We start from the raw sequence: 119,339 nt of genomic DNA, 5'->3' as shown, positions 1-119,339 counted from the left end.
AGTTGTTCCAGCTATTAGAGCGAGCGAGAATGGAATGGGCAACTTTTCATATTTTGCAGCTTGAAATTAAATTGGTAGAAAAAATGTGTTTTATACTATAAGAATTAATTATATTAAAGAGGGTTACAAAAATATGAAATGTTTCTACAGAACTTGCTACCAAGTTGTTTGGACTGAAGTAAATCAACAAATTTAAATTCTATTTTTGTTAAAAAACCTGCTAATTGGTGTTGAAAGAAGTGACAAGGAATAGTTACAAGGAAAAGCAAAATAATTCAGGTGGGTGTGAGCCGCTGAATCATTAGATGGAAACTTTTTAGCACTCCTTCATTAGACTCTGGTAAAAATTAGACTCTGACAGAACATTTTTAGGCATAGATTTCAGTAATATTTTCAATGTTTTTTTTTTTTTTTTTGGTAATGTTTTATATTATAAGAATTCGTTAAATTAAAAAGGGTTACAAAAATAATACGGAACTAATTGACAACAACTAAAGGCTACGTATTTCTCATCTCCGTCTTATCATTTTGGGAAGTTATCAATGAAATTTATATTCATATTGCATGTCTCGACCCATGCCATATTACTGATGAGTAGCATTATTCACGAAGTTCACTGAACTTAGTTTATTAATAAAAGAAACACAAAGATTTGGCTCACGAAGTTTACTAAAGTTGGTTCACCTTAGTTTGTTAATGCTATCCAGTTGGCCTATTATAATTTTCCGAGTGATACATGAGAGTATGTATTAGTATTTCGACTCTGAACCATTTCTGTGAACGAAATGAACACTGTTAGTGAACTGGAGACATTTAAATCTGTGGAAAAAGAGTTGGTATGTTCTAACAAATGAATTTATATGTGTTATGGGTTTTTGAAAACATAACATCTGGATGATTCTTACGATAATTTCTCAAAAGTTTTCCAGTAATACAGAGTGCAAACAGATTTTAATTGGACAGGGTACTAGAGCAAAATTTATGATTCAAAAAATCACAGAAGTTAAAAAAAGTAAGAGTGCCCAAGGAGTGGTAAAGAAAGCCAGTGGGGAAGGACATTATCTAGAGCTGCATGTATTGGTTTTCCACATTTCTACAGGGTAGTTTTGAGATTTTAAGGTATTCTCAACGCTTCGGAACTGTCCAGATGGGAAATTACATAGATGCATTTTCAGCATTGCCGAGCTTTTTTCTTTTTTTTTTCAATTTTTATTACTGTTATAATCGAAAGTAATGAATGCGTGGATAGTACACCTAAGGAATGATTTCTGAACTGAATTGAGTTTCTAGGATAAAGCGAGTTAAGTGTTCAAGCATGGATGGTCATGTTAAGTAGCAGAGAACAGGTAAACTCAATTGTTGTTACCTGCGGCACTACTACTTAGAATGACTTATCCTTGAGGATTGTTTTTAGAATGCGCTAGTTATTTTTTTAAACTGAACCTAGCATTTCTAAAACAGAAGCATAATTGAGTTCGATTATGAAATCGTGAAATTGTAAGATTGCAATTTTGAAAATGATGATGTGCTTCACTTGTTGTATCATCTTTTCATAATGTTTAAAGCGTATTTTCATTGATACCCATTTCCTTTAGGTAATTAGAACAAAATCGGGATTGATTTATAATTGTATGGGTAATTCCAAAAGGAGTTCAGCTACTTTAAGAAAATGAAACAAGCAAAGGGAAAGGTTGACTTTAAAATAGTAAGCTGATAAATATGACCAAGATGAACAGATCCTACTAGGGACAAAACAATTAACCGGTCGGCAAATTGCTTGTTAGTTGAACTGACTAGCTTAACTGCTGTTATTAACTGTAATTCAAAATGAATGGGTGGGCTAAAACTAAAAAAATTTTATGCTGGAGAATACAAAAAAAAAACTTACGTGTTTGATTGAAAGATTTTGAGGGAGAGATAAATATAGAATAGCTGGGATAACACTGATCTAACCAGATAGATATCGATGACGGATTGTCAGGATGACGAATGAGGTTGTTCTTTAAAAACACTTTCGTATTGTATGAACAACTGCATCATCCATTTCACAACTGCTTTTTTGGAAATCATCTCGTACCGCCCTTACTTTAATGCTTGATTAGCAATCAGTCGCATTAGTCCTTTATCAATACAAAAATTAAAAACAGGGAAACCGAGTCATCATCATCCACTGTAAAACAATAAAATTTATCTATCTCTCGAAAGTTTATGATCAAAAATAAATTCCTCATGGAAAAATTAAGATAAGATAATAGGAGAGAAAGTAGCAAACTTCCAATAGATTTTTGCCGTTGCTTTTGGCATGGGAATAGGGTATTCCAGAGCCAGAATGCAGAATTTCAGACTATCTGTTCATTTCAGCAATGGTGCATCTAGTTGTTAACCAGACTATCAGAGTAGCAGGAAGTCGGGGAAATTTGACTGCTTTCTAGAGTTTGAGTAGTGAAAATATTTTCTGGATAGTTCAAGGAGTCTGATTTCCATCTTTCACCGACCCTGATATTCAGGTGAAAACTGAATTTAACACTCAATACATTTGATTTGGAACTTGAATTAATGTTTTGAAAAATGAAATTTAGGCAGTTATATAGTGGTTAACAATGAATATATCATATGCTAAAGGTTTGGTATGACCGCGCGTCGCTCAAAGACATCAAAAACATCTATTCGTTTTTTTCTAATTCGTTTTAAATTTCCTTCTATGAAAAGAACCTCAGTTTCATGGCCTTTCAGACCAACAAAAACGAGTGCTTTTATTGATAAAAGCATCTGTCCAAGTGCGAAACAAAAAGGAATAGATGAATAAGCGCACAACATGTTTACACCTTCATTATCATAAAAAGTTCGGTAGTTTTCGAACGCGGACAACAAAATGCAATTTTGCATGATAGGAAAGGAAAGGAAAAGTAGAAGATGACGACGATACGTCGTGAAGCGCACTACACAGCCGCTTCGTTTGCACAGCTGCTTATGAAGTGCTCAGTTTTCACTCTCTACAATAGCAATCCATGCTTTCCCTACGGATTTGCCAAATGCATAAGAGACAAGAGATACGATTTTCAAGTTTTGCCAGGCTAGACATTTTCAAATCTGGAAAATACTCTGAAATCTACAAATAAAATCTGCAAGCAAATTGCAAATCTAATTTATGCGATGGATAAATTTTGATGGGAAGCATACTACCACTTTATTTCGAATAACACAGCGGAAAAAAGAAACATTTTAACGATAAGCAACGATGCACTTTTCATAAGGAGAAATAGAGGCATTTAGTAGAAATAAACTTTAGTAGCATCCCGTTATTACTCAATAAACAATAATTAAGAAGCCAACTGATCTTATCTAAAATGACAACTATCATTACTGAAGTCCTTCTCTTCTCTTTTTTTTTTTTTTCTTTTTTCATTGAAAAAGACCAAAACTTTTAATCAAATTTCTTAATAACTACTCTTTTATTTAAACCATTTAAGAAAATTAAATCATTCGACTTTCAGATATTTATCTTTGGTTGTTGACATACTAAAGAATACGTTTGAAGAAATACTCAAGGTATACAGAATGGTGGCATTTCAACCAGATTCAAATAATATCGTTGTTGTTCCATGATGTGATTCATCTTTGGAAACTTTTAGCAATAATGCGCAAAATTTTAAAATTCAAAACGTAATGCACACCACTGCTTTTCATTTAATAACTTATTTAAAGTAAAAATTGGCAAAAATAGGAAGCGAAGCCTATTCCTCTTTAAAATTGTTTTTCTCACTTCTTCCGGATGTGGCTCAATGGGAAATGAAACGAGTGAAATTAACATGTTTTATAAAATCTTAGTTTTACATCAATAAGGCTTCACTTATTTCACTTACTCTCACCAAATTTAAAGTTTTCACTATCCGTGTGATGATTGAAATGATTTTTTAAGAATCTATTAATACATTATTGTATGAAGTAATTTTAAGACTTTTAACTCTGGTAAGTATAATAAAATTTTAAGACCAGTAAAGAGCACACAGTGGAACAGACAAGTATGTACCGTTGCTTTTTTTGAAAATCTGTTGGGTAAATAATGCAGTATTGTAATTTATAAGAATAAATTTAATAACTATCTAACTGAACAAACTAGTTAATTAATTAGAAGGAACAAAAATAATAAAGTAAATGAAAATACTCCCTTCATTTGTAAAAATAATTTTAATGCGCATTTTTAAGATCATAAAATTAGAGGAACTGCACTAATAAAGATATTGAAATGAAAGAACTTATATAACCGAAAGAACATCTACTTTTTTTTGCATTAATAAAAGCTTATTCACATAAAATCATAAGATATCTCGAAATAAATCTTATCGCTAACCAAATTCTATTAACTACTAACGAAATTGCAGTATTTTTAAGAAACTGAGACAATATCATGGCATTTACTTTACGAAAAACAAGTGATGTCAACAACGCACCTCAGGGAATTTATTCTGCAATACTTAAAGCAGGTTTCCATTAACCATCCATCAGCGTTAAAATTCATTTCAATTTAATAAATAAATATGGTTTACATGTGAAGTGCAAAATGTAATGTTGAAAACTGTTATTAATTCATATCACATGCATCTTAGCTTTTCACATAACCTGCTCTATCAACCCAAACCGTTCCAACAGCTTTTTTTTTTCATCTTTGAAGAGTTCGTCTGACTGCTGACTGTAAGATCAGGAAACTCTATAGGCAAAGGCACAATTTCTGGTACTGCTGGTTCGTTGCCTTCTGAAAGAGAGATTTCATTTTTACATCGCTCTACCGAACAGCCGTGTTCACTTATATCATGATGATCTTCACCTTATTCTATCTACATAATTAATATCTTCATAAAATTATTTCTTTGATTTATCGCTTAGTTATTGTTATCCCTTGTCCCCTCACATTACGATAACTTCCTATACAATAATAAATCTGGAAAATTGTTTATATTTCAATCATCTTAAACAAATTGCTGAAATAGACCAGCGAATTTACTACAGGAATAATATTTCTGATAAAAGATTATCCCGACACTTTCTGACTGGGCAGTAACGAGAGACAACAGACACCAAGACATATGTTTTCACAGTTTCAGTTGGAACCAAAAAAAATTGCTGTACGTTGGCGTAACTATTCAATCCGATAATTGGGTAGATCTAATGATCCTGTTGAATTTGCTCAATTAAAAATGATGTTCCGAATAGCTCAGTTCCTCTCATCTTCACCTTTTTCTGTATTCCTGACAGATATAGTAACATGATTATCATTTTATTCAGTCCATAAAATATATTCTGACATTTATTTGGAAAGATGATTGTGACTCTTCCGAAAAAATAATTTTATTTCGCAGTCACTTGAATATCACATTGATAAATTAGTTTATTTTTAATGTACTGAGTGATGATATCATGTAATTTTAAAAAGGAATAATAGAAATGAAAATAAATGACATTCTCGAGGACTTTGGATAATCTCCACTGCTTGTACATTGAATAGTAAAGCAGTCACATGTCTAATATTATTGTATCTCAAGGCCTTCGAAAAAGATTGTGATGTTTGCGTTAAACCATTTCTTTAAGTTTTTTTTTTTTTTTTTTTTTAAAAAAAACATATTTCAGATATATCTGTTGCTAAATAAACGAAGCTTAGAACCTTTCAATCGATTATCTTCAAATTTCTTGATTGTTCGCAAGTTCTTTTCTATGGTTTTCCGATGTAAAATATCTTCATCTTTTATGGCTTTCTTCAGCAAACATTTGCTCTTTAACCTTTCCATTTCTCTTTTACCATTTTTTTAAAATTAATAAAATGCAATTTTTTTCTTTTTATTTTTGAAAAAACTTCCTGCTAATTCAAAATTTTGAATTTTTAAATTTATTGTTACTTTTACTGGAGCTAACGAATTTCTTTCGAGTTATCGTGCAAGAAATCATTTAAATTATTCTGAATGGAACAAGATGTGAAATCTTCATGGAAAAATTTTGCTGAGGTACATTAAATGAAGGCTGTGCTTGTAATACCGGAGCAAATATTTTCGATCTCTCTTTTTGAAAACTTCCGAAAATTTGGATTTTATTTAACTAAAGAAGAGACAAGTGAAATATTTTCAACCTTGTTGGCACACAGATTTCAACAAATAAATGAATTCACTAATTTACATGCTCCAAGTGGAATTTTTTCCTGTCTTTTTTGCATTATTCCTGAACATTAATCCAAAAAATGTTTCCAGCGCAAATGATTACTAATTTTGTTTTCTAATTTTCAGAAGAACATCTAGTAAAAGAAGTTTTCATTGAATTCCACTGCGACAAATTGTTGGATATCATTTACATTAGTTCTTAAAGATATATTTATTGTGAAGTAAAAATTTGTTACGATAATAATTTCAAACTTCGTGAAATATTCAGAAATGACTTGTATGAATTTCATTGATTTTTTAATAGAATACAAATTTATGAACCTCAGAAATTTTTAAATTTTTCAAGGAATAAAATAAGTTTATAGGGTCCTAGATAAATTGAAAGTATCACATATATTTGTCAATATTTACGGAGTACTGAAATTCAGTTCATTTTTAAAGTGGATCTAATAGTAAGCCTTCTAATATTTAGAAAACAGATAAATGATTGAAATAATGCTTCAGCTGTTGGAAAATTGTGAGGGATTTGCTAATAATGAGGTCATAAAGGTTGTCATGATAACGGTTGAAGTGAAAGCTCGAATTATAGCAACATTATTTATTGCTGATGGCTCTTATCAGTTAAACTACTCATAATGTATAGAAAAGATTCATCCTTACATTGTTTATTAAAAAGTCATTCTGCTGCTGTGATGAATCGAAAATTAAATAACCGAACCAGGTATTTTCGCTGTTATGATCTTTATCACTGAATCCATATTGCAAAATATTTAACTTCCTTGGAGAGCCATCCAATTTACATAAGGTAGTACTTATTGGCTTTGAATCGTGAAACTAATTGGAAATAAACGAATTTCACCGTAATAACTCAATTGTTTCTTTTTTACTGCCTTTCATTTGTTGCAAAATTTTATTTATAAATTTGTTAATAATACAACGCGTATTGCCAAAAAGCTTATTAAATTATACTCTCGTATACGAATCCTTTCATTTCTTTTGTATATTGGAAATGGAGTTAAAACAGACAATAATAATGTAAAGATTAGTATAATTATTAGGTAGAACTTATTTTTAAGCAAGACAACTTAGTTTTCATTCAGTCGGTTCATACTCATCTTTTTCATTCTTACTCATTGATTGACATCCAGTAACACAAAACGGCAATACAGTAGAAGAGACAAACCAAAAAAGTTGACGGAAGTAACCAGCAGCTGATGGCGAGTCAATTGTGATGACCTGCTACAAATAGTATATTTTGAGTAAAGGGTATATTAAAAACAAAACTGCATGCTGGGTTCCAAGTTACATAAGATCGGGGATAATTTTCCTGTTTTTATATTGTTTTTGAAACTTTCTGCCTCTTATAATATCTCCCTCTTCTCTTTCATTTTCATCCAGTGAATTTTATTTATTGAGAAAATATGAGAAATATGGAGGAAATATTTGTGGAAGAGAAAAAATTAGAGAAAGGAAAACTGGATCAATCTAATATTTTCCTAAAGTCTTCCCAAATTCTCTCCTTAAACGACATTTTACTCTTATAAAAAAGGAATAAAAACAATGCAAATAATTTAACAACATAATTTATCAACGATGCTTATCACCAGAAAATTACTAAAAAATGTACGCATTTACTTTAAAATTTTACTTTCTTCGACTTTTTAGAATATACAATAAAAACAAAGTTTATCAACTAAAAGTATGAAATGCACACAAAATGTAGTCTGCCTAAAATAATTGAATTCTGAAAGATTTATGAATTAATTCACTGTTTTTCCTGAAGGAAATGGGTGAAAAATCAATAACGATAAAAGAAGGCAGTGACCAAAAAATAAGCAATCGTCCAGGTGTAAATAATTCATCTTTGTAACTTCTAAGAGTGAATGAAGGAGTGCCGAATTACAAAAGACGTAAGTTATATCTTAAGTTTAAGCTTTTAATGATATTTTAAAAAGTGAATTTGAAACTGCAGTTAGTTATTTCAAGTTCTTTCTAATAAACAGTCGCCATTTTGTGTTATAATTAAAATGAATAACCATGATTACTAATTAATTGTGCATGCTACCATTGATACCACTGATTATCAGATTCAAATTTCGCATGTAATTATGAAGTATTTTAGCTAAACTATAACTTTTTAGTCATATTTTTAGAGTTGAGCGTGTGTGCGAGCCAAAGTGGACCAATAATAGATGAAAAGGAATTATAAATCAATAGTCTATTTCAACAATGATTTGAAGAATGAATCGAACTAATAAATGGAATATGAAAATTGAAGTGATTTTACGCTTTCCATATCCTAATATCATCCAATAAAAATAACTACAGGATTTTTATGGTTCTCCTCTGCGGGAAGTTTTGTTACTTCCCATTCCTTATCTTGTAACTTAACTAGCTATATATTCTACAACAAGTATATTATTAAGTAATACAAGATTATATTTAAAAAATTCGCTAAAGGAATGCTGGAATCAATGTATGGATGACTTTGAAAGAAAAGTGAATGAAATACCAGTGGTGAAAAGTGTCATAATTAAGCCTACCATTTTAACGAGATTGCTACTCAACAAACCTCGTTTTGATGTTACAACATTTCCTTCGTGCTATGTATCCAATACATTACTGCACTCAACAACTGGTTGATGTAGCACTTATCATATTTGGAAGTGATCTATTATCGCCACTTAAATAAAGGAAACAAAGAATACGTAACATTGATCTCTCTTGCTGGCCCTCTTTTGAGCAAACTATTTAAGAGTATTGAGCTCATTTGATCAAAAGCTCCTATTTTTATGATGTCCAAGTTAAACATTAAAACCTATCAGGAAATTGTAGTATGGTGATATCAGAAACAGTCAAGAATTTCTTGAGTATTATATGTCATAGTATTGAAAATATTCCACCACTGATATGTGAATTTCAGTTATAGGACAAAAGCGTTTGAAACCAATCTGACCAAAGTATAGATGACAAGAAGAGTGCAGACCTGTTGAGTCACATTTCACGATTACCACCACAAAAATCTGACCACCACCACCTCCTTAACATACAAATTTGTCTTTAGCAATACAAGAAAGATAATATTTCCAGCAAGGCTTTCTTCTCTCACTAACTAGCTTACAAAAGACCTTTGATATTCAGTTAGGAAATTTTATATTGTCACTCGTCCTTTGTTCTACTTTCATATATATATATTTGCTGTTTTCTCTTTTCGTTTATATGTTTATCACTTTTGAACGCTTTTTTTTTCTTGCCACCAAAAATTTGAATTATTACACTAAAAGTTGAATTGTTGATGTCGAAAATTACTTCTAAAACTTTTTGAAAACCAATTCTCGAATATGATTTTATGACCACTGATTAGCAACAGCTAAACGAAAACAACTTAGGAATGGTATGTCACCTTGTTTCTCAAACCATTATTCAATGTATGATATTATATCCAGTGCAGATCAATCATGCAATGGCTGCGGTTGACGAAAGATTTCCAACTTCTAACACACAGAGACTAATTAATTACACAAGTAGCCTGCTTTATTCTAGAAATTAACAATTCCGATCCAAAAAATAGAGATATGTCAAGATCCTCCATTGTAAATTTGGTGAAAAAAATTTGCGAAACAGTATGATTTTCAGTGAATTTTGCCTTGGGAAAGAGGGATAAGAATTGAACAATACAATATTTCTGAGAATTCTCTCTGGCATGTTGTATAAGTATACTAAGGTTAAAAAAGAGTGAGAAGGAAGGATGAAGGTAAAGATAAGAAATTGTTACCGATGGATGAGAGATTCTTTCAGGACGGGCCAAAGTAATAGGAGGCTGACTTGCTCCACGGCTCAAATTTCTTCTTGGCAATGTTTCCTGTCATCATCTGTCAACCACAAACGCGCCCTCCTCCTTTGGTATCGACCTCATTCTTGGTTTTGCTTCTTCAGCCTGCAGCACCAATGCCTTCCTCCTTCTCCATTTCCAGCTTTAGCAGCAATCGTTATAATAGACGTTGTAATGGTTAGTAGTAGCAGTAGCAATAGCAGTAGTAGTATTAGCTGCTGATTAATAGTATTACTGGTAAGCGGTAAGCAGTCAGTCGTCCAATATCGTATAGCTCCGACGTGTGTAAACCGCTGGTTATTGATCCATGATGGCTAGTTATAGTGCAGTTAGCAGTAAATAGTGCGTTGAGTTGAGAGAGGTGAGTGTAGATGTCAATGAGTTGCGGACCGGAATGGTAGTACTGGTGACAATGTGATGCCATCTTTAGATAACTTTGAAATTGATTAACGCTTGACAACACTCATTATCCCGTCATCTATCCTATATCGTTAAATTGTGATTTATTGATTTCAACCTTTGTGATGCCACTCGTAAGCGCTCACTCTCACTCACCTATCTAATACTGAACGATGGTAAATAATCAGTCCAGCCATGCTGCTTTAGAAAACATTTCTCGTAATTATTTCCCCGCTCTCTGCTCTAAGCAACGATATTGCTATAAATAATAGATAATGCAACGTTACCTAGCTCTACCTCTGTGTCAGAAACTCATAAAACATGTTCGTGAATTAGTTGCACGTCTTGTTCGTTCATATTTCGAGAACTTTATTACAGTTTGAAACTTCCTTTTGCTTTGTAATTTTTTATCTTGTTTTGTCGTTTTGAATGAAATTGAATCATTGTTTAATGAATACAGAAAGAAATTAATGAATTTTACATATGTGAAACAGTTTCAGAAATTAAATTGAGTGTTAGTGATCCCTTCCGGTCATTTTTTCATGTTTAAAAAGGAACTATTAAAACTGCAGTGAATTTTTTCTGTGCTACAGGCAGTGCTGAATCAACAAGTCAAACTTGTCTAAACGATGGCCTTCACTGCTAAAAATTCTATTTAGGAGTTGTTGTAGCATCACTTCCAATATCAAAAGTAAAGTTGAATGCAAATGAAAGAAACAGTTCATTTAAATAGTTTAGGAGAATATTGCCCCATTTTAGAGCAATCGTATATTTTTCTAATAGCAGTATAAAAGATATTTAGATGATGAAGATACACCAATTTATAAAAAATGCGAAAATATGACATGTTAACGTCATTGGCTATTTGTTGTGTTTGTCATCGTTTTGCGGTATAAACCTGTGTCGAGTTGTTTATTAGCATTTCACAATGCTTTCATCCCCCATGTATTCTATTCCTCGTTTAATTGGACAGTCGAGCAGTAAGCCTCACTGATTCATCTTTAATGATAATTATTGATCTTCATTTCACATGATTAACTCCCTTTTGAAATGCTTTCTTTTTGCGTTTTCTTTACGGCTCATTTTTTTAAGTCGCAGGATAACGAACGTTTAAAAAGAAAGCATTGACATCAATTATGACATTAATCCTTATGATTTTGTGTCCCTAAAATCCTATTTGATCTTTTTAATTAGAGATTGTCAAAATTCCAGATTAAATGAATTTCAAAATTTGACTCAGTTATATAAACCACACTTTTAACAACGTAATCGTCTAACAAATCACTAAAGTTCATCATTGATTACTATTAATATGTTGCTCCTGACAAACCAACCTGCTTAACGCCATGTTATAAAATGACAGATATGTCGTTTATTTGAATTAGTGATTTCTCCACTAATTCTGCATCGGCTTAAGAAGGATTTTTCTGTCCTTTCTCAATAGATAAATATTTTTAGTATGTTTCTGAATAACAGGCGGATGAATAAAGTTTAATAAAATAAGCATATGTGGCTTACGTTTCAGGGCTTAAATTACTATTGTTTTTATGTTTTTATCTTCAATTGTTGCTCTACAAATTATAAATTTATGATTTCACCAAAAAGTCATTATGTTTTCTTATATTATATATGCTTTTACGATACATGATGGGATATGCACGATTGCGTTTCCTCATAAAGTTAGCACATACCTTTGATTTCCGAATATAACTCTTTTTTGTTACTTAACAATTCTCTCACATGTGTTGTAAAAGGATATTTAAATTTTTCTTTGGCAGTAAGAAGATTTTAAACATCCTTTCTTATCAGATGTCAGAGAAAACGCAAAATGAAAGAGTGAATTTTAGTATCAATTTAAAGTTTACAGAATGTCTAAAAACACTCCCAAGTTACTAAGAAAAACAGTGTTAGTGCCCATTGTTATGTTTTTGTTATGGCTTTGAAATACTAAGAAAAATGGAATATTTACGGAACCGAGAGCCTTCTGTGAAGTTCTAAAGTTCTCTCCACTATTTTGGAATTTAGACTTATGTTTGAATGTGAATATTTATTTCCTCAGTAGCCACATATCGTTCATTCTTTTCTTGAATTATTTCCTCTTCTCCTTCCTCTTCTCATATGTTAGCTCAGGTGTTCAAATAACCTTTCGAAATATTAATTGTTCTACATATGAGTATTATTCATGTATATTTATATTTTTCCTCAGCGCTGCATATATATATATTTTTTCCTCAGTATTCAGGTGATTGAAGAAAAGCTTTTAATAATTATTCAAACAGTTAGCAATTATTCCATCGATACTAGTTTGCTTTAAAGATGAACAGTTTTAGATATTGGGGAACAAAAGAGTCAACAGTGTCAGTTGCTGATAAAGTCGCTGCGAAAATTTCAGACGTTTTGTGACCAACAGGTGGACACTAGAATTAACAGTGATCGTGTCAAATTGCAAACAGCTACTAAGGACTGTATTTACAACAGTATCTCCTTTTCATCATCCTCAAAATGGTGCATGTAGGAGGAGCGAAGGGCATAAATCATCCTTGATATCACGGCCTTTTTTCGAAAAACATCTGTCGGTTGTGCCGGAAGAACCTGAAACCTATATTGATTCTAATGCTACCTTATATCGAGTTGGTTCTCATTTTCGAACCATTTCAAAACTGGTGCTAAATTCATTGGATAAAGAGTGTGATAACTTTAGTATAGTGATCTCCATAAACTCTCAATAATTCATGACTGTCGAAAATCAAAAGATTTTGGGAACATCATTAAAAAATTGTGAAGACTCTTTCAGTTCTAGTTGATAATAGTACATCGGATATTGATGTGAACTTCAGTCACTTATAAAATAATGCCGGCAGTTGAGCGTACTTCACCAGAATTATGCACAAGTAAGGATTTAGTGGAGAAATATGTCAGTAACGAAAGCATGGCAACCAGTAATTGGGATCCGACACTTCTCCTAAATAAACTGTACGAGGTGACGTTTAAAAATTTTGGACTTTCATATGATTAAACTCATAATGAATGGAATGATTTTAAGTAAATAAAATTATTTCTGGGATGAAGCTAGTCATGTCAGGCAAAGATTATGAGTTCAGGAAATTGAAATTACACTGGGCTGCATATTTTTTTGGTTTTTTTACCGTGTAAAATTAACTATCAGAAAGTTTTCCGGTTAAATATTGATAAAACTGTAATGATCAATTATTCTACAGTTGTTTGATAGCTCGAAATAATGAACGTGAATGAGAAATACGCCTTTGATTTCATATATTGATTTATATATCGTTTTACCAACTGAATTGCACTTCATCTCCATAAATTTAGCGAAATTACAGGTCAGTTATGAACCGCGCAAGGAGTCAAAGCTTAATCGTTTCACTAATATGGAAGGACATCTTGAAGTTCCCGTAGATGACGAAAGCATATACGCTGAATTGCAAAAAAATTGGGTGCAAAAATATTTTCGAACTAGAGATGGGCGCTTGCAGTGGTTTGCTGTGAGTTATTTCTTTCATTATATCAAGAAATAATAGCTTAGATCAGGGATGAGTTATATTAAAATGATATGAGGCAATTTCACAACAGGCATCCTTTGAATTGTAGCACAACATCCGCGAAGAATTATTTAGTTCAACACCAAAAAATGCCTGTAATTTCTAGACTTTTTAGGTGTAATCCCGTCCTTTTGTGTAGTTCATCAATGGAAATCCTTGCATTGTTGGAAAATAATTTTTCCTAGCGTTGTGCAACGGGGAAGGAGGGAAGTTTTTCCAAATCAACAATGTTCTGCAGTTGGAGTTACCTTTTGTTTGTTGGGAGTGAATAATGAGTACATTCTTTGAATTTTCAGTCACATTTCGCAGATGATACTCCAGTAGGGGAAGTGCTGCTTTCTGGCTGTGAAGTAGATGCCAACAGGGATGAAAATGCACTTTATATACACGGCGGGAAGAGTCATATCAGAATGGTGTTGAGGTCACTTTCATATCAGTCATATTTACGAATTAAAGTTGATTCTGAGGAGTATATTGATATTGATCCCATTAGGACTTTTTGTTTTGCTCTCAGTTCATTACTCACAGATGCAATGTGCCGTTTGTAAGTAGTTTCTTTGCTATTTTTTGACAAAATACATACATATGTATTATTCACTTTTAAAAAGAAGTTGTTCCGTTTTCAGTAATAATTATTTCGTATTAGTGAAGTGTAGATTTCTTCTCCATCACTTTAATGTATCATATTTTGGAATGTTTATGGTCATCTGTTCTACATGTGTGGCTGTTTAGAATTCCGCCAGGAGCCAATGTATTTGATAAATGGAGGAAGGCTATGAACAGTCATGCGGCTTCATCGTATCTTGATACATTCGTTAATCCTGTTTATCCTCCACTGCCTCATATCACCAAGGTTGTTAAAATATTTAGAACTGATTATTCATCTAAATAACGTGAGCTATAGAAAATGGAAAACTGCGATCCTACAATCAAGTACATTTTTTGTTCCCTACTTCTTTTCCCATTTTTTCCTGTTTACTCAAAAATATTTCACAGTTCGTATATGAATGTTTTGAATGTCTTAAGCATTAATTCGTATGCGTGCTAAGTGAATTCTAAATTCCACTTCTTTGTGCATAAAGTAGAGAGAATTGAGAATTACAACTTGTATTAGCTTCCTAAGTCTACTTTATCAATTCCATGCTTCTTATTTCATCCAAAGGAAAGGACTCAAGTAGTGAACATTAGGTCATGAATAATTTCAAGTATTCTGTTTCGCTCCGGAAACGTCGTTTATGATCCATTTTTTGTTTGTTCAATTCTATAAATGATATGAACCAACTTTTATGCGGGAACTTCCTATTCCATTTCTGTACTTTATATAACATGCATTTGCAGAAAGTCGCTATTATTGAGCTTGGATCGTGCTCAATGCGTGCTGGTGTATTAACAATGGAACCTTCACTACCACAGTCATTTTTTCCAACAATAGTCCTTGTTAAAGATGATGGTAAATTCATTGTTGGTTGTGATGCACTGCTACCTGAGGTTCGTTAGTTTTTGGTTTAACACAGTTTTGTTTTTTGTGGGATGAAGCACTTTAAAGATGCTTTAAGATTCAGTTCAAAATAGTGCTACTATGTAATGTATGTGATATCACTGTTAGCTGAAAAATATTTCACATTTTATGAAATAAAATTCCAAATTGTGATGTGTTTTTACGTCGTGTAACTTTAAGATTTCAGTACAGTTCAAACAGAACAATATGATTTCAGAATCGTCGTAAGGGTGAATTGATAAGACCACTGCGCGCAACGGATATTTCACTGGATCGGTATGTTTTTCACCGACCAGCTTTGAAAGCTTGCTTGCAGAAATGTGTTGATGATTTGAAAGTCGATCCGACTAAGTATCGGGTAAATGTGTAATTTTTCTCCTTCGTGAAATAAGTTGTGTTAAAGATAGAAATAAATTGTATATATTTGAATTGCTTAACTGTAGAAACAGGTATATGTCTTATCTTTTTTATATTTATATACTGTTTTTATTGTTATTAGTTTTATTATTTTTTTTTGTTTGGATAATGATTAATAGGCACTTAATAAAACATAATTTTTTAGGTTTTGCTTTCAATTCCGCAAAATATTCCTACTGCTCTCATTGCGGATTTGTTGAAATTTGTTTTAGAGGAAATGTGTTTCCAGGTTCGTCATTTTTTGTTTTTCATGACATTATTTTTTGTTAATATTTTTTGGTACTTTTTTAGACCAACATATATAGATAGAGTTCGTTTTTTAGTAATTTTAAGTGTCTTAAAATCCGTTTTTTCAAGGGTGCAGCGATATCGCGTCAGCCAAGCCTTGTACTGTATGCCTACGATGTTGCTACTGGTGTCGTCGTTGATATCGGCGATTGTGTCAATATTGTCCCAGTAATCGATGGTATGTTCATAATCACATTCTTTGACTTCTTTGCGTATTATTTCCTAATTTCTTGGAATAAAATTGTTCTTTACCCAGTAATTGGTATCTGCTTGATGCTAGGTTCTATTTTTAAATGGTTGACATCCACCGCTGTTATGCGCAATTATGCGGTATAATTCCCGTCAAGTTTAGCAAGAATGATACTTAAATGAGGAGGCTGCCAGTATTTACTCGTCAAAAGTAAAAGAAATTTCAAAACATAAAAAAGTGACATATATGCATATAATTTCACTTTGCAATAATGGGGAAAATTTCCAAACATAATTGTTAAATATAAAGTAAGAAATGTTTAACATTCAGAATTGTACGCATCTTCATTGATATCGTTTTTGTACAAAACGAAGATGTAATAACACAACCAGTATTTACCGAGATTATTAATAAAAGCCATGCATTTTTAAAGGTTATGTTGTCGATAATGCGATTATATCATTACCGTGTGGCGCGACTCAAATTATTAATGCTTTACAAGCAAAACTTATAGAATCGAACGGCAGTTACACTTTTCAATCATCAATTGAAATGCTCATTTCGCGATTTGTTATGGAGCAGGTATTTATTCCTTGTTTTTCCATAAGTAGCTAATTGTTTTAATATTTGATACACGTAATTATGTGTGACTGGTTTTGTATTTGAAGGCATGTTTCGTTGCTACTGACTATGATGAAGAAGTTAAAAAATGTTCGAATAACATTTGCGACATAGATGCAGTCATTTCGATTGAACAGTTCGAACCAACTAGTGAAATGATGTCTTCATTCAAAGTATGTGATCATTATATACTTTTGACTTGCAACTAGTTATTAATTGAAATATTTTCATCGTTTATTCGAAATGAAGCTTCATTTCAGATAAATTCTGCTCGCTTCACTACAACTGAAGGTTTATTTAAACCAAAAAGGTGGGGTCTTGATACAAAAGCGCTTCATCAGCTAGTATTTGAAGCTGTGCAGTTATCACCTATTGATAGTAGGAAAACATTGTTCAGGTAAATTCATGCTTGTTCTTGGAGTTTTCACTATCTTCTGACACAGATTAGTCTGAAAACATTTTCATTTCGTGATTTGAATTTCGAGTTTGTTTTTTAGGAATATTTACTTGGCTGGTGGCGTCTCTCTACTTCCTGGTTTAGCTGAAAGATTGGAAATAGAAGTAGCATCACTCGTGGCACCAATTATACACACCCAGGTAGTACTTTTACACTTTGCTGGCATTATAAAAACGTTCAAATATTACTTGTGTTCTGTTGGTGCTCTATCATACTTTGTCTGAATTTTTATGCTTATAAAAGGAACTGACTTCTTCACTGCGGAATAGGTTGATTATACACAGTGTTCACTTCTTTTCTCCATTGTATTTAAAATGATTTTCCCTTTTAACTTATTCCATTTATAAAATATAATCATGAGACTTGCATAACTGCGTTCAGATCAGTTTTTCTTCCATTGTCAGTGCAGCAGCTTTCCATAAATTATTTTTCCCTGTTCCATCCCTGCTTTACCAAATTTAGACTGTAGCATGTAGCAAACTACAGCAGTAGGTTTCCCCTCAAATTAAAATTTCCTAGGTAATCAATATTATATATACACAAATAAATATATATAATCAATATTTACTTGTATATTAATATCCTTCAGGTCCATCTATCACCGTGGAGGTACAACGCAGCGTACCTAGGCGCACAAGTAATTGCTTCAGGTACCCAGTTTGATCAGACTTGTATTACACTTGGAATCCTCAGTGATTTTCTCCATCAGCTGCAAAATTCCACCTTTTAATGGTAGTTATAAATTTTCAGTGAAAATTTTTTGTGGATCAATCATTGGATATACTTGTAGTATGGAAAATTTTATGAAAAATTTTATTACAATTATCACTTTGCAGTAACTACCACCATATTGCCATTCACTGCCTGCTCTTGTGATATTATCGCTTAGTGATGATTAGTAAACACTGTACTGTTGTTCTCAATTAGGCATTTGTGTGAAATATGCGGAGCTGCTATAATGAAATTGCATTCGTGAATAGTATAGGTTTTTCATACTATGAAAGTTGAATTCAAGGAATTTCATAACGAAGTAATCGTCGAGATTTTGGAATAAGAAAGACGGTTTGGTGTGCAGTTTTTGCATCAGCTAATTTCTTGTAGCTATAATTTTGTGTTTTCCACATTGTTTTAGCTAAAACATAATGTGATCAGAATGATTTTGATGCAGCATAATGTGGACTATTTCAGTGCAAATGACTGTTTAATTTTTGGTTCTATCGTATTTGGAAAATAAAGCTTATTCCTATTTTTGCTCAATTTTGAATTGCAGATTTCGAGAAAAAAATTTCACTCCGTTTATTGGTAGGGTTCCATTTGCTCTTATTGCAAATGCTTTTGAACTTGAGTGCGGTCTTCTTGACAGAAACAAATTTCAGTTTCAGGTTTTAAGAGGATGAGTATTTAAATGGTGGGGCAGGAATTACCGTTACATTTTCCAGCTTCTATAGGTTGCGAGCGGTGTGATTGTCGACATACATAGAACCATTCTCATTCTTGGCCGTCTTGTTATTTCCCCCTAAGCGTCCACTGCAATATGCCAAAAAAGAAGTCAGGTGCTCGGAAGAAGGCTGAAAAGCAACGGGAAATTCGAAAAGAAATCCAGAATAGTATTGTAAAAGATATTACACGTCATCCATGCAATGAACTGATGGCATGTTCTCATTCTATTAATATTTTTCGTCTTTCCATCAATTAGGCTTTACTTAAAATTGAGTTATAATTGTGTAAATAGCTTGCAATTTAGCAAAAAAATGTCGAAGTCTGCTTCATTTTCTTGTTTTCCATGAACTTATTTAAAAAATAATTGCTAAATGCAGAGCAGATTAAATGTAATCGGATGGCATGTTCCGGTTGAGAGATTTCAACAAATTTCTAAAATGATATCCGGTTTTTTCTCTGCATTAGGTACTATGAAGCAGTGCTTTTCCTACCCGAAACGCAAGAATTCCCAATAAACGGTACTGGATCACGAATCAACTTTTTCCACTAGCTATTTTAACCATTAGCGGTTTAAATCTGCATAATTTTTCAGCAGTGCGATAAATGTTCCCGAAACCAGAAGACTCGAGCATTTTGTTATTTCTGTAATTCAGTAAATAAAGCACCAATATGTGCAGCTTGTGGTAAACAGAAATGTTTTATGAAAGGGGGAGATTGTATTACCAAACATGCTGGGAGATGTGTAACGGGTTTGATTTAGCTCTTGTTTAAATTATTCTTGTTAGGATATGGTTTGCTATAAAGTAACGGATTTATGTGTGATAATTCATATGAAAGATCACCAAAGTTGTTTGTATAATCTCACTGAATACAGATGTGAAAATACACGAGACACTCCAAGTACACTGACCTGGATAGATAGATACCACATGCAAATCAGACAGTCTGAGGCAAAGGACTGAGTGATTTATGTAACATGCTGTGAACTTTCTATGTTGTCAGTGTTAATCTAATTACAGCGAGAAATAAATGGATGAAAAGCAGTGAAATGCGAAAATGAGATTCGGCTAATGTAGTAGTACAGGAAGAATAAGTAAATTAAGTAATCCACATTACATTTACTACACATCATTGTCATACTGCTGACATCTGTGAAAGCAAATCTGATGTTCAGGTTTGCAAATGATGGGCGCACTATGTGATTATTGTGAAGCATTCATATGCCATAGTAAAAAATGTCTTACAACTCATCCATGTAAATGTCCATTGCGCGGTGCTCAATGTATGGAATGCAAACGAAACGTGTGCGAACACGGTTATTATTTTCCCTTTTTGAAAAACTTTATTCTAAATGATATTCGTGGTACTATTTCAGAAATAAAGTCAGAAAGAAAAGACGGATGGAAAGACATGCTACGAGACTTATGCGTGACGTTTCGATTTTCTTCGCTTTTTCGTTCTCTGCTTCAGACTTGATAAGTTTAAGGTGGGCGAATATATCAGTGTGCTTTTTGTCAAGATTTTTTGTGTGAAGATGATCAATTTGAACATCAGGCAAACTGTCAACGTCTTGAGAATGAAAATTTCAAATGTAAGTGTACAGACTTCTTAAATTCATTTTGTGTTAACATAAATAAGAATTTCTTACTGTTTGAATGAAGTTTCCACAGCGAAAAAACATTAATATTTCAACGATAATTTTTCGAGATGTTGGTGAAACAGATACTTTTTAGGTATGTCATGCAATCGCTTTGGCCTATATACATGTCTGCGATGTAAGGTCTGTTGTTGCAATGATCATGTTCGCCGAAAAGGTTTTAAGTATGATAAAGATCATAAAAACTTACCATGCCCGAAATGTGGCTATCCAATCACTGAAACGAAGGAGTTCAGCATTTCAGGTAAAATCTACTTGTGTCCCACTTTGTTACAAATAATTTACATCTTTTTATCAACTTTAGATATATAAAACTTTTTTTTTTCTTTTACAGCACGAAAATATGTATATGCTCGTCAGACTCGTGCATTTCGCAGCCGTGACGATGACCAGAAGACAGGCAAATTTAAGCAGTAAGATAAATTCGATGATAGAAAAGTTCTGTGGTGTTTATTTTGGTTTTAACTTTTATGTTTTCACTGCAGAAATAATAAAGATGGAGACTTCAAAGGTGTAAATTACGATGAAGAATCTGATGACGATGGAGGCAGTGATAGCTCCAATCATTACGATGAAGACGATGATATTAATCATGACAACGGAGATAATAATACTAATCATGGTGATGAAGACTGTGATAATGGTGATGATGGGGATAATGGGGACAATTGTGCTGCTGACATATGATCATGGTGACAGTGTGTTGCTAACAAGGAATAAATAATTGTTTTACAAACTCTTTATATGTTTGTTGAAACTAGGGAATGTTTGTCTCATCAAATGTGACATTATTTAGTGGAAGCCATGTATATTCATTCTATTGGCAGCTTTGATTGCATACGTTTGGTTGCATTTAAGCCCGCTAATTTATTTGTTTACAGGTAAGCAAATGAAAGTATCTTTTGTCAGTGCTGTTTGTTGACTGAAATACAACATCGCAACTAGTTGAAAAGAAGAAAGTGTTGCCTTCTGACCGTCTAATGATGCTGCGGATTTGACTGAAAAAGTTCCTAATTATGCTGAAAAGTTACGACTTTGAAAACATGGTAGTACGGTAGTGCATAAATAATCAAAATAACTCACTTTGGATTGAAAAACGAGTTTCTGCTTGCAATTGGTAATTGCTTTAATGGAATTTTCAAGAAAAATTTTTTAAGCTCAATAAGATAAGTGAGTGGTTTCTTCGATTCAAAAGTTAATGGATAGAGAACGATATGATTGTGTCAGTTCATCTACTGCACATCTTTATTTTTCATGAAAGAACTGGATTTTGGAGAAGTAATCACCTTGACTTTTCCTATAATAAATAGACGCTCATTACTTTCTCTATACTTCGGCAGTTCCAGTTGAAAGAAATTCTTCCAGAAGCAGTGGACCTCATTTGTCGTTATGTTTTACCTTTTAAAGCTTTCGAGAAGTGTATTTTACTTATTCAGATTAGAATTAAAGTAATCAATGGATATTAAACCTCTAATGAACAGCTAATTTCATAGAGAAATGATTATTATTGGGTTGATGAAAGTGAAGGAGAAGATTTGACTGTTAACAATATATTATTTCTCCTTATGAAGTCCAGTAATTATAATATTAAATTTAGGCATATATGTAAACTTCAAGGAAGACTTACTGTTTAGATGTGGGTAATTCTGTGCTTGTTGCATTATTCTGCATTTAATATATTACATCAAAGCATAGCAACAAGCGTCAGTTTTTTTTTTATTTTTTCATAACTTTTTGGTTCTCTTTTTCAACCTTTTTTTTGAATGAAACATCAAAAACTGATTTTTTTTTTCAACGACGTTTTTAAATTATGTTTGACTATTCCACAATCAGAGTGATCAAGAAATGTGCTTTTATTTATTTGCTTTTTTTTTTTTTCCAAGAGTACATAACTTTTCTTATATTGAGTTTTAGGTGTCACGTCCCTGCCGACTACCTCCCGAGTATAATCAGATGCCAGATTTTGCGAGGGAAAAGTTGCGACATATCTGGTAAGCCTCGAAATACAACTTAAAATGTTTCTTCTTGTTTGTTAATGTGAAGTTTAGGAGTCATTACAAAAAATGCCAAGAATTCATTTTTACGACCATCATGAGAGTAGTCTCCAGACCAGTTTACTTTTGAGCCAGGAAATTATTTTTTCGGGAACCTTGAAATCTCTTTTAATGTCTTTTGACTATTTATGTTTGATGGAAAGATAATAATGCGGCTGCACAGGGAAAATTACAAATCCGGAGAAAGCTGCGTTGCGGAACAAATTGCTACTGATGTTATCCTTACAGTCGTTAATATTTTCCCTACGAAATATCGTCATGCAGGTTAATTTTAGTATTGGTAGTATCAATCAGCAGTGCAAACTTTTTAAAGAATCGTATTATGATTGAATTAAAGGCCTTCAATTCCCATTCTTCCACCTTTTCATTTTGTATGAAAAAGTGGTTTATATCCATCAAAATTTCAGCAAACGAAAAAAATTCAAGTATTACATAGTATGAAATTCAGAAGTATAACATCTGACAAAAGCTCAGTTTTCCATGGTAAAATCAAATTTTATATCGAATGATGTTTAACAGCACCCACATATCTAACTGCACGAAATTCTGCATCTTTTCAATAGCTGACCCTACTTACATCAAAGGCACATAAAAGCAGAAGTGAATTTCAAAAGGCGTATCATACCGAAGATTCGGTAACCTAAACCGATGATGATATCATCAATTCAAAAACCCCAATTGAAAGTGGATCCTCATTTTGTTTAAGATTACTGCTTTGTAAAAGCATTTCAGCATAGAAAATATGAAAAGAAACAAAATGTAATTATTTCAGTAAGTTCGGAAATATATAGCAGTCGTTATGGATATAATTCGGTTAGCGACCGCGTTTCTTCAACTCCAGAAAATGAAGCTGTTTATGATGAAGTGCCTGTAATGTTTCTTAATCTATAATGCTGATCGCTCACAGCAATCAATATAACAAGAAACTTTACAGATTTCGGAAACTTTTGAACTCCCGGAATTTCTAAAAGATGCAAATAAAGATATTATCAATAATTTTACGAAACTATGGAACGACCGAAACATTCCATCCGAAGGATTACGTGAAGAGATGGTAAGAATCCTGTCAAGTTACTGAAAAGTTATAAATGACCAAGCATATTACAGATTCAAAGTAAGCAGTGATTCCAAGAAAAAAGATGTGAATAATGCAAGTTATAATTTTCTACAAGCGTTTAAGGATATCATATTTCATTTCCCAGAATGCACAAATTAAAAGTCTGAAATCATTTCCGAGATCTTTTATATTTTCAGATTCATCTGCTCGCCGTATCATTATTAACTAGAAATCAGCTTACTGCTTACAACCAATATATGAGAGAACGCCGACGCTGCCAGCAACAGTTGCTACTGCATATGCGCCAAATATCGGATGAAGCACGAAAAGCGCTGAATATTCTCGCTTACGCAGAGCCTGATGAGTGGTTTGGGGTAGGTGAACCATTCAAAACATTACATTTGTTTTTTCTATAGGAATTTTTGCAAAAATGAATTTGAATTTATGTTTTAATTAATTTTTTCAATAATCAAAAGACAAACCTTTATAGTAATGAAATGAAAAAATAGTAGTGATCTTACTAATACTACAACACGAATTCGTTGTAGTGATCCTTCGAGATTTTCGAAAAGCTCATGTGTGAAAATTTATAGATTTCATTATGTACACGTTTTTATGGAACACATAGATTTAACGTTATACACAGAATAATATCTGGTCTGAGCAGTATTTTAAAAAAGACAAAATTAGCACTTTGGTTGCAGAATAATAAACTATTTTTCAGATTGTCAAAAATTTTCCACGTAATATTCGTCTTGAGTTGAAAGATTTTACCAGACGAAAGGGAGTGAAGTGTGTATGAAATGAATACAATATTTCCAATAATTTCAATAAAGCAACTGAAAAATGTTTGTAACTTACGTGCACGTACCTAAAACATCATCCCAATATAAGAAACATCACCAGACATATTTAATTGTTATTTTATTCAAATATTGCAAAATTTAAATGGTATGGTATGTGAGGAGAAAAAAGAAATTTGTAAAAGCTTCGGTTGATTAGGAAATATCTAGGACTGTTGCAGCTAACGTTGTTAAAAGTAAGCTGATGTTGAGATTTATATCAGATAGTCTCTTACATTTACTTCTAATTTCATAAAGTTAAGATTAAAAATAAATGAACCCTCATTGTGCAAGCTGTTGGTACTGTTATAAATTATATTAATTCCCTACGATTTTGCTTTTTTTAGGGATGACTGTTATGAAAAATTTTCAAACACCTTAAAAACACTTCTAATTTTCTGGTAGCTTTCATAATCTTGTCCATTAACTGAAGTGAAGGTTCATTTACATGTCATTTTTAAGCTTCAGGAAAATATTCGCAAATACGTCTTGTTATTCATCTTTTTCAAAAAATTTCATGATAACAAGGAGAGTTCTTGTTTCTGAAGAAAGCAGTTTCAAATCAAAATCTTTGTGCTAAAAAAATCCTCATAATACACTATTAAATAGTCAAAACGATTTTAAAATAACGCAGATTTTGTTGATATTTTCCTCTTTCTTTTTTTTTTTTAGATAGAGGATACTTTTTTTTTTTTTTTTTTTTAAAAAAAAAGGAGAAAGCAAACAATTCGAGCAGTCAAAAAATGATTTACTATTTGAATGAATTACATCTCTTGTCAATCTAATTACGATCTAACAATCAGAAAATTGTCAACTATATATGTGACAGTCAAAGTGGTGTAGCTGTGAACTTTGTTATAACAGAACGGATCTGCTTATACTGCTACTAGAAAGGAAAAACCAGTTCATCGTTCATGTCATTATCCTTTATTTTTATTATAAAATTTTGGTGCTGTAACACGACATCTTCCTCATCTTTAAATATCAATTCAATTCACTTTTTTTTGTTCCTAGTAGAGAACTACTTTGCACATGAAAATGTGCACTCATTTTCGTCGGAGAACATCGTTTCAGCAGAATGTACGTACCTCTGCAGTAACAGGAAGAAAAAAGTTAGTTAGATCGATGTATCATCATCATCATCATTATCCATTCAGTCCACAAATACACAACATATATCCCATTCATTCACATTATATTCTCGATCAGACCCGTTGAGCACAGAGATTTCGAACATTTAAACATTTGATCATTGGTTCACTTTTGATGATACATCTCATTTGGTTATGGACTAAATTTATCGCGTATCTTTCAAACAAGATTTCAAGTTAAAAAATTTTACATTTTAGAGTTGATGTTTTTATACGTTAGATTAAATGATAACATTCAATTTAACTGATAATCATTGATAAAGGAAATCTTTTTGAATGAGAACATGTAGCACGGGCTATATGTTGTCATTAAGAGCAGCTTTGAGCAACGCCAGTTAAAATCATGTGTTATTTCATTTTTTTTTTTTTATTTTAAAAAAAGAAAAATTCTCTTATTTGAATGTCGAAGTTGTCAAAAATTTACGTATTCCAGAATGAAATTCTCGAAATACTATCACAAGCAAAATTTTGTTTACACAGAGGCTCCTATTTGTTTATTTTTTTATAAGAAACTTATACGAGAGTGCAAGATAACTAACTGACTGTGAAATTACTTGTAATGCCAAGGCGAGATGTGCGAACTTACAAAATCGATAGTTGAAGAATTTTGTTTGAACCTAGCGGTGGTTTGCTGATGCTATTGAACTGCGCCTTTCACTCATTCCACTTATCTTTCCTCTCTTTCATCCCTCCTTCACTTCCCTACAAGAAATACGTAGTAATCCGACTGAAACACTTTCTATTCCATACGCCTAGGATGGAAGAGAATTCCGCACCACATCGTGTTAACAGTATCTTTGAATATGTTATCAGAACTTTGCCTGTTGTTTATTTCAAACATCAATTCTGTGATTTTTCAGTTTAATTATGATTTCAATTATCAATTCAGTTCAGACAAATGTATCAGATATGTCTAAGAGATGTATTGATGTTCATGCCATTATCCGAACTCCTACACAACATAGACACACCTGTTCCTCTCGCCTCCATTAATTTTCTCATAAATTATGGGCTATCCTCAATGTAATTATGATTGACCTTCCTTCTTTTGTCATTTTTCTCCATACTTTTAAAGTTGGTTATCTTTAGAGGAAATGATAGGAAGCACGGTTGACAAATTCTCGTTGCTTCAAATGCACTGTCTCTAGTGAAATATAAGATTGTTTGAGAAAATACTTTAAAAGTCCTACTTATTTGATGTCGAGCTTAGTTTTCCTTTTTTCCTTTTTCTTTTCGCAGAAATTAACAAAAAAAAAAAAATATTTCCGGAAACTTTCCATCAAATCGTTACCAAATATCTACTGAATGTCACTTAATTTTTAATAAATGTTGGAATTTTCCTTAACTGTTACAACAGTGTGCTACATTTAAAACTTCAATGAAAAAGTTCTTTAAAGAATTACTAGGTGAAAATTACTAGATGCCAAGACATTCATTCAAGCCTGAAATGAAATTCTGCCTTATGTGTTGACAATCTTTTCCATCGTCTTGTATATATCGTTTCATCAGTTATCAATCAATTACCACTAATTATAGTAACACATATTATTACAGCGTGTAGCATACAGTTCCGAGAAACACAAATCATTCTTGTATATATTTAGAAAGAGAAGTTGTTTGTTGAAGTTGGAATGATAAAACTGAATTGAATGCATAGATTTCCGGAACGCTCGGGTGATGAATCTCATGCCACATCTCTTCATCACTCAGTTGCTCAGTGTGCTTTCTCTTCAAACTGTTCACTACTTCAGTTTTTTACGACATAAAGCTGTCGTTTGACCCATCCTGTCCTTCACTACTATTCCCTCGATCTATGGTTCTCAGGATATCCGGAGATTCTTCCATAGCTCACTTTTGTCTTTCTGTATGTTTCCGTGGGCGTTTTTCAAACAGTGTACACATACACATACACATATATATATATATATATATATATATATATATGTATATATATATACACCCACACGCAGACGCACACACGTACACACACAAACAGACATGTTGTAATGCCTCCCGACTGAATGTAACTGCGTTGTCTCGCTGCTTAACACACACACACACATATATATCTGTAGAGTAGACATTTGGAAGGGCCTTTTCACTGCTTCCCTCTTCAATATGGACTTTTTGTCTGTGAGGAATTTTATGGATGGAACTGAGATAGTATGCGTGAAGTTCAGTAGCGAATTGCTATTTTTACACAGTTATCCATATCATTCATCTTCCTCTCTGCCACTTCAATCATTTCATCCGCTGACCCATTAGCCAACAAATTGTACTCCCAACTCCTCCTTTTCTAAGCTTAGATAAATGATAACAGCCCTTTAGTGATGTAGTAGTGTTCCTTCTTTTTCCCTGTGACCCGATTTACTCTGTTTGTCTCTTTAGGCCACTTGTTTTCATACCTTAAACACTTTCATTTCGTATATCATTCCACTTCAACGATCAACAGCAGTCAGTATATGCCATTGCTACGAAGCCATTGACAGTCCTACATAACACCTTGTTGTGTTTCTCGTCTGCAAGGCTTATTATGCAGTTTAGGCTGGATGTTTTCTTCCATTGTTCTCATAGCGCAACAATAATATCACATATATTGGCTGATATTAGTGTGTCTTTTTATCCGCTTATTATTTCATAAGACATCAAATTCATTATATTCCAAATCGGGTCTTGGTCATATTTCGGGAACTAGATGAATTTTCAACAAGTGATAGCAATGCGAATGAAGATTCCTTAATGACTGGGAAGCGTACTTCAACATACTCCAATAAACCAAAACCCTATTTTAAATATGGTGAGACTTTTTTAATTAGATTATCTTAGTAACATATCTATATTTTGCTTGACTGCTTCCTTGATAACACTGTTGTCGAAATTTCAGAGACAAATAGTCGACCCCATTAAGATGATTTACACTGCTAAGCGACATTCTTAAAGTTTTAGAAACCTCATGTACAATTTATGTACTGGTCAAATGAATGAATTGCGATAAACTGATTAGGAGAGGGAGAGAGGTGAAAAAACAATCATGGAGATACCCACTAACACCATTCTTATATGATGCAAAGATCTTGACATACCCCTGTAATCATCTGTAAATATCCCAAAAGATAATATATGGAAATTTTGAGTGGAAGTAGAATTTCTTACTGATCAATCGATATTAGGATTCCGTAAGCCTTGTTTTCAGTAAATATTTGGAATGCCAACGGTAGGTGTAAGAATGTTAACCAGTTTAAATGAAAGCAAGATCGGTGTTTTGTGCATATATCTGTAATTTCTGAGAAAAAGCAAGATAGCCACTTCCCAAAAACTATGAAAATCTCTCCTCACCCGTAAAAACACGTATATCTATGTAGGAAAATAAAGATGACAGATTGATTTGCTATTTTTTTACAATTACTATTAATTTTTTTAACTCTAAAATGTCTTTATCTATGATAAATGAAATTTTTAGAGGATTTTTTTTCCAGATCCATCGCGAGACATCATTAGAAAAAAAAAATCCTAGAACATGTTAAATTGGGCGGTAAATTAAGTGGAATCTATAAAGCACGAAAGAGGCGAGCTATTAATGATCGATTAGATAAGAAAAAGCGAGGTATGAAGAAGGAAATAATCAGTTATTAAATTCCAGAACGATCTATAACTAACTGGTGACATATCATGTTGTTCCTTAGGATTATTATTATTTAAGAACAAATCGTTCCTAGACTTAGCGTAGTTTTAATAACATGACAACAGTACACAAACTGTAAGACAACAATACCAATTTAATAGACAAACTATTATTTCGTTTTTCTCATTGCTTTGAACGTTTTGCCCATCTGCTGCCAAAGTATCGCAATATAAATCATTTGGTTCTTAAAAATGCATACTATTTTGGTGGTAGTATTTCTGGAATCTTTTGCTTTATTTTTTAGTCAAGAAAATCTGAATTTGCTGAAGAAATAAAAATAGAAATATAATTTAAAACCTTCTACAGTTTCCGGTACACATTATGTGCAACTCTTTGTAGGATTTATTTATTAGCAGTTGTTCTAAATTTCTGTAATGATGAGACATGCAAACTGATCGATCGCTCTGCTTTTATTCAGTTTGTCCGTATTTCTAATTCCACCAATACATGAAATTCAAATTATTCGCTGTCCACATCAAATGAATGTACTAGTCCAGGTAGAAATTCAGTATTTTATAATCGAAATCTAGACATGGACTTTAATAAGGTGTCGAGGCATTTTGATATTAACAGTAATAATACCCAGTGATAATAATATTACTAGAAGTAGGAATAATAATATTGTACATTTTTATGAATTATGCTATCATAGTGGAGTCAAAAACACATAGAATGTGTATTATGTTGCTCATCATCCTTTTCGATAGTTTTCTTTTGTTCACCTTTGTTATGAGATTTTATATGTTGTTTTCTAGAACTCTTTCATTTTTCGAGTTTTAATATCTTTGAAATCTCTTCTTTTTACTTTGTTTATTTTAGTGAAATATTTCAAATTTACTGATCCTAATAAAGTATATAAGTGACTGATAGTAGTGAAGTGAACTTTTGTTATACATAACTTTTCTGGGCAAGAGAGTTTTCGAGTTTAATAAGGCATTAAGGAAACTAATGTATGAAGACCTTTTTTACCATTGTGAAAACAATAAGTTAGTCTAGCTGTGAGCAGAGTGAATGGAAATGGTTCTGAATAATCGTGGATAATCGTGAAGAGGAAAAGACATAATGGTCCTCGCAGAGTCTTAACTAATTCTTAGTGATACTTGATTGATAATAGTAACTTATACTAGAGGAAGTAGTTAAGTATTGCGTAGTATCATATGACTAGAAATAGATTTACATCAGTTCCTGCAAGTATGCATAATGGTTGATGTCGAATTTTACCAAATGTGTATTGCTACTTTGTTATTATGTAAGAGGAAATTTCTGATCTTATATAGAAATAAAAATATTGAGAAAGAATGTAAAAAAACAAGAAGAATGTAAGGATATCCCATAAATTGCACCGAATTCACTCCACTCTTGAGAAATGTTATGATTTTGCTTAATTTTTACTGACCCTTTCATGTTATTCAATCAGGAAAGTATTGACTGTTGTTTCGTAAGAGGTTGGTGTCGTGAACAGTTGCCACTTGTCATTAGCTCGGTGTGCTTGAAGATTGAGATGAGAGGCGGAAGAAGAATAAAATAGCTCGACGGAGATGTTTAAATCATTTGTGTTTTCTTCCTTCGTTTCTTCCTCACTTTTTTCTTTTTCCTTTTTTTTTTCTGTTTTCTTTCCAGATATAAATGAGAGTTGTTCATTATTATGAATCTTAGCAAAAATGATTGTTGTAATGTTTAATATAAGTGTATTTCCAAGCAGCTTTTTCTAGTTTGATTTACCGCTTTTCATTTCTCCTCCCTTTTTGCCAAGTCATTCTTATTAATTACATTGATTGTTCTTGCAAATGTATTGCATTTCACTTTTACCATTATAAATTTTAGATCATTGCATAAATTGTATTAACTTAATGTTGTATTTTATCAAACATTCCAAAATTATTATCAAATTCTAATTATTATGATTATGATTAAAAGTACTAGTAGTAAGAAACTATGAAGTAATTAATGATTAATGATCAAAATATTTTCAAAACCGATTGAATAATTTAAATTATAGTTAGAACATTGGGCTTCGAAATAAAGTTGAAATACATTCTGAACTTTAACGCTTAATTTGGTATGTCTCCGGTACATGTTGCTTAAGTAACAGCTTCCTTTCAAAACGCGTATTTTATCAACTTAAAATGTACCATTAATACCATTATTGCTTTCATATATATATATATATATATTTACTGTTATTATTAATTCGTATCATGTGAAGTATCCAACAGGAATTCCGATTGCAGTCGTTATATCATTTTGTAAGCCTTTTTCATAAGATTTAACTTTTACAGCGGATTCGTTTGTCCAAATTTTCTTTTGGATCAGTATTTCATATTTGTTAACAGGCTTTCTGCGGGTGGTAAGTAATAAAGCTAACTATTAGAAAGATGCCGGAGGGTAAGGCACCTCATTTCCCGCAGCAGCCGGTAGCTCGACAAAACGATGATGGATCATTGGAACTGGAGTGTTTTTTAGAAGCTCAACCAGTTCCGGATATTAAGTGGTTCTACGACACAGTATGCTTTTCTTAAGAAATTTGATATTAGTAAATATTTTTTCATTTGATTCATAATCAAAATTGAATAGGAGGGAAGCTGTTCTACACTAAATTTTTATTTAGTTCACATGTAACATTTGTAAAAGTTGAATGAGTGATTGCATATTTTCTAGACTGAACTAAAACAAGACCAGCGGTTCAGTTTCCGACTGGATAACAAAGGAAACGATGCTTACTCCGCCATTTTACAAATCAAAGTAACATTTCAAACAATATATGAAAACAGAAATGTTAGAAGTAGCTCTAACTGATGACATTATTTGCTTTTAAAGCAGTGCTATTTTACTGTAAATATAATTATTATGGTCAACCTGTGAATGTCTCTTAGTTGCTTTTTTCAGGATCTTGCTGATAGTGATGCTGGAGCTTATCGATGTGCTATTGTAAATCCACATGGAAAAGGGAACGCCAATTTTAACCTTAAACTTACAGGTTTATTTTTGTCGTATATTTATCACATTTGAATTTGTAGTGTTTTATGTCAAAACTTTTGGAAGGTAAGAAATCATTTGCCTTCAATAATAAGTTGAGCATCGTTAAGCAAAGACGTCTATGGTCAACTTTCTTAAACTGCATCTAATATTTCAAATTTGTTCCATATTATTTCGCAAAAAACTCATCCAGGTCTGGAAAGCACTGTGAGTAAATATGAAAAGTAATTGATGGGAAATTTATATGTTAGCTTTCCTCAATGGACTTGAAAACCGAATTTTACTTTCCTTGTTTCCAAATTACAGGATTCAGCGCTCCAACGTTTGTCGAGAAACCACAAATATCATCTCGTGACGATGGGCAAGTAATGGTTATGGAATTCAGGGCGAAATCGATTCTTAAACCTACTTTCGTCTGGCAGAAGGTCCCCTGATTGGCACTCGTTATTTTTAGAAGGATAATAATATTTTTTGAAAAAAATCGATAAAACGGATAAATTTTGTTTGCTCTTAAGTTTTATAATTGTTTTTTAATTTAGAATCCTAGCTGATATTTATATTGAATTTTATGCTTTTTCTTTCAGGGTGAAGAAATCGTAGCTGAATCGGATCGAGTGAAAATTGTTCTACGAGAAGAAGCAAATCAAACATATTACGCTGCTCTGGAAATCAAAGTATCGATTTTACTTTCACTAAATTTACTGTTTTAAAAAATCTGGTATCACATTACTGAAAAATTATTTTACTGGAGTATTTCAGGAGCCGACAAAGGAAAAGGATGCGGGCCAATTTGTTTGCACAGCAAAGAACGAATCTGGGAAACTAACAGCCACTTTTACTGTTAAATTTGAAGGTTTTTTTGAACTTAAGTATTTTCTTTCCAATGTGTGAACTTGGAATTGATATATTGCTCAGATATTTTGATTGTCATATCTCTTCCTGTCTAAAAACAATTTCAGTGCCACAAGGAGCTCCGACCTTTACCCGTAAACCACAGATTTTGCAAAAAACTTCAGATTCTGGTGATCCAGCTATTGTTTTTGATATTGGATTTCAAGCTGATCAAAACCCAGAGGTAATGTTGTGTTTAACATTATAAGCTGAAAGAGTTAAATTAAAACGATTCACTATTTGTGTATCTAAAATTATTTTAATGCAGGTCATCTGGTTAAATCCAAAGGGCAAGAAAATGAAGGAATCAAGTCGTATAAAATTTGGATTAACACCTGACGGTGGTGCAAACACGTTCACTGCTCAGTTAGAACTGAAAGTATGGTCGTTGCCTATTATTTCATATATTATAATTCATAAAAGAATTTTGATATCTCAATTTAATTAAAATCTTTTTTCTAACTAAAAATATATGCTAGGTGGAACTTCTCTTAACGTCTGAGATTCAGATTTTCCTTCAACGTTCGAGGTTCAGATTTTAAAGCATTTTCAGAATTATAAGGCAAAGGATAGTGGTACATATACGTGCAATATTAAGAATGAAGCTGGTGAAGCAAACGTTGAATTGACATTGAACATCGAAGGTTTGTTCTTTGTATGAAATATCTGATACTATTTGATCTGTATTGCATGTTTTTTAACTTATAGAGACGGACTTTAGATTTTCATCGAATTTGGCATGAGTAGCATTCTTGTTTCTTTGTGAACTGCTGTTATTCTAACGGAATTTTTGGATTGTGACTGGACTGTTATTACAATTTCTAGTCCTTTTTTGAACCCCATATTCATATATTTTAACGCTTTTCTTAAAAGTCCTCTGATATTGTTTTGGATCCATAATGATTCACTGCATCATCACAAGCAAAAGAAGTTATAATTATCTTTTTTTGAATATGAAATGTTTGAAAGTCTGGACTGTGTAAAGAATTATGATAAGTTAGCTCATTATTACCGTTTATTATGACGAGAGGATGGATTATAGCCCTTTACATTGATTTCGGATAAAATTTTTAGTTCAGCTAATGCAAATGCAAATGACATAGTAACAAATTTTAGGATTATAACTGAGTTTGCTTTTTTTTTAGATAAAAAATTTCACTAACTGCTGGTATAGTTTATTCAGGTGATAACGATGAAAGCATGACAGATTGATATGCATTGAATTCTAATATGTAACCATGTGTTTTATCGTGTCTCAAATGCAGTATATCATATCAAATCCTGTTTGCCTGCTAACTTCTTCACGCATTATAACAATCAACAAGTTTGCCTTGTGTGTTTTTTCCTATTCAGAGTTCAACAGTTTGAAAACTGTAAGGTTGATGGTAGAAATACTTGCTCATCTAGAAATTGATTAATTGCTAACACTGAATTTTTCGAAATATCAGGTTGTAAAAAAAAATGAGATTCAGTGCCTTGGATGCTTTCTAAAAATATTTCTAACTGATTGCTCATTCTGGCGGTTTGTTACCAATTTTCTATTGAATTTTCGAGTTGTTTGAATTTCACAGTACCAACCTTTCAGATTGTTAGGAAACTAATTAAAAAGACGAGAAGGATTTCTTTTCTCTTTTTCCTGATGTTAACTAATTGAAATATGGCTATTTAGTATAAGCTTCCATTTATAGGACCGTTAGACGAAGGAGCAGATGATGCCAGCGAGGCGTGAAATGGACAAGTTCTGGATGGTCCACAACATGTTGGATCCTATGAACAGCAAAAAATCTGCCAAAGTATCGGAAGTTTCTTGAATGGATCTTTCTGTGTTAAATTTGCGTTATATTTCGTAAGGAGATGTTTCTGTTTATAAAATAAAGGTAATGTAATGGTGCCAGTATTTGTTGCTAACTCTTTTTCCACGCTCGATGGATATATCATTTCTTTGGATATCGAGCAACTAATCCTTGCCCACATGCATTGTCCTTTTCTATTACCAAATATTAATTGCTATTATTACTATTGTAATGTTTGCTTTTACATACCCAGATTTAATGCCGTATTCTGTCAAACATTTTTTGTAGTCAAATGTTTCGATTTAGTGAAGTGAATCCTATCTCGAAATCATTCGTAAGCAGTCTCAGTTCTGAGAATGCTTAATACAAAGGATGTTTGAGCAGTTACGCTTTTTCACCGGTTTTCAATTCTGAATTATGCTTTTTCATCTTCCGATTGTTTATTTTTCTAACTTACAAGAATCAAACTACCACCAGGATTTAGTAGTTATTGTTAAATGAAATGCCTTTTCAGAAATGTTTGAAGTACGTTTTATCTTTATCGCCCGCTTCCCAAAATTCTATTATTCAATCAGTTTCTTTCCTTACAGTATTCTGGTCTTGAGTAAAACAGTTCTGATGATGGCATATTTTAAATAGTATTCAATACGTCCGCTGCTTTTGCTCATATGTGCGTGATGAGAGAATAAAAATGTTGAGTTTCAAGGTTGATTTTCTTTTGCTTCCTATGTGTATGCTTCTTTGGGTTTGCATTAGATCGGATAATTCATTAAATGATCCGTACAAGTCTGTCTGCTATTGAAATTGTCACTGCTAAACGTTCTAGTGTCAACCATCACATTTTCGAATTTTTTTAGTCTGTATAGTTCTGCAATGAAAGTTCAAGTTAAAATTCACTGAGCAAATAATGTTACGAGGTGGGGTTTCAGACCAGTTATCCATATTGTGTGCTTTGTCTTAAAGCTATATGTAAATAATAGCTTTTAAAGAAATTCAAACAAAAGTGTAAAGCGATCTATGCCCTATGGGTTCTAGAAACACTCACTTCTTTATTTCTCCAAGTTAAAAGAGAAATATAATAAGCCGCTAGCCAATTTGTCGTTGAATAGATTCTTTCAACTATCATTGAAGTCCTTCACTACGAATTTGCACAGAAGCTCAAAATTTTTTCGCAAGCTGCAATTCCGACGTGATTCTTAATTAGTCAGTATTCTCTTTAGTAAAAATGGGGGAGAAATACAAAATGAAACTAATTTATTTGTAGGAAACATACAATTGCAATATCAGATGCCACATCGAACGCATACTCTCGACAATCCACTGATATTGGTACAGTGATCTAGGAAATTATCCTATTGGCAAAATTGGCTAACAAATTTAAAAAAATATAGTAAATGTTGTTGATTGTATTTTTCAATTGTTAACAATTAGAAGTTACTAAACATTAGTGTTGAAACTGCTACCAGACATACCATACCACCTGCTAATATTTTTTCTACATCATACACTTCTTTTGAGCATTTACGACATGTGACTGTTGCACTTGTAATAGCATTTCCGTCTTTTCTATTTGTAGTGTATAAGCTAAGAATTGAGTATGGCCGATTCTGTAATTTACTCATGTAAGAATGAACTAGTAATTTGTAGTAAAAAATATTGTTTCGCTTACACATATGAAGTGATATGACAAGAATGGGTATTGAAATTTAAACAAATTAATAAAATTAATTTTGTCTTGGATTCGATGATGGTAAATGTAGTAATAGTAGTAATGACTTATAGTTTTCCTTACTGAATGTTTTTTTCCATTAGCAGAACCTGGAATGCAGAATGCAGAATAGTGGTAATTAATGTAAGAGTTATTTAAGTGAAGGTGTATTTCTGTTTTTGAAATAAACTATAAATAATTCAATTGAGAGTATTGATCGTGCGAAGATTTCGAAATGAGAAAACAGTTCATAAAATCATTAAATATATTATTTACTGATGATATAATTATTAGCTAACTTCTGGAGCGTATTTAACTTTTATCGCAAAATGATTCGTCGATGAGTTTGATGTATCCCAATTTTTGGTTTCTCATTCCATCAGTGTAAGAAATTGTAGCTGTTACTATGGCCTCTACAGACAATATTTATTTCAGCAAATTGTTCATAAATTTATTTTAGTATTTTAACGCAAGAATCCATTCCTTTTCGATCAAACTTATGGAATTCGAATGTCCAAGACAAGAAGTAATACAACTTAAAATTACCACTGTCTAATTCACTTCGTTCATTTGAATTTGAATCTTTGCATTTACTACTGACTGCAAATCACACTCCGACACCTTTAGCCCCGAATAAATATTTGTAGTAGTGACTACAATACAGTTATAAATTAATTGCCTTACAAAATACTTGCTGTTATCTAACAGTCAAAAGTATACCTCGTTTATAGAAGAAATGAAAGTTGTTAGTTAACCTGCTCCTTGTGATCGTTATAAGATCGGTTATCCATGAACTTTCCACATTCTGCATTTGCTACAAAAAAAAAAAAAAAAAAAACAAAAACTGAAATTTTCAGTAAGTTTCAAGAACTAAAGTGATAAAAAAAATTAGAGAAATACTTACCACAATGAAAACAGTGTGTGTGTGCCACGATCATCCGGCAACTTGCACCAACTCCGAAAAATACACCGGAGGATACATTTTCCACAGCAGTGCTTCCTCATTGCTATTCAAATAGGCATTGATAAAAGAAATTCAAACTGTAACTTAATTTGCAATTTTGTTAAACAATAAGGAATAACTCACTACATAAAACTGACCTTAAAAAAACGTTGAGAAAATTATAAAAGCAAGGAGTACAGCAAAAATTCTGGTTGGAAATGAATTCCGAATTTTATCGAGTTTAGTCCGTTTGCAACAATTAATCTCTTAGTTTGCTAATGGATTCAGAAGTCCAAGATATTCTTCGTTTTCTTCTTATATCATTAGCTAAATGACTGGTTGCGAAATGCGTCAAAAGCGCTGTGCTCAACTTCATATATTAATCACCTGACTCTTCAAGAATGAAAATTTCTTTTTCTATTATTAATAGGAAAAACTTTTACTGAAAGAGTAGAAATTAGAATATATATTTATACAAGTACTTCATTGCAAAATACGAACGAATTCACATTCCAATGATCAGAGGCATACAATTTTAGGCTTTCTTCTTAAATCCTCGCAATAATTCTTGATGCAATATAATTTAAGTTTTAAAATTCGAAATTAAACCAAGAAGTATTGTACAGGTCCAAGATTTATTCACTATAGTCGATTTTATTAAAAACAGAGAATTTCTAAAAATGAGGTAATTTTTTGTAATTAGAATTTGGAAATTCAGATCAAAATTCTTTATTAACTTTATAGTGATAAATAGTCACATTCAAAAACTGTCAAATGAAAGGGATTATAGCAGAGCAATGATTTTACAAGAAGCCCAAGCATAATCGCTGCTGCTGCTATCACAACTCATTCGAAATCGTTCATTGACCAGCTCCAGTAGATAAAATTCTTGATGACAAAGTTCTTGTCTTCATTTTTAGTTTCTAATAAAGTTTTATGTTATAAATTCACTAACAGCAATAATCTGAGATATATTTAATTGAAAATAAGAACATTTCAGTGGAATATGTGATATGGATAGTTAATCAATAAGCAGAAAGATATTTAACAAATAACCATTTGATAAAATAATAACTATTAGTCAATTACGTAAAACTCTTGATTTTTTTTCGTTGAACAGATTTTTCTTTACTAATATCAGGAATAAAAGAATAAATAAGGAAATATCAGAAATAAAATTACGGATTGATAAAATAATTGCTGAAACATGCCACTAATATGAAATAGAAAAGGGTTTTACAAAAAGTACTACAGTTGTTCATTATTTATGAACTCCAATAAGTTTATAAGAACATTTCCAAAAATGTTTTGAAAATTTTGAAATTTAATATTAAGTCATACTGGCACAATTTTTTACTCTTAATAATTACTAAAAAAAATAAAAGGATTATTTAATTGCAGAATATTGTACATCTTGTGATTGCTCAATCATTTTTCCTGTCCAATTACATAAAATTTCATGAAATTCGAGGTACACTGTTTATTGATTTTGATAGACTTTATTTAATAACATGTCAATTAGATAACTTTATCGCAATGTACAAAACAGTCATCTTTTTAACTTACTTAAAAGCGAAACATTTCTTAAAAATAAATTATATTAAAAAATGTATAAACAAATTTACAAACAATCTTCAAATATATTCACCCTCAAATACTACTCCTAATTGGGAATATTCTGAAAAAGATTGAAAGTACAGTGAGCATATTGCTAGAAGTTGAAATGAATGAAAGATAGATGTTTCAAATGAAAAATAAAATGAAGCAACAAAAGCAAGTAAAATGAGAAGAATCATAAAGAAGAGGAAACTGACAAGAAATAATAAGAAATACAAAAAAGAATGACAAAACTGGTTGAGTAATCATAAAGAGAAGCCATCTTGTCATTTTAGTGAACATAGTGGAACTACTCGATGTCAGTTTCTCAAATATTATGAATTAAGCTCGTGAATAGGAATAAATGAATAGGAACACACCATTACAAAAGGAACACTTGTAATCAAGCTTAAATGACTGAATCTTAAATTTAATTAATACGACAGCAAACAATGTTCTTCCAGATTTTTAAATTTATTTGGTAATCAGTTGAGAATTTAAAGTTTGTTTTCACTAGAGTTATCTAACACTAGCTTAACACTTCAATATCATTCTGTATTCAAATTCTGTCAACACTGGTTCAATAATTTCAAACCTACATTCTTTGAAACATTTCAAATATTTGAATCAAATTTTAACTGTTCTAAAATTTTGTGAAAGATGGCAGTTTTATCCTATTTCGATTTTTCATTCTTTTCTACTTCACATCATTATCAAGGACTTAATTTATAACTTTGAAATTTGATTAGTGCTGATTATTGGTAAACTTCAACAGTAAGTCGATTAGTATGTCTCATTTGGTTTACGCCACCAGTTGCTTCTTATTTTTTTTTATAGATAATTGTTTTCTTTCCAACTCATAGTAAATAAACAATTTAGGATCATCTATATTTCTTTTTCTTTTTTTCAATATTTATTGTTATCAAGATTTGACAAATATTTTTTTGATCGTGTAAATAGTTGTTTTGTAGACAGTAAAGGTCTCTGAACAAATGTTGTTGTAGACAACGTTTAACATGAGTTAAATGATATATATTGTTATTTCCCGAATTCATTAGACTATACGCAAAGATGAGAAATCTGAAGAAAAAAAAAGCTGTATTTGTACTGACTGGCAAAAAAAACTATATATATCTGCCATAACATTAAACTCGATTTTGATCCTGTAAATTAGTTCTTTTGGAAATATGTGATGATGACGAAAACATGAATTGTTTAGCCTTATGATAACTAATAAGGTGAATAATAAATTAAAACAATACTCATTGGACAGTTAAATTGGAAAATACTGAGACAAGTTCTGTTTAAATCCCTTCAATCCCTTCAATGCTTTTAGAAACTTTGTACATACAATCTGTTCCACATGCTGAAATCACAGATCGAAATTTTGTTTTGTTGTAAGTTTTCCAGTAACTTAAACAAAATACCTTTTCATGAAAATTTATTACATAAAAAAAGATTGCTTCATTTCAAAGAAAAGCAAGTTCGTTTATTGTCTCTTGAATGATTTGCAATGATTATATTAAAATGTTATATGAGAACAAATCCACTGTTCTCTACAAAATAATAATATCATTTTCACTACTTCACTTTTTTTAAAAATATATATGTGCTTCATAATAAAAAATAGTGCAAATTGAGCATTACATTATTAATATTAGGGATAGCATCATTTATGAAAACATCGAATTCCAATAAATTGCTGGCCGGTCCTGAAGCATTCATTGTCTATATTTTTGGCTAAGTTCTTAGGCGTCCTGCACATTACGCTACTCTTTTTATTTGCTCTTCATATATCAGCAAATTTGTTCTCAACTTCGCCAAAAATTGAATTGTATTTTATTTTAGATTGATTAAAAGGTTGAAAGAATTTTCAAATTTTCAGTTTTTATGCTAACGTATTAAATTTCATCCTCGGTTCGATTAACTCGATTTAGATTTGTTGAAATTAAAAGGTTATAAAATTATTATCATTCACTACTACCTCGTTTTTCTAAACTTTGTCAAAGGTTATATTTCAGATTCTATTTTATGTCAGATATACTCTCAAATGCTATTCAGTTTCAATTATTATGCATTTTTTCATTTGGTTTCTCTGCCTCTTTACTGTTATCGTTTTTTCGTCAAAGATTCTATTGGATAGAAAGAAATTATAAACTGAATTACAAAAACAACCACTTTTTGAATGCCGTAGCTGCATTTCATTAAAAATTCTCATATTTTTTCGGTGCTATTACGTTTCTAAAAAGTTCAAAATTCAGCCAAATGTATGTGATATCTTCTGATATTACTATTAGCTAACTGAAAAATTGTTTAGTTTGAAAACTCAACGAGTGGTACCACAATTTCAAATCACTTATTTTAATCCAATCAGTTGAGCAAATTTACTGACTTGACAGCAACAGTAACGCATTTTTACATGTCACTTTACACTTAAGCATGACTTATGCCACATGTAATTATACATGCGTCTACGAGAGTTACATAGAGTTATTGAAGAATACTGGCACGTGATGAGGTTGAAGTTGTGCAACAGAACAGGCTCCCATTCACTATAAGCGAATTCTGGATAAACTAGACATGTTCAAATTATAACTGTTTTAGTATCGTCTCACTTCTTCAAATTGTTTTATCATTTCTCGTTTTTTGTGAATTTCGTTGATAACCAAAACAAAGTTTTAGGATTGATCAGAGCTTCAAAAAAGTTATGATCTTTATAACTGCTATCAAATTCGTTAATCTTATGGTAATGGAAATTTAATAATAAATAAAGTCCTAAGATTTATATATTAAATCTTTTTATATTTATTTTCATTGATTATTATTATTATTATTATTATTATTATTATTATTATGTTGATCAAAGTAAGATTTTTTACTATATTAAGGAAATTTGCATCAGACCTATATGATCAAACCAAATTTTCTCAACTCATTAGTTTAACAAAGCAGATATATGAGACTGTAAATGAAGTCATACTGTTGCTTTTGGAACGACGGTCAAATAAACATTAATTACCTGTTTTATTTTGCTTTCATCTTCATTTCTATTTGAATCCTTCTAGTTCACTTTTTGAATACTTGAGGAACTGATCAAGTTTTAATCTTTCAAAGCCTAAAATTTAATTAAATCCATTGATTTACAAAAAAAAAAAAGAACAAAGAAATACCATCGAGGACTAGCATTTTGTTATTTTTGCATTGATCATTATCTTAATCAAAATGAAACTATATGTATAATTTTATGCATCCACGAAAACAGCGATGACGAGATATGTAAAACATAGCATCTCTTGAAATAGCATAGTTTCATTTACATCTATGACTGACACCTGTTATCAATTCAATGAAGTTTTTTAGCATTGCACTAGATAGAAGAATTTCAAATTTCTCCGTGTATCTTCTTATTTTACAATGTGATACTACTACTACTGCATTATGTGCACAAAAGACATGCTCATTTGCGTGTATTGTATCTCAAAAACTTCACTTCGGATAATTAATTTACTTGCAAATCTTTGTGTTTAGGTAGGCAAATTACTACGGTTTTCTCTTTTTTTTTTTTTTTTTTTTTTTTTTTTTTTTTTTTTACATTTATGAGACTTATTGCTATTATGCTTTATTGAAATAATCATACTTTTCTGGTTGAATGACAATAATAGTTAAAAGAAATAAGTAGAAAATCGTTAAATGAGATAGCTATGCAGATGTCTGATTTAGCTTTCGCTGGCGTAATCTGTGATACTGCTGTAGAATAGTTCTTCCATTTCAGTCGATGTTGTCATCTAAATACAAATGTTTACTGCTTATATAAAAGTGAAGCGGATAAAGAAATAGCTATCTAAAAGAACTTATATGAAGAGAACTGAGGCATGTGAAATATGATGCGATGTAATTCAATAAATTAATCTTTACGAAGATCAAGATCCAACCGCGTTGTAGATTCACTATATCCAAATTGGTAACGATAGTAATAGCGCTACTAAGCAAATATAACGACTTAGTCATGTCCAATAAGCAAGACATAGTTAGCATGTGACTTATAGATTTTAAGGGGTATATCTTTAATTTGAATCTCTAGGATACAAAGGTTGGGTGGCATAATCAGGTCTGAAAAGTTTGATTTGTAACTGGCATATAAGCACAATGGACGAAAAGAAGGGAAAGAAGAAGCAAATGATAATGATTCTTCTTTTTGATGTAAAACTAGTAGAAGAACATTGCGGTGTTAATAGTTTAAGATAGAAAGCTAACTGATAACAAATGGATAATGCGATAGATAAAGAAATGATAGGAATAAGGTAAAAGATGAAACCGTACGCTAATATACACTAGGAAGAGAGATAATAAAGAATTTGTCATGAAAGTTACCATTGAAGTAAGATGTAGTTTCAGGTTGTTATTTATAGCGAATTCTTCAGCAGTTGACAGTGAAATGGCATGTCTTGATTGTAAATCAAATTTGCAGCCGATCAGGACACCTGTAAATCTCAAATTGGAAAGTTTTGTTCAGTAGAATTTAAAATCTGAATGAATTAGTGCAAAACTGTTTTCTTTAAAACCTCGATATTTGTCTGTATTATAACCCCTCTTCTCATTTCATCGTAAAATAAAATTCCAAAGTAGCGGTTTATTTTGGCCTGATTCTATTACAACTGAAAAGGTTCAAATTTCGTATTTTGCAACAGTTGCTAATTCCTCTAATTTTATTCAAAATCCGTCTTCTGGCATTCCTTAAACTTGCATTGATATTGCAACTACTTGATCAGTGAAATGCTTTGTTGCTTAATTTCACTTCTAAGCATATTAATCTAGCAAATCTATGAAAATGAAAAAACAAGAAACTTAAACCATCCATCACAATAACTTAAGTTTTGATTGGCAATCATTTACTTTTTTGGATGCTCAGCTCTTCAAGATATGCCTTCAGAATACTAAGGCTATCTTTATTGGTAAGATCAAAACAGAGTGCACAAAAAGCACTTTCATCGCATACGGGTTTGACAACCCATTTATAAAGTTCATGGCCAGCAGTATCTACCAGTACTGTATCCACTGTATGTCCACAAACCTCTAATGCCTTATCATGCAGTTCCACACCTTGAGTCTAAAATATTTTGAATAGAAGTAATATTTCATATTTTATTTTTTAAAATAAGTAATAGAGAATAGAACGACAAATAATATTTTTCTTTATGACTTATTTTAGTCTTTAGCTTTCAAGTTTGCCTCGAACTTCTTCAATATCAGTTTTTCTTTGCAGTATAGCTGTGAGACCAGATAATTTTGCTGTTTAGATCCTACCATTTGATAATCCTTACTATTAAAATTGAACTTTCGAGTCAATATTTTCACGATCGTACTTTTACCAACTCGAACTGCCCCTGAAAACTTCAAATGGATATCCACTCTCCTATTTATGTGTGAAAAGATATATATGTTTAATTAAGGAGAGCTGAGTAATGCGTAAGGGACACCTTAACGTTTTATTTCTATAGGTCAAGTTTTTAATCTTCATAAATGAATTTCATGTGACCCAATCTGATACAAGTCTCGTAACAACAATTTGTGATTTATAAGCTTAAAAAAAAGCATGTCTTACCCAAAAATATTATTTTTTGAGTGGTGATATTGCGCTGCTCCATGTTGTTTCAAAATATCAAACTTGCTTAAAAACAATGATATCCTTCAGCAACGAATCTACAAACGTTTCCAAATCTAATCTATCAATCTATTTCAGAATAATTTTAAAGACTAGTAAGTATATTTCAGGAATAAAATGCTCTAAACCTGACAGCTGTTGGCTAGTCCACCATCACGTAATACAGGCCATCGATTACCCAGTCGGTGATTGATTATTAACAAGAAATTCGAAAAAATTTTGGAATCATTTTGATAAGGATGAGGATTTTTCAAACAAGCAGAAAAATTATGGAACTGAAAAATAAAGTGTGCTTCTTCTGATACCATGGCAACAATCAACAGCGTTCGCTAAATACACAACGCTGTTGTTCTAATCTATCAAAATTTTCAAATTCTACAGTCTATACTAAAATAAATGAGTAAAAATTTCTTTTGTATGTTTCAGTGATTTTTCAAACTTTTGAATTAAAAAACAACAGCTGTGCTTTACGGAGTCAGATTCCTACAAGCTTTGAGATCAAATTTCACGGTGAAACCATGAAGAAACATTATGACTGCATCGATTATAGTTTAATTTTATACTCCTCCTCAATTATATCATAACCCCAGACTTTGTCCGAATTCGAGAATTTGCTCGCCTCTTTCATGCAGGCGGCAAAGGGAAAAGCATTTGATATAGCGCTGCAATTGAGTGGAAACTCTTCTGGATCTGGGCCAAATGCTGCAAAAGTCGAGGGTTCTCCAAGATTCAGGTTTTCTCCGTTCTCATTAGTTGTAGTTTCGAAGATGTGAGGGATGTTATGGTGACTTGACGTTTAGGCGTCTTACAAAGGTTTTAGCATGGTTAGGTATATTATGCCCACTTTGTGACAAAATTGTACTTTTAAGACTTGTCGGGTTACTACTCACATAACTACTCACTTTTTTAAGAAATCATTAATGCCTGAATAGTATTTATTTATTGTATTTCGCATGTTACAGTAATTTATCAAATATTATTGTATTTTTACATATATAGCAAATATTTCTGTTCTAATTTCAACAATTCCATTACAGAGATTTCTGAAAGGAGTGAAATATAACGTTGTGTTTATCGAAATTCTTCAGTCTTCAACATTTTCCAGTTTATGAAACATCAATTTGGGCGATAAGTTAATAGTCGGTAAGTTTGGAAACTGTTATTGCTTGGATGTAACATGACTTCCTTCACTCCCGGTTTTCTCTCTTTCTTGAAAAATTTCAGTTATAAATTATAAAAAAATGTGCACCTTATTAGATGCATTTTGTCACATTACAGGTAAGTAGAATTTTGATCTTCCTTCCTCTATCTATTTTGGGGTCATTTTCTTAAGATTAGAGCAAGGATTTATAAAGTAGCCGCCTTTTTAATTCTGAAATGATCCAGACTCACAACTTATAGTGTTGATATTAAAGCATTTAAAAGATTCTTTGTGTAATATCGAATCCTCTTTATTTAGTTTTAGTATTTTATTTTTGTTTTGTATATAGAGAAGGTCATTTGATTATAATGGTTTCATTTCGTTTTTCTTTAAATTTTGTTATACGTTTTTTTATGGACGTCTCATGCCCTAACGAATTAATTGATATTTCACATGAGCTTATATAATTCATTTTGCTGTTTCTTTGGTTTCTTTTTCTCTTTGAATTTAGTTTAATCTTGTGTACTGGGATATATTTCAGAAATCCTTTTAATTAGCGGAATATAAAAACTATATATAGATGCTGGTATTGTTTTAACTGATAGTAAATCTCATTTTACCAGTATATGCACCAGTGCGCGGATCAGCAAATATATCAGCTATGTACTAACTTATAGCAAATATACCAATTGTGAATTTAATTTAGTTCACAATTTAAATCATAGCGAAACAAATAAGTTTTCCTTGTTGCATTTCAACTACTTGTATTGATAGCGAGCTTGAATATGCAAAACAGGCAGTTAATAGTATGTAGTTATGCTATTGGAGGTATACTTGGTGTTGTGCTACAGTGACCATTTACTTTGTTATCTTCTGTAGTCTGTTGCTGCTACTTGGTTAAAAGATATCATGGTTAGGTAGGAAAAACAGTGTTGAGAACGCAATGACATATGTTTTGAAGCTGCAAGTATTGAAAAAATCCGAGTAAAATTAAAAAACCAGTACCGATTTAGCATTGTATATTTGTGGAATTATTTTTGTAATTTGATTCAAATTGATTCTGCTAATATGCAGTTATATTTTGGTGCAAATGAAATCGCTACATAAACATCCCAGCTCCTCGTTCATCCGGAAAATGTAATGTCTGTTTTCGCTTAATGCTTCTTGTTACTGTGGCCTTCGTGAAGAACAATCTTCCAGTTCGAAGGAGAAGGGTATGTCCATATACTGATGATCATCCTGTATTCTAGTGAGAAAATGCTGAGATATAAAGCTTTCTTGTATTCGCTCATTATTAAATTTCTCATAGTCAGACTTGATACAGATGTGGTACGGGTAGCTTCTATTCTCTGTGTCAGCTGTCATAAGCTGCATTTCCTCGCAGTTTGACCCCACCTTGAGGAGAACTACGTCTTGTTTTCCAGGATGCTGCTATTTGAATGTATACATTTATTTATGTAAGTTGGCCGTGGATGAAAAATTAGAAAGCTAATGCGGGGTTTTAGAGGAGGGACTTTGGATGAGAATAAATTTTTAAATTGATTGAATTTGTTTGTGAGTGAATAGCATTAGATGAGAGACACTGGTTGTTCTGATGACTTCCGAATAAATGAAGAATCTGTGTGAAATAGCTGAATTGGGCATTTGGTTTCAGGAGTGGGACATATTTCTATTGAATTTGACGATGCATCTGGAAAAGGCAGCAGTAGCAATAGCCGCAGCTTTTCATGATGAAAAGTTGTTTAGTGAGTGCTAGCTTGCTCGGTTAAGGAAAGCACTCGTCTTCATTACAGTGAGGTGCGAGTGGAGTGATTGTGGTGATGTGCTGTGATGTAGCGTAGTGTAGTGCAGTGTGGTGTGTATGTGAGATGCGGCAAGATATTATGAGGAAAGGGAGGAAGAAATGGAGAGTCTTGTGTTGCTGTTTCTTAACTCCTGGAGGGCCGTTGGAGCTGGTGGTGTGATGTATGGTGGTGTACGTGGTTAGATCCATCTTGCCTAGGGACGTTATCCTGATGGCGGTGGCGACAGCGAATGTGTTGTGCTGACTCAGAAGCACTGCTTAATGAAAGTTTTAGCCTTGGGCGTTGCACTGCATTGATTAATTAATAGGAAGGGAAGAGTCCAGTCGTGGTTTCCACAATGATAACGGTAAGCAGTAGGTGGTAGTGGCAATAGCGGTGGTACAAACAAGTGACGTAGCAGGATGAGGACACTTTAGAGATGGCCCATAGATGGATGTGAGTGGTTTGGATGAACGAAGGGTACAAATAATGGAATCCGGGAAGAGTGGCGGCATTTGCTACTGATGAGGACAGGAATGGATGGATTATGGTTGTCTGCATTGGGAGCCTAGTGAGTGTAAAGATGCCTTCTCATGATCGAAAGTGAGAGTTAGTTGGGTCTTCTTATCCTCTAGCTCAACTCATTAGTGGTATATTGATACCTGTCGAGTAGAAGATTTAACTTTGATTGATGAGTATAGCTGGAGTGGACGACTTGCCCCGAAGAGGCACATGGATTAAATTTCGCTGCCGCCGGCTGCTCCTTCCATTCGATTTTTGTTTGTGGCCGCTGAGAAGAGGAGAGACCGTGTAATCGGCGATGCCCGTAATTCAATCCGGACGGCAGCACTTCGTGTGGTGCTCCTTGATGATGAGGCTCTCCTCAGTGCACTTCTTTTCATTTTGTGGTCATTAAGCTCCGTTGCCTAACACTACGATCCACTATCTTCACCTGCTGCTGGTAGTAGTTGCCGAGTCTTATATTACTAGTTGGTTCCAGTCACAATATTTTCCTGTTCCGGGTGCACATTAATATATTCGCTTATAATATCTCCTATAACATTTTCAGCAGTGCTCTTTCAAATGATATTCTTGCCATCACCTATAGCCACCCACTTATCATAACTGCTACTATCTGCGTATTTTAGTGCCTGTTGTTTTCAGGCTTGGCTATGCTTCCACACTAAATATCTTCTCGCTATTTAACGGAGCAGTAATATGTCGCCGCACTTTTTACTGGAAATATTAAATTACTGGAAGCAGAATATCTTTTATATATTTTTAAAATTGAAAACCCGAAATTTGGCCCTAAGTGTTCATGGGCTACATGCTGTACTATTCATTAGTAAAAAAGCATACTAGTGATAGCGAAAAATGATGCACAAATTCACAGCACGTTACAACTGATGACATTTACATGATATCTCACATTATCTTGTTCATTTCATTGTTTCCTTCATCTCCCGTTTCATGCTTGTTACCGTATAAGTCCATTCCCACACCTGTTAAATATTAACAAATTTAATTTTCAAATAGTTTGCATATTCTGTGTTGTGTAGAGAAAATTACATAGATTGGTTATTCATTTAGGTTCATTTCCTACCGTAAAATTCTCTGAAATTGTAACATTGTCCCCGTTGCTTTTCTGCTAGTATTTCTTCATCTCATTCTTCAACAAATTGCTTAATGTAAAAATTTCGTTTAATAAAGAAAAAAAAAAAAAAAAAAAAAATTGAATGGAACGGTTTGCAGGGACATACGCTAAAGTGAAATTGTTAGCTGCTAAATATTGTGGTTGTTCCACGCACAGATTTTAAATGCTTCTGTGATCGCTTTGGAATCTGTTATTAGCTTTTGTGCTTATATATTTAAGTTATAGCCAATTAAAAGGGTGTACACGTATGCTGCTGCATCCTTGTTATCGGTATTTCACTGGCTGGCTGCTATGTTTATTCTTGCTAATAATAAGTTATTGATTTATTTCTTGATTAGTAATGATGCGCACTAAATCAGAAAAAAGATTTAGTAACATTTTTTTTAGCGCTGAAATGTTTCCAGAATAAGCGAAAACTATTTAAAACCTAGAAATTCCAAAAAGGTACGTAACAACTTGATAAAAATCACTTAAATGAATTAGATTAGACTAATGGTGAAAGAAGCGAAAGTACTAGAATGTTTTGAGCAGGTTGTTGGAGCTTTGTTGCTATAGAAGGTATGAGATTAAAATTGGCACTAAAGGTGAATGTTGTGAAATAGAAGTAGGCTGCTAAGTAGTACGTGATTATCAAATTTAGCAGTGTTAGGGGGAGCAGGTACTGCTATACTACTTGAGGAGCTGAAGTATGAAGTACCAGTTATCTATAGATGCTAATACTTTTCATGCTTCCTCCTTGTATACGTACGCTATATACTGTATACGTAGTTACTCCATAATGGGCTGTTATCTTCTCGCTACTGTAGATATTGTGTAAGCTTAATGAAATTAACAGTTGTGGATGTGTTAAATGGTTGCAGCGCGCTGCTTCGTTCAGCGCATGTCTGATGCCTACCACCTGTGGCTTCCCGAACTGTAAATTTCGGTCCCGCTATCGCGGTCAAGAAGATAATCGACATTTCTATCGAATACCCAAACGACCGCAGGTGTTGCGGCAACGTTGGTTACTTGCAATTGGACGAACCGAGGATACCGTTGTTTCACAGGTCAGGATGCACCCGTTGTATTGCTTCCTGTATGCATGCCACTCATACAGATGAACGGAGAGCATGCAGAAGTGCATGTTCATGCTCACAATTTTGCATGTTTTATTTGCTTGCATGCATAACTTGCTTTTCGTGAAATCTCGTCATTCTTGCTCAGTGTGATTTGTTTATATGAAAAGTCTTTAAAGCCACAAAACTGAGTAGCTAATTAGTTTAAATGAAAATGTAAAGTGTAACTTCATGTATTTGTTACTTATAAGGAACTAGTGGGAACAAGTCAGTCTTCCTTTGCGTCGCACCCAAAAATCACCAATCGTTAGCTGAATGAGATTTACGCTTTTTCGACATTTCAGACTATCCCTTATCGAATTCAACATGTGATTTCCTGGTTCCCCTACTAAGATCTGCTGATTATGCTGCTGCTACTGCTTACTCTCTTCTGCGCCATGTTTTTTTTCATTCTGTATCTTAAGTCATTTCAATGTATTAAGCAAATACATTTCGCAGAAGTGTCTTACTGATATTATCATTATAAGGCATTACCGACTTTTTATTTGTAAGTCAGGATGCTTTGGCCAAACATGGTCGGCTCCCCCACGCTTACAGAAGTCGAAATAAGCTTAATTCATTAATGATTCAACATTAAATTATTTGCATTTAAGTTTAGAGTCGAAAAATTAAGTAGTCTAAGAGGCTGACAAATTAATGTCAAATATGGTATCTTTAGTTCGAATGAAAAAATTTTGCATGACTATGGTCTACCATGATCGTAGACGAGGACTGATCACAGTTTTGAAAGTTGTGAAATTGGTTCCATTGAATTTTACTGGTTCAGTTTTTGAGTAGCTTTCAAACTGTTCGCATTTTTCTTATTGATTTAAGTTTTGTCCCCTGAACTTTCAACTATAAGATAAAAGAATCTTTATTATATAGTACTTATACTTGATGATAGTGACTGTGGTGATAGTTTTAGTACGATGAGTGTTAAAGATGTAGATTTAAGTTAGATAATGCCGTCTTTATTTCATTACAGCTTTCTAAATAAGTGCTTGTCTTCCTTTGATTCGGTGTGTGCCTTATATATATATGGAAGGATCTTTTAAGTTGAGTTGGAGTAGATACAAGCTTGCTGTGGCTTTTCAGGAAAATGAACAAAGCTTCTCCAAAAGCTACTGAAGTGCTTTTTTTTTTCAGTTTTCTGCAAGAAGATCCATTTATTTCAAAACAGTTTTTTTGTCCGTCCGTGTTTTCATATCGGAATCATTTGAAAGTTATTAAGTGGAAACTGTCGCTTCAGCTGTCCTAATGTACTTTTATTATCGTTTGTTAAGAATACTGCAGCGCACACACTTAACGATAAAAATCTTTCATTTACATAAGTGGCAGTAAATTAAAATTTTTTTTACATATATTAACCATCAAAAGAAGATGTTAACATTGAGCTGACATTATCGAATTCACTGCTTTGATTTGCTGTTTCCAGTTCTTTACAGTTAATTATCTACTTGCTATTTTTGATCCAGGTTTCCATAATGCAGTTATATTTGTTTCGGTGTATTTAAAAGCAGAAAACAAACGATGGATAACTTCCAGTTCCAGTAGTTTCAGAGGATTGAGAAAAACAAGTTTCGAAGCATCTTTACTCTGATTAGTAATGCATTCTCAAAACTAGCTAGAGGGATATCATTTAGTGTTGTAGTAAGTTGGGTTATATTTGGATGTTTAACTGCATGCAAAGTATTTCAAGATTATGCAATATGGAAATATTTCAAAGATGATATATTCCGGTTCTGTACAGTACTCATTATTAAGATAATTCAAGGCAATTACCTTTTTAAACGTGTTTGCTTCTGTCGCCGTAAATACTAAAGTTCGGCTAGGCTTGTATTGCTTCTGTTCTATAGTTGCTCACATATACACAAGTAATGAATATAATTTGGAATTTTGTGAGGGTTTGCCTTCCAGCCGCTTCCAAGATTCTTGTATATATGCTTCATTTTACTTTTTTTCTAGCACATCCTACATCTTGTAAAATCATACTATTTTTCTTTAACTGAAATTGTGAAAAAAGAGTAATGAAGCATACTCTAGTTAATCTTTCTGCAAAATGTTTTTCACCAAAAAAGCCTTACCTCCTCTTCCTACCTGTGCATGCTTAAAAACTATTGACGCAGTTCCATCTTATATTTTAGTAGCTATGGTCAGTCCATATTAAATGTTTTTTTCGAATCATGGATCGTGTCAAATTCGTGTGGAGCAAAACACATTCTTTTGTAGCCTTAAAATTTCCCTCTAATTTTGATGTGCTTAGTAAAATAAATTCAAGTCACTAATGACCATAGTAGTATTTCATGAAAAGTTTATGAATTAGAGAAATTTGAAATTGTATACGCATGTCGGTTTGCAGATAGCGTGTTGTAAACGTGGAGCACAAGGCTCGACAAGGCCAGCTCTGAGCACTCTTCACTACATGTTTCCTTCCGGTAAGAATGCATTAATCACCTCTCCCAAAGCTTTTTTTTTGAAAATTTGATTTCTCTTTTTCGTTGTTTGGCTACTGTTTGACTGATGTATTAGAGTAGTAATTGTATGTATGACATGTATGTGTTATGTTCCTTACCTGTTCGATGAACACTCTTGTATCAAACACAATTATGCATGGTTAGTGTGTCAGTGAGTGAGTATATTTGATAAAACTGCAAAACTCATCATCTTTGCATTCATTTTAAGTATATTAACGTAAAATCACTCTCGTTTTGCATATAAAGAAGTATCCGAGTAAAAAGACGTCACCGCTTTTAAAATGTGATTGTTTAACGAAGCGTCTTATAATTGACTATCATTTAATTTCGAGCGGTTTTTTTGCCCATTTTTTTTTCAGGTAAATATTGCAGTTCATGTATGTTTGTGGTTATTTATTTATATGCCACAGTTAATAGTAATAAAATGATGCTAGTAGTTTTCTGTCTTCGAGAATTCTTGAAACACAAAGCAGGTTTTAATGGTAATCTGATTCGTTTGTGAATGATAGGAATCACTTGAGCAGTCTTAGAGCTTGGCTTAGAATAATTTCTCGAATATAGCGTTTCATGCCTCTTTGTTTGGTAAAAGGATTTAGTCAACGTAAAATTTCTTAAGTTTTTCAAAACTAAATTGCTGTAAAGCGGTCAAAATAAACATATGTGAATTGTAGTATTTACTCTCAATAGCAAAGGAAAAAAACCTTGCACAAATGTGTTTGGACCCAATATTTCTGCTCTAAATCTGGTATTTTAATTAATTTTACTTTCACTATGTGAACGGGAGAAGGAATTTTGTTCTCTTTCGTGTTCATTGTTAAAGTATACTTGCATTTATGTTTTTCTGTCATCTAAAGAATTAGTATAGAATCGGAGCATTGTTATTTGGTTGAAATTCCGGCTCAGGAATGTAAGACTTAACAAATAGCTCCAGTATAATGAATTCTGAATCAGCCTAACATGTCAGGTAATAATTTATTTCATCTAACTGTTATGATTGTTATAATCATTTCGTCATTCAGTGTTTTTCGTGATTTCTTATCGGTTACAATTATATTTTCAAAATGACGGGATGCTGTGTTTAATTCAGCAATTAACTAATTTATGTTTTGAATTGATTCTGACTTTTGGATAATATATTTACATTTCATCACTGCCAACTTGTTATCCTTACCCTAGGTAAATATCTGGTCAGGAAACAGCTTCATAAACCATAGAATGTTAGTAGCGTAAGATGATTATTTAAATTGCTTGACCACTTCAATTTAGTAAACAATCTTTTCCAAACCTATTGCAGTATTTCACTTTTGTGAAGTACCTTATCTGCGTGCATTATATTTTCGATTTTTCTTGATGCACGCACTTCTTGATACTTAGTTCGCTATTATCTGGTGATGTATCATAACATCGACATTCCGTTTCATTCATATTTCTCTATCTCATTAACTTTTAAGAAAGGAAAAGAAACCATTTTGTTGGTAATGAATCCAGGAATAACAAAAGTCCGGAAGAGCGAGTCTCCCTCATCTATTTTCATAAGTTGGAACAGTCTTTCATGCCTTTGTGGAATCCAGCTTAAGTGCTATAATGGTCAAATCATATCAGAGTATCGTCGGACGCATTTGCAGAAGGTTAAAGCAAGCTAAAAGCGGCAGTCTTAGCATCGACATTTTTAGCTTTTATCGAGAGACCGGTAATAGTCGGGCCAATTGTGACTTTTACTATGTCAACCACAGTGCATCCACAGGAGAAAGTAATGTATATTAATAAGTTTTGTACGATTTTCTGGATATTGGGAATCCGCATAAAAAGGTCAAGAGCTGTGAAATAATAAATTAACTAACCTTGTCAATTTATGGAAGCAGTAACCATAATATGCAGTTTGGGAAAATGACATTGGGACTTGAGTTTGTACAGATAATGTATGACAGCATATAGGCACAATTCTTTTGTGGAACATCAAAATCGACAGAGTGACCGCTCTACATGGTCAAGCCAAGAACGCAAAGCGAACGAAGACTTCTCATTCGCAGATATGAATCTTGACTGTGCAATTTATTTGCTTCCGAAATTTCATAACTTCGTAACTGTTGCTTGCAAAAGTTGTATTCTGTATAACTAGTTCAGATTAGTTGGCGGTTGTTTAGCCTTCGTATATTTAGTTTATAACACAACTCCCAGAAGCTCCTTTTTGATTTACTTCCAGTTAGTCGCTTCGTCATTACCCACCTTAATATTGGATGAATTCCTGTAAACTCGTTCTGCGCATTGAAATGATTGTTTTCAAATGGTGGTTATGATAATACAACGTTTTTGGATAGATGTTGATGATATCTCCCCCTTTTATTAAACGACTTGGGAATTCCCTTTATCTTCGGTTGCAATTTTGAGACATTTACTTCCATTCATTTTTGGAAATAAAAAGCATTCTTTATAATATTTCAACAGAATTTCCTTTTATGTTCATGCGAATTTCATTTCAGCTGCGCATTTGTTCGGCACATTTCGAAGGAGGCGAGAAAAAGGAAGGTGATATTCCTGTGCCGGATCCACAGGTTAGTTCCATTTCTGTAACCGTTATAGTATCTTAGAGTGATGCTTGTAGGATCATGCTTTGTGGGCACTCATTATAACATGACTAGAAAACCCTGTCCAGATTTTTTCTTATGAAAGTTTCAGCTATCAAGAATCAAAGACTCACCCGTCGTATCGGATTATCAAAACTATAGGGTTTAGTAATCAGCGCGTTTCTCCGGTGTTGGTGCAGGACCCATGTCGCTGATCTGAAATAAGGAGAATTCTGGAGCTTATTAGAACTTATTTCAAGACGGCATGTTAGCATATATTACTTTGGAACCGAGAAGTGTTTTCCAATTCTTCCTGTAAAAGTGGATGGATGATAGTGGAGAGAGGAGAACTGAGAATGTGGCTGTGTGAAGGGACGGAATGATGTAATAAAATAAATTCATAGGGGTATTGTTACAGTTGGACGCACCAATCTCGATTGAGCTCCCGCCAAAAGAAACAAAAAGCAGCGATCGACGACGAGCTCTCCAGCAGCCGAGGTCATCAGCTCGTTCCACACCCTGTTCCAACAGCTCCGCAGCAAGCACCTCCGTGAAACGAGGTCGTTCATTGGCGGTCACCGCTGATTATTTGGCTAGCTGGAAAAGTCGCTCCGTTATTGACGGTCACTTCTGGTTTTTTCCTTTTTTCTTTATTTCTCCTTTCATCACTGTCTCTCACTTTGCTATCTTATGGCATGTCACTAGATGCCGTAGTTTAACACTCTAAAGTTATATTAATCAAAGATTCTTATTTTTCTTTTTTTTATAAAAGTTCTACATATGAACACGAAATATATATAGGGAGAGAGATGTGAAAAAAAAAAGATATGTTTACAAATCGCCCTGGCAACCGTCTTCATTAATTTTTTATTTGGGTAATGACACTTCCAGGCAAATTTATGTCTGGTTATTTAACATAAGACATGTCAAGTATCAAATTGTAAGTAATAGGACGGTTGTCATTATGTAAGGGAATCCTTCATAAGAAAAATGATACTGTCTTCAAATGTACTGAAATTTCAATTTGCTCGAAAAACAAAGTAGGAAGACTTGCTCGTTATTTACAAACGTATTTGAATTTTAGTTATGAGGCATGTCGATGCTAATAGCTATTGTTTCACCAAGTCACATTATATTCTTTTACGGACATAAAGTGTTCTTACATGTTTATCCTCTAGTTACTCTCCTTCCTCTTTCTAATCTTTGTTTAGGATCTATTGTGTGCTTTGGTCTGATTTGCGAAAAATGAATTTCTAATTTAGGAGTTAAAAGATTGGTGGTTAATCATCTCAGGCCTCAGTTCGAAATCTTTTTTTTTTTTATAATGCAGAAAACTGGGTGGAGAAACTAGGGTGGGGAAGGAAGAAGCAGGATAAGAAAAGCATTGGGTGCGATGTGCATGACCATCGCAATTTCAACAATTAAATTAAATGCTGAATACATACGGCGAGCACTGCTGCGTTACTTGATGACAAAAATTTGGATATCTGACGGAGGGGTTAATGTTAGAACTCCCCAATTCTGAAAGATAACAAATTATTAGTATTAAGGAAGCTGGATGAAGGTTTAAAAAAAATTTTTTTTTTTTGGATATTGTTTTCAAGTTATTTAATAAATACAGTGACTTTTTTTGGTTGATTAAGATATTTACGGTTCTTATTAAAAGTTTATTTTTGTGCCTGCAACTAGAGAAAGTAGATGTCGAGGACAAGACAGAATTGTGAGTGTGAAGTAAAACTGTGCTTGAGAGGAGCAGAGGGATGTCTTGTAGAGGTTGGCATAGATGCACCCTCAGGCACTTATTAATTAGTAGTTATTACTTGAGTGACTGCATGTTATAACTCGACTCGCACCTGTCAGAGCAAACAAAAGCGTCATTGTTAAGCAGTTAAATGAAGGGCAAAGGTCAGCAGATCTCCGGGGAGAAGGAATGGGCGGGGGAAATCAAGTAGTTAGACGTCACCATATAGATATGGCATGCACACGGAGTCATATCCATTCATCGGTCCATCCGTCCGTTCCTCCCTTATCCTAAAGAAGAAGCCCACACTCATCCTGCTCCGTCCTTTTCTAAATTCTACATAGCTGCTGGTGGTATTATAGGGAAAGCGGGGGCGCTGCCCCAGCCACTTGCCCACCCATCTTGGCGTCTTCCTTTTGCATGTGCAACTGAGAGTATGTCTGTGTATGTGTATGTATGTGAGTGAATTAACAAGAGCGCCTCTTATAGATTCAAACCCTCCGTGCAGCTCACTTCGTTTTCCATCATCCTCCAACAATAATAACGCTGCTGCTACCACAACTGCTGCCGCTGCTGCTGCTGCTGCTGCCGCATCGGCCGAATCTTCAGCTGACCTCAGACACAATCATTTCGTCGCAAATATACTAACTAGTAAGCACCATTTTTTTATTATTCAGTGATGTTCGTTTTCAGTTAATGTTATTGAATGCTTCTACTTTATTACTGATTTGTACTCGAGTTTATTCCTGGATTTGAAAAGAAATTTATTAAATTCGCTTTCGAGTCTATTTGAAGTGTAACATTATCAATTAAGTAGCAGCACTTTTTTTTAATTTTTGCACTCAGTTTTCTTCTCATATTTTCGCTACGGTACTTCAATGTTTAGAAGCTAAGGTATTCTGATTTACTTAGTACTACTTTGTCTGGTGAAAAATCGATTGGAGACAATTAGCATAAGAATAGAAATTTGGGCAACCATGAAAGACATGTTCGTATAGGTTATCATGTTCGCTCTATCTCCATTTGTATGCACTAAACACTTTTTCTGGCAAACATTTCTTTCCTTTTTTGCCAAACACTTTCTGATATGAGGGACAGATATTTGGTCATGTATTTTTTATGTAGTAGTTACAAAAGCAATATACGTGGAGCATGATAATGAATGTATAAAGGCTAGTGTTGATTTAGCAGGTTATAAATGCACTGTAGCAGAATGGTTTTCAAGTTTTCCAAGTTACAATATTTTATTGGATAATATTTAATTATTTTTTGTTTTTTTATTTTTGGTTTTTTTGACACATATGTTAACTACTTTATTTATAGTGAGTGGTCGTATGTCGAATGGTGCCACGGGACGCCCACTAGTTGCACTTCTAGATGGCCGGGATTGTACTGTTGAAATGCCGATTTTAAAGGATGTTGCAACGGTAGCATTCTGTGATGCACAATCTACTCATGAAATTCATGAAAAGGTGTGGATTTTCGATAAGCATCGTATTATATCAGCTGTTAATGGTGAATAAAGTGTTAGTATATCTTATTTTCATAGTCGTGATTTTTGGGAATTTTAGGTGCTTAATGAAGCGGTTGCTGCATTAATGTGGCATTCAATAACGCTTGAACGCGAGGATTTAGAAAAATTTAAAGCATTGCGGGTAGTTGTACGAATCGGAACAGGTACTGATAATATTGATGTGAAGGCAGCAACAGATCTCGGTAGGTTTATGTTTTTATGAATGGATATAAGCTGTGTTTTTGTATTAGTTTTGTTGTATGTAAGCCTATTGAAGCGTACAAATGACCTGTTTTTTGATCATTTTGGAATTAGTGATAATGTACTCCAAGTAGAAATTTTCAGCCAAAACTGAAAAACTCTACACTAGAATCTCAAGCAAGTAGAATTGTGATTAATTCCTTGCCTGTCTAGTTCTAAAAGAAACAACTGCAGATTAAGTTATAATTTAAGGAGATTAACAGTATTCCTAAATCCTTTCTGTTACAAATGATTTTCTTCAGATTTGAGGTGAGTAGGTAAGTTTAGATTATAACGTATAGTGAACTAATCTCTTAAAAAAGAATGAACACTTTCATGATGAAGTTCTCATATCGTGACCACTGTGCCGTTTCGTCTAATTGATAGCACATGATTTTCATTTCTTTGATATTTAAATAAACAGATGGTAATTAACATTGTGCCTGGATTGTGAGGCAATAAGCAAGTTTTAAAATCCAAATCAATATTTAACGAGGAACTAGTTTTAAAACTCTCGAAACCACCAGGAATCGAATTCTTTATTTAATTTGAAGGTTTCTTATTCTAATTCGAAGTTAGCTGACAAGAAATTCTTTGCCCAGAAAAGATAATCTAAAACTTCGCCTGTAAGTGATTACAATATTACAAAATTTGTGAAGCATCATTTTTCAATTTGGGAGAGATTTCTTATTCTGAAGTGCGCATGCTTCCGTTTCTTTTTTTTTTTGAAAAAGAAGATTATTCAGGAAGTTGTTAGAAAACCAGTAATTTTCCTTCTCGAGTAGCGAAGCCACTCTTCATATCATCTTACCCATTGCGAAGAACATAAAGAATTCAACATAATCCGTATCATATTAGGTTGAAGTCTGTCATGTATTACATCTTCCACGCAGTTTATTGAAACTGATCTTCATCAGATTAAGTCATCTTTTTGGCTTCGTGTTTTATTGCAAGCATAACTAGCATAAAAGGACAAATGAACATTTTCCACTTCTATGAATGCAGTATTTAGTGAATTGTAGAGTTGACTCTATAAACCAAATTGCATCGGTTTTTTTTTTTTTTTAGGGATCGCTGTTTGTAACACACCCGGTGATTGTGTTGAAGAAGTGGCTGATACAACAGTTTCGTTAATTTTAAATATGTATAGGAAGACATTCTGGTTGGCAAAAGCAGTTTCCGAAGGGAAAAAGGTTTTTTTACTCTTTATTCGCGCCATATTACGAGTCCAGTTTTTCTTATTGTAAGTCATTGGACAAATCGAAATTATTCATTTTACTTATTGTATTTCATTTTTAGGTTAGCGGTGTTGAACAAGTACGTGAATTGGCTAGTGGTAGTACACGGATTCGCGACGATACTTTGGGTATTATTGGCCTTGGTCGTGTGGGTACAGCAGTAGCGATGCGTGCTAAAGCATTTGGATTCAAAATTTGTTTTTTTGATCCGCATTTACCAGAGGGAGTCGATAGGTCTTTAGGTATTGAGCGCTGTTACAATCTCGACGATATTTTATTCAAATCCGATTGTATAACGTTGCATTGTCCACTAACTGATGAAACAAGACATATGATCAACGATGTTAGTTATTTAACTCAACTTCTATTGTTTTCTTTCGGTTTGCTTCCAGCTACTTACCAGAAGATAAAATTATGTCGATTATTTAGACGCTAAACAAATTCATTGTTTGTCTGAGTATTAGCTAAGGGACACTTAATCCACTTTCTTGTCCCATGTCAACTATATTTACAATATGAGGATGAAAGGATGAAAACTTTAGAAGTTTTACTGGAGAAAGGTTTATTATTTTGAGATGAATTACTGGTATTATCACATATCTCCACGATTCCCTGTATCTGGTAGTTTCGTTGTAACTTAAATTTTAACCAGAGTCATTCATATGTTTGAATTACTTGATTACTCATAACGACAGATGACAATCAAACAAATGCGACCTGGTGCGTTTATTGTAAACACTTCGAGAGGTGGTCTTATTCAAGAAAGTGCATTGGGTGAATCGCTGAAATCGGGACACATTAAAGCCGCAGCGCTTGATGTTCATGAACATGAACCTTTTGATCCCCTCGCTATGGGTAACGTTTTGCATATCTATTAAGATGGTTCCTTAGATTTTAAGTTTCAGTATTAATAGAGTGTATTACCATTATTTGTTTTTATACACTTCCAAAATTGTTACGAACTGCAAATTTTTGCAGGGCCTTTATCGGCCGTACCGAATATCATCCACACTCCTCATTGCTCCTGGTATTCGGATGCTTCGTGCAAGGAATTGCGTTTATCAGCAGCACGGGAAGTTCGACGCGCTATCGTTGGTAGATGTCCTCATGATCTCACTAACTGTGTCAACAAGGAAGCTCTTCTTGCTGGACATACTCGAAGGCCAACATCATCTACATCCTTGGCGCCGAATGTATCAAGTTCATTTAATCCTTTGATGCCATCATTTGGAACGTCTATCGCTGATGGTAATTTCTATGTTTGAAGTTAATTTTATGAATGTTATGCAGGAAGTGTGGTTTTCCGGGACGATAAGCAAACATTGTTTCTTCTTAATTTTCTAACCAAATGCCTGCAACTCTACGTTATGCTTTAGGTTTTAATGGTTTACCAGTTGGCGGCAATTTGCCGTCATTTCCTTATTCAAATCCATTGTTAGCGATGGGCAACCCATTATTGAATCCACTGATGATGAATCCGAGTACTGCTGCATTAGCTAGTTTTGCAAATGCTGCAGCGAATTCACCACATAGTGGTCCTGCTGCTGCCCTTTCAACATTGGCTGCTGCTTCATCTGCAATGACAACCAGTGCTGCACCGGTTGCCAGGCAATCACCTGCCGTTCAGGTAGCCCATTCACCAAAAGTTAGTTTTTGTTTATGTCTATTCTCACGTATTTAGTTCGAGAAATAATTATCTCTTTGTTGTCACTGTTCTAATATGTACTAAATAGTGTTTCTTTTTCAGGCAAACAATAGCAGTCGTACTACAGTTTCACCAGCTGTAAGACCGGCATCCTCACCTGATGGTCCAGCTGAAGTAAAAGATGGAACCCCACCTGCACAACAGACTGCTTCACAGCATCATTTAACTTCCGCATCATTATCAGCGGCATCACCTTGTAAAAGTCCAGGTGCCTCTAGTTTACCTAAGGTTGGTTTTTTTTTGTCATAATGTGTTTCATTTGTCACCTTACTGATAAATATAATTACATCATTTGTCACCTTACTAATAAATATAATTACAGAAGTATTTGATTACTTTATGCAGCTCCAGGTTTAGTAATGGCTCGATCCTATCAGCAAGGATTCACCTTACAATAGGTAATGCCAATTTATTTCAGTTTCTTGCAGGTGCCGACTATATCGGTTGATTCCTTGGCTTCAGTGGTTCCGGAAGAATCTGCTACCACTCCAGTCAAACTTGATGCGGAATAAGTTGATCTTTAATACTTTCTCACATTTCACTTTAATTAGGTTTGTTGACTAATGAATACGCAACTATGAGACTAATATGTATTCAGCAGTGGTAAAACTGATTAAACCGATGGAAATAGTTTTTTCCTATTAGCATTTGTGAATTTTACTTGCTTTGTTCCATTTTTGAAACGTCATTTGCAAATAAACATAAAAAGCGCAAAGCCTGTATCTCATCTTACCTGTGAAGTTTTTTGTGAAACTCCGCAATTTGGCAGACCTCTTATGGCGTGAGTATTGCCCGTCAAATATCGGCTCCTGCCTTTTTATCTTGTTTTGCTTATGGAAAGGTATTTTTAAATGTTTAAATAGAATCTAGAGACAAAAATCGATTTGCTGCAGCTGCAGTGGTTGAGAGGGTGTTTTTATCTTGTTGTTAGTTGTGTGTGGAAGATCTAAGAAAGCAGTAGTTTATGAAAAGTTATTAGTAGTGACAGTTATTGGTTCAGCGTAATTATATTATGGTATTTAGATTTCGTTCATTATTATAGATAGAACGACGGAATAACTTGGATATACCTCTATGACAGATTTTGGCATGCGGAAGTGATTTGTTTCTTTTACCACTTTTCTTTTCTAGTTGGGTTTGTTTCAAAAAAGAAGATTTTAGGAGCTTGTTGTCAGTAGTTATAAATTGATTTTGTGTGGAATAGTTTCATCATCCAAATAGAAACATTGGTGGTACTGAAAACGAAAGGTCGGTTATAGATTCTTTGACTAATGTGGATACTTGTGCACGTACGTCAGTGTGTATGTCTACTTGTGTGTGTATTTCTTTCGTTTATTTATATCTCGTTTTACCGCAAGTAAAGTTTTCCCATTATTGGTGATATGTGGATGTGTGTGTGTATGTGTGTGGATATATATATATATATATACATATGTAGCATGATGTAAATCAATTATGTTTCATGGTTGCTTTTTAATACAAAGTTCGTTCTCGCCAGTTAATTTTTTACATTGAATATGACCTGTATATAGAGTGGTTTTGACTTCTTGTTACGGTGATTTCCAATTATGATTTCTGTTGCTTTGTCGCATTTATCATGATAACTAGATGTTTTGTGTTTCCGGCAGTTGTTTATTTAAATTTCTTAACATCTTTTATTCTAGTATTACTTCGTCAGTTACTTTATCGATGTATTCCTTAAATGCATTGTTCGTTATTTATTTGGGGATTTATTTTAGGAGATACCTATACCACCTAGTAATATAAAATGGAATCAGACATTTTTTTCTTAACCAAATATTAGAGTTGGTAGGTGAAGTGTATTTTTGTTTCCCGTGGATCCTATCCTCAGTTTTCCAGCCCCCGTATAAAGTGTTCATAGAGAACCGTTTTTTTTTTTTTTTTTTTTTTTTGTTACTAGAGGCAGTGTTATGCATTTTGCAAAAGGGGTGGGATGGATCCTGGTGGTTTTGTTAACATGTCGAAACAGTAAGCATTTCCATTTTCATTTTTGCATGGAAATACCTTTGTTAAGGGTTGGATGTGGTATTGTTGTCCATTCCAGAGTACTATGTTTGACAAACTTTTGGTCTCCTAATTTGTCGTGAAATGAGTAAATATATTCTTTTAAATGGTCTTATTGTTTCGTCCACTGGTACATGTGAGCTGAAATCATGTAAACTGCTTTCTGCAACGATTGCAATGCGACCTTTTCGGACCGGTTTCCTTTCAATCTTCGAGGAAGGGGCACCCAGACCTATTGTTGACAATATTCGTCTTTGTTTTCACTCAGAAAGGTTCAGTTTTGGAGGGTGTTTAGGTGGAGCTGATCGTGTATATTTCGAAACTTGAAAGGAAGGTAAGGCTTAGTTGTTGTGCAACGTGAGAAATTACTGGGTAGTTTTTTACCCAGCAGTCTTAGTCTTTCTGCATTTCTTTATTGGGATGTGAGACGAGGGCGTCGCGAATGTTAGATGTTAAGCTGTGGAGAAAAGGAATTGTTTGTTATGGGGACATTGATCTTGGATTCTAAAAATTGGTGTCCGATACATCTCCCTTGTAGTCTTCAAGTACCTATTATTCTCAAGTATTATTTATCTTGATCCACCATCTGCTGCTTGGGCTTTCGATATACTGTCCAGCGTAGCTTCCGTATCCGAATAGTTCTGAGTACCCTGCATTTGACCAGTTGACAAATGTCAAATTTTGTTTTCTAAAATAAGCTTTAATATAAGAGTATGAAGTTAGTCTTTTATATTCATATATATGGGCTCATTTTAATTCATTTACAAAAAAAAAAAAAAAAAAAAAAAAAAAACGAAAGAAAACAGGAACTATCCCTTTCTTATCAATTTTCACAGACTGTATTTGAAGATTCTCATTTGTTGCTTATCCAACTTTAATTCCAAACTTCTTTATATATATATATATATATATATATATATATATATATATATATATATATATGTAAAAAGTGGTTATAAATTCTTTTTTGTGGTTATAGATATTTATTTGATTCACTTCTTTCCGAATATTTCGCAGTTCACTTCATTCCTCACTTCAAACGTTGTTGTTCTGATCAAAAAAAAAACGAAATATCGATTCAGTTGATGTCAGTTTTATATATAGTTTATGCATGTGACTGCTTAACCAGTTTAATATGTTTCGTTGTAATAATATGATGTATTATGTAGTTTATCCCTCATTTTGAATAAACGATAGTGGGCCATGTCATAAGACAGGAGTATTTTATGATACAAAATAAGATATGTTGGTAAGTCAATGATTTTGAGAAGTGTTACTTTGATAGCTTAAGATTAATAAAAAGGCAGCGACATGGATTCTATTTATTATATATAAATTTTCAAAATAATTTCCCATACATACCATTATGTTAATGCTTTTCAAATGGTTTTTGAAATTAATAAGCTGCGATTTATATGAAGCAAAATGCAGGTGGATCAATATCTATAACATTTTCTTTTTGCTTCTTTGAGATAATGCTAAAGTTTAGTTTTTGTCCCTTGAGCCAAAGCGCTATGTGAGTGCAATGAAAGTGGCAATACTGACCCAACAAAGTTTGAAATATATATAGTCTAGATTGAATATATGTAAAGTTGTTTCTGGAAAATCCAAGAGGAATATCTGTATTTACTAACATGATGGATGAAGGTGTCATTGGAAGCATATGGATAATGAGTGGGTGTGCAGTAATGTATAATTTGTGTTAAATCGGTGTTTGCACAACTTACACTTGCTACCACGACAAATTCAACAAACTGAGTAATAACTCCATCTCCTCTGTCGCTGGTATTGTAATGATTGCATCCGTTGTTTTTCACAAACATTTCATCATTCTTACAAGTGCTACAGTGTTGGTAAGGAGTATTCTAAATTTCTAGATTTTTTCCTACATTTGTTTAACGTCGGGACTTTTATTTGTGATAAAAAAGAACTTATAATCAAGAATTATCTGTGGGTTCATGTACTACTTTAGCTATCTATTTATGAAAGTTTTCCTTGAGGAAAAGTTTTAAAAGTCGTGTTAGAAGACGTTTCAGTGGATATGAAATTTATTATTCACTGGAAATGCGGCATATATACTTTTATCCTGCTGCTTGTGCATTGCAAGATATTTGCCAGTTTTTAATGTTTGTCCAACTCGAACATCTTTACTATGTCTGTTCTACCCAATCTCTACTACCTTTGTTTCTCATTGCTTTCTTTTAACATTCCTTTCCACACTCCTTAACGAATAATCAGCATTTCATATAATCCTAACAAATTCTAGCTATGCTAGAATTATAGTACGAACCTAATTATGGTACGAACATTATTATTTCTTTAAAAAGGGAAATACAACAGTTTCCTTCTAAAAAAAACGGCTTTGAAAAACCGATTAGAAGGACTGGAGTGACAAAAGAGGAGAAATTGTCCTGTTTTGTTTATCTGGTCATATTCAGTATTCCCTTATTAATTACATTGCCAGTTATTTTTTTGATTGTACTTTGTATAAATTGAATAAAAATGATTAAAAATGAAATCAGCTACTGTCCTGCAGTGTTCATAATTATTGATTGGAATTGTTCATGGCTCAAGTACATTCATCGCCGTGGTCCAGATGGGATGCACCGGGTTAGCCTCTAATTCACAATTTGATAATTATGACACATACCGATATTTTTATCCGATAACCAAATATACTTTGAATGGTTTTTCCTTTTTAACTTCTTTCTTTGCCTTAGATTTTGTGTTTGCAATGAAATCTGTAATTGAGCAAACTCTAAGCAAATAAGTGGGTTGGTGCATCCTTTTTCTCCTTTTGATTATTTGTAAAAATAACCATTTTCTTTACGAACAGATAGCTGTTTAACTCACATCCTGTCTATATTTGTCCAGAAAATTTTATGAATAGTTTTAGGTTATCTGTATGTGTCAAATAAAACCAAGCAACCATTTCCGTTACAGTACGATACTGGATTTGAAAATTCTGGACTACAGTTTGGAAATGAAGCACGACTAAGGTTAATAGGAGCCAACAGACTCCTTGACCAAAAGGCAGATCGTAAGTTAATTAAATAACTAAGCAGTGAAATTGCAGTTATGAGAAGTGTATGGTTAGTTGTATTGAAAAATAGTTTTTTGGAAACGTAACTTTATTCATTTCATAGAGTTGTAAAGCAACCAGTTATTCTGAGAATGAACTAATTAAGTGATGAAATTAATCAATTTAAATGAGCTATTTCTGACATCGGTGAGCTATAATTTTGATGAGGTTTTCTCTCTTCATTTATGATGACCTATTGACATTCATTGTTCTATTTACATTATTCTACCATGCTATCTGTCGTCATGATGGAAAGCATATTGTGATTTATGAGACAGTATTTGTAATACACATTATGCATGCAGTAATTGTTGCAATTTTTTTCTTTTCATTTGCTTCCACGGATTTGAGATATTGGCTAAATTGGAATTTAGAACTTTTTATAGCTAATAATTTGCAGCAAATGATGCAAATTTCATTGACTGTATATATGGAATGGAAAATTCTCCAGTTCGTGTCGTCAAACGATGTCTGGCAAATGTTGGATGTTGTGAAACAGCGTGCTGTAGAAATCCTTCATGGTTAATTTTCTATGTAGTTAAAATAAAACTACAGTTTCTATCCCGATTAATAGGCTTTTTTAACTTGCCAAATGGATTTCAATCTTCTCTAACTTTCCCTGTTTTTAAAATCCTACGAGAGAGAGGTCATCAAAAAAAAAAAAAATTAAGGAACCATTTTACAGGCAAGGAAAGTACGCTTGGGCAATTGCACTCCTTTCTCTGTTTTGTGCTCTTGTTCTTCTTTCTTTGTTCGCAACATTATTTTGCTGGTTGTATAATCGTGCCAGAGATAAGCGTCAAAAACGATGCATTAACCAATCATTGGATGGGATGAGTCCAGCCATATCACAAGTTCGTTTTATACATAAGTTTTTCTTAAATTTTCCAGAAGGAACTGTGATGTGTAGGATTTATTCATTTGAATTCAATTTCATATAAAATAATGGTAATCTGAAATTAAGTTTGAAATCTGCTTCTTCGAGTTAATTTGTAGGCAAATCTAACTACATTGGAAAATCGAAATGAAAGTGGTTATTATCCGTATGTTGGTGGACCTAATCAATACTGAGACTTGAAAAACTCTTCTTCAACCCGCGGGATGAGACAGGGATGCATGTTGAAAAATCATCCTTTTTACTAGTTTAAAATGTTACAAATTTTTTTAATCACTTTATTTTTATTGAAAGTTTTCTCCAGTTTTAATGTTACCAGAAGAAAAAACTCCAGGGTTTTAAATAACTCCATGAAGACCTTACTAGGTGCACTCTGTAGACCAATATTGGTAACAAATTGAATGTGTTACCTTTGTTCTGTTTGCTTTTGATAAAGGATCATGACATAAAACCGTAAACTTTATTGTCTTTACTTTGCATTTATTCTTAAAAATTCAGGATTTGAATCCAAAAATAACCGGATATTCATGATGCTGTTTGGCTAGTAAGTTATTTAGCCACCTGATACTTAAAGGTGAATATTGTCAAGATCAAAATTAGCTTTCTCCGCTATCTTACGGAATATTCATTTTTGTATTTTCTGGAACATGATATACAACGATATATATTAATTTCGTTGGGAAGGAGATATCCAACGAAGGAAAAGGTGAGGTAATTTTTGATATTATAACTGCTAGAAAGCATATATTAGAACAGATAGGTTGATACCTATGCGTTACCAATTCTTTAATCGATTTTGATCACAAAAATATCAATTGCAGAAAGTCTGAGGTCAGTTATATGTTGCATACACCAAGTTTACTCATTTTATATTGAATAAAGAAGTTTATGAAAAATAATGACCAGCATTTCAACTGAGATGGATTTCAGACCCATGCTGTTATGATAAGCTTTAATTTTTAGACTGGAAATTTGTAGATTAAATAAATATATGCTTGGAAAAGATAACATTGCTATATTATGTTTACCGGTGTAGATTCCGGTTATATGTGCCGAACAATTAATTGAACGTTTCTAGATGGAATTTTCTTCTTGTTATTTACTAAAATAATCTCAAGAAATTGTAATAATAATTAGGCTAAATCTAAATCATTAGAAAAAAAAATCATTTGCTGTACCTGCTCTTCATTATGACTATGCATGGATTGCACATGGAACTCCGGTGGGACTTTGCATATATTAATAATGGATTTAACCCACACTTCTTACATAATCTATTTGCCACTTTCAGTGTTCCTCGCTATTGTTTTAAGGTTATTTATTGGTTGTTTTTTGCTTTCAGCTTCCGATAGTATTTTTTACCTAACTATACGGATTATTCTTGCATTGCGATAAGGTCAAATTGAATTATTTGTACGAGAAAATTTATTGTAATGAACTGTTAGACATCAACAATATTATGCGTCAAAAAATTATACAAGGATAAAATACATAAGAGAGTGACTTAAGTGTGAAATGGAACTCATTTTGTCAGCTGTTCAAGTTGGGAGAACTAAATTGTTGAGATGAGGTAACTAAGTAGCAACCAGCAAACTGGTTACTTTGGAACTGGGAAAATTTTCTTCCGTGTATTTTCCTAGATTCTAACATTGAAGAAAATGAAACAATTGAATATTAATTATACAATAGAGTATGTTCAAACAATACTGGTCGCAAATTCAGTTGAATCCATAATACGATTTGTTTGTCCACTAAGACGAGCATTTTCTGCAGATTCATTACTAGATGTTAAACTGTAATTAGCTGAATCATCTTGACGTGAACCGCCAATGCTAGCCTTAATTTGATATCGTGTCGACGTACTCCCACTAACAATTGTGGTGCGCGATGATTTTGGTTGCTGTTGAGCTCTCAACGTTCGATCTCGATCACTGTCTCCCAGATGTGATGTACCGTACTCAGAACCCAAATTACCGTGAAGATTAATAGTACCAGTTGTGCGGCTACTTACAAATCGTCCTCCGCTATAAATATTTCGTGAATTGGGCGATCCTGGCGTAGGTGCTTGTTGTGACGAACAGTTACTTGCACTGCCTTGACTAGTTAGTGTCGATGTGGGAGTGCAACACTGTTCCTGCTGAATTGTCGATGAAATCTGGAAATCTTCATGCTAAGATAAACTAATGTCACATTTGCTGAAATGAAATAATAATTCATTCATTCAGTCAGTGTGCCGTACCACTTTTTCAGGTGTAAAAAAAGATTTGCTTACAGTAAGCAATGCAAGTAGTGTTGTGGAACAAAATTTATCTTTGTCATCACATCAAACTTGTATTCAAAAACATTAGAAGCACACGAGCAGAACGTTAGAAGCATTCCTTTCATATTTTCAGGTAAATAATTGGAAAAATTCAAACTTCATTTGTTTATATTGTAGCATGAGAAGTTTGCATATTCATATTAGTATCAGATTACTATTTCAAAACGAAGTTATTAGTTGCATTTGTGAGAGAGAAAAAAAAAAGAAAAAAAGATATAGTAAAATAACAAACGAATCCTCAAAACGTAGCAACTCACGCCCATATGTACATAATCTTACTTTAAATATAAAAAACCTAAAAAAGAACAAGTACTACAGTAGTTGTGGTTATGAGACATTCCTCTTTGAAGGTATTCGATTTCATAAATTCTGACATAAAGTTATACGACTTTGTTGTATAGCTTTTAAATTATTATGTAAATTCTAACCAAAAAAAAAATGGACGCATATACTTACACTCATTCCTTTTGAAGCAATAATGGCTTAGAATTCCAATGGAATGACTTCTGTGGAAACAAATAAACGAACCTTATCATATGATGAGGGACACCAGTCCACTGCCTGAGAGCTCTGTGAAATTTGTCGCTGTTGTGACCAGTTTCCATAGATACATCCAGCACCACAGTTCTGTTGCTGTTGTTTGATATGCGAATCAACAGCAGGAATAACACTATTGAATGATGATAATTTTAGGTTGGGAGCTCTTTGATACGGCGAATGTTCCCTGGAAACTTTTTATGGCTTTTACCATGGTTTTAGATATGAACTCTTGGTATACAATTATAATTATTCAGAGATTTAAAAAGAGATTCCATTACTTTTTAATTAAACAGTTGATAGAGTGGAAGGGTTCAAAAAAAACTGCCAACCTGCTGGAAATAGATGTGCGTGTACCTAAACGATTTTCAGCGACGGGACTACTTCGGATTGAAAGCACTGAAGAAGTTGGCCCACTCTCCAACACATTCTGCGATGTATTAGTCTGAAATGATATAGCTAAAACTGGGCTAAGAGTTAGGTCTCATTTCTGTATTTTTTTTTTGGAAATGTATAGTCCAAATTTAAAACTGAAGAAAGAACCTGTGTTCTGTTATAAACAGTGTCCTTATTTCGACTCACTTGAGCTACTTGAGCAGCTTGAACAGCAGCTTGTTGTATTAATCGCTGATTCTAAAAAGCATGAGTCTAACTCCTAAAACATTATTCATATCACTCAAAAGAATGAAAACGTCTATAATTTTCAGATAATCAAAACTACCAACTTGTTACTTCTGGAAGATGACACAATTACATGGTACTAAAAAAAATAAAGAAAATTCATTTTGAACCTGAGGTCGACCATAAGTCGTATGTGTTCCATATGAAACACTCACATTTCCAAACCCAGTGTTAACTGCTCCGTCATCTTTGGAACCACGTCTTCGTGTTATTGTTTCTGTTTGTCCAGTCCGGCTTTTGAGAATTGAAGCATATGCTTCCTGTTGCTAAACAATGATTCCGCTGTAAGGAGAAACTACAAAACAGCTTGGAAAAAAAGTTTTGTCTGGGGAAAATCTGTTTTGAAACTGTCTACCGTCAAATTATGACAAAGCAGTACTATACTTCAAACTCCATGAAGCAAAATGTAGCAAGAACTATACGTATCTTTTAGATTTTGATAATTCCATTACCTCCCCTATTTCATTATTTATAAAAAGTTGAAAAGAAAGTTTATGTTCACCGTCAAAGGTGTGATATCAGAAGTATTGTTTTCAGTGCATGCGCTCATCGAATTTTGTAGGGATGGTCTTCGGGGATTTTGCATCATTTGCCGACTGCTACCGGATGCAAACTCCGATCCTTGAGCTCGCTAAAAAATTGAAAAGAGCGACTTCAGGGCAGTTTTTAGGAAAATCAGAATCAAGAAACCCAAAATTTCAATTTGAATCTTTAAGGAAAAAATCAAAGTAAACTTGCAAATGTGGAAAGCTCCAAAATTTCTACCAAAACCGACGTGCATAAATTTACAAACCTGGAATGTTGCAAACGTATTCCCGGGCATTGTTACATTTGCTGAAACTTTTGCCTCACTGGAATATTTGGGAATATTCATTATAATCCGCTGTCGCGATGGATACGTCATTTGTGATTGTATGGTATGAGAAATCTGCATATTAATGTAGAAAAGATTAAAATACCAATTCCTAAATTAACTTAAAGATTGGAATTAGAAAATTTTCTTTTACTAGTACTGTAGCATCGAAATTTTTATAGTAAGAAATGAACAAAATTTCGTCAACATGCCGTATGGTAAGCAGCAGTGGGTGATGAGTTTCCGTCGCTACTTTGCCGATGAACTGCAGATGGACCAAGCAGCCGATTCATTTCCAATGTTTCTTTTACACTTTCACATTGTGGAACTCTTCTGAAGAAGCACAGCATGAAAATCATAGAAATATCGTAAACAAAACAGTCAGTAGGTGGCCAAGTAAGTACGACTAAGTCATTTAAGTAAATAAGGAGAGGGAAAATTACAATAGCGAAGCACCAAAGAACCTCGTTGTGGGTGACTGCGTATTATTTCCTTTCAACCAGTAAATATCTTCGCTTGCAGTGCCAATCACGTTTTTCTGTGTTTGTCGTAATAATGACTTTTTAGCTATGGTATCATCCGTAAGATACATCTGGAATTCTAAGTGCGATAAAACATCATTTTTGCATTTAACACCCTCATCGACTTCAAATATCAAAATGCATGGAAGTTTGGAAACGAAGAAAATTAGTATTTCAGTAATAAAATTGAAACTTTTCATTAAGAAAACTTAAAAAATCAGAACCTACCTGGTCACCATGCATTAATATCAATGAATTTTTTAATTCAGATGGTTTCTTTTCCATGATTTTTTTGGGCGAAGCAATCATCGTTTGAGGCCCATTCTGCAACTTTTAATCAGAAAAGTTGTTCACAACACTTTCTTGTCATTCAATTAAAAAATAACACAATTAAGTTTCATCAAGTTACAAATCATGAGTTTGCTGGAAAATGGAAAAATTTTTATTATCTGTTCATCTTTAAATAATCATAAAACTTTTTGTAACGGACATTACCGTGTCTTCATCAGATATTATTACAACCAAAGCATAAATAAACTTAGGTTATTTATTACTTGCAAAGCAATAATTTCATGCACTTGATGAACAACTTTGAAATTCCAATCTCTTTTAAGTGTAAGTATAAGCCAGAGAATAATCCAAGCAAAGAGGAAAACAATATCAACAACGATACAAGATAACAATAACGCCTTTTCCTCATGCTGAAAATAAAATTCTTAGTTGATGACCTTTATTCCTATAGTAGCTTCCTCCTATAATTTTTCCTCATCCTAAATAAATGCAGCTTAAAATCCTGAATGAACAAGTTACTGAAGTTGTGTGAATCTAAAACACTTTTCACAATAATTAAAATTTAATAAAATGCTCCATAGGCAATAAACTATAGAACATTTTCTCTTCGTTTTTTTCTCACTCACTCTTCATATCTCATTTTCTTTACAGTAAAAAAAAAACCATTCAACCGAAGCATGCGATTATATAGTGAGATCTGTGAAAAAATACATAAGTAGATTACCTGATAGATAACCATATGGGCATATATAGTTGGAGCTTTGGTTATAACAATTAAAACAAGCAAAATTATTGCAAATATGTGAGGTGCATATCTAAATGATTTAAATCACTGACTTCAAGTACTTCAAAAAGGAATTCGAATTTTAGAGAAGTGTTTCACTGCAGAAATTGCCAGTAAAAGTTCATAATTTTTCTATAAGTATTATCTACATTGCAAAAACATGTCAAAACATACCCATCACAACATAGTCTCGCTTGTGGCACCTTGGATGAGCTTCGGAGACGATATTCTGAATACTCACTCTGCGCACCATTAATACTGCTAGTCTGATTTTGAAAGGCACTCTTTTGCCGCACATTTGACATACTTATCTGATAAAAATAATATATTTTCAGGGGCTTAGTCTCCAATGAAGGACTTTGATTTTTAAATTGTCAAAGATCTTAAAAAAAAAAGGAAATTCAGAGGCAACTTACAAAATATTTGCTGTAACCATACATATACAATGCAACAGGTGCAGTACTAATAAGCACAATCGTCATAACATAGGTGGCAATAATTGTGGATGGATGATAAATTTTTAAGGGACGTGAAGAAATCAAATATTGCCCTAAACCAGGTGACCTAACTAATTTGATAGTTATAATGAGATTTGAAATGAAAAGAAAATTTGAAAACAGGAGTCACTCCAACATTTAATGCCAAATAAAAATTTAATGAGAAACGATCACAATAAATCATTAAAAAAAAAAAATAAATAAATACATAAATAATTTGACATACCGAGACCGATCGGTCGGATACTAGAGTAGCTTGTTTCTTGTATACGATGAAGAACACTAAACCCGAGATAAGACCAAATGATTGTCGTCGAGTAAATCAATAAATGAAGAGAAAATATAAAACTAAATGGCTTGTTGGTATGCCAGAAAACTGCTGAATAAGTACACGTGTAGACGAATAGTGCAATCAGTAAATTGACGAATTCCAATGGTATGCCAAACAAACGAGCATGCATCAATACTGAATATTTTTATCATGTTGTCTTCTGAATTCTTATCAAATGATATCAGGTGAGATAGCTATCATTTAGACCATCTAACCCCATAATTTTTTTAGCTCTGGAGATAGTAGTAAAATCGAATTTTACTTGGTAATAAATTAGGACTGATTGGTGTAGCAGCCAAATCCTGTGCCGATATACGAAAACCCTGCAATCGATTATCGAGCATAGGCAGATTTGCCGCCAGTTGTCGAGCGCGCTGATACACGAAATCGAGTTCTGTGTTCAAAAAATCACCTGTAATTTTTGAAAGACATGATTATCAAGCAAAGTACTAATGTTGTGAAGCTCGTTAGTAATTTGAAAAGACTGAAAAAAATTTGATAATTCAAGTTATTTCGAAATTCAGAATTAGCGCCTACATTTAGTAAAGAGGAATATTAATTTTCGATCTCAAGATTGCCACTTAGTTCTGATGTTAGCAGACTAAATCTTTTATTTTTTAACATTTACCAAAGTCTTAGCAAACAACTGGAATGATAGAGCTCTTACTCCGAACAATTTCCAGCATTAATTAATAAAAGTATTCTGAAGCTTTTCAGAGGATTCGTGACGTCGCTCAGCTATGAAAGCGAAAGGAAGTGCAGAAATGGATCAGATGAACTATAATATCAATGCCCACTATATTTTCATGCTATGTACTTTTTATCAATTTTAAACTTGATATCAGAATTGAATGAAAGAGGTTATTAATACTGATCTCGTCGGTTAGATATATACTTAGTAATATTTATTGACCAATTTTAAAGTCAAAATGTTAAAAATATCAATTAACAACATGAAAAGCAGTCCGTATCATGTTACACCTACTTGTAATCGAATGCTTTATTTGGACAATTGACTTAGAAGATTAGAATGTTATGAAATTGCACTAATTTCAAATTCCTCCAAATATTGTCGTATTATTTTTCCTAATTTGTATATTACCAAAATTTTCCTATTTGCAACTGGTCAAGTAATTATTCTATCGATTCTGATAATGACTATATTCACAAACATTCGCTTGTGTTTGTAAGTGGTACCCAGTCAAATGAAAAAAAGACGTAAAATGAAGGAACGTCAATAAAGTACGGGAAGAGAAGCAATATCGAGTATTTCTAAGTTTTTTAAGTCGCATTCTCGACACTATTTTTTCCTTCAACTTCATGCGTCGTCTTTCGCTAGGCTTCTTTATCAAAAAAAAAAAAAAAAAAAAAAATGCGTTTTTGTGATAACACTGGCTATTTCACTATGTTTGCCGAAATCAAAAGGCGTTTGGCACTACCTGGTATGGGATATCTTTCATGTATATAAGGACATCAACGTATGAGGCATACTCAAATAACCAAATATATTCACCCATTAACACACACGTCACATATATATGTATAGAAAAGGATAAACTTAAAAAGTTGAAAATTCGGATCTTTGCATAATTACAATCGTTTAAAAATGGGCCAATTCTTTTTCCTTTTTTTCTCTAAAATGATTTCCCTAATATGGATTTAAAAAAATATCAGTTGTGTATGGTGCTAGAAGAGAAAACAAGTTTAGGTTTCAAAACTAAAAGGCAGTAATAATTTTACCGGAATTGATGAAGCCGTATCGATAAAGTTGTGATAACATCACTTGTTGGGCAAATAATTGAAAAAGCGCCATCGATAGATGAATAAGTTGTGGCAACGGTGGTGCATGCTGCCACAGTGACTTGATGCATCGCAAAAGTGAGCATCTTCCTGCAATACAGTAAACAAAGGTTAGATCCAATTCAATACTTTTGAACTGTAAAAATTCGACATAAAACAGTATAAAACTTTTTTTTAGCATTTTTTTTTTCTCAGCGTTGATTAGCATGGAACCTTTTCTATATGAATTCCGAGTAATTTCAATAACACGATCAATTCGAGCACCAAGTCGATCGTTATCGCCAGCAACATTGCCAGATTTGAATATTCCAAATGCCATAAACAATAGTAAACCAGGTATGCATGAGGAATACAGTACAACATAAACACTTAACCATAGGCTCGGATAGGCACCATGAGGCCATTTCATTTCCGAATATAACCGGTAACGTTCGAAACCAAGATAAATTAAGTAAGTCTGTAGAAGTACCATTACTATAGTGTACCATATAGACCAAAGTTGGTTTACACGGGCTCGAAATGAACACGGCATTGTAGATTATGTGGAAGCAACAGTTAAAGATGGCGCAATAAAGCTTTCAACTGATAATGATTTCAATCATTTCTTTTGGTTGTAACGAAATTTTCATCACTTTTTCTCATTCGACTGTAATACTGGAAAATGACTGCAGTAAGCATACTATCGAGTCCTTCATATAATTTGAAGTTTCATTCATTTCATTTCAAATTCCATAGTGTTATTTTCCAGAAGCAATTAATGGATGACAGTATTCACATATGTTAACACCAGAAATCAATTGTGTTCAACAAATACAGTATATTAGAGCGTTTCAGCAAATTATAATTAGTCATTACTTTTAAATTAATTCACTCAAGTAATCTGAAAATTTGTCGCATAATTATTAACAATCCACGAATAATTATTAGACATGATTTCGCAGGAAACAAGGTGGAAAGAAGGGAAACAATGATGAACTTGTGTTTCAACATAACATTAATAGACTCTGAAAAGAAAAGTAGAAATAAAGCAGTGTACGACAGTCGTTTGTTTTTCTTGATGACAGTGAATGCTTCAAATATGCCAATTCACTCATTTTAGTGAATTTTTAAACTGGACTAATTTCGGTTCATGTAAATCAGAAAAAGGAAGACAAACGAATGAAGCATAATGATTAATTATTTATTGGAAACTATGAAAATTTAATTAAAGGTAAGAATGACTGTTACAACTGAAAAATGAAACAATAAGTATGACAATCAGAAAAAAAGAAGATGGAAATAAGGGGAACGCACTGAGTGACTGATAAGCCTTGCAAAATAATATAGACAAGTAGAAAAATGAAAGCAAAGTAATGAAGAATTTGCAGTTTGCGAAGTAACAAAATTGAGTGTGAAGAAGAACATACATGTTTGAAAAGGAAACTTTCAACTGAAACAGGCGAAATGCCAATAAGCATAGACGAAATGGGAAGAAAACATTTGTGTTTTTGCGAGAGTGAAGTGACCATAGCGCTGCCCTGCTGCTAACACAAACAGCTTGCTGCATGAGATTACAGCTGAGGGAGAATGAGGATCGAGATGTCCGAGAAAGAAGAGTGTGCTGAGTTGAAGCTGCCGCCACTGCCACTTCTCGTTGGCAGAAGCGCCTGTCGTTGAGAAGCGCCTGTCCTTAGGGTCGACACCCAACGGTCCGTCCCGTCCCATTCCTCATCCTCAATTCCACTCTACACACTCTGCTCGTCAACCATTCCGAATGCATATTGAAATTCAACATAGTATACGCGAGCGAGTGCATAGTATTTACTGCTACCACCACTGGTGTTCCTTATTATCTGCTCTTTTGGGAACTAGTGATGCCGACAGGGTGGAGTGGACATTTGGTTGTCCGCTGTCCCTTGGTAGCGATCAGCCCTTGGTTATGCTGTAAATGAAGAACATTGCTGAACCCTTCTACAAACTGTACTCCTCCTAATTCCATATACTGAAAGGAGATATGATAGTAGTAATCAATGATGACATGTGAACAAGAATGTAAAGGACATAAATGTATTTTGTGGACAACGCAGATAATTAATATCTATCTGCACTCAATTTCTCGAGCGACCATTAACAAACTTCACGCTAATAGCAAGCAAGAATGTTGCAAATTGTACCGATTTATCTTCTTACGCAAATTCTTTCTTCATAATGATAGAACGTACATCGAACGTAGTCTTCTGTCCCATATATAATACTGATAGCTTCAAGTGTTAAACATTAACCAATATTGCGCTTGATTTAATTCCACACAATTTAGCTTTGATATTCCCGCAAATTAATAAAGCTTCTAAGTTGAATTTCTTGGGGAATCGAATTTTCCGATGTTAGTTAAAACGGCGAAGTACTAGCTGTTCTTTAAGATATATTAAAAAATGATTCATTATGGAGCACAAATTTGAGATGTTTGATTAGCGTCCATTAGATATTTGAGAAAAAACAATTCATAAAATATTAAATTTGCTTCTAATTTTTTCTTTTTTTTTAAAGAAATAGATAAGAGTATCACGCAAGTCAAAGCTACCAAATAGCTCAGTGATCTAATCATGGAAAGAGAAAAAGCATTTGGAGATTTAAGTAAGAAAGAAAAAGCACAAGAAACTTGGAAACTTTAGTTTTTTAAAAAAAATTTATGATATTGTCGGAACAATCAGCTGAAAGAGAAAACCCATAAAATGTTTAGTACCGAATTTTGAATAGCACTTAACTGATACTAAACCGTTAGATTGCAGTAGAAAATGAAGGCAAACAAGTAATGAAAAAATCGTAAACAAATCGGTAAATAAGAATTGCCAGGATAGAATCACAAAGCAAAACAATTCTTTTCAATCTTGCATTCCAACTTTTAATTCTGATTATCAACATATCAAAAATGAAATGATAGATGAAACTAACACACATTAACGAATAGCATTCGTAGTAAAACGATGTTTCAACATAAACCCTATCTTTCTTGGTAGACTTACATTTTATGCTAAACCCATCGAAAACAGTTGGCAAAGCTGTCTGCATACAAGGTAGAACAAATTCACAGCAATTTTCCCATGAAATAAAAAATTGTGATCGGGTAAATGGAAACATTTTCACATTTGGAAACGATTTATTTTCTATGTCCATACTTAGCGTCGTTGTTGTTATTGTTTAGAATACCCGACTCATTTATCCACACACCTTGCATCAGCATATAAACTTCAATTTTAGTAATCGATCCCATGCCATAATACTGTATTGAAATACTTAAATCAAACTGCTGATGAGGAAATACTGCCCTAGTGCTCAACAGTACTGTCATCATTATCGCTTTCATATAAATCTTGAAAATAAGAGGATTTTTCTTGATTCATGCCTTCACTTTGAAGATCTTTTTTACTTGCTTTCTTATTGGAAAATAATTGACAATGGTGGTTGTATGCTCGTATATATGCTTTTAGGCGTCAGTTATTTCAAATAATTCCTTTGAGGTATCAATAGCATAAGAGAAGTAAAGACTTATTTCACCTCATTTTTTTCATATATATATATAAGTGAAAGTTTTCTCACTTCATTACCAAGCAGTTTTTTTTTTTTTTTTTTTTCTTTTTAAAATATATTTTCGACAATTGTGCATATCGATTCATTCCATTTAGCTCAATTAGGCTAATTATATAAATCAGGTCCTCACACCGTACTGTCAAAATAATTGTGAGCCAAACTTCAAATTGTTGGTAAAAAAAAGTGGTTGAAATGGCTAATAAAAAAATAAGTGTCACTTCTAAGGAGTTTTAGAATTAGGAAGTTATGACCAATTAAAACCCGAAAAACTTCTTTCACTAGATTGATTTTCATTTGCATGCAATATCAATTAAAAAAATGATAGTTAATGACTATTGTAACCTATTTTTTTGATACATCTAAATTAGTAAGTAATATTTCATCAATATTTTATTCCTGTAAAATTGGATTATTCTTTCTAAATGCTGTTTAAAAGAAGAAATTATGCGTTAAACAAATGGAAAATTGATTCACAGAGGTCTTTCATTCATTCTTTTTTCCATTCAGTGTGTTGTATCATTTTTAGTTTCGTATCATAACTACAAAACCAATAGCCCATGATACTGAACAAATAATGAATCTGATTCGTTCTCACCATTTCTTATCATTTCTTATCCACTAAAGCATTCATTCAGAAAGACTGCTTTATTGGGGAAGAACGCTATGTTAAATTTTTATTTATACTACATATTTGTTGACGAATTTTTTGTGAAATTTATTGGGTGATCCATTTCTGAAAACTTATTTTTAATCAGCTTTGGAATGTGTTTTTCGTAATGAAATTGAAAAGGGAATGACTTGTAGTTTGCATTTTGCTCTTGATGACTTGCCAATCGTCAATGGAAATAGGTAGCTAAGGTAAGAAGAGTTTGATAATTCTTTACCTAGTTTGTAATCCCTCACACCAAAAATTATACTGACCTTGGATGTGTTGTTCGAAATTCTATGTATGCATATTCGAAGTTTTTCAACTTGTGTTCATAAGAAATTGTGACCAACCAAAAAAATAACCATTTCATATGCCTCGTGTTAGCTATGAACACAACCCAGTTCAAAGTAATTGTTAAGAATTAGAATACTCATCCGTTAAATCAGTTCATCAATGATCCACTAAGACTGACTTCAATTATATCATGCCATTGGGATTAACCTATCTAACTTTTCTTATTAATCTATACACCTCCTAATACATATTATTACAGCACAGCTGTAGTCCAAACTACGCATTATATATATTATGCCTGTGGATAGAACTATAAACGAATAGTGGTTCTACTTTAATTTCAACATGGAATATGTTAACCGACAGACAAACTGGAGTATGTCAAATTTCCAGAATCAGATTTCCAGCAGATAACAGCAACCTTGTTTAGAACATCGTCAACGCTAGGAAATATGCGCATAACATAACCTTACGGTAATGATCCAATTATATACTACACATAAATCTTATAGTTTCGTATCTCATCCGTCAACACTAAAATTTCATGTGATTTTTTTAGACTTCAGAAGTATGAAGAGAAAATTCCATTTACAACTAAATGGGCCTTAAAGGTTATAAAAACAATGGTCTAATATAAAGTCATGAATATTTTCAGCCAGTTCTGAAGTTTCAAAGTGTCGGTAAGCAATAGGCATCCGCCACTTCATCGTAACGAAGAGACTCAATAACTGATAAGTAAAACCTCACTGCTTATATGCAAAGTTTTCAACTTAAAAAGTTGAAACACTTTCATATTTATCAAGTGAATTCATAATGGAAGCTTTAAATGCTAAATGTTCAAATCTGGAATAGTCCAAAAGAAACTTCAACTACAAATATCATAAATAACTCTTCAACTTTAATGGAGGTTTCTAGCACCTTTGATCGTGCAGTATGAAGCGAAAATTACTAAAATAAATCGCAAGTCTCTTCAAGAGAAGGCTCTACTACTCATTTTATACTAAAAGTGAGTTGAAAAATTTGAAATGCTTCTGACAAGAAAAGATACTGATCACAAATTTTCATTAGTGGAACTTTTCAATAAAATTAGAGATCAGAAGCCCAACATTTTTAGACAACAAACAATATATAAATAGAATTTCCTAGACTGTAACACAATGTTGGCGAACTGCCAATTCATTAGTACGACACGAAATAAAACAATATGAAACGAAACAAAACACCTGAATTTTGCACAATTTGATAGAATAAAACAATGTTGGTATCCTACAACAACAAAGCGCAATAAGATGTGTACTAATACAATAATATTGTAAACGATATTCACAATCTATTCATGATTTCAGCCCTTGGGGTGAATTATAAGTTAAAGACATCGTTTGCAAAATATCATCAAAGTAGAGAAATAAACAACAAAATAAAACGATGCCGGGACTGGTAAATTTAAGAGATAGATATGCATATGGACTTCAGAAGCCTGAAACGTTACCGGAGCACTTAAAAAGTGCCAATTTCAACCACACTTTAGATGAAGCATTTAATTTTATGGGATGAATAAATTAATAACTTGATGAAATGAAAACGAATTTTAGATGACAATAGAGAATTATGACACAAAGAATAGGAAAAATAAATAAATAATGGCCAAAAAATAATTTGAAAGACTCCGTACCGCTGTCATTTTACAGTTTCCAAACCTCTCTCACCCTCCTCCCGGAAGAGCAGCAATTTTTTCATAGACCAAACTGTGTGAAATATTCTAAAATGAAAAAAAAAAGTACAAATAGCACAAAATGAAAGGACAAAGAAATACAAATATTACAAAATAAAAAGACGAAAAATACAAATACTACAAAATAAAAACAAATAAAAAAAAGTAGACAGTAATATTGTTAATATCGAAGCAAAACGGATAGACATCAACTATTGTTTCAGCTTGCAAAAGTATTACATAAGAACCACAGATACTAAATGTTAAATTATCAGCATTGCCTATCAAAGAAAGACTGCAAAAAAATTGCAAGGCAGTTTTTTGACAGCGATCCTGCATAAATGATTAACAGTGCGTCATATTCATAAAATGATTCAACCCTGAAAAAAGTTTCACTAAGCCAATTAGTCTTGCGCATTAGTTCCGATGTTTTCATTTGTCTACAGCTTTTAGTTTTTGCATTTCACTAATGAAAAAAAAAGTCATTAAGTAAACCAAAAAGGCTAATTGCCAAATACATAATACTAAATATCCTTAACTAACTGAGACCCGTTACTATTTGCTGAATGCCTAAACCTTCTCCAACAACAAATTTGCAGTTGAACGACGAAATTAATTACGGATCCAATCAAACTCTAGCCAATAAATGGAAGATGTTACCTCGCTTAAAGGCATGTTCGAAAAAAATTTGTGTTCTGTTTGTTTACACAAAAAAGCAAGGAAAACAAAATTTCGAAAACATCAAGAAAATACGAAAAATCCACCTAGCTAGAAAAGTATTTGTTTTTAAAATTATGAAAGTTTCTGCCCAGTCTCACTGCTGACTTAAATTGGTAAATAATGACAATATATAACGAAGCTGGATGGTATAACTACATCGAAGTTTACCGTATTGTAGAAAGTGAAATTTATGAGCAGAAAAGTTATTCGGCAAAGGATAACCACTTCGGTGGTTGCGTAGCACGAGGTGTTGTCAGATACTTCGAACAATCAGGTTCACGTTGACGACGACTTGTTGAATGCTGAAGAAAACAAATGAAAGCCAGTACTGAGATAAGGGAAAAAGTATTTCTTGCGCAGATATGACAAATATTACCAGATGAGACAAACAGATGCATGAATAAACATTTTGTAAACAAAATCACTTACTCGGCTGGGCTCATCTACTGAACAGCTACTACTTCGCCTCTCTTTGCGACCAGAATCGTTCATGAATTTTTTGAACATATCCTGAAACAGGCAAAAATAGTAAAACCATAAGGTAACGAAATTTTTATAATGAAATTCTCCGCGAAATCAAACTTCGTTATCGGAATTCGGCTCTAGAGATGACAGACGCGCAACGGATGAACTCCTTAGTATTGAAATTTTGGGCCCATGTACTGGTTCTTTCTGCCAAGCTGGAGGTTCTCGTTTTGCACTAGAAGCTGCTGCTTCTAATCGTGCACGTGTACTAAAAAGCAAGTAAAAACAATTCAGAAAAACTGAAAATAATTCCTACAAACAACCTTCCAAAATCCGAACAGAATCTGATCACGATTACACTTACGCATAGACCACATGACGAACGTCCGTACTGGGGTCATAATTATCTTTTAAACGCATCGTCAAGTCATACACCTCGTCTGTATCCAACGCCTCTTTTTCATGTAAAGCAGTGAGATGAAATACCCAAGCGTTTTGAAAATTATTTTGCAAGATATCTTGCCGATGCTTTTGCAGGAAAAGTCGCTGGAAAATATGCCGAACTTTTAATAAACAATTATACAAAATTCAAATCATCGATAAATATAACAAGCTATGGAAAATGATCTGTGCAAAAAAAAAAACTGTAATTAAAAGCATCGAAATACACTTACGCAAGTGCGATATGTGTGACAACGACCAAGTGGCTTGTGATTAAGATTGAGAAGAAAAATACTCCACAACGACATAAAATCCTTCTCAACACGTGACAAATCGAGAAAATCTTCAATCTGCTAAAAAGAAATAACAACGAGTGAGATGTTTATATACTCAAGCATTAAAAATTTTGTAAACTTTGCATAAAATAGCATTAAAACAGGCTGCAATACTTGCTCTGATAATGAATTCTCGTAACCATTCTTGATCCGTCTGCTTCGTTGATATTTGCGTGCATTTCATTAAAGGATGCCTGCTGCGGAAACCGAAATATGCCCTACAAATTACTTACCATGTTAATAAAAATTATGGAAATGAAGTATTTTATTCAAGCAAGAAATACATGCACTTTATTTTATTTACGCCGGAAGAAATGTTTAAAAATAACGAGCTTACGCATTATTTCCCTTTGTAGCACGTCTTTCTCGATCAGCTTGCATGAAAAAAATGCTAAGATCCTTTGGCATTTTACGAATAGCTCTTGCTTCAACTCTGAAACAATGATGAACTGCTCTCTAGATTCAAAAAAATGTTTGAAAAGGTGAAAAAACTAACTTGTGAACAATGTAAGTGAGGCGATCACTGGGAATACAATGTTGTGGTATAACTCTATTACGAGAAGTTGTGTACTGCCGAACCAATGAACCTTCATACGAGCCGTCGAAATGTTTGCGAACGAACACATCAATGAAAACCGGTGCACCGTTATTTATAACAGCTGTCTGCCGTGCATCACCCTACACAAGCATTTAATATAAATTAATCCAACTTATATTAAATTAATTTAATATAGCTTAGATGCAACAAAACATGAAATTACCCAAATCAAAAATGCAAATTTCTTTTAATAGTTATGAGTATTGTGACAAGAGAATGAAGAAAATATCCAACATAGCGTTCAATAACCTTATTTAAAAATTGTTATAAAAAAAATCAAGAACGCACTCTGTATACTATGTCAAGTCGTGGGTAACTTGTTCTCATGTGAAGTAGCAAAGCAAACATATCAGGAAATGTTCCAAGGCAGAAAAAACATTTGTTGGCCGGAGAAACAAAGCGTGTAACGATTCCATTACCATCCGGTTCGGGATATCCTTCATAATGCAGTTCGGGAACTGTAACCTGAAAATAGCAGACATATTGCTTGGATTATCAGATATGAAAGCTAAATAATTAAATTTACAAAAAGATTCCTGAAAGATATTAAAAACGGTTACTTTATCGTCGGGAGCAACAGATTTGGGCGGCACAATTTTAGAACATTTCTCAAATTTGGATGCTAAACTATCAACCATAGCAGCCAAGGGTTTATCTCGACGTGGAACATCCAAACGATATTTAGTAGGCGATGATGGAAATGACTTTGGTGAAGATTTAGGTGAAGTCAGAGGTTTGGAAAATAATCGTCCATTCAAAACCTTTCCTGGAGAAACTTCTTTCAACGGAGAACAATGTCCTGAAATTGTTTCATGTATACAACAGAATATTATTTCCTAAAAATGAAATAATATACTCTTCAATTCCAAAAAGAAAAAAAGAAAAAAAGAAAAAAAAAAAAAAAAAAAAAAAAAACTGACTTCTACCACCATTTACAGCAGTTTCAACGTTAGCATTTGAATTCAGCAGCTCACTTTTTACCAAATCTGATGAAGTTTCGGAACAAAGTAGATGCTTGCTTTCCGGAAAACTAGTATTCGGTTCGTCATTGTATCTCGTAATAAAGCGATAGCTATAAAACATAAACAGACAGTATACAAATTTATGTAACATAGACATACAGTCCAGCTACCAAAAAATGAAATAAAGCATACCATATTTGCTTAGGAAATTTTAGCGACATTTCTCGCTTGAACCGTGATTTCATATACTCTTCAAAACCCTGAAAGATAAATGTTTTAAAATATGCAACACTTTCGTGTTGAATAATTTAAATAGAATGAGTGCAAAAGAGATCTTTATTAGAATAAAGTGGACTACACTGTCATCTCTTTGAAGTCCGGTTTCTGCTGATGCAAAGCTATGTATGGATTCCTTTGCTGACATCTCACTGTTTTGATGACAACGGTCTATACAGCCTGTTGAAACAGATGTGGCGAAACCTAAATTAATTTATATCTGGAGGCATAGTTCTACTTCACTTCAAAAAAAAAAAAAAAAGATAATAGTCCAATTTTACAAAATCACACACAAGTATGCCATGAAGATTTAATTATGTACGTACTTGAACAACTTCTTGTTTCATCATCGTCTTCTGATGAACTCGATTCCCCACTATTATCTGGCACAATCGACATGCGTACGAATGGGCTCATATGCATTTTCTGAATGTCAACAACTGTCATTTAATATGTTCCCCGGTCCTTGCAAAGGATTTATCAGTCAATAGTAAAAAATGAAGAAAATGCGGAAGATGTTACCTTCCCTAAATCGATAAGTTTCTTCGTCAAATTTTTCTCCGAACGCCACCTGTCATCTAAACTAAGAAAAGAATCCGGGCTGAAAAAATTTGGACACAGTTTTTATCATAATCATATGCAAACTGTGAAAGTAGTAAAAAACACAATATCAAAAGCAAAGGTTCTTCTAAAAAAGAATGAAGACTAACATCAGGGTAATGCTACCATGGCCGTATATTAAACCGTCAGACGTTTCGCCTTTTGCAACAGAAGATATGCAACGTGCACCATACATCGTTATTGAACCTTCACTATTCTTTAATTTATCAGGCGAAGAAAGGCAGCTTATACGTCGGGTAACCTTAAATAATGAAAAGAATAAAACATCAATAAACCGTCAGATTTTTCGCTATGTCACACTTAATTCTTTCATCTACACAGTTACTATACCAAAGCCTAGTATTTTGGCTCACAGCGACCTTCACTGTTTGAAATTTCGATCGATTATTCGCTTTCTCGATCCATTATGATATTTTACTATATTTTACTTCCTTTGAAGTAACAATAAGCCACACAAAACTGCGATAAAAGTATTTCCACAACTTCTCGGTACACTTACATGGACGACTGTTTTCGAATCTTTGTCTATCAGTCTTGATGGAACACTTCTTAATGATTTTCCTCCTAAAATATGAGCGAATTCTTCTCCCGAAAACGTAACACGAATGATCACATAATCATTCCTGCAAAACAAACTGATACTTCAAAAATGATACTGAATAAGTGAATGTAGTCAGTCCTATTAAACTTGTCCCAAATATCTTTGTTACTCCAAATTACTTCATCAGTCAACCCAAAAAATGTACCTTTGTCTTCCACTGCAATGCAACGGGCAACCAATAGATAATGGTAAATCTATTGCAACAGGTTCACCACGAGTATTTATCTGCATTTGTACTGTAGCAGAAGGAAGTCGCATCTAGATAACTTTACTTCACATTTCTGCATATGATAATTTCTCATAACAGACTAATATTGTAATTAACAACATAAAATGCAACAAAAAAAAATGCACTGAGAAAAATAAAACTTACGATCTCGCTAAAGACACCATCGACTTCACTTGAAAGGTACACCGTAATAACGGCATGTCGATTACCTACAAATAATTGTCATTACTGCTCATTTCATAATTACAAAGAGATGGAAATACCAACAAAAATTACCTGGTAATTCTTTGTTTCGAACATCAATAAATTTGATCATTGAGGTAGCATGTGAGCAATTAACATGTCTTCTTGTTTCCTTTGACAAAGCATCCTTACCACTCCCTTTTCTGCTATCTTCATCCTGCTTTAAGACACGCACCAAATATGAGACAGCTGCTGAACCTGATGATTTTGTTTTTGGATTCTGAAACATAACTTATATATGCATCACAAGCATCTAAACCGAAAGGTGGAAAAGAAATCAGGGGGAAAATTTAAACAGTATATAAAAATTTGAGAATGAGTATGCAGCAAAAAAAAGGAAAGAAAATAGTACATGGAAAGTCGACACCTTTTTTAATATTTCATTCCTCCGCCTGATTGCATGAAGTATATTCATGAGATTTTCGTGTTTGCGTAACTTCGCCTTCATTCCAGTTTTTCCAATAGCAGCTGGTGGACAAAGGGGAGGCATGCAATCATCTCCTACTGCTATCGACTGCTACAATAATACAAATACAATGAACACATACTTAGAATGGGGAAGTTATAACTTCCATAAATGGACTGAAAATTTTTCGTAGTTATTATAAGAGCGAAAATTAATTAAAAATAATCTCTCAACTTACAGCAGATCGTCTCATGTATATCAAATTTCTTTTTAAGAAAGGCCTATATACTGGTCTAGCGCTACCAACTTGCGTATCCGGCAGTGACATGTATCGATAAAGTCGAATAGCCTCTGCAAAAAAATTTTCGAATGTTTTAAAGAAGTAAATTTTGCATTAGCAATGAAGAAAGAAAGAAGAAAATACACTGATAACATTAAAGGCGCAAATAAGCAGCAAGTGATAACGAACTTTTGAAGTGCTGCTCCAAATCGGAATCTGTTTTCTTCTGAGGTTGTCGTTCTGTCAGCGCATCATGTGAAGTGTCCTGCTATCATGAAGCGAATAAAGCAAATGATTTCATACAGACAAATGACCTTTGCGACCTTAATTTTTATAAGAACCTTCCTAAAATGACGGCACATATGATGGCACAGTGTCTTCATAAATTTTGGAGGGACATAAATATCAGGATTCATCTGAATAGTTCTATACAATACCTTAGCCACATTATTCTGTTGCGTAATTTCTTTAATTTCCGATGCAACATTACCAACAACTATTTCCACGCTTTTAATATCATTCTTGCTATGACACAAGCGAGTTCGTTTGGCATTCACAGGTCCTGAGTTACTACTTGCAGTATCACTATCACTATCGTCATCTCTACCGCGACGTCCTTTTTTTCCTGAATCCATTAAAAGTAAGCAATATTAGATAATAATGAAGTTAAATAGATAAAAATAATGGAATCTGCTCACAGACTCACGAAATATTCTATTACTTTGTTTGTCACTCAGACCAAATATGAAAAAATCAACTGCTATAAAACTACAGGTTACTTGCTGCGGCAGTGGATGGTACTGCTGGAAGAGGAGGTATGATAAGTGCTGCTGAGCCCCGCCGCGAGCGTACTGGTGCAAAATCGGGTGTATAGCGAGTCTTCTCTGTCGTTATTCCATTGCTCTGTTGCCTAAAGAACATGTTTAAATCTACTTTCTTATAATTATCTTATAATATCAGCTATGAATCGTTATCAGACTATCAAAACCTTCTAAAAAGAAAGTTTCAGAAGGATAAACTGCTTGCTAAGCATTAATGAGTACAACAAGGCAGCAAGGATAAGCGCTTTCTATATTTATTTCAACAACAAACAGATCACAGCATAAAGCAACTTCCAGAAATGTAGTAAACGTAAAGCAACAAGTAACCTGGTTTTATAGGGTGAAGTTGAAGCGTACGTTCTACAACCACTTGGACTACTTTTCAGCTCTGCTGCAGCCGTACTCCGAGTCTCCGTTCTACGAGGTTCTGTTGGAAGGGTCTCATTTTACTAATTTCCAGTTTGTTAATTCAGAATCATTGCAACAGATTACTTTTAAATAGCAGTGAAATAACACAAAAACCTTACCAGCTTGACATCGAGTGTTCCCCTTCTCAGGGCTCATCGTACCTCGCTGAATTACAACACATTCAGCGACCAATAGGCAGACATACCTGGAACAATCTAGGAATATTTAGAACGATTTATCTATCGGCCCAAGAGAAACGACCAAAAATACTATGAAGTAGGATAATAACTACAAATCTGTGACGTCTACTTAACAACACTCACACAAATTGGTACTATACCTCACGCAACTTTCGTCAAACAGTCATTGCGTAACATCCTCCCACTCATTTCCATGCTATGCAGTATAATGGAAATGGTAAATGCCACCTGCGTTGCGTGCATATTTCGCTTTAGGACCAACGCGCTCGCGTCAAATTTTTGAACGCTTTCTTCCATCGAATTGTTTAAGAAATATCTTGCTACATAAAAAAAGCCAGTTGTTACGTACGCCAGTTATTATGTACGTATATATATGTATATACGTCGATTTGTGTATGTCATTTTATCGTTTGATATAAATATCTACCGTTTTTCATCCTGACTTACTGGTAGCAAAATCGTAAGTGACGATAAAATGCTTTTAGTTTTGAACCGAAAAAGAATTCGGAAAAGCTGGCAAATATCTGGCAAATTGCTAGTAAGCTAAGCATCGCAAAAAATCTGCGTAAGGCTTGTAGTAAAACATGAAAATTCAGTTAAGCATAAGACATTTTTAGTGAATAATTTAGGAGTACAGCTCTCGACATCTCTAGTCTCGGTGCTGAATCTTTCTTCTTAAAGTTGGGTTGTTCCATTGATCTTGATGAGAAGATCAAGACGACTATACATATGATGTCAATATGTATCCAAATTGTATGTAGCTCATAAAGATATTCGCAGGTAACGTCTTATTTCTATTCCTCGTCAAGTTTTCATATGATCAGACCATGAACACAATTAATTACTGTCTTCCAGATTTTTTGAGAGCATTAATTTTAGTTCATTATGAATCAGTGTTGGATTGATCATCACTTATTGCTATTTGTGTTCCATATCATTTCAGTTAGAAGTTATGTGTTAACAGAGTGATTCGGAAAGGGATAGATTGTGTAACACAGTTTAATAGCTTATTTAATTAGAAAAAAAAGTGAGTACATGAGGGTCTGAGATTTATACAACGACGGTCTTTAATCCTGCAGGGTATGTTGTTATTCTTATTTGCCAGCAATTTACAAATCAGCCGATTAACGGATGAGCTGGAATTTGATCAGAATTTTCTTGGGAGCTTATTCAACTTCAATCAATCAGTGGTATGTCTAAGATTTTTTGAAATTGTATGCAGAAAAGTGTTGGTTGTAACTGCGGCACCATAGGATTTGCAAATGGATTTAAACTGAAAGCTATTTTTATAATATCAGACTTTTATTAAAGTAGATAGAAGAACTGGAATACAACATGTTAGAAATTGAAGTTTTAATATTGATAACAGATTTAGTATGTAGGCACCTTTTTATACCACAGAGTTGAGTTTAGTTTCTTATTTCATTAACTATGTCAGAAATAGTCAGGAAACCTTAGAAAGAGTAATATTAATTAAGGGGATATTTACTTCATTTGTCTATGAATTGTCAGAACTGAAAAGTTAAACTAAATTAAAAGGAACGCGTGCTGTGGGAGCTCCGCCTACTGTATTTAATAAATCCTGAAATAAAGAGCTTGAATTTTCATCATTGTTCTAAATCTGTCCCTTTCCAATGTGTATCTTTCCTCAGTTGCCGTGTCGATCTACTATTCATTTCTTAAGGCGACACTCATATGATTTGCTTAACAAAGGAGACGTTCCTTAGTAAGTAACTTCTTAGAAAAGTTGCGAAGTCGAAAAAGGAAGTAGACTTGTCATCTTATACCAGGTGTTTTACACTGAAAACAAATAGTAGTCATGTATTTTTCTTTCCTCCTCTCTTTTCCTCTCCCTCTTTTGTTCAGCTCTGCAAACAAAATGAGGCATTTCCATGGTTTCCTTTTCATTATGCATACCTCTCCACTGCTTCTGCTTCTCAGTCTTTGAACCATTTTACAGATTTTTCCTTCACTATTTGTAGATAAAACAATGCAGTAACCGACTCATTTGTGAGTTGATTGTTGCATTATTTGAGTTTTTCTTTTTGCTTATTAATTGTAAAGTAGGGTTGTTTTATTTATCGAATCGTTTTGGATATTATTGTTTAATAATAATAATGTATAACCTGCCTTTTACTCTCGCTTCTTTCATCATCAGCTACAGATTCCATTTCTGACAATTTTGTCGTGTTATCGCGAGTATCTGATTGCTAAGTAGTTTCAATTGAATCTGTTTACCAAAAAAAAAATTGTGCTTCATGTTTCTTTTTCTAAAGATTCAAGGGAAAACTATACTAAGCATCCATATACTAAAAAAAAAAATTTTTTTTAATGTTGTCTTATACTAATTTCAATATTTTTCACATTAGTAGCAAATAATGGGCACGTCAAAAAGGACATGAAAAATGAATCAGCTGGTTACTCTTCTTTTGCTATTCTGTTTGACCATTTAACAGTACTGCTACAATATGGATGGCATCTGAGCTTTTACCTTTAATAATTTTATATGAAACTTACAAAAATTAGCGAAATAATTAAATATAAACGATCAAATTTTATCAATATTGGGTGTTTTAATGAGAAAACATTCTAACAAAACAGTTGTCTTAAGAACGCGATTCCTCTCGTAGTACCAGACTTAACATGTCAAAAACAAAGCCAAGAACATTTTACATTTTTGTAACACAAATTATAATCATACAAAACTTTAATAATACAAATCACGATACCCTTGTAAACAATTCTCTGAAATTAGTGAAATATCTTCCGTGTTACTATTCCAAGACTGTTGAATTTCCCTAAAAAGTTAACTTTAATTGTAACTCATAGATTTTTCTCCTAGGACAGGCACTTGCTGTATCAGTTCGTTATTTCTTCTGATGTTATCTAAGCTGAATTTATTACTTCAAAAATCGTGCCTGAAACGTTTCGAATGATACCACATGAAAGGAGTTTTTTGCCGAAAAAAATTTTTTTAGTACATGTGCACCTTTGACTCTTTGTGTCTGGTCTCATCAGCTTCGTGCAATAGAAGTGTTCAAAATTTAGTAAGCATTCAAAATTAAATTCGCTGCATATTCTGGAGAGATATGTTCTTTTTCAAAAAGTTAATTTAATAATTGTAAAAAATGAAATTTAAGATCGCTGCCTTAAAAATTTACTTTGGTGAAGCTGCTAATTTACTTCCAATGATTTCTTTTCCTAGACTAAACGTGACTTTGTCAACAACTTGATAAGTTTTACTTTCGAAATCATGGCACGGTTTTGATTTCGAAAAAATTTTTATTCACAGCATTCACTGTCATTAAACAGTACGGGATTATTTACTTTTCAGATTGATGATTTTCGGCTAAATCGGTTTAGTCGGATTTCGGTTTTATGGTACAGATTAAGTTCACATAATGCTTTTATCTCTAATATTTGAAATTTCACCAAAGCAAATTACAGCTATCCAATAGTATGAAAGGAAATTTTATTAGAAATGAGGTTGGAAAAAATATTCCTAGCTAGTGCAACGAGTAAAACTCTTGGTATATTCATGTAAATATGACATCCTCAAAATCTTTCCCGCATTCTTTTAACAGTTTTTCTCATTCAGATTCAGGATGAAACTTAAAAATCTTTCAAGTTATTCTTTTACTATCTTTGGTATTATTCATGAAGTGCACAAAATCTAACTCTAACGCAATGCAAAAGTAGCAGAGCCTGTTCATTTTTGAGCAAAGTAGGACACTGTGATCTCCTAGTGAACTCAGAAGAAGATTTCATTCAGTCTGTTTCTGCGAATACCGTTGGCAGTTTGAATTGCATGTTTACATGCTTTATCGGTTAACACGGCGATGTCTCTTGCATAGCCTAGTCTAGGCAGACAATCCATGCCTTTTTAAGTCATCATAAAATCTCTTTCTAGAGTTTGGTTTCGTGAGGCTGTTGTTGTAAAAGGTTTGAAAATAATTCACATCTGCGAAAAATTAGTAATAACGAACAAAATATTATTTCCTTCACTCTCCAGCTCTTTTCGATATTTCTCTTTTTTTCTTGTTGCTTATTTTCACATTTTTTCGTGATGAGAAAGATTTACGGAAGCAAAACGAAAGCATTGGTTGTAGTAAATGTTAATAAGTACTAGACAGAAATTAATTTATCTGCATTATTAAAGCAAATACTGATTTCTTCGAAGGGACCACAAGCGTATTGTAACAGTCAATGAAAACGATGCAAAATAAAAATAAAAGATATAAATTAGATGAATTTCTTAAATGTTAACTTTTTGACTGTTGATAGCTCAAATAATTAAGTGCGGAGAACTTGCTAACAAATAGGAATGACAACTCGACTTACAAAGTGATTATTTTCGCCAAGATCATACACAATAGAGTATACAAAATCGTTATGATAATAGAAATGGAATCCAAATTTCAATAACGATGTCATCTTCACACACTATATAGAGATGGAAGAAACACGATTCCGCATAGTTGTGTTGGGTCCTGGAAAAGTGGGAAAGACATCAATCATTCGACGTTATCTTCATGGAACTTTCGATGAAAAATACAGAGAAACGGTTGAAGATCTTTATTCGAGAGATTTCAATATACAGGTTTTTGTTAGTTTGAATTAGTGCTTATTTGATGGAGCTTTCTATTGTCCCAGTTATCTTATGAATTTTCTCCTATTGTCTCGTTTTTTCAAGCAATAAAAATCATTATGTTGAAACAGGGGAAAGAAATATCACTGGAAATTCTGGATACAAATTTCGGCTATCCTGGCATGCGCAAAATTGCAATAGCATCCGCCAGTGCATTCATGCTTGTATTTTCTGTCAATGATGTGGCTAGTTTCAAGCAGGTCCTTATAATTTCAGTTGGAATTCATGTGAGAGATTTTGCACAAGAAACAGATCTGAAAAAAATTTTTGTCATATTCAGAAATCCCCAAAGTCATAAATTCAGATGAGTGACATATGGTCACAAATTGTGCAGCAACGAAAAGATGCTCGAACTCTTCCAACTGTTGTTGTTGGGAACAAGTGCGATTCATCTCCTCAAAAAGTACTTAAATTAATAGCATCAATCAGTAATATTATGTTTCCGAAATGTTTTCAATAATTTAAAAAAAAAATTCAAAATAAAAATCGTAATATCAATTTAGTATTACTCAGGTTTTTGACGGAAATGATTTAGGTCTATGAAGCAACAGTTCAAGCATGGATGCAACATTTAAATTTCAATATAAGTTATGTCGAATCCTCTGCAAAAATGAACTATAACACAGTGAAAATATTCCGAAATTTTCTGGATCAAAGTGGTTTATTGGATGAAGAAGTAAGCTAGAGATGACAACTCTTCTTATTTTGTCAAAATATTTCTGAAGTTGTGGTTCAGAACATTTCAATATTTTTTTTATGAACTTCAATATTTATTTATACTGAATCGTTGAATAATTTGTAAACCCTTACGCTCACATTATGCTTGTCTATGATTTTGTAAAATTATTGAGCATCTATCTGAAATACATTTTATTATTCGTTCAATTTCCAGCAAAATGTTGCTTGTCAATCTGTTTATATTCTCTTCCTTTCCTTACCTTCCACTTTCTTTGATGTATCAGAATTCATAAAATGTCAATATTTGCAGAAATTTTTTCAGAAGTGGATGAAGCAACAAAAATTGAGATCTCGTGAGATTTCGCCAACAAAGAAGCTTAATCGAAATTGGTCATTGCGGGTAAGTACTATTGCCTTATTACCTAACTGTATAAGGTAAATGCTAAGAGCAATTTCTACCCTTTTTAGAATAGAGGCATACTTTTTAAAGCAGTATTATCCTACAAATTCCAATTAAGATTTTGGGTTCCGAAAATTTCAAAAATCGGATGGAGAAAATATTTCAGACGAAGTAAATAGAGTGACGATGCGCCTTATTTGTAAGAAAAAAAATTTTTTAATTCTGAATTGTCCAATCACGAAAACTCTGAAATTCCTATGAGTATCAAAGAACTGTTTTTTAATTTGCAAAATTTTTTTCAAAGTGTTCTACACTTTAAACGAATAATTTTTCGAAATTATAATAATCTACCGCAGTATATAAGTACCTTAGTATATAAGTCCATGAAGTTGAATATCGTTTGACAAGAAAACTTAATGCATGCTAATTACAGGTTAGCAAAGCTAAAGACAATCCAAAAGGTCTCAATCGGTCGGGCAGTCTTTTACGACGCTCCAAGCACCAGTCACTGAGAATGAAATACCACGATAAAGAAGTACCATTAGGTGAAAGTGATTGTAAGATATCATAGTTAGAAGTATATTTCTCCGGGTTATTGTAAATATAATCACTGTTAATTGATGTTTATGTAAAATTCTTTAAATGACAAATCGGTTTTGAAATCCATTGAGATGTAGCAGTTTTGGTTGTATTGCCTTATTTATATCTTCTCAATAAAATGAAGTGCTGAAAGAAATACATCGCGGTAATTTTACAGAAGAAATTTTGTTTTTATTATTTGCTTGATTATCTTTCTATTATCTTTGAGAGTGACAGTTTTGTTCTTAGGGCAAATATTCCCCCTCTCCTCGCACTCCCTCCCTCACCCCATGAAATTTGTTACTCCTTTCTCAAAATTCAAGCTAACGAGTCGATTTTTTTTCTTTTGATTTTATGCTTATCACTGCTTTATTAATAGTCCTAACAGTATCACAAAAATTACGAGTTTTTTTAGTACACCATTTCCATTAGGACTGTCTTTAATGCAAATAAGACAGTTCTTGGAATTAATTAGCAAATTTTGCTTAGTTCTGATCACAATTTCCCAATGCTATGTGTATATAAGACAACATAAATACATTCTGACATTTTAAAATATGACCGTTCGTTAGGTAAACATATTGTACATATTGAATTCCTTTTCAAATTCCTTTGTCCATATTTTAAGAAAATTCATTTTTCTTCTGTAAACTAATTTTCAAGTGCCGAGCAGTACTTCTCTAATCTGTTCTGGAACTGCAACGTGCCAGCAACATTGACAACTGCTTATTTACAAAACTGGTAAACTGTATAAAACTTCATTACGCAAATTGCTCTGAACATCAAAAGTACTCAGATAGTTGTGATATGATATCCTTCCAAAACCGTAAGAAAAATGAAAATTTGTAGGATGGTAGCTTATTATAACAAGGGAAACTGAGAGTGCTGAATGAATAAATGTAAGCAATTTTCCTAGGAGAAAGTTTGACGATACCAATAGTAAGAAGTAAGAAAAGATCGAAAAGCTGAAAAATCCTTGACTGATTCCTTTCTTGATTAATTTCAGAAGTCTGAAGAGCATAATTTAAAAACTTGAAACATACGATAGTTCTGAAATAACCGGTTTTGTTGCTTGAAACTAATTTAAATCAAACGCTTGTAGGAATTCAGTCAGGATCGTATAATCACTTCTATGCTACAGCAAATTTTTGAATAACAACAGAAAAAGAGTTGCAGATATTTAATTTAGAGTTTCCAGTAATCCATTTTTGAAGAATTTATGTTGTGATATTGGCAACTAAATGGGTGGATTTACATAACTGGATTCATTAATGCTGCAAAAGAAATGAGTTTCTTTTTTAGCTGAGTCAAAGCAATAATATTAAGGTGTTCAACTTATCAGTTACTTGAAAAAGGTAAAGTATTACCTAATAAGATAAGCTGCAGTAAATTAATAGTAAAATTTTTTTGATATCAGATAGTATAATTGATCATTCATATTTATGGAAAGAAAAATTTCCTGCTGTAGTCGACAATTCATTTTTTAAATAGTTTCATGCAATACGAGAGAGAGGAGAGAAAATTAATGGTCGTTTTTTATGGTTTTTCGTAGCAGCATTTAATCTTAAGGGTCTGTGGGATAATGGAGGAAGGCATGGATGAACAGCGTACTGATATTGCTACCGTCTTGTTGTATGATGAACGGTGTTGCACGGGATGTTTCATTTGTAAGGTCACCGTATTGTGCTATATCGCATTCGATCAAACGTGCGTCATCTTAATGCCCGCCTCTAAATAGGCTCATACAGGATTTTGAATGACCAATAACCTTTGGGAACTGAAAGGAATAATATTATTGTACTAGGTTTATTACTATCATCTACATTGAGGATATAATTTTTTCTATGCAAATAACAATAATGCACTGATGATCTGTGTAAGGATATAACAACCAGTTGTCATATTTTAAGTTTATCCCACATATTCTTAACTTACCTTTCTACAGATCAATCTTCCAAGCAACAAACACAGAAGGCCTAATACACATCTAACCCACTGGCCGACATCTGCAAGCGACGAAGGAGCTTATCTTACATGTCGCTTGCAGGGATGCGAGTGTAATGCCTCTGTTCATAAAGGTGTATGTATGTCACTTGCTGTGTGCATTGCTGTAACTTGCTGTGTGCCCTTCGTCTCCGCAAACGTAGTAGCGACGGAGACAGCGACCACGACGATAACGAAGGAGGAGGACAGTGCGGAGCTGCTGCGCACCATCATCTCATCACATCACACAACATACACTTTGTCTAAGGGCTGTCACCGTGTGCGGTCATGTGGTCCTCGCCTTTACTGTTGTCCCTCACGAGCGTTTTTGGCCTACTTGGTCTAGCGTTGATCACATTGGCTTTGGCTACTGACTCATGGACCGACTATCAGGTATCATTTTTCTCCACTTTATTATGATTTTCTGCCGATCCATTTTGTTTTGCTAGCAAAAATTAATTCCTAATGACAGTAACCTTTGTTTTCAGTTCCTTAACGCAACTCTACTAACATTGTTGAATCAATTCTTACCATTTTTATGTTAGTGAACTACTAAGAAATGCAGCAAGAATGTCAATTAACTAACACTAATATAATCAAGAGGTGATGTGAACTGTTATAGTGATCTGCAAATGAATTTTTTCCGAGAAAAAGTTAAGTAACAAACAAATCTGCTCTATTTAATCTAACTTGAAACTTCATTACTACACTTTAGCCATAGTTCTTCTAACATAATTCGAGATTATAAGGTTCTTATAAGAACGACAATCGTTTGTGCTATTTTCATAATGTCCATCTGCTTTTGCTACTATCAAATTAATAACAGTTTTATGCTTAGCTATAAGATTGTTTATGTCTCATTCATAGGAAAGAGCATTCGAAACTTCCCATTAATTGGTATGGCAAAAAAAAAAAATTCGTATTTAGAAGTTTCAGTGCTATACCTTCCATTCAAGAACTGAGATTCTGGATTCTTTCCTGAGTACCCAAAAATTGTAAAATAAAATCATCTTTACAGTTCAATACTAACGTCTTCAAAAGCGCGCTTTAACCAATTTAAAATAACAGCGAGCACTTTGCTCATATATCAAAATGGCTGAAATGTAGTTTGTTGTTTAGTAAAAATAATGTGTCATTCTTGAGCTCTTTACTTTTTTACTGATCGAAAAAAGATAATCAGAAAGAGTTATCCCTTAACTCAGAAAGAGTTTTCTCTTAACTGGAAATGTTTAATGAGAAATTTTTAATCTTTATTTCTATTTCCTCTAAATCGCTGACCATCCTCTCATCCACTCTTTAATGTCATTCCTTTATAGATGTTACCACCAAATCATCACTACACCATGCGTGGAAATAGAAGTCAATGACTTTCATATTTTTTTCAACAACAGCTAAATTCTGCAGCATCCAAAAATCCTACAAATTAATTTTCCAAATAGTCCACCATCGGAAAATTTGTCGGCTTCCGATGAATCGCCATCTCTCCAGTTAATATATGTCTCTTGATTTTACTCGAACCGGGAGCAGTCTGAGCATACAACTTCCACGACAGATGAATAGGATTGCTGGAATGTTCTAAATCTCCAAATTACCATGTAAAAATTAGCAGCTATCCTTGCAAGAATTGGTGTGTTCAACAAAAAATCTTACTTTTGTTCATTCAGTACTGCACCAAATGTTGGATTTTGATACTGACAGTATATGAAACTATTTTCAAGATGTTGCAGGATAACAATACTGTCTATAAAATTTAATTCTTTAGAAATTGAAATTTCTTTCAAAATGAACTTCACATTGAAACGGCTACTAATTAGTAGTGTAAAAAATTTCCGAAAGCAAATCTGTATATTCATTGTGATTTTATGATCATATCATTCTTTGGATAATAGAATCTACAAAGACTGTCTTGTAAATTCCTTATTATCGCTTTTGTTATGATTCATGAAAAAGTGTTTTGTTTGCATAATATTTGAAGATGGCGTGTGGAGCTTAAGTTTTCGAGTAAAATGTCAACTTTCAGTCAAAGCTAGTTTCCTGATTTTAATTGAAATTGATAAAACTATGAGTTTTTTAGAATTAATAACTTAAAATTACCATGCTCTATTTTTGTTGTTTTTTAATGATTTTAAAAAATAACAATTTGACATCTTTTTGATACACCAATTTTTTTTACTTTTCTTAAGAAATCGTACAAAACTTTTGTATAAATTTCTATTAAAAATCTAAAAATTTCTACATTAATACAAACAATATTTGTTTTACATTCATAATGAGCACTTTAAATAAAATGCTTAAGCAGAAAGGCTTTAGCAAGTTCTCAAAAATTTTTTTAAGAATTGATCAACAACTTCGTAATAACTATTTAAAATGAAGGAAAAAAGGATTTAATTAAGACTATTTCAAGAGTGCGAAAGAATTTTGTTGAATTTCGAGCTAAAATTCTACTGCCGAAATTTTGGTGGCAGTAACATGCCATCCAAAGTGGAAAATGCTACAGTGTAGTTAGCTGTACAGTTAAACGTTTAAAACGTGAAAAAGTCGGCATTTCTTAAATTGCTTACATTGAAGAGAGTAAGGGTTGTTGATCAACACTAAACTAGGATGATTGAATTTTGTAGGAATTGCGATAGCGACATTAACAGCCATTATTTTATTCACTAAGTTAGTAATTTTTTTATATTATTTCAGGTAAATCGACGAGAAATAATTAATGCTATGAATCGAAATACGGAGTTAAATGCTCGTTTGAAAGACAACGTTGTAAGGAATCCATTGTACTTTTCACGCAGTTACGGTCTCTTCCTTGTATGCTTTTCTGATGCCGTACCTTCAGGTAATGAATTGGTTCAGTTTATGCATGCTTAATGGAAAGTTAATCTGCTGAACTTGGTATTTTTAACAACAGAGTTTCATAAGTAACCATCAATTTTAATTGATGATAACTCATCTCGGTATTACCAAGATGAACTTTAAATCATTAATCTCTGCGACTACTTTTGACTGGTCATTTTAGAGATTTCACGAAAGTACTTATAGAAAATTTATTCATAACTTGTAAATTGAAATAACTGCTAGCGGTGAGGAATGCTACTTTTTTATAGTTTTCCATTGAAGAAGTATGCTTCTAATACTTTTTGTTCTGAAAATGCTATGTAAAACTTGGTGTTGTTGTTAAATTTAAAATTTTATTCCATTGCTATAGCAAACTGAAGGCAATGCAGAAATTCATAAAATGTCGGAGGGTTTTACACGACTAATCAAAATTTCATAGAAGGAGGAAGCTATTGGGGTTCAAGCAAGACATCACACTTGCCTTTAATGAAAGTATAATTTCGAGTGTATATGCGTGCAGTATCGATTACTTTACAATAGGAAGATGGATCAAAATTAATAATAATTCAATAATTTGAATAAATAGAATGAATTAGTGGTTTAGAATCTGAATTTAAATTGAAATTTTAAAACATGGCGAAAACTTTCTTAGATATCGGAAGCTTTTCCAAATTTGGTTCACCGTGCATCTGGAATGACGATTATCATCCTTCGGATGCAGCATATGAGAAATACGACAGTTTACAAACATATCGTTATTATGCCATGTGGGGAGCTGCAATATTATATCTTTTGGGACTGGTCGTGTTCATTATTTGTTCTGTATTTGGTATGATCGGTTGTTGGCGAAGAAGCACAAAAATAGTTCTTACAACTGCATTACTTATGCTTTTTTCAGGTAACTCCCGCTAATTCTTTCCTTTTTCAGTTACAGTTAGTTGTATATTCTTCGATTGATCAGGCGCTTACTACCTGTTAAGCCCAATTCATTTTTTATTTCTTCCTTTTTTAATTAAAAAGCAGTTTTTCCTCTCAAAAAAATTGAATGTTTGATTAACTTTTCAGAAATGATTTAGGATTTCACTTCTTGATCATTTACAATTACGAACTTATATTACATTAGCTTGCTAACTTAAGCATTTGAAGTTCCCTTTCGTCCCTTATCAGCTACCAGCCACTTTTCGGCGTGATGCGTTTAAGGTGCACGAGTTTTTTCCCGTAACTCATTTACGCTTCTCAGTACCACTCGTGTTTTATTATCTATTAGTGGAACAATGGATGTTTCTCACGCTAATAGTTACCTGGAAATAGACCTCAGCTTTGCTTTATATGAAATGGCTATAACCACTTCATAACACAAAGAAATATCTAAGTGAAATGTCCGAGAATTTCAACCCTTGAGTGCTTTGCTTAACCACTACAGCGGTTTGGATTTTTTAAAAAAAAAAAAAAGAAAAAAAATCCAACTTCAAATTTTAATGCTAGATATAACGAGGTAGATGCGACTGTTAAACTCCAATAACAAACTGACCTAAATATAGAGTACACCGCATCCATCTTCTGCTCATATCAATCTCATTTGAACCTAATCATTCTAATGAATAACGGAACCAACACAATACACAAATCAGTAGTTACAAGAAAGCGAGAAGCAGATATTCAACAAGTTTGACTAGTTTAACGGAAAATTGATTTCGCATCTATGATTTTGTAATAGTTTCACTAAACTGTTTAGTCTTGAAATTGTTTTTAAAAAGTTTGGAATCTAATGAATAAAGTCATGTATCAAACAGTGTTTCCAAATATTATCAATTATTTTGAGATCAAAAAATTTGATATTAATTTCAAGGAGTTATGAGGAATTCATATATCTAAAAATAATTGTGAATATTGTATTCCATGCAAATGTTCATTATAAACTTTTGGAATGAGAGAAATAAGGTTTAACTCAATTTCATAATTGGAAAAAAAACTTTCCTATGCAGCGTGTTATTTGTAAGAAACCCTCCTCCCTCTCCCAAAAAAAAAAAAAAAAAAAAAGGAAAAAAAAAAGGAAAAGAAAAACTATGTTATGTACAAGTTTTTGATCAATCTTTACGTCCAAGATAAAATTGTTTTTTTTTTTTTTTCATTTTTCATCTTTTGAAATTATGAATAAATTTCAGTAATGTTCCTTGCTGGTTCAATGGCATGCTGGCATTTGGTTAATTATCTAGAGAGGCATGTACTGGATATGCCACCTTTTTATAAATCTTGGGAACCGGTAAGCTTATCAAACGATTGAGACAAAAAAATTTTTCGGTTTAGAGATTTCCAGTAATGAAAAAAAATTACAGATTTTGAAACAGGGAACACGATTCAGTTATGGTTGGTCCTATGTAGTATCTTGGGTTGGCATTGCATTTATACTACTTGCATCAACATTCATGCTATTATCATACAAAAAAATCAAGGTAAACTTTGACCATTTTCTGAAAATCTATCAGTTCGCCATTGATTGTTCATTTCTCAAACATCAATTGACACTTCGAAACAATTGGCATATATTAGTAGCACCTATTAATGACCAAAATATTTTTGTGGTATAACGTCACTTTTTTTATAGTGTTTTAAATCAGTTGTCCTTCGTGATTTTGTTTTCATTTTACACATATTTACTCGTTTCGCTATTGATTCCTTCATGATAATAGATAGAAATATTTATAGATCAGAGAAGAATATAAATACGTACACGTGTACGTATATGTACATACAGTCATGCAAACGCATATCACTGTTCTAGTATTTTCTCTTCCATTCATTATTTCGGGAATATAGTGTAGTATTGATAAATAGATCAGTGAAGTATTGGTAGATAACCATTCTTTACATTAATCAGCAAACTAGTACTTGCATAGATAATGCTCAGAATTTTGATCGTTTTTATATAAGGCTTAATGTCCACTTTGTGTGTATGGTTGGTGTAGGTGGTCTCCATTTCTAAAGCCAAAATTGTGATCTTTTGCGCTATACAAAAGGCCTTGAACTCAACTGATATCAATGATGCTCAAAAATTCCACCATATGTACCCGCAGGTTCAACATTTCAGTCTTCTCTATCCATCCCTCTCTCCTCACTATTTCGTATTTCATTCCATCTGTACAACATTCTTTCTGAATATCTCTCCATATAATTTCTTTGCAAGAACAAGGTGAAGAAAATAATGGGACAAACCACACATACATATATTACACATGCGCATACAAAGTGACCATGAAATTATTTCTGAACAAAATTATGCCCATCTTGTCACCTTCTTGTCTTTCTTCGCTTCCATTCACATTGTTATTCATATTACTGCAGTATTAATTCTCATAAGCAATAATAAATAAATGTATTAGCAGTGAAAAGGTAAACAAACAAAAGCCAAACAAGTTGAAACAAGCTTTATAAACACAGAAAGCTATTTATAGTATCCAGGTTTGTTTCATTCACTTTTTCAAGTTCTCTACAGAGAAACATATTCTCATAAGGATCGCGTTTTCTTCGTTCAAGTATGGATAGCAGAAAATATCGGAAGCATGAACTTTTTTATTCTCGTTTGTATTAAGAAAACCTGAAAAGTTTGTGCTAAAATTACAATATCGAGTTTGGAAATTTGAAATCGATTTCCCGTTCCAGATTAAACTTTAAATAACGATTTTCAGAAGTAAAAAATGTCAGTTAATTTGAATCAGTTTTCTGTTATAACACTCCATTCACTCCACATGACCTGATTCAATTCCCCAACACACGATCCACTCACTCCACAATTTCCATCCCACTTTAAACTCTTTCTTGAATTCTTTCACATCTTTTTTCCCATTTCCTACTTTCTACTGATATTATTCTAAGATTCCTTTGAAAGTACTTAATGAATACAACAGTTTTCATATAATCTCACTTTACTTTATTGACACCACAATGCAACAGATTAACGATTCAGCTTTAAAATAACACCGAAAATACTTAACTTTCAGGAAGAAGAAGAAAGAGCTTTTGAAGCAAAACACGGTGCATATATGATGCCAAATTATTATGACAAGTCTTCAGCAATGCTGCCATACGGATATGGTACATACGGCGGTTATCCAACCGCTTATCCGGCCGCATACTATGGCCAGTATCCGGTAGGTACCGGATACTATGGATATATGACATATGGCCGCTGACGTCGATAAAAGTGATAAAAACAACATTCCATATCGATATTCTCAAGCACTGCCCTGCCCCATCTCGAGCACTGTAGCATTTGTAGGTTTAACAATCCCATCAAAAAACTATTTTTTTGCCAGTAGTTATTTTACCAGTAGTAAAAATTTATCATATTCCAGATCCCCAAACCGTTTTAACTTTTGTAGATGAATGCAGGCTGTGTTTTATGGATATCATCTGAGGTGATAAGTTGGTGAGATTAGTAAAGAGTTAGCTGACTCAGATTTCATGCCACTTTGCTCAGTCTTTGTTATTAACTATTCATTTAACTAATGACATCGATATCATAGACTGTAACGATAACGGTACGGGTCGATTTGAGGAAATGTCTGATTTGGTCGCTCAAACGCATTAAATCCGACAACAGAATCCTAAGCCTTTAACGTACTCATTGAAATTTTATTTCAAAATTTCACGAATCTTTAACCTCAAAAGCATGGTAAACGAAAATGAAACCATAATCTATTCCGGAATCCATGCAAGGAATCATATGACCCAAAAATTCCAATACAAAAATCGACTACAAACTTATTTATTCCGCTGTTGTTCTCATTACTATCAAAACAGTTCGCCTGTTCATCATATCTTGCTAACATCATTCTCGTCACATGTTAGCAATTTTCTTCATAATATGACGAAAGCCATACATGACATCAGTCACATTCATCTACATTATCTAATATGTTTCACACTTTATACCTCAAGATGTAAAAATCATCTGCATAAAAAAGGTAGAGCACAAGATGACTTTGAATTTTATTGCCAAGATTTTATTTAGTACAAATAGATTCTGATCCACACCACCGCAATGATCCAGCACTAACAATATTCACTACTACAAAAATTTCGTCAAAACTCATTTCTTCTTGTGGACTTCAAACCACGAACAAATAAAGATTAATCAAGAAATAATTCGGAAACATTCAGCTTAACCATAAAATTCCCATCACTAACAGTAAGCAATAGTGATTGCAAAGTAGCATATTATTTTTCAAAACATGCAAATGCTTTATACTAAAACTCAGAGCACAGGTTTTGAGTGTTTGAAAGGGCTACCATATTTTATTTTTTTTTTCCCCCCCCCCCCCCCCCCACCTCACCTCCCCGTCCGGTAATTCTAGAGACATTTTAAAAATGTATTAAAGAAATAACATAACATAAAACAATAAACATCTATTTACAGTAACATTTCGCCGCTTTCGTATTTAGCAAATATAGTTGCACAAAGTCGCTTTCCACCTAGCATACAAGCAGATCAGTTCACATTCATTTCTTTATCTTTTCCAGCGTTACTGTTAAATTCTTTTTTACTGTGCCAACCTTCTGCAATATATCTTGCTGAAGTAATCTTCTCGGCTCTGCTGCTTGTTATTAACAAACTTTTGAAAATAACTATAAAGGAGTGAGGCAAATACATAATATACTTGAACCGTATTTCGTCATTTTGAATTGTATGTTTCTTACTAGTAACACAATTTGTATATTATAATTATGCCTGTATGATAATTTCGGTTTACTGTGCTATTTGCACTGTTTTGAATAATTATATAAATCATTATCATGCGTGGGAAGAATGTGAATGACGACTTCATGAAAATATAAATAATTTACCTCTGCATTTCATGTGTTTCGGTCGGATCTGTTTTGGAAGAGCGGGAGTATATGGATAAACTTTAGCGACTGTTCCTACAGCTTTTGTCCGACCTTCACGAAATACCATACGACTTCCAACAGATAGATATTCAGGATTTTTGATGAATTTAAACGTTACCATATCACGGTCTCCTGTACGTAATACTGTTTTTGTCATACGTACTATGGTTGCCGTTTGGCGAATCGAGCCAATATGCACTAGAAAAAGAATTCAAAAATGTAGTTTAGTGGGACAATATTATCATTCTCCCTTAATTCCTCGGATAAATTATTGGACTTTCAAGAAATTATACTGATATTTTAACATTTAAGCCTTTGGAAATATTCACTTTATAAACGTTACTAACTTTCATCGGAACAAAATGACAAACAAATAATGGAAGGGCTGAAAAATATACCCATTGCTTGATAATTTTCAGCAATTGTAGTCGGATGGTGAAGGATGAGTATTTCAGCGTCAAACTGCACTGACGAAAACACGACCATTTTTGGAGAAAGTAATACCATTCCTTTTCGTACTTCCTTTTTATTCAACTTTCTACATTACATATTCATTTAGGAATTGTTAAACAATTTGGATGTATTTCGAAGTCATCAATACCTTTCTCAAATACACAATTTAAAATTCTGTTCAAGAAGGTTTTTCGGAAAACCGAAAAAGAATCAATTCCACAAAAACACAAATTTTACCTAATAGAAAATGATGCAGTTTGACCACACCGTATTTTTGATACCGGCATTCGTTTTCGGTGAATGGACTTTATTGGAATTGCAATGAATTCTCCATAAGGGTTCGGTCCAATTAACATTGTGTCATTAAGTGAAATCATACCTGAAAATGCAAAATGGTTATTCTACAGCGTACTGCAAACAGTATACGAAGTGAAACACTTTTTATTGCAACAAAGTTTTGAAGCATTATTTATTTTCAACAAGAAATAACTTACCGGCCATGCATGTGCCTGAGACCACAGTACCCACACCATCTACCCAATATACATCATCTATTTGGAATTCGGCTGGACTATCCAAAGAAAATTTTCGTCGAAGTGGGATGAGATTAAAGAAAGCGGAAAGTAAATCCAAATTAGTACCAACGACATTCGATACTTGAAAGATGGGACAGACTCTGAAAATGTTATTTTTTCGGATGAAAAAAAAAAAAAAAAAACAGAAATCAATAGAGACAGAAAACACGAGGAGGTTCAATCCCTTATTCTTTTTCAGAAACTTACTTTCCACTACTAAAATGGCTAGCAGCATGAACAACATCTTCCAAATTCTTTATAACAACCGTCAATTTCCGTACCCCTGGACTTTTCATCAGTTTATCCAAATTCTTCATTGTTTCAGATAGAACCTTAAACAATAATAGATGGATTCTCAATAAAATGTTTTTAAATAAAAGTGAGAAACATAGACAATAATTAGTAGTCTCGTGAAATTTTTGAAATAAGTCCGGGAACAATCCCATTGCTATACTAGGTCTCACAAACATAAAATCTTTTGTCTTTACTGCAGTTTTCCGAAAGATGGCAGATAAAAACCGAAATGCAAAAATGAAAAGAGAACAAAACAGATTTTACCCGCTCAGGACACATATCAATTTTCGTAACAACCATAAATACCGGTATATTGAGACACAAAGCAAGAGATAGGTGTTCCTTTGTCATTCCAACAATGCCAGCATTCGCGCCAATCTACAGTTGCAAAATATTGTAGAACGCATCATAATGTATTAAATAACATATGATTGTATTTTATCACACACTGCTTTATCTCAGAAAAAATCACTACTGCCTCGTCAATTTTGTATTCAAAATCAGTATAGAGTAGACCAGTTTTTAATAATAACGAAAACTGGGAGAGCAGAAACATAATATTTTATGATAAGAAATACTATCTTAACATCGCTTATGGTTTGAATCACTAGCAACAAAGGTGCAAAAATGAGTTCAGTGTCAACGGTGATGTATAAACTAATCAGATCGTAGAGAAAACGCAAAGGGCGTTTTTGAATTTAATTATATGTGTTACCTCACTTCGTAGTGAGAAATCTCGAACTCAGCTGCTCTTCATCCAAAAATCCAATTTTTATTTTATTCCCAAACCTTCATCACAATCTTTATTCCTTTTCCAAACTTCTTCACTTTCACTGATGACAATAGCCACACACTTTTTGATTAATTGAAAGTACAGCAAGCTTAGAAAAATATAGAGTTCTCATATTTATAAAAAATTTACACATAACAAAAAACAATATACCATCAACATCGTGTAATCCGGAACATGTCCAGTCATTCCAAATATTGTTGTTTTCAAATACTTCTCGTGCCCTGCCAGATCAATGAAAGTGATTACCTAAAGCGGAAAACGAATAAATTGAAATCATTTAGATTTCAAATTATTAGACACAGTAGATACAAAAAACTTCATTAGAATGAATCTGATAAAAAATCCAAAAAACTCATTCCCGAACTTCAAAATTACCGGAATACCTTAGTGGAATCATTACAAATAGTAATCCAATCAAGATGACCACTATGCGAGTCAGGTTTATTGACAATGTTACCGCTAATATCGAAACCTAGGATGTCGTTTCCTACGGACGAAGTTCGACCTGACTCAAATTCATGTTTGTGTCTGAAAGTAAGAGTTTCACGGCGAATGAAAGTGCACTATGACTAAGTGGTATCCTAGACAACTATTAAGGTAAATTTACCGGAACAACTTTTGTCGAGCTTGTCCACGGCCGTCGTCCAGGATGCCATATGTCAACACACCCAATAATGTTGATTTTCCTGCGTCAACATTACCTAAAACAGCCACACGCACCTGAAACCAAATACAAACTGAACATCACAGTATTTCAAAGCTTTTTTAAAATGCTGAAAGAAAAATAAACCTCGATAAAATCATCAGGATCTATTTTCTTTCGAACAAGATGAGCACGTGTGTAAAGACCGCTCTGCTTTCTGGTCACTAAACATGTTGAAACTACTCCAATCTCTTCCAAAAGTGCTATGTGTTTCTTCTCCGACAATTCTAAATCATCTTTCGACAAACCTGCAATAATCCAAAAAAAAAAAAAAAAAAAAAAAAAAACCAATTCATTATAAACATTACTTTAGGAAGCCAGCTGGTTCAAATACTCATGCAAACAACTCATACCTCGTTTTGTAGTATCATCAGCTGAAACACCAAGATCAATGACCGTCTCACCTTCACCGAGTGCTAACATCGACTGGACATAATCGCGGTACCGCTCTCTTTTAATATGGTCTTTACTGTTCGTTAATGACAAGCCGACAAGGAAATCCTTTGTTATCATACACTGCTTCTCTTCATCTCGTTCATCATTCTCATCTGTTAATCCAACAATTAATGATCATTCCATATATCCATTGTTGTATCATACTGAATATTCGAAGAACACTATATACTCTCGTATATCCATAGAAGCTTACGGGAGAATTCAGCATCACCATCATCATCGTCCGCGAATAAGCTTGCGGCAGCTGCAGCATTGCTCTTCATCGGATACTGAGTAAGACAAATAACTTAAAATAAAAACACTGTCACATCGGCTCTTTTCCTTACTTCTCGATCAAATACTCATACCTACATCAGTAACAGACTTTCGTTAGAAAACCAACCCTGAAAGATGCCTGAGGAAGTCCCTGAAACCCCTTCTTCTCACACTCTCTCTTTCCCAATTTCCAAAACCTCGAAGAGTACGTTCATGTTACCGCCACTCTACTGTTAACTTTCCAGTAATGAGGCCATCTCTATCTTGAATTACCAACTCAATCGTTGTCTCGAGAATTCTCATCTTGCCGTCTCTCATATTATTGTGCTATTATTTAGTTCTGTCGATCTATCGGTCTTTCTGTAATTTTCATTCTCTCTTTACTCGCTGGTCTCAGAGGTGAGGTAGTTTCGGCAATTTTGGAAAGCTGTGGAACTAAGTAGTACTATGGTGGGGATGATAAGTTGAGTCGGAAGGTCAAGTCATGGTGTTCTTACGTTATGTTTTTTGGTGGATAGGTTTTAGCTGTTGAATATCGAGTTGTGCATTCTTCGGTCTTTTTTTGCAACGAGCTTCGTTGTATATTGCACTTATAACTCCATTTGTTATTCATTGTAGGTAACATTTGGACCTTTTATTTATAGGGCAACAAATGATTTTTTTTTATTTTTTTATTTGTAGGGCAACAAATGATTGCTAATGAAAGTCGCAGTATCGAAGATGAGTTGGCTCTGTTAGTTTGTTCAACATTTGTATGCACATTTATGTAGTTATTCGGCTTGATAATAGAATTAAATATAGTATTTTGACAGCGGGTTGGTTGGCCTGTTTTCCAGTACCATATCGGCATGTAGTTATGCTGCTCAATATGAAACACACCGTAGTAAATTGTCGGACATTCGTGATGCTTATTGTGCTTTACCGAGAAAATTTTCTATTTTATTTTGCTGGTATTTTCGTGAAAAAGTAAAGCAAGTTTTTTACAACTTATTTTATGGAGTTAGCATTATGGATCATATTACATACACACTGTTAGGATTTGAGCTATTTCATTGTTTTACTAGCAGCTAGTAACGTTTTATATATTGTTTCTTTTTTCAGGTTTGAAAAAGAAATATCTTCTGTAGAATCACATCCTCGCAGTGCATCTACCGTTACAACAAATACTGTTGTCAGTCAGACGGACGTTTCGCAAACTTCCCCAAATGCAGCAGCAGTTTCTTCTACTCGTAATGATGTTTCCTCACATCCATCAGTGCAGCCATCCATCGGTCCCGCTGTTCAACCTGAACCAAAACTGTTTATGGGTCCTTTTATCAGCGGTTCTGTAGCAGCAAATCCCGTAAATCCTGTAGTGCGTCCAACACCTCCTCCGTAAGTTTACTTAACGCGTTCTTGATTTTACAGTGTGATATAATACATATCGCTTTTATATGGTACCATTATTTCTTGTCTTCTGTTGTATGTTGTTGAACACCTTTTTCATTTATTCAAGTCAGTACTCTTTTCAAATAGGTTTGTTTTACAGCTTCTTACCTCATGTAATGATGCGTCCAGGTTTTGTTCCCCAGACAAATTTATCCATGCGATTTATACCACCTCAGGTAAGACTGTGGATTAATCATTTTCCATAGTTATATTAACGTTGAATTTTGTTGGGTATTGCATTTTCAATAGTATTTAACTAATGCAGCTTTTTAAATTTCAGCTTCGACTGCCATTAGTTGGTTTTATACGTCCACCAGTGCATATACCACCTCAACCAAGTGTTCTTGAATCGGGACCTAGTTTGTACGAAGATGCAATGAGAAAGGACGATAATAGAGACAAAGAGAAAAATGGAGAGGCAGGAACTAGCTCTTTGAAAACTCAGGTTATCAAATTGTACAAAACTTTATTGATTTTATTGTCTATAGCTAGCACATTAGAGGACTTTGTGCTATCTTTCCTGTGTACATTTTTATCTCTAGTTGTGCTACATTGGAAGACTGGACATAACTGATGATTCAGATTATATAATTTTTTTTTTTAATTATTTAGGTTCTAACCTCTGATATAGAAGCTATTGCACAAAAAATACATTCCGAATCAACTCATCGCTCCACTTATATTGGTCAAGTTATGCGTGGGGAGAAAAAGATGAAACGATTTTTGCGTTGCGGTGGTGGGCAGGTAATAAAGAATCAGAATAAATGATTTTTTTTTCTTTACTTGGGTTTTATATTTTCACACTCAGAAAAGCAAATTCATATTTCGTTTCATTTGAATTATTTTCTTTATCTTCAATATGTATTTTAGGTTTGGGAAGATAAGTCGTTGGCAGAATGGGATCCGAATGATTTCCGCATCTTTTGTGGTGATTTGGGGAACGAAGTATCAGATGAGTTATTGGCAAAAGCCTTTCGTAAATACCCAAGCTTCCAAAAAGCTAAAGTCATTCGCGAAGCTAGAACTAATAAATCAAAGGGCTATGGATTTGTTTCCTTTAAACACCAGGATGTCAGTTGTTTTCAGTTATTCATTTTGTGTACTTTCATGTGGACGTCTTGGAATTGAAATTTCAGCAGAATTTTAAAATTGTTTTTTAGGATTTCGTTCGTGCCTGTCGTGAAATGGATGGAAAGTATGTTGGAAACAGGCCAATAAAGTTGAGAAAAAGCAATTGGAAAGAACGAAATATGGATATAGTTAAAAAGAAAAGAAAACAAAAGCAAAAACTTGGTTTAGCATAGATGTCTTCTTGTGTCTCTCTTTATATGAAACTCAGTTTCCTTGTGTTTTCAAAAATACCACGGTAGTGCGAATACTTTATATTAAAATTCATGGCATTAACATTGTGCTTCTGTTTGACGTATTTATGTTTTGATCAACATCTGAAATATTCTAACATCAGTAACGAAATCATTGCCCATTTTTATGTCTCGACAATTTTTTTCTTATATATTTTAGTGGATGTGGTATATTATGTTTTTATTGCAATAACGCTTATAAAAGTGCTTGTTGTTTGGCAAGGAAAGTGGCGGAAAACGAACTATGATTTTTTTAGCTTACAAAAGATGGTTGTGAATGAAGATTTATCACTTATATTTGAGTTGAATATTAGATGTTTTGCGAAATAACACGGCATATTTTCAATTTTGCAGTCGCAATCGGCTGTCGGAAATAATATACAAAGGATAAGGAACATCTATGACGGTATTTTTTTTTAGTTGAGTTGACTTGAGCAAAATCAATCATAAAGAAAGGTAATATGAAGTTTGACGTGATCTTTTTATTGCTTATGTGATAATGCTAATTGGAAGTATGTATAAGTTCTTTGAATCAGCTATATGTAATTCTATACAGCAAAATAGAAATTAAAGACGGCAGTGATTTGGTTCTTGGTTGACTTTTGCGACCTTGTATAGTGTAATTGAGCCAATGCTTTGGTTATTTGTTTAACCCTTTTTCACAGGAGCTATACTCCCAATACGATAATAAAATCCTTCTTAATTTGGGTGTAGAATCAATCTCAAATCCTTCAGATTTTCTGAAGAAATCCCCTCTTCTTTAAGTAAATATGCATTCACAAAGTATTGTAACCAGTGTTTGTACAGAAATTCGAAATCAATTGAAAATCATTAATTGAAACAAGTAGGGATCCAGAATACAACATATCCAAACCATTTGTATAAGGTGCAAGGAAAATTACCTTCATGTAGTATAATTTTATATGTTCATCTTTTTATAAGATATATTTTCATATTCATCCTAATATATTTCTTTTAAAAAAAGACTTTGATCAGGATTTCCTGTTGAAAATGGTGCACCACTGATTGCTTTGCTTAATATGAAACCGTTCAAATTGAATGGTAAAATCGAAGGTTCGGGAGAATTATACAAAAAATGGCAGCGCATTGAGCAATAAGTCAAACACAGCTCTTTCCAGGATAGTTTCAAAATCATACATTTGATGTTTCTTCTAATAATCTGTTGAAGATAAAACAAGACGACAAAACTGATCATTGCAGAGGGGTTGGTAATTGATCATTTGCAAGTGCGTGGCTAGTGAACACTAGCAGTCAGTTTTTAAGACTATTTTGAATTCATAAGATTTTTTTTTTCTGAGCACGTCATTCTAATATTTGTGGTTATATAATATCGCCTCAATCCAATAAAAAACATAGAAACCACTAATGGGTAAATTAAGGGTAAGGAGAAATGTCCTTTTCAGGCGTGTTTTAAACTAACTTTTTCGAACAAAAATGGAGCAGTCTAATTCCAGTAGTATGGATCTGTAACATTTTGGTTGGACATATCATTTACGATAGAGATAATTTACATATAACAATAATGAACATACACTATTTCGACAGTGATTGATGGTAATCATATATTGAACTGCTATTTTTTCATATTATTGTTCTTGATCATAAAGTTTTATCCAGTTATCAATTAAGTCCCGGAATCCTATAGATGGCTAATTCTCTAATTATTTATTTCATGCATATATATTTGACATTATGACATTTTTTATGACATTCGATTTTTTTAAAAGGCAAAGGGCATATGCTATAATTCGACTTTATTTTTGAGTTTAGTGCTATCATTATCAAACATATTTGTTTCGATATTTGTATTTCCATTGATCAACATCTGATAGTTCTGATAGTTATATTTCTAGGATAACTTATTAAAAAAAACCTATGTTGAAGTCAACAATGTATTACCAGTGTAATGTCGGGAAACCGAAAAAATATTACACACTGAGTGTTTAGAATAATTCTAATGATTCATCACTATAAACCAATTCGTTATTCCTTTGTTATATCCACTTTTTTGAAACAATGAATTCTTTATCTAAATCTCAAATAGTAAATGTACATCTGTCTTCATTGTAAATGTTAATCTACTAAGCCAGCCCACTTCCTACATCTTTAAAAACCTTCTCTAATTACTTGGTAAAAAAGAAACGATCGGTGGCGGTCTTCTCACCCCGCTAATTAACAGTATCATTCATTCCTCCGGTTTTCTATTATTCAACTTAATGTAGTGTCGATTCACATTTTGAAAGAAAATAGATGATATCTGGGTCGATCTTACTGGCAGACAAGAAGCAAAGGATTCACTCCAAGTTCTACAAACTTGAAGTAAGTCCAGGGAGCTTAACTAATCCAAATCATCTACTCTTCTGACCAAAACGATAAATCCAAGACAGTTAGTGCTTAGAAAATGAAGCTGAATTGTCGTCAAAACGTTTCGAAATCAGAAAAAGTGCGGAGTAACTTTAACAGAAATTTTCATTATCACGACTTCAATTCAATTATTTGAGTTTTTTTTTTTTTTTTGTGAGAATTGGGCAAAGACTTTGTCATACAACAACAGATATTTCGCGCTTAAAGCAATATTTAGCTTTATTTGTAAAAATTAACATTCAGAAAGTGTGCAATTTTGAGATCTGTGGGATTATCACGTGCAAATATGCTTGGTTTTCAAATTATTTTGATAATTTGAAAAAAAGGAGAATAATGGATGTTTGTAATGTTAAGTCTGAGCTGACCAATTTTTCCATTATTTTCATTATTTGATTTCACTAACAAAAATTTGCGGTCGTGAAGGAAGTTAACAAATATCTTGGTGAGATTTAGCTAGTTATAAATCAAAAGAAACGAAGTGACAATGTAAACTGTCTCTACTTGGGAGAACTTTTCTTTTTAAGGCTGGATTAAAAAATCAACTTACTCAATTCTATTAAATTCCTAATTGCTGTAAGATGCAGACATTGGAAATATTCATAAGAAATGATTAATAATTTGCAATCAATTTTTGCTATAATACAAATGGTAAGAGAAAGACAGGTTGGATGAGGTAAAGACAGATAAATAGTTGTTTCACTTCAATTCTTTGTTTCTGGAAAAATGTTGATCGCTTGATTAATTTGTTTAAAATCGAAATTGCATCAATTTCTTATTGTAGCCTTCAGATATGTTTTAAATGGATCTGATTAAAGGAATGAAGTTTAGCACGAATCATAATGATTAAGTCAGCTGCAATTTTCTTACAATATCATGAGTAACCTTGGCAACGTCTTCACTAAACTAAAAGCATTTCAGAAAACACATTCACAACATTAATTCTCTGGACTCCATGATCGACAGAAATTCAACTTATCCCTTGTATACATATGCCTATGTATGTATGTGTGTATGTGTACGTGTGTGTGTATATATATATATGCATGATGTATTTCATTCTTGAATGTCTGCTATATTGAAATACTGAGTAAATTACAACTTGAACAAATACATTTATATCACATTAGAAAGAGAAGTAAAGATTCCTATAGAAGTTAGAACATTCTTATATTACTCTTACTCTGCTGGCACGTCCGCATTGTACTGCATATGTTCATTATTAATTTTTCCTGTCAACTAACTCTTTTTTAGCATGAGAACTATTCACTTATATTCTGATGAAATTATTGATTATGATTGTTCTTTTTTACATTTCCATTTTTTTGTTTGTAAGAGTAATTTTATACTCATAAAAATGGAAATCAAAATTGGAATGGGCATTAAATGTAAAATCAATTAAAATGGAAAATCTTAGCTATGCAATTCTAATTACATTCTAACTGCTCCAAAAATATTACGAAATATCGGTAGTGGTAGATTTGTCAGAAAATAGCTCATGAATTTAAATTATATTCCGGCAACTTCCTTCGGGAAATTAAGAAATGCAATGATGATTTACCTCGGTAACCATTATATAGTACTTGGGTGATGATTTGGCTAGTTTCTATTTATTATATTTCTTTGAGGTAATACATTTGGATTCTGTATTTCGATTCTTAGATATTTCACAATGTTTGTGCGTTAATTAATCGTTTACACTTCTTCCATCAAAATAACATATTTCATAATGGTAGCTCACGTTTTTCTTTTGGTTACAAATTTACAACTTTTCACTTTTCTACTTCAACATCGTTTGCAAAAATAATAACTACCTTATTCAAGACAACGACATTTGAAAAAATAACGCATGGAAATAACTCGAGGGAAGCTGTTCTTGTTTAAATGAAAATGATAATCAGGAATGAATGCAGCAGATACATACACAAATTATTATCATTTCATCATACAAAGCAAATTACCCATTGATAGTATACACATGAAGTAGTTGGTAATTTCAACCTTCAATTTATAATCCCAACTTCAGGCTTACTTACATTATTGTCAGTTTTTTAGCTTTTTCTGAAATACCAAGAATATAATATATATCATTAGGTTCTATCGAGCCATCTATATTCCTGTACTCCAATAAGGTTTTCAAATTAAACTTTGCAATCATTTTAAATGGTAGTGTAATATAAGCAATGTAAACCGCTTTCATGATAATAGCAAGAAAAAAAAAAAACTTTTTCAACAATATTTATGATCAAATTTTCTTAAATCCACTTCGTGAGAAAGATTCATATTTACTAAACTGCCAAAACAAAGGAAAAGGACAAGATTATTCAGTCACTCCTGACGTCTCGTTATTACGACGATTGGGATTTCTCCGTGATCAATTATGTTTTAAATATCTTTTTCAGGAATAATTTCAAAAGCTGAAAACAAAATAGTGTTTGTTATATTCAGGATAATTCACGTATGTGCTCCGGATGGTTCGAACATACACCTGGAATCCTTCAACTCAGTCAAATTTAACAATAATTGGTAATATTAATAGTGAAGACGACAAGACAATAACAAATTCGCTGCCAGATACATCTGTAAATTTATGTTCTACTCACTGCTTGTCAGAGAAAGCCATCTATAGACCAAATTATAAAAATGGCCAGGCAATAAATATATCTACTTCTGTTCTCAAAGATACTGCACAAAATGATACAGCAAGTAATTCTGCAAAAGTTTTGCCCGGTTGCAATAATCATATTGAATGCCCGCAACATATGTTACAATCTGAAACAGCGTCTTTATGGCAACCTTACCATCATCAGTCATTCCCAGTCTATTACCCTATTCCGCTTGATTTTCCAACCAACCTTTACCACTGGAGACCTCATCTGTTTTCATCTCAAATAACAACACCAGTTATGTTTGAGCAAACAACGAACTTTAGGCCTGATCTATGGCAGCTCAGGCCTATCCAAATTGGTTGTAAGGTTTATTATGAACCAGTGACCAGTAGTTCCACACTTTATAGTAGCTCAACATCAATTATACCCCATTTCGTTACAACCGCAAATTTGGTAACCATTCCAAACAATGCCCAACTTCAAAATGTAAGTCCTCTTCACTGCTATGAAAATGCTTTTTCTTCACTCTGATTATAACTTCAATTTCTTTTCCATCAAAATTAAAAGGAAAG

The 119,339-nt window shown here is 33.1% G+C and overlaps 14 protein-coding genes and 2 non-coding genes across 25 annotated transcripts in view; 11 read left to right on the top strand and 5 right to left on the bottom strand.

Annotated features, from left to right (window-relative positions):
* Positions 1-1,303: 1,303 nt before the first annotated feature.
* Bma-mir-252 lies at positions 1,304-1,408 on the bottom strand. Its single transcript, XR_006227899.1, has one exon. It is a non-coding gene; the product is annotated as a pre-microRNA Bma-mir-252 (primary transcript).
* An 11,820-nt stretch (positions 1,409-13,228) lies between these two features.
* Positions 13,229-18,138, top strand: Bm4025 (Uncharacterized protein; the record flags this gene model as incomplete). The annotated part of the gene is made up of 13 exons (XM_043073538.1): positions 13,229-13,357; positions 13,719-13,880; positions 14,234-14,358; positions 14,670-14,790; positions 15,276-15,425; positions 15,653-15,793; positions 15,998-16,081; positions 16,210-16,318; positions 16,764-16,912; positions 16,999-17,124; positions 17,212-17,348; positions 17,449-17,548; positions 17,998-18,138. 13 exons carry the CDS (start codon positions 13,229-13,231, stop codon positions 18,136-18,138), a joined length of 1,674 nt encoding a protein of 557 aa, XP_042929472.1.
* An 804-nt stretch (positions 18,139-18,942) lies between these two features.
* Positions 18,943-21,192, top strand: Bm10952 (Uncharacterized protein; the record flags this gene model as incomplete). The annotated part of the gene is made up of 7 exons (XM_043073537.1): positions 18,943-19,020; positions 19,441-19,597; positions 20,023-20,163; positions 20,335-20,439; positions 20,582-20,749; positions 20,840-20,918; positions 20,991-21,192. The coding sequence occupies 7 exons, from the start codon at positions 18,943-18,945 to the stop codon at positions 21,190-21,192; spliced, it is 930 nt and encodes a 309-aa protein (XP_042929471.1).
* Positions 21,193-22,139: 947 nt separating this feature from the next.
* On the top strand, positions 22,140-24,418 carry Bma-jud-4 (Uncharacterized protein; the record flags this gene model as incomplete). Of its 2 annotated transcripts, none has more annotated exons than XM_043073536.1 (7): positions 22,140-22,208; positions 22,420-22,496; positions 22,723-22,823; positions 23,332-23,423; positions 23,494-23,613; positions 23,814-23,990; positions 24,341-24,418. In XM_043073536.1, 7 exons carry the CDS (start codon positions 22,140-22,142, stop codon positions 24,416-24,418), a joined length of 714 nt encoding a protein of 237 aa, XP_042929470.1. The 2 variants fall into 2 exon arrangements, with proteins under 2 accessions (XP_042929470.1, XP_001899520.2); XM_001899485.2 differs by having other exon boundaries at positions 23,332-23,429.
* A 7,248-nt stretch (positions 24,419-31,666) lies between these two features.
* Positions 31,667-34,887, top strand: Bma-dim-1 (Uncharacterized protein; the record flags this gene model as incomplete). Its single annotated transcript, XM_001899486.2, has 10 exons — positions 31,667-31,795; positions 31,950-32,033; positions 32,178-32,268; positions 32,574-32,692; positions 32,852-32,941; positions 33,027-33,120; positions 33,227-33,342; positions 33,427-33,537; positions 33,712-33,802; positions 34,847-34,887. The coding sequence occupies 10 exons, from the start codon at positions 31,667-31,669 to the stop codon at positions 34,885-34,887; spliced, it is 966 nt and encodes a 321-aa protein (XP_001899521.1).
* An 8,027-nt stretch (positions 34,888-42,914) lies between these two features.
* Bm10951 (Uncharacterized protein) lies at positions 42,915-44,843 on the bottom strand (the record flags this gene model as incomplete). Its single annotated transcript, XM_001899487.2, has 5 exons — positions 42,915-42,983; positions 43,570-43,679; positions 44,092-44,305; positions 44,503-44,582; positions 44,801-44,843. 5 exons carry the CDS (start codon positions 44,841-44,843, stop codon positions 42,915-42,917), a joined length of 516 nt encoding a protein of 171 aa, XP_001899522.2.
* Positions 44,844-46,995: 2,152 nt separating this feature from the next.
* On the top strand, positions 46,996-47,098 carry Bma-mir-5868. The gene has a single exon (XR_006228186.1). It is a non-coding gene; the product is annotated as a pre-microRNA Bma-mir-5868 (primary transcript).
* Positions 47,099-49,931: 2,833 nt separating this feature from the next.
* Bma-ctbp-1 (Uncharacterized protein) lies at positions 49,932-62,520 on the top strand (the record flags this gene model as incomplete). Of its 4 annotated transcripts, XM_043073532.1 has the most annotated exons (17): positions 49,932-49,970; positions 50,300-50,485; positions 52,893-52,968; positions 54,681-54,816; positions 54,943-55,087; positions 55,488-55,559; positions 55,990-56,194; positions 57,802-57,963; positions 58,636-58,784; positions 58,884-59,028; positions 60,134-60,258; positions 60,365-60,646; positions 60,999-61,158; positions 61,282-61,551; positions 61,680-61,948; positions 62,051-62,236; positions 62,437-62,520. In XM_043073532.1, the coding sequence occupies 17 exons, from the start codon at positions 49,932-49,934 to the stop codon at positions 62,518-62,520; spliced, it is 2,691 nt and encodes an 896-aa protein (XP_042929466.1). The 4 variants fall into 4 exon arrangements, with proteins under 4 accessions (XP_042929466.1, XP_042929467.1, XP_042929468.1 ...); XM_043073533.1 differs by lacking the exons at positions 49,932-49,970; positions 52,893-52,968; positions 54,681-54,816; positions 54,943-55,087; positions 57,802-57,963 and having other exon boundaries at positions 50,327-50,485; positions 61,282-61,503; XM_043073534.1 differs by lacking the exons at positions 49,932-49,970; positions 50,300-50,485; positions 52,893-52,968; positions 54,681-54,816; positions 54,943-55,087 and having other exon boundaries at positions 55,464-55,559.
* Positions 62,521-66,597: 4,077 nt separating this feature from the next.
* Bm7216 (Uncharacterized protein) lies at positions 66,598-68,186 on the top strand (the record flags this gene model as incomplete). Its single annotated transcript, XM_001899491.2, has 5 exons — positions 66,598-66,643; positions 66,930-67,073; positions 67,516-67,636; positions 67,801-67,969; positions 68,112-68,186. The coding sequence occupies 5 exons, from the start codon at positions 66,598-66,600 to the stop codon at positions 68,184-68,186; spliced, it is 555 nt and encodes a 184-aa protein (XP_001899526.1).
* A 1,520-nt stretch (positions 68,187-69,706) lies between these two features.
* Bm10949 (Uncharacterized protein) lies at positions 69,707-77,157 on the bottom strand (the record flags this gene model as incomplete). Its single annotated transcript, XM_043073531.1, has 18 exons — positions 69,707-70,165; positions 70,859-71,054; positions 71,200-71,312; positions 71,411-71,500; positions 71,659-71,814; positions 72,051-72,179; positions 72,342-72,476; positions 72,668-72,734; positions 72,866-72,993; positions 73,151-73,246; positions 73,477-73,623; positions 73,938-74,028; positions 74,172-74,308; positions 74,414-74,547; positions 74,721-74,960; positions 75,088-75,237; positions 76,566-76,715; positions 76,839-77,157. The coding sequence occupies 18 exons, from the start codon at positions 77,155-77,157 to the stop codon at positions 69,707-69,709; spliced, it is 2,937 nt and encodes a 978-aa protein (XP_042929465.1).
* A 6,612-nt stretch (positions 77,158-83,769) lies between these two features.
* Positions 83,770-90,408, bottom strand: Bm10947 (Uncharacterized protein; the record flags this gene model as incomplete). 2 transcript variants are annotated; one of them, XM_043073529.1, is made up of 27 exons in its annotated part: positions 83,770-83,868; positions 83,996-84,076; positions 84,149-84,299; positions 84,396-84,577; positions 84,706-84,825; positions 84,926-85,025; positions 85,145-85,240; positions 85,304-85,485; positions 85,694-85,870; positions 85,966-86,204; positions 86,326-86,477; positions 86,560-86,627; positions 86,726-86,847; positions 86,970-87,069; positions 87,166-87,244; positions 87,354-87,505; positions 87,764-87,887; positions 88,011-88,123; positions 88,239-88,303; positions 88,371-88,557; positions 88,705-88,854; positions 88,982-89,094; positions 89,213-89,291; positions 89,461-89,648; positions 89,803-89,933; positions 90,172-90,271; positions 90,372-90,408. In XM_043073529.1, 27 exons carry the CDS (start codon positions 90,406-90,408, stop codon positions 83,770-83,772), a joined length of 3,387 nt encoding a protein of 1,128 aa, XP_042929463.1. The 2 variants fall into 2 exon arrangements, with proteins under 2 accessions (XP_042929463.1, XP_042929464.1); XM_043073530.1 differs by having other exon boundaries at positions 89,213-89,288.
* A 4,497-nt stretch (positions 90,409-94,905) lies between these two features.
* Positions 94,906-96,749, top strand: Bma-ssr-2 (Uncharacterized protein; the record flags this gene model as incomplete). 2 transcript variants are annotated; one of them, XM_001899495.1, is made up of 6 exons in its annotated part: positions 94,906-95,052; positions 95,172-95,300; positions 95,405-95,503; positions 95,636-95,776; positions 96,101-96,178; positions 96,612-96,749. In XM_001899495.1, 6 exons carry the CDS (start codon positions 94,906-94,908, stop codon positions 96,747-96,749), a joined length of 732 nt encoding a protein of 243 aa, XP_001899530.1. The 2 variants fall into 2 exon arrangements, with proteins under 2 accessions (XP_001899530.1, XP_042929462.1); XM_043073528.1 differs by lacking the exon at positions 95,172-95,300.
* A 2,279-nt stretch (positions 96,750-99,028) lies between these two features.
* Bm4292 (Uncharacterized protein) lies at positions 99,029-105,762 on the top strand (the record flags this gene model as incomplete). 3 transcript variants are annotated; one of them, XM_043073526.1, is made up of 6 exons in its annotated part: positions 99,029-99,133; positions 101,429-101,573; positions 102,225-102,470; positions 103,738-103,835; positions 103,909-104,025; positions 105,571-105,762. In XM_043073526.1, 6 exons carry the CDS (start codon positions 99,029-99,031, stop codon positions 105,760-105,762), a joined length of 903 nt encoding a protein of 300 aa, XP_042929460.1. The 3 variants fall into 3 exon arrangements, with proteins under 3 accessions (XP_042929460.1, XP_001899531.2, XP_042929461.1); XM_001899496.2 differs by lacking the exon at positions 99,029-99,133 and having other exon boundaries at positions 101,456-101,573; XM_043073527.1 differs by lacking the exons at positions 99,029-99,133; positions 101,429-101,573; positions 102,225-102,470 and having other exon boundaries at positions 103,740-103,835.
* A 1,298-nt stretch (positions 105,763-107,060) lies between these two features.
* Positions 107,061-110,995, bottom strand: Bma-cgp-1 (Uncharacterized protein; the record flags this gene model as incomplete). 2 transcript variants are annotated; one of them, XM_001899497.1, is made up of 13 exons in its annotated part: positions 107,061-107,128; positions 107,417-107,656; positions 107,857-107,996; positions 108,149-108,290; positions 108,406-108,587; positions 108,694-108,818; positions 109,045-109,158; positions 109,724-109,819; positions 109,957-110,101; positions 110,181-110,293; positions 110,364-110,524; positions 110,630-110,824; positions 110,926-110,995. In XM_001899497.1, the coding sequence occupies 13 exons, from the start codon at positions 110,993-110,995 to the stop codon at positions 107,061-107,063; spliced, it is 1,791 nt and encodes a 596-aa protein (XP_001899532.1). The 2 variants fall into 2 exon arrangements, with proteins under 2 accessions (XP_001899532.1, XP_042929459.1); XM_043073525.1 differs by lacking the exon at positions 110,926-110,995 and having other exon boundaries at positions 110,630-110,789.
* Positions 110,996-111,676: 681 nt separating this feature from the next.
* Bma-rbm-42 (Uncharacterized protein) lies at positions 111,677-113,719 on the top strand (the record flags this gene model as incomplete). Its single annotated transcript, XM_001899498.2, has 7 exons — positions 111,677-111,720; positions 112,089-112,361; positions 112,516-112,591; positions 112,696-112,860; positions 113,028-113,159; positions 113,286-113,486; positions 113,576-113,719. The coding sequence occupies 7 exons, from the start codon at positions 111,677-111,679 to the stop codon at positions 113,717-113,719; spliced, it is 1,035 nt and encodes a 344-aa protein (XP_001899533.1).
* Positions 113,720-118,629: 4,910 nt separating this feature from the next.
* Positions 118,630-119,339, top strand: part of Bm4003 (Uncharacterized protein) — a gene marked incomplete at both ends in the record, with an annotated part of 3,285 nt that continues 2,575 nt past the window's right edge. Inside the window, one exon of the mRNA XM_001899499.1 lies at positions 118,630-119,253. Coding sequence (XP_001899534.1) covers positions 118,630-119,253 — 624 coding nt within the window. The remainder of the gene's footprint in view (positions 119,254-119,339) is intronic.

This window comes from Brugia malayi (assembly GCF_000002995.4).
Source record: "Brugia malayi strain FR3 genome assembly, contig: Bm_v4_ChrX_scaffold_001, whole genome shotgun sequence".
Classification (NCBI taxonomy): domain Eukaryota; kingdom Metazoa; phylum Nematoda; class Chromadorea; order Rhabditida; family Onchocercidae; genus Brugia; species Brugia malayi.
The sequence above is the reverse complement of the archived record's forward strand: the minus strand, read 5'-3'. Positions and strand labels throughout refer to the sequence as shown.